Genomic DNA, 121896 nt, shown 5'->3' with positions numbered 1-121896 from the left:
ACACTAATAATGAATGCTATCCTAAGACTTTATAAACAAATGACTTTATGAATTGACTGAATTTAAACGGAACTGACGTGTGTGAAAAGAAAGGTACAATGAGGGAGGTCAAAACAGCAACCAAACAACTCTTCCTGTCCTTCCTGTGAGCTGGTCGGCTAAATTGACTCCATCTCTGGAAGGGAAGAGAAAAACAACACATACAAGCTTAACATAATATGACACCATTAAAGGTGAGATTTATGTTAACTAAATACTGCTTGTATAGTGTAGTTAGAGGCATAAATATCGGAACAGTGCGGTAAAGTTGGTAATACTCGCTGTTTACTCATGGAATTTCTATTTCAGATCAAAAGATGAATATGACAGGCAAATATTTTGACAGAAAACTGTTGTTTTGGGATATTTTCTAACCTAGAAACAACAGCTATACATTTGCCTCATATTAATACTTTGATCTGAAATACCAATTAGCCTACATGAGTATACTGTAAAAATGACCTACTTTACTTCACTGTCGCAACACTTATGACACTACCTGTGATGTAGAGAGAATTTTTTTTTACCATTGATCTCGGCTTGGACAAGCAGCTGATACATTTTAACCTTGACTGCTGCTTGTCTTTGCTGAGGCAGCCTCTTCAGTGTTGGCATCAGGCTCATGGCAGAGGGTCTCTTCATCCTCCTTCCTGTGAGCATCAGGTTGGGCTGCATCCCTCTCGACGGCTTGGAGGAGCCTCTGCTGAAATGAGTTGAGTGGATCTGGGGGCTGGTACCTCCGATGACGCCTGGTGTGACGTTGTTCCTCTTCGTTTCTCTCTCTGTTTCTCTCCACGGCCACATCCTGTTCAACGAGGTCCTCAGTGGTCACTTCCGTGAGGTTCATAATAATCTCAGGTGGTCCTAGATCCAGAGGTGCTTCCTCCATTTCATCATCTTCCATGGCTGCACCGGTGGTGGTCATACTCGTGGATGATGTAGACGTTGTAGAGGGTCTCACTCCACCGGTGGAGGTGATGGTCGCACTTGTAGGTGATGTTGAGGGTCTTGATGCACCGGTGGGGACAACACTTGTGGATGACGTAGTAGAGTGTCTGGCTGTAAAATTGCCACTCGTTGCCCTAGGCACAATAAATGGATCCAGAAAAGAAAGAATGTAGCAGAAGCGCCAAGGCTGCTGGCCTGAAGCTGCTGACCCAGACCTCTTCTTCTCTTTCTCTGCCCTTCTCTCTCTCTGATACCTGTCCCTGAGTCCTCTCCATTTCCTCCTACAGTCTTCTTCTACATAGACATGAATATGATAAGCCAAACCATTACCTAGCATAACTAGAGTTATTAGATAGCTATCATGAACATGTCACCTACTGTACACACAGACACACACGGTTATCTGACCAAATTATCAGGGGTACAGTAGTATCTACCATTTCTATTACTATTTATCGGACATTTACACTCTTTCAAACATGATTATTTGGTAAAGTTATCAGGGGTAGTAACTAGCATAATTTATATGACTATTTCACACACACACACACACACACCTCATTGGCTAGGTTAGCTAGCCATTAAATATCTGAAGGAAAGCTATCCATTTCCTAAAGTTACAATTTTAAGAATGACATCTTTCCACAACGTTTGAATGGTAAAAGCATTCCCTCGCCAAATTATACATTAAATAATTAATTTAAAAGGCCATATGCTTTATTTTTAATTTAACTAGGCCCTTTGAATGAATCATGATTTCTCTGGGATGAAAACTGGCTGAAACTATTGAATGAACATCACTACAGGAAAAAACAGTCATATCAATGTGTTAAGGTGCAAGTATGAACAATTATTTAGAATATTCAGAAACGAAGCAGGAACATTGGTCTTTCTCTAATCACACTACAAAGCTGTAGTGTGATTGGCATTACATTTACATTTACATTGGCAACTGTGATTTAAGCATATCCTCCTTTATGCTAGTCAATATCCTGTTATTTCAAATAGCTGCTCATACTGGTAGGATACCGGAATGGGTGGGGAGAGCATATCTAAGATTACATGCTTCTTTTCAACGTTAGCCTGGAACCAGACTGATTTTTTTGCAGCAGAATGACTATAGTTTCAGAGTAAAGTGGAGCATCAATCCTAACCCAGTGCATTGAATCAATGACTAGCTGTTATAACTTAATAATGCTGGTGTATGTGGTCCGAACTTATCAGGTGATAACAGCAAGACATTCAACAAGAAACTCCCCTTGTGAATGAATGGATTTGTATCAAGATCCAAGTAGTCACAAATGTTGACATTTGGCAAATAACACTCAAATGACAATCTATCTATTGACACTACAATATTTAAAATGGCCCATTTCCTCATTTACTTTTTGTGGTACAATTTCAGTGATGTTGCATGCTACACAATAATACAATCAATGGAACATGATGTCTTTGAGTGTAAAAGTTAAATAAAAATGAAGGCACGATGTGTGAGTTTGCAAGTGCAGTTTTTTTTACAGGCGTATATATTTATCCCCTCTTGTGAAACAAGTGAATATTTATTTTATGCGAGACAAGTGACTTGTTCCTTTGAGCTTCCCAGAACGTGGCGGACTGCACTAGCATCGAATAGTCCCCGCGATATGCAACTTTTCAGGGAAGTCAGGAACCAATACACGCAGTCAGTCAGGAAAGCTAAGGCTAGCTTTTTCAAACAGACATTTGTATCCTGTAGCTCGAACTCCAAAACGTTTTGGGACACCGTAAAGTCCATGGAGAATAAGAGCACCTCCTCCCAGCTGCCCACTGCACTGAAGCTAGGTAACACTGTCACCACCGATAAATCCACGATAATCGAACATTTCAATAAGCATTTCTCTACGGCCGGCCATGCTTTCCTCCTGGCTACCCCAGCCCCGGCCAACAGCTCCGTACCCCCCGCAGCTACTTGCCCAAGCCTCCCCAACTTCTCCTTCACCTAAATCCAGATAACAGATGTTCTGAAAGAGCTGCAAAACCTGGACCCCTACTAATCAGCTGGGCTAGACAATCTGGACCCTCTCTTTCTGAAATTATCTGCCGCCATTGTTGCAACCCCTAATACCAGTCTGTTCAACCTCTCTTTCGTGTCATCTGAGATCCCTAAAGATTGGAAAGCTGCCGCGGTCATCCCCCTCTTCAAAGGGGGTGACACTCTAGACCCAAACTATTATAGACCAATATCTATCCTGCCCTGCCTTTCTAGTCTTCGAAAGCCAAGTTAATAAACAGATCACAGACCATTTCGAATCCCACCGTACCTTCTCTCCTGTGCAATCCGGTTTTCGAGCTGGTCACAGGTGCACCTCAGCTACGCTCAAGGTACTAAACAATATCATAACCGGCATCAATAATAGACAGTACTGTGCAGCCATCTTCATCGACCTGGCCAAGGCTTTCGACTCTGTCAATCACCGTATTCTTATCGGCAGACTCAACAGCCTTGGTTTCACAAATGACTGCCTCGCCTGGTTCACCAACTACTTCTCAGAGTTCATTGTGTCAAATCGGTGGGCCTGTTGTCCGGACCTCTGGCAGTCTCTATGGGGGTACAGGTCACGATAACAACACCCACCCGTAGCACGGGCTCCAATTCTCGGGTCGACTCTTTTCTCTGTATATATCAACGATGTCGCTCTTGCTGCTGGTGATTCTCTGATCCACCTCTACGCAGACGACACCATTCTGTATACATCTGGCCCTTCTTTGGACACTGTGTTAACCTCCAAACGAGCTTCAATGCCATACAACACTCCTTCCGTGGCCTCCAACTGCTCTTAAACGCTAGTAAAACCAAACGCATGCTTTTCAACCGTTCGCTGCCCCCACCCGCCCGCCCGACTAGCATCACTACTCTGGACGGTTCGGACTTAGAATATGTGGACAACTTCAAATACCTAGGTGTCTGGCTAGACTGTAAATTCTCCTTCCAGACCCATATTAATCCAAAATTAAATCTAGAATCGGCTTCCTATTTCGCAACAAAGCCTCCTTCACTCACGGCGCCAAACATACCCTCGTAAAACTGACTATCCTACCGATCCTCGACTTCGGCGATGTCATTTACAAAATAGCTTCCAACACTCTACTCAGCAAACTGGATGCAGTTTATCACAGTGCCATCCGTTTTGTCACCAAAGCCCCTTATACACCACCCACCACTGCGACCTGTATGCTCTAGTCGGCAGACCCACTTGCTCCAGGTCATCTATAAGTCTTTGCTAGGTAAAGCTCTGCCTAATCTCAGCTCACAGGTCACGATAACAACACCCACCCGTAGCACGGGCTCCAGCAGGTATATCTCACTGGTCATCCCCAAAGCCAACACCTCCTTTGGCCGCCTTTCCTTCCAGATCTCTGCTGCCAATGACTGGAACGGATTGCAAAAAAATATATCATATTCGCTGAAGCTGGAGACATATTTCCCTCACTAACTTTAAACATCAGCTATCTGAGCAGCTAACCGATCACTGCAGCTGTACATACCCCATCTGTAAATAGCCTACCCAATCTACCTACGTCATCCCCATATTGTTTTTAATGTACTTTTCTGCTCTTTTGCACACCAGTATTTCTACCTGCACATCGCCATCTGCTCATCTATCACTCCAGCGTTAATTTGCTAAATTGTAATTACTTCACTACCATGGCCTATTTAAATAAAGGTGAAATAAAAATATAAATGTACAGAAATATACAGCGAGTGTTTCCTGCAAACATGAAATAACACCACAAGCCTCCAACCAATGACATCAATGTATACATTTATTTTAATTTTATTTTTTTGCATAAAGTAGATTCTTTGCATCATCCTTCATATTTGATTCCTTGGCTTGGACACTCAAGACGTAGAGAAAGTTCAGAGAGGTAAGAACATATCAGTGGGCTTCACCTTGTCAAATACGTCAATTCAATAGCAGAAACCTTTCTATATTAGTGCAAGTTTGTGTAGCTCTTGGCTTTTTACACTATCCAGTTCGGTTGGTCATGTTTGGTCTGTGGTCGGTACATACAGTCACACTTCCTAATTGCACTTGAGGTTAGTTCATGTAGAAAAAAGAAACTAGAAGCAGGACATGAATGTCTGCTCTTGTCGTTTGTCATTTCATAGGTCTCTGCAGCTACAGGAAGGCCACTGGGTCAAACAGAGCAGTCCTGCAGATCGCTCTCGAGGTACCTCTGAAGACGCATGCATCGTGGACACGAGGACGACTGGGCCTTGCAAGTTGCGTGAAACATTGCCTTACACTCTTTACACCTGAGTGGGAGACAGAGAGAGTGAGTGTGTGGAGAGAAAGAGCGGGGTGAACTGATCACCGAGTGAACACATCCCAATGTATTGAAGTGACAAGGGCCCTACCTGGCAGTGGTGTCGAACTGGAAGGGGAAGATGATGTCACCGGCATGACAGATCTGGCAGATGTAGCCCCTCTGGGTGCAAAGGTCACATTGTTGAACGTGGTTGGAGGCAAACCGGATCAACATATTCAAGTAGGCAACATATGTTCCCTCCGCTATCTAAAACACAACATGGAAAAATATACCATTTAAGCTTATTAACTACATCTACTTGGTTTCTGGTGATGTGGTCTTGCAGGTTAAGAATGTGTATTATTTCATTTAAAAAGTGAAATGACTAACAGGTAAGTAATGACTGTATATAGTAGATACCTGTTGTAAGTCCATGACACTGTAGAGATGGCTTGATTCTAACAGGTATGTCCTTAGGCCCAGTCTTGAGAAAAATAACACAATAGTTATACAAAGTCAATGAAAGCTTATGTGGAAATAATCAATGCATTGCCTTTTGGCCCAAGTCTAGATCACATAAAATAATGACCAGGGATGACTGGATTTCTCAGAATGCAGGATCAATATGATCCAGCTCACTTTGATAAACTTGCATTTGACCCAGTTCTGCAATACAAGAACAGCCAAACAAAAGTCGCTCACACACACCTGGTCTGAATATCCTTGCATGGCCCACTGCGGCAGGTGAGCAGGTAGTGTCCTACAAGCTGCAGCCTCTGTCTGAGACTGTGTGCCTGGGCCATGGCCTCAACATGCTCCCACAGGTTAGGGTTCAAAAGGTGAAGGTTGAGCAGGGGCTCATGTTCAACCTGAGCCAGCAGTTCGAGGGCCTGTCTGGAGACCTACATGTACACAACCAGGGCAAAGGACACACGAGAGCAGTTTAACAACAAAAACAAACAATATTGATCAAAGGAGAACAGGATTAGTTCAATGTCAAAGCAAAAAGATGAATGACAAAAATAGTTATTTTTCCATAGATGTGTGCAAATAAGAACAGGGTTCATACACACTTTGACAAGGAATTTCATGACCCAAAAATTGGCGGTGTCTCTATGTACGTGTAAAGAAATTAAGCGTAATGTGGTATAAACACTGGAAGCCACTGCTCTGATCCCATGTACCATCTCCCGTCGTTGTGCAAGGCACTTAACCCCCCGACAAGTGGAAAACCTGTTAGGCAACTGTGTAAAACACATGGTCAACCCTCAGGTTGGAGAGCTACTGGGTGTGCAGGCTTTTGATCAAACCCTGATCAAACACAGAGACAGTTTATCAAGGTCTGGTTGAGCAGCTCATTTCTCAAATGTGATTTGTTAGTGGGGGATAGGAATAAAAGCCCACACTCCCCCATTAGCTCTCCTGGAGGATAGTTGACCACCCTTTGATGTAAAAGATTGCAACATTTACAACCAAATACATTTTATGCCTTTAAATAATTTGTTCATTCAATATATATTAATGATCATATGGCTATGGTAGGCTACAAATCTTTTTATTCAGCAGAAGCAAGCCCACAAATTTTCTTCAGTCATATTTATCTTAGCTACCTTAGACGTGTTTACTTTGCAGTTTGACTAGCATCTATTGAGTTGCAATGTCCCATACATTGGATGGCCAAATCAACTTGAAAAGCAGTGCATTCGGAAAGTATTCAGACCCCTTGACTTTCCACATTTTGTTACGTTACAGCCGTATTCTAAAATGGAATAAATAAAAAAAATCCTCAATCTACACACAATACCCCATAATGACAGGGTGAAAACAGAAATACCTTATTTACATGAGTATTCAGACCCTTTGCTATTGATATCAATCTAAGATGGCGTAGCAGTCAGACGTCCTTGTCTTGTCCCATGTATATATCCTTTTGTTGCATTCTTTTAAATATTTTTCCTAAACCTCAACTTCAAAATATTCTCCTGCAACCCGCCTCACCCAATGTGGTGTGGATCTGTTTTTTTTCTAAAGTATTTCTATTTACCTCTAAACTGGAATACCTCAACTGAAGCTAACTAGCTACCAGCTATCAGTCAGCTAACCACTGCTAGCGGTCATCAGCTAACCTTTAGCTCGGAAAGCTCTCGCCAGTTCGTACAACGCATTTTAAACCAGAGCATACCGGACCGATTTTTCTCTCCAACTAGCCTGGAGCTAGCCCATGCTAGACCCATCTCCCGGCTAGGGCTCCAGGGCTTCTCGACGTCAATGCACGAGGAGGAAAAAAACAGACTTTCCCCCATCGCAATGTCCCTCTAAGGCCCTTATGCTAGCCCCGCCCTGCTAACTGCTAGCCCGCTAACTGTCTGAATCGCCGTGTCCCCAGCCAGCTCAACCACTCACTGGACCCATACGATCACTTGGCTACGCATGCCTCTCCCTAATATCAATAAACATTGTCCATTACTGTCCTGGTTAGTGATTACTGTCTTATTTCACTGTAGAGCCTCTAGCCCTGCTCAATATGCCTTAACCAACCATGTTGTTCCACCTCCTACATATGCGATGACATCACCTGGTTTAAACGTCTCTAGAGACCTGCAGTGCCTAGCTCCACTCCTACTCCCCAGGTGCCCTCATTTGTTGACTTCTGTAACCGTAAAAGCATTGGTTTCATGCATGTTAACATTAGAAGCCTACTCCCTAAATTTGCTTTAGCACATTCTGCCAACCCGGATGTCTTAGCCGTGTCAATTCTGGCTTAGGAAAACCACCAAAAACCCTGAAATTTCCATCCCTAACTATAACATTTTCCGCCAAGATAGAACTGCCAAAGGGGGCGGTGTTGCAATCTACTGCAGAGATAGCCTGCAGGGTTCTGTCTTACTATCCAGGTCTGTACCCAAACAATTCAAGCTTCTACTTCTAAAAAAAAATCACCTTTTCAGAAACAAGTCTCTCACCGTTGCCGCTTGCTATAGACCACCCTCTGCCCCCAGCTGTGCCCTGGACACCATATGTGAATTGATTGCCCCCCCCATCGATCTTCTGAGCTCGTGCTGCTAGGTGACCTAAACTAAACTAAGGTAAGTGATTAAAATTAATCACTTACCTTTGATGATCTTCATCTGATGGCACTCCCAGGTCTCCATTATAGACAATAAATGTTCGTTTTGTTCGATAAAGTTAATCTTTATGTCCAAATACCTCCTTTTTGTTCGCGCGTTTAGTCCAGTAATCCAAATGCACAAAGCGCGAGCACAAAGTCCAGACGAAAAGTCAAAAAAGTTCCATTACAGTTCATAGAAACATGTCAAACGATGTATATAATCAATCTTTAGGATGTTTTTATCATAAATCTTCAATAATATTCCAACCGGACAATTCCGTTGTCATTAGAAAGGAAAGGGAACGGAGCTCGCGCTCACGGCCGTGCGCAATAAACTAAAGGCTTTCAGCTGAGCCACCTGCTTTGAGTGGTCTTATTCTCTCCCCTTTCACAATAGAAGCCTGAAACAACTTTCTAAAGACTGTTGACATCTAGTGGAAGCCTTAGGAAGTGCAATCTATTTCTCAACAAAGCATCCTTCACTCATGCTGCCAAACATACCCTCGTAAAACTGACCATCCTACCGATCCTCGACGATGTCATTTACAAAATAGCCTCCAACACTCTACTCAACAAATTGGATGCAGTCTATCACAGTGCCATCCGTTTTGTCACCAAAGCCCCATATACTACCCACCACTGCGACCTGTATGCTCTCGTTGGCTGGCCCTCGCTTCATACTCGTCGCCAAACCCACTGGCTCCAGGTCATCTACAAGTCTCTGCTAGGTAAAGCCCCGCCTTATCTCAGCTCACTGGTCACCATAGCAGCACCCACACGTAGCACGTGCTCCATCAGGTATATGTCACTGGTCAACCCCAAAGCCCATTCTTCCTTTGGCCGCCTCTCCTTCCAGTTCTCTGCTGCCAATGACTGGAAATAACTGCAAAAATCTCTGAAGCTGGAGACTCTTACCTCCCTCACTAGCTTTAAGCACCAACTGTCAGAGCAGCTCACTGCACCTGTACATAGCTCATCTGTAAATAGCCCATCCAATCTACCTCATCCCCATACTGTATGTATTTATCTTGCTCCTTTGCACCCCAGTATCTCAACTTGCACATTAATCCTCTGCACATCCTACCATTCCAGTGTTTAATTGCTTTATTGTAATTACTTTGTCACCATGGCCTATTTATTGCCTTACCTCTTATCCTACCTCATTTGCACATGCTGTATAGATTTTCCTACTGTATTATTGATTGTATGTTTGTTTATTCCATGTGTAACTCTGTGTTGTTGTATGTGTCGAACTGCTTTGCTTTATCTTGGCCAGGTCACAGTTGCAAATGAGAACTTGTTCTCAACTAGCCTACCTGGTTAAATAAAGGTGAAACATTTAAATAAAAAAATATGAGACTCGAAATTGAGCTCAGGTGCATCCTGTTTCCATTGATCATCCTTGAGATGTTTCTACTACTTGATTGGAGTCCACCTGTGGTAAATTCAATTGATTGGACATGATTTGTAAAGGCACACACTTGTCTCAAAAGGTCCCACAGTTGACAGTGCATGTCAGAGCGAAAACCAAGCCATGAGGTCAAAGGAATTGTCCTTAGAGCTCTGAGACAGGATTGTGTCGAGGCACAGATCTGGGGAAGGGTACCAAAAAATGTCTGCAGCATTGAAGGTCCCCAAGAACACAGTGGCCTCGATCATTCTTAAATGGAACAAGTTTGGAACCACCAAGACACTTCCTAGAGCTGGCTGCCCGGCCAAAGTGTGTAATCAGGGGAAAGGGGCCTTGGTCAGGTAGGTGACCAAGAACCCGATGGTCACTTTGACAGAGCTCCTCTGTGGAGATGGAAGAACCTTCCAGAAGGACAACCATCTCTGCAGCACTCCACCAATCAGGCCTTTATGGTAGAGTGGTCAGACGGAAGCCACTACTCAATAAAACGCACATGACAGCCCACTTGAAGTTTGCCAAAAGGCACCTAAAGACTCCTAGATCATGAGAAACAAGATTCTCTGGTCTGATGAAACCAAGATTGAACTCTTTGGCCTGAATGCAAAGCGAAAAAAATCTATTTTAGAATAAGGGTGTAATGTAACAAAATGTGGAAAAAGTCAAGGGGTCTGAATACTTTCCGAATGTACTGTATCTACAAAACAGGTTTTAAACCTCATAATCCAAAAGAAAGGCAACATTCATATTTTTCCTAAAATTAATGTTCACTATTCACATATTATTTTGATTATTTTCACGATTCAACAAAATTGTTGTTGATGCAACGAACGAAACAATCGTTTCAATGAATGGTAAAACATTTTTTTTATCAACTTTGTATGGCCTTATTCGTGAGTTCAGTGGAAAGTTTTTTGGGGACATGATGACATGACGAAAACATTATTACAAGCTAATAATAGCTTACCACTTAACTACAGGGTATAAGATACTTTTGTGTATGTGGACACACCTTCAAATTAGTGGATTCGGCTATTTCAGTCACACTCATTGCTGACAGGTGTATAAAATCGAGCACACATCCATGCAATCTCCATTGACAAACATTGGCAGTAGAATGGCCTTACTTTAGATCTCAGTGACTTTCAATTTGGCACCGTCATAGGATGCCACCTTTCCAACAAGTCAGTTTGTCAAATGTATGCCCTACTAGAGCTGCCCCAGTCAACTGTAAGGGCTGTTATTATAAAATGGAAATGTCTAGGAGCAACAACGGCTCAGCCGCAAAGTGGTAGGCAACACAAGCTCACAGAACAGGACTGCGAGTGCTGAAGCGAGTAAAAATAGTTTGTCCTCAGTTCAAAACTGCCTCTGGTTGCAACGCCAGCACAATAACAGTTAGTCTGGAGCTTCATGAAATGGGTTTCCATGACCAAGCAGCCACACAAAAGCCTAAGATCACAATGCGCATTGCCAAGCATCGGCTGAAGTGTTGTAAAGCTCGCCGTCATTGGACTCTGGAGCAGTGGAAACGCGTTCTCTGGAGTGATGAATCACGCTTCACCATCTGACAGTCCGACAGACAAATCTGGGTTTAGCGGATGCCAGAACGCTACCTGCCCCAATGCAGTGCCAACTGTAAAGTTTGGTAGAGAAGGAATAATGGTCTGGGGCTGTTTTTCATGGTTCGGGCTTGGTCCCTTAGTTCCATTGTAGGGAAATCTTAATGCTACAGCATACAATGACATTCTAGACGATTCTGTGCTTCCAACTTTGTGGCAACAGTTTGGGGAAGGCGCCTTCCTGTTTCAGCATGAAACGTGCACAAAGCGGGATCTGTACAGAAATGGTTTGTCGAGATCAGTGTGGAAGAATTTGACTAGCCTGCACAGAGCCCTGACCTCAACCCCATTGAACACCTTTGGGATGAACTGGAACGGTGACTGGATTTTTATGACTATACAAACCCTAAAGAATAAGCTTTACCAAGGATGTGCTTTACCAAGGATGTGCTTTGACACAAATGTTAGCTCTGTGTGTGGTCCATAGACCCCGTGAGAGACTCACCTCGCGAGGCGTGAGGTCCCAGTTATGCACCATGCGGGAGGGTATGGCGATGGTGTCACCCTGGTGACAAGCGTCGCAATAGTACTTCCCTGAGAACTCGCACAGTCTGGCTTTTCCCCGGGAGACACCCACCGGCTTTGGACAACCTGCAGAGAAGGCGGTAATACATACTCGGTCTCTCCCAGTAACGGCATGGTAAGGGAAACTTAATGTTTACAAAAGAGTTGGCTGTTATTAGGTTAAGCTTTAGAGCTACCTGCACACTTGAAGCCCTGAAGGTCCAGCCCCTTCTCTGTGGGCACTGTATATAGATGGGCCAGCAGCACCCCATCCCCCTTCAGTCTATGCTGCACCAGTCTGTGGACGTTGCCCCATGCCCCAGTGGCTAACCCGGGGCTATTAGGCTCCCCGTTCTCTCCATTCTCCAGGTAGGAGTCCAGGACTCCCCTGATGATGCCCCTCCAGGCACGCGCCTCCTCAGGGCTCTTGGCCCTCAGCTTGAGCGTATCTCTGGCTGTTACGACCCTAAAGAAAGCCGGTCCCCCCAGAGAAACGTCTGGGACCACGTCCCGTATCCCCTCGATGGGGTGAGAGCAGCACAGTACCTTTCGCCCATCCTGTACCCGGAAACTGTTGAGAGTCTCCAAGGAGAGGGAGAAGACGAGAGGAGTCCAGTTGCGAGCCTCTGCGTCCTGGGATAGGTACAGCACCGCCTCCTTAATGGCGTCTGACTCAGGGACTGTGGGACGCGTCCAGTCTAGCTCAAGTGGCGGCTGCTGCTCCTGCTCAACCGCAGTACCCCCTCGCTCGGGACTGGTGGGTACGGAGGGGGACGAAGGGGAAGATTTTCGGGGCTCTTCCAGGATGACAAAGCTGTCAGTGGACTGCAGCACCTCTGAATGGTCGTCAAGGCGGTGCAACGGGCGGAACTTGCTGACGGCCTCTGCGATGCGGTCCACCCAGTCCTCTGCCTCGTCATGGTTGGTTGCCCGCAGGTGGAGCCTCTTCCCTGGGAAGGCCAGGTCGAAGCGGCCCTCGGCCGAGGCGACGCGGGCGTCTTCGCAACGCAGCAGGGAGCAGTTGTCACAGCAGGTGCGCTCCTCTGCGTTCAGGTAGAGGCGGAACTCGAAGGGCGAGAGCTCGCAGTAGTAGTCCCGCCACATGCCCACAGCGCCCCGCCGCTCCAGATGGCCCAGCTTCAGCAGCCCACGGAAAGGGTTGGACAGGCCTGAAAGAGAAGAAGAGTGAAAGAAAAAAGGGAGGGAATGAAAGAGCGAGTGAAGTCAAGGGCGCCATTGAAAAACTGCAAAACAGATCTAAAGTGAGCGGGCCTTATTTCTGTCCAGATAAAACTTTGCTAATGACACTCAAGTATAACAGGTTTTATTGTAACATGAATATAATTTTTGCACTGCGGATTCAACACATAAGTGTAATAACCCTTAGCCCTATACTATATGGATAGGGCTAAATTGAAATGTTTTTTACAGAAGAAATATTGACAGCATATGCATAACCACGGTAGCAAAAAAAGGGACCAGTTTGAAGTATACGGGAATTTGAAAGCTTGTTCTATTGCCAACATGACTGGCTGATTCTAAAATACGATTTTACAGTGTTAGGCTTTCACAATGCAATTCAAAGAAGCAGATCGTAATTTGTGAGCATAGAATGCATCTGCATTCAGATGTGTAAGTCTGCAGCAAATTTTCTTCACAATACAGAAAATGTTCTTCACAATACAACAAAGATACGCTCATTCTATATACCTTTGCACAGTATATTACATGAGTTTTATGATATGGAAATGTTAAGCGCACATTTGAACTCACAGGTGTTTGGCTGGCTTGTATGACATCAGTGGTATTTATTATCTTTCAAAATACATTGAGTCCTCAGTTTACAGCATTTCCCTCAGACAACAAAACTAGAGGTCGACCGATTAATCGGAATGGCCGATTTCAAGTTTTCATAACAAATCGGAAATCGGTATTTTTGGACATCGATTTGGCCGATTTTTTTTCTCTCTACACCTTTATTTAATTAGGCAAGTCAGTTAAGAACACATTCTTATTGTCAATGACGGCCTAGGAACGGTGGGTTAACTGCCTTGTTCAGGGGCAGAATGACAGATTTTTACCTTGTCAGCTCGAGGATTCAATCGTGCAACCTTACGGTTAACTAGTCCAACGCCCTAACCACCTGCCTCTCATTGCACTCCACGAGGAGCCTGCCTGTTACGCGAATGCAGTAAGAAGCCAAGGTAAGTTGCTAGCTAGCATTAAACTTATCTTATAAAAAACAATCAATCAATCATAATCACTTGTTAACTACACATGGTTGATGATATTACTAGTTTATCTAGCGTGTCCTGCGTTGCGCATTCGAAAAAGAACTGTCGTTGCTCCAACGTGTACCTAACCATAAACATCAATGCCTTTCTTAAAATCAATACACAGAAGTATATATTTTTAAACCTGCATATTTAGCTAAAAGAAATCCAGGTTAGCAGGCAATATTAAACAGGTGAAATTGTGTCACTTCTCTTGCGTTTATTGCACATAGAGTCAGGGTATATGCAACGGTTTGGGCCGCCTGGCTCGTTGCGAACTAATTTGCCAGAATTTTACGTATTTATAACATAACATTGAAGGTTGTGCAATGTAACAGGAATATTTAGACTTATGGATGCCACCCGTTAGATAAAATACGGAACGGTTCCGTATTTCACTGAAAGAATAAATGTTTTGTTTTCGAGATGATAGTTTCCAGATTCGAACATATTAATGACCTAAGGCTCGTATTTCTGTGTGTTATTATGTTATAATTAAGTCTATGATTTGATAGAGCAGTCTGACTGAGCGATGGTAGGCACCAGCAAGCATTCATTCAAACAGCAATTTTGTGCGTTTCGCCAGCAGCTCTTCGCAATGCTTCAAGCATTGCGCTGTTTATGACTTCAAGCCTATCAACTCCCGAGATTAGGCTGATGTAACCGATGTGAAATGGCTAGCTAGTTAGCGGGGTGCGCGCTAATAGCGTTTCAAACGTCACTCGCTCTGAGACTTGGAGTAGTTGTTCCCCTTGCTCTGCATGGGTAACGCTGCTTCGAGGGTGGCGGTTGTCGGTGTTCCTGGTTCGAGCCCAGGTAGGAGCGAGGAGAGGGACGGAAGCTATACTGTTACACTGGCAATACTAAAGTGCCTATAAAAACATCCAATAGTCAAAGGTATATGAAATACAAATCGTATAGAGAGAAATAGTCCTATAATTCCTATAATAACTACAACCTAAAACTTCTTACCTGGGAATATTGAAGACTCTTGTTAAAAGGAACCACCAGCTTTCATATGTTCTCATGTTCTGAGCAAGGAACTTAAACATTAGCTTCTTACATGGCACATATTGCACTTTTACTTTCTTCTCCAACACTTTGTTTTTGCATTATTTAAACCAAATTGAACATGTTTCATTATTTATTTGAGGCTAAATTGATTTTGATGTATTATATTAAGTTAAAATAAGTGTTCATTCAGTATTGTTGTAATTGTCATTATTACAAATAAATAAATAAATACAAGTGGATTTTTAATTTTTTATTATAATTTTTTTATTATAATTTTTTTAAATCGGCCGATTTAATCAGTATCGGCTTTTTTTGGTCCTCCAATAATCGGTATCGGCGTTGAAAAATCATAATCGGTCGACCTCTAAACAAAACATCTGCCGAAGTTGCCCAATTAGCAGGAGGGACGGGGCAACTTCTTGTCACGCACGGTGCTCAAATTCAGAACGGCTGTCAGTCAAAAGCCATGCAGATCTGAAGCGGAGAACCTGAGCGCTGACATTGTGTATAGCATGTTACTGTACAGCCACTGCGTTCCAATTTAGGCAAGTATCAAATCTGATTTGTCACATATACAACAGGTGTAGAGGTAGAACTTACCGTGAAATGCTTACTTACAAGCCCTTAACCAACGATGCTGTTGAGAAAATATTTACTAAATAAACAATAAAAAAATAAAAGAGTAACAATAAGAGACAGTGGCAGAAACACTATGTACAAGATAAGTACATAATCAGAGTCCAAATCTGCCATTTTCAACCCGTATATGGGCACGAGTGTAAAGGGCTACACATACTCCATCATAAGGAGGAAGTACCAGCAAGATAACCTATTTATAATTATCTGAAGTTGTAAGCAAAAATGAGGAAGCACATACCAAGAAGGTAAGACAGAATTCATGTACATTACTGATAGAGGCATTAAAAAGTTCATACTGTCAGGGCCTTGATATTTGTTTCACAATAATAGAAGTTCTGGGCCTTGATATTTGTTTCACAATAATAGAAGTGCTGGACTTTCCAATGACTCCTCATCATCGAAACAAAATGATTTGTTTCATCTTGCTTCTCTGAAACTACAAGTGTGACAAAAACCAGAATGATGGATGAAAACTAGGAACAATACTTTTGGCATGTCACCTCATGACCAAGGCCACTTATGGTGGTGGTTGAGCACTGGTTACAACAGACTGCATCACAAGGTGTTGTGTTCACGAAGTGATAGAAGTGGTGGTGCTCCTGGTTTTGGGAGCTTACCTATCTGCCTGCGGTGAACCACGCTGGGGGGAGACTGGGGCGTCTCGGGCTCTGGAGGGGGAGAGGTCAATCCATTCACAAGAGCTGGGCCAATGCCTAGTAAAGACTCATCGGGGGCAACCAGTTCCTCAAGGTGTGGCTTATAGATGTCATCCTCAGAGATCCAGGAGTGGGAATGCTGAGAAAGGGAAGACGGGTTTTACTTAGTGATGATTGGTGGCTAATTGAGCAAATCTTGAAATAGAATGATTGTTTCAGCATGTAACCATATAAATCCACAGATGCTTTATAATTTCGCAAAAACTTTGCACAATATGACTGCAAAGGTCAAGGAGCACTCAAAGAACTTAAGGTCAGGTCAACCACATGACGAGTGAGTCAGACTGAGTCTGATGAAGGGAATGAGAGGGAGACCGAGAGAGAAAAAACAAGAGATTCAACTTACTGTGATTGAGTCTGTAGACACCCTCCTGCTTTGCACACTGGTAGTACGGCATAGGTTTGTGTGGGCTGAAGGCGCAGAGGTGCTCTTAGCAGAATCTTCTGTCTTTTTCTCCTGTGGCGTCTCTGTGACAGGTAGGTGAGGAGTTGTCGCTGTACTCTCCACACAGTCACTGTGACTGGAGGGCACTTCAGTGTGCAAGTACACTTCGGAAGGGACATGGGTCTTAGTGGACGGCTCCTCCTGGTCTGACCCCACTGAAGCAGGGTTAGAGGAGCCAGTGAGGGGTGTGAATGGCCCCTGGGTCTCGCCGTCAGAACCGCTGAAGGCCGTATTCTCTGAGAGGTGGTCTGCACCCGGAGTGGAAACGTACGAATCCTCGTGCATGGAATCCTGACTGGAGTTGGTACTCTCCCTGAAGTCTGCCAGAACACTGCAGTTACAGAAAGTAGGAAATGTCAGAGGTCAACAGAAATCACCAAATGAAACGAGGGACAACATGTTATCTAACTATTTCACTAATTTCTGTACACATCGTTAGTTGAAGCATGTTGCTTACATCACCTTTTTTGGATAAAAGCATCTGCTAAATGTCTTTTAATGGTTTGGAGATTAACCATGGCTGTGATTCAAAGGGCCTCAATTCTTCAGACAGGCACACTGACCCACACTCACGACTTACTCTTTAAGAGGCCTCTTGGCATTGACATCGTTCTCCAGTCTGGCAGAGATCTCTAGGTCACATGGCCAGGGCTCCTTGTCTGGGCTCTTGGGGTCATGACCCTGCAGCAGACTGTCTGAGCTTAGGCTGGAGGAGAGCTGAGATGACCCTGTGGTGTCCAGGCTCAAATTAGAAGAATTTAGAGGGGTCCTACCCCCTGAAACACCCCCAATCACCCTCCCCAGCACCCCTGTCCCCCCATGCTGCACTTCGACCGTATCCGACCCGCCGGACGACAGTGACACCGTATCCCAAGAATCCTTGTGTTTGGTGAGACTGGGAAGGTCGACAGCGTCGGCCTGGGTGGTGGGGCAGAGGCCGGCCAGAGCCAGTGGGGTGGTGGTCCACTCGTTGAGCACGGCTGACTTGTACGAAAGGTTGAAGACCAGGGAGGCCAGGCCCTGGAGATAACTGAGCAGCACCTCACGCTCCTCAGGGTCCAGGAGCAGGGCGGAGGGCTGGTAGTGGGCCTGCAGGTTGGAGTCCTCACGGAATAGGGAGGCCAAGTAGCACTCCATCAGGCCGTGGTTGAGGGCCAGCCGCAGCCAGGCCCGGCAGCGACCCACGTCCGTACCCACAAAGCTCAGCTTCTCCAGCTCCGTGATCACGTCACTGAGGGGGCCAGGAGACATTAGAGAATCGTTTTATGTACAGTATACAGTAAACATTCTACACCATCTGATCTTAAACCTTTACTAATTGTCATTCTGCTTAACCACTAAAAACAGGGTATATGCAGGGTCCATGAAGTTTCATTTAAAGACTAAGACCTTTTTAACACACACCTGCTAATATTCCTCTCCAGAAAGAAGTCCATGTAGGCAATAATTATTATTAGGGCTGGCTCATATTATCAAGGTGTACTATTTTAGCAATGTAAATTCTCCTGGAGCCTAACGGATGTGGTAGCATAGCGGTTGACTATAGATGGCTGAACAACACTTTTCAAATCAGATGTGCCAGCGCTACACCACTTGATATTGTTTAGCCTAATAACATATATCGACACAAAGCGTTACAAAAAAATGGAGGTGCTGTTTTTTTGGGGACCGATTTGCCTAATGATTTGTCAACTTGCGCACAATCCCCCTGTCCTTGACATCCGGGCTGCTGCTGGCTCTTTTGCGTGTCTTGACCAGTCAGTCACGGAAATCGCAGGTCGTGCACAACACAAAAAAGCTCAAGGTGCGCTCTCCACTTTCCTCCGGTATTTATTTAGCAAGCGTGATAACACATCACTCCAGACACGCAAAAACGTATATAAAACGTAGCAGCCTATACACCTAAACATTAGTGATCTGACATTCTGTATTGCATGGAAACAAGAATATATTTCAGTCTGATCAACTGTAGGCAGCAGCAGCAGCTGCAGTCTAGCCTACTATGCGCCCTGTCCCTCTGGCAGGACTAAACAAAGCCGTGAGACACAGACGGTAACGTTGTGTAAGCTATTTATAATAATAATAATACATGTAATTTGTAAAGCGCTTCTCACACCTAAAGGCGCTGAAGAAAATATGGACTAATAAAAACAATCCTAACACAGAACATTGAAAGTAGACATTCAAAGCCATATACTGTTGTCGTCAGACGCGGTGGACAGGAGAACAGAATGCACATTGGTCCTTGAAAGCTTTTCTTATTAACAGCTCAGTCTTTAGCGGAGCCTTGAACGAGGCCAGAGACTCTGCAGCCCTGACACAATAGGATCACATTTGGTTTATATACAAATTTGGGCTAACTTGGCGACCTAGACTTTTTCAATCCAAAATGATTAACTGGAATCCATCAATAAACACAATAGCTGACATGGACTGTGAGTTCATGTTTAATTAGGCCTATAGTTGCATAGGGCAGGACTACACAATGCAAACCTGCATAAAGCAAGCTCCCCCCTATGAGTTTTATTGTCCAATCATGTTGCATTCTCTGTGCATAGGAAACAACCCTAGTCCTTCTTTAAAATATAATGAATATGAACAAGTACAAGGTTCCTGCAGTTTGACAGGGTTCTCATCCTCCCCAAGGCCAGGAGATTAAAAAAAAAAACAACATGTGACCGGATTAGAAAAAAACTCAGGTCTCATCATAGCCCATATTCAACCTTTTTAAAAACAGATCATGTCATACCGTATAAGGCACAGCGTTTTACCTTATTAGGTTACCAGATCAGGAAAAACTACAGGCGCCAGATTTTCATTTTCTTGCCACAACACTCCGGGACCTGTGGTGCCACCTCTGGCATGGGGTGGCCCATCAAATTCAATTTTATTGGTCGCATTCACAGATTTAGCATATGTTATTACGGGTGATTAGGCTACCCCAATGGACTAATCATTATCTAGATCAAACTCATGTAAGCGTCCAGAAAAGTTGACTTCGATAGCAATATCAGCTAGAATAATACTCAATACAATAACACTGAACAAACGCCTTGAAGTCAAATATCTAGCACTGTTACTGTATAAAATCCCTAACATCTGGAGAGCTAGGGTGTGCAGGATTTTGATCCAGCACTGCTCAAACACACCCGTGTCAGCATAACAAGGTCCTGTTGAGAAGTGGATTTTTACAATCTGGTGTGTTGGAGTGGGGCTGGGGGAAAAAAGGTCTACACACCCAGTAGCTCTCCTGGAGGTATTATGCTATAACAAGTTGAATAAATGAGTCCCTCATTCAGTGAATCAGGTATCAAATGGCTTCGAAGCTAGGTAGCTAAGCAGAGGTGCTCTAGACGGGCTTTTTCCAGTGGCCAAGTAACACGTGAAGAACTATTTCATCTAACATGTTCAGGAAATGCATGATGGATATTTTGATGTGCAACACATCAAAATAGGACTCGGAATAATCAAATATATTTTGAAAGATGAATGTGTCTGCATGTCTTTTGTGCATATTGGCTTAGGCTATATAATTTACCACCTGAGGAAGTGGGAACTCAACACACAGACTGCTAACTCTAAATATGATATTGTTGCTAGATCGCCATACAATTGATCCAACAGTACATTTAATGTCCTACAAAAATGTCCCATTAGACCTATAATGTTACTGTATAAGCTACTTGATTTATTCACCACAAATGGCACACTGTGCTCCATTGGCGCATCGTCTCAATCACATACTTCAATAGTGGTACTCTGTTAGTGTTATTTCATCTATATTGACAGTCGAGAAATAATTGTTATGCTCACATCAGGCTGAGACTCTCCTCTTTTTTAAGAACAGTAACAGTAGTTTTAAAAAATGGCGTCTTCCCGCAATTACATTTTCAGATGCTGCTCATGCACTTTGCTGTGTTACAAAGTGGGATTAAAACAAATTGAATTGTCCATTTTTGTCAACGATCTACACAATTTTTGACAGAGTATTCTAACATTTGCAAAAAAAATAAAACACTAATATATTTCGATAAGTATTTAAAACACCCGGAGTAATTACATGATATTGCTACCAAAGGTGCTCTTACAGCAGTGAGTCTTTCTGGGTAAGACTAAGAGCTTCGCACCCTTGGATTGTACAATATTTGTACATTATTATTTAAAACTCTGTCAAGCTGGTTGTTGATAATTGCTAGACAGTCATTTTCAAGTCTTGCCATTGATTTTCAAGTTGATTTAAATCACAAGGCCACTCAAGAACATTCACGTTCTTCTTGGTAAGCAACCAGTGTACAAAACATTAGGAACATCTGCTCGTTCCATGACAGACTGACCAGATGAAAGCTATGATCCCTTATTGATGTCACCTGTTAAATCCACTTCAAAATCAGTGTAGCTGAAGGGGGGGTTAAAGGAGGATTTTTAAGCCTTGAGACAGATTATGTGTGTGCCATTCAGAGGGTGAATGGGCGAGATAATGGATTTAAGCGCCTTTGAACAGGGTATGGTAGGAGCTGCCAGGCACATCGGTTTGAATGTGTCAAGAACTGCAACACTACTGGGTTTTTCATGCTCAATAGTTTCCCGTATGTATCAATAATGGTCCAACACCCAAAAGACATCCAACCAACTTGACAACTATGGGAAGCATTGAAGTCAACATTAGCTAGCATCCCTATGGCATGCTTTCAACACCTTGTAGAGTCCCTGCCCCAACTAATTGAGGCTGTTCTGAGGGCAAAAGGGGGTACAACTCAGTGTATATTTACTCAAAGGGCTATTCAATGTCTGCTTTTTCATTTTTACCCATCTACCAATAGGTGCCCTTTGCGAGGCACTGGAAAACGTCCCCGGTCTTTGTGGTTGAATCTGTGTTTGAAATTCACTGTTTGACTAAGTGGCCTTAGAGATAATTGTATGTGTGGGGTACAGAGCTGAGGAAGTCATTCAAAAAAATCATGTTAAACACTATTATTGCAAACAGAGAGTCCATGCAACTTAAGCACATTTTTACTCCTAGTCTTGCCGTAACAAAGGATTTGAATACTTATTGTCTCAAGACATTTCAGCTTTTCATTTTTAATTAATTTGTAAAACTTTCAAAAAACATAATTCCACTTTAACATTATGGGGTATTATGTGTAGGCCAGTGACCAAAAAAGTCTAAATGTAATCCATTTTAAATTCAGGCTGTAAGACAACACAATGTGGAAAAAGTCAAGGGGTGTGAATACTTTCGGAAGGCACAGCATTTTCATTGCAGAAAGCAGGTTAATGCACATTAACCAAATAATGGTTTTAGAACAAAAACATTTGCAGGAACGTTGTGTAGCCTAATCAGCGATGTAAGCAAAATTGCTCCGGTAGGAGGGCAATGTCGGGGTCGGAAATGTAGTGTTTTCTTTCAAATTGTATAGGCTACCGCGCTCTCTCTGGCAACAGCCCGTCCAATCACGGAACCTATGTGTATAAGGCATTTTTTTTAGGGTGTTATATTAAAAGCCAAGTATAGCAGGTTGTGAACTCTGCAAACTACGCTTCCACCCTGAGAAGGAGAACAGGAAATGACTAATATATGCATTAACAGAAATGAATGTAACCAAATGACAGAGATAAAAGGTACATTTACTAGGCTTAATGGTGACATACGTAATGGGGAATGTATACAAATAAACAAAGGGCAAACAATTCACAAAATGAAACAACTAATGTGCAAGAATTAGCGGGAGACAACTGAGCGCATTCTAGAGAGCCGAGTGTACGCATTCTGGAGAGACACGCCGGACAACCTTCCCCTTCCTGTGTCAACAATTTCAAATTATACTCAAGAAGCATTATATTAAAACATATTTCAGATGCTGTTCACTGACAGCCACAACTCAATAAATAAGCTAGGCTTATTGCCACACACTGCCGAAATTTTAGGCTTCCCAAATAGGCATAGGCCTAAGCGCTTGTGATTTAAACAACCCACAGCTGTTTTTTGTTTTTTTAAGCTAATGATCCACTGTGGCAAACTCATGCTCTCTGGTGAAGTCTTATGAATAATTTTTGTTTAGACAGTAGTTTTGGCAAAACATCAATTTACTTTAGGGGAAGCCAGCATCCGACCAGTGCACTATGCACCCACCAACTTTTCTTTCCAATTCGCAAGTGGTCTATACCAGAGAGCTGTATATAACGACGAGAGGACTCATGTCTCCGCCCTAACAATGGAAGTCATTGTCCCAAAGCGTAAAGGGAGGCAACAAAGTTCAAGTCTGCATATTAAGCCCATAGTAACTAGAGGTCGACCGATTAATTAGGGCCGATTTCAAATTTTCATAACAATCGGTAATCAGCATTATTGGACGGCGATTATGGCCGATTACATTGCACTCCACGAGGAGACTACGCGAGTGCAGCAAGGAGCCAAGGTAATTAATTATTATCAATAATTATTTGATGTTACATTTCTGTATTTTTTTGCCGTGGTTTTAACAATTAAGCAGCGGCACAATATAACGGAAACACTGTAGTCATGTCCATCACGTTTTAAAAACTGTTTAAGAACGCACTGACACCCTGTGTAAATGTGATTTTTTATACGCATTTATTGCAACAGAGGATATAAACATGCCATTATCTCAACTTCAACTTGTCATGCTTACAGCAACAGTCACATACAGACTGATCGCACCTACAGAAAGACATTCATACTCAAATGCCATCTCACTAAAGTGATTGAGGGTAGAGACACTGCACTAGAGGGGTCTGTAGGGTTATCTGTAGGGGGAAGTGTACTTGTTAGTGTACAGCTCCAGGCTTCCACCCACCTGTGAGTGACCGTCTTGAGAAGGCTCCAGAACACAGGCTGGGGGAGGGGTCCCCGGGACCCCCCTTTCCTGCCATGTCCTCCGGCCTTGGAGCGGACATATTTGCTCTTGATGCCGTGGATAAAGACGGCCTCCAGAGAAGAGCACAGCAGGTTGGCGTCGCCATCCTCGCTGGTTACCACGGCATCGGTCATCACGTAGCGCTTCTGCAGAGCCTTGAGTGACCACGCCAACTTCTCTTTGATCCACTAAAAAAAATGGTGAGATGGGTTAAATCAAAATGTACAGTGGTGGCTGACTAAATACTTTTTTGCCCCATGGTGTGTGTATGTGTGTATGTATATATATAAAAAAATGGTGAGGCCTGTAATTTTCATCATAGGTACACTTCAACTATGACAGACAAAATGAGAAGAAAAAAATCCAGAAAATCACATTGTAGGATTTTTTATGAATTTATTTGCAAATTATGGTGGAAAATAAGTATTTGGTCACCTACAAACAAGCAAGATTTCTGGCTCTCACAGACCTGTAACTTCTTCTTTAAGAGGCTCCTCTGTCCTCCACTCGTTACCTGTATTAATGGCACCTGTTTGAACTTGTTATCAGTATAAAAAACACCTGTCCACAACCTCAAACAGTCACACTCCAAACTCCACTATGGCCAAGACCAAAGAGCTGTCAAAGGACACCAGAAACTAAATTGTAGACCTGCACCAGGCTGGGAAGACTGAATCTGCAATAGGTAAGCAGCTTGGTTTGAAGAAATCAACTGTGGGAGCAATTATTAGGAAATGGAAGACATACAAGACCACTGATAATCTCCCTCAATCTGGGGCTCCACGCAAGATCTCACCCCGTGGGGTCAAAATTATCACAAGAACGGTGAGCAAAAATCCCAGAACCACACGGGGGGACCTGGTGAATGACCTGCAGAGAGCTAGGACCAAAGTAACAAAGCCTACCATCAGTAACACACTACGCCGCCAGGGACTCAAATCCTGCAGTGCCAGACGTGTCCCCCTGCTTAAGCAAGTACATGTCCAGGCCCGTCTGAAGTTTGCTAGAGAGCATTTGGATGATCCAGAAGAAGATTGGGAGAATGTCATATGGTCAGATGAAACCAAAATATAACTTTTTGGTAAAAACTCAACTCGTCGTGTTTGGAGGACAAAGAATGCTGAGTTGCATCCAAAGAACACCATACCTACTGTGAAGCATGGGGGTGGAAACATCATGCTTTGGGGCTGTTGTTCTGCAAAGGGACCAGGACGACTGATCCGTGTAAAGGAAAGAATGAATGGGGCCATGTATCGTGAGATTGAGTGAAAACCTCCTTCCATCAGCAAGGGCATTGAAGATGAAACGTGGCTGGGTCTTTCAGCATGACAATGATCCCAAACACACCGCCCGGGCAACGAAGGAGTGGCTTCGTAAGAAGCATTTCAAGGTCCTGGAGTGGCCTAGCCAGTCTCCAGATCTCAACCCCATAGAAAATCTTTGGAGGGAGTTGAAAGTCCGTGTTGCCCAGCAACAGCCCCAAAACATCACTGCTCTAGAGGAGATCTGCATGGAGGAATGGGCCAAAATACCAGCGACAGTGTGTGAGAACCTTGTGAAGACTTACAGAAAATATTTGACCTCTGTCATTGCCAACAAAGGGTATATAACAAAGTATTGAGATTAACTTTTGTTATTGACCAAATACTTATTTTCCACCATAATTTGCAAATAAATTCATTAAAAATCCTACAATGTGATTTTCTGGATTTCTTTTCTCATTTTGTCTGTCATAGTTGAAGTGTACCTATGATGAAAATTACAGGCCTCTCTCATCATTTTAAGTGGGAGAACTTGCACAATTGGTGGCTGACTAAATACTTTTTTGCCCCATGGTGTGTGTATGTGTGTATGTATATATATATATATATATATATATATATATATATATATAATTACTCTGTTACTTCCTTTCAGCTTCCCTTTCACTAAGGCAACTACAATCATTCTCATTTTAAATGACAACCTGAAATGTAGGCCTATTAATATGGAAATCAATGTAGTCATAGGTACATTACATAACTTGGTGAAAACCTCTGCATAAAGAATCAAAAAGGTGAAAGGCAGTGGGACATTACATTGCTTCCATTATGGCAATCAATCAGATCCAACATTTTGTCACGACGACAAGGAACGGCCGTCGGCCTTGGGTCAAAAAGTTGTGCAATGAAGGTGGTAGGGAGCAATATAGTTTTGCAGCATCATATATGATGCAAAATGCTTCATAACGGCTGGATTTCTAAAGTTATACATCTTGAACACTTGATGAGTGACATGCAAACATTTTGGGACTATACCAATGGACTAATAAAACAAATATCAAAATAGTTTTTGGGTGGAGATTTCCTTTAACATACAGGTGCAACCATTTTACTCACATATGTGCCTCATTATTTTGTTGTGCGACCTGCGCCTAGGAATTTTTTACAAATAATTCACCCAGGTGATAATTGTTGCAATGATAACTTTACCACAGCCTCTGAGTGCCATGGAAAATACACTGAGCTCAGATTATTAATCACGATTGTAATATTAAAGAAAACTGCTTGTTACCTCGAATATTTTCATTGTGCTCCTAAATGTCCGTATGGTGCTCCTAAAGGTCTGCCTACACTAACTTTTTCCACTGGTGCTATCAACTTTTTCAGTTGGTGGCACAAGCACATGGTTTGGTCTGCTGTCATCAAGGCAATGGGTAAAGGGTGGCTACTTTGAATCTCAAATGTAAAATATTTTGATTTGTTTAACACTTTTTTTGGTTACTACATGATTCCATGTGTGTTATTGCATAGTTTGTCTTCACTATCATTCTACAATGTAGTAAATAGTAAAAAAAAACGAGAAAAACGAATTATCTTTGAAAGACAGGGTCCTGAAAAGGGGATGTTTCTTTTTTGCTGAGTTTATATGCTATCTAACCAATGTTTATTGACTTGATAATTCACATCATTCTTAGCTAAGTGGTATAGTCGTTGCGTGTTCTCAATGGACATTGTTAATTCTGGCTATCTACTCTGATTTCAGAGTACTCTCGTCTGAGTGTGCCAGAGCGCAGAATAACTGTTGAATTTACGAACGCTCAATGGTTGAATATGGCCGATGTCAATAAACATTGGCAAAAAAAAAGCGTAATTAAATTGTTGCCAGCAGGACAGTTACCAACGCTCTGGATAACATGAAAACAGCTCTGCTAGGGCGAGTAAAATGGTCAGAGTGAGGTGTGCTCTCATTTGAGTCTGGAACTAGTAAGCTAGCCAACCTTAGCTTAGGTGCTTGACTGCCGTTGTGAGGTCAGAACGCTCGGACAACCCTAAACCTCAGCCAGAGCGTCCAGTGTGTGCGCTCGGAACACTCCGAGAGCGAGCGATTTACGAACGCCCAGAGTGCACTCTAGATTGAATTTACGAACACACCCGAAATCGTAAAAGGTCTAGCTAGTCATTTGTTATGCTAACAAGCTAGCAAGAGGTTGCATAGCAACAGCATCAACTTCCAGTAGATAGGCAAAGCGCTAGTAAGCTCAACTGAAAGGATACCCTTCGTTTACAGTATACTAAAATTATCTAAAAGTATATAGTAATTTAGTATGGGTATTTGAACACAGCTCAGGAGTAGCTAAATGTGTTTGTTAATTAAACGGTCACTTACTGTGAAACTGGCAGTTATTTGCTTGACAATCACCAGCTAACAAAATGTCATGACCGCCACAGCCCTAAGTGGGCTAACATTCCACAGGCCACAATCAACAGCCTGATCAACTCTATACGAAGATGTGTCAGGCTGCATGAGGCAAACGAGTGTGTGTATTGAATTTATTTCAATTGACTGTTTTCCTTATATGAACTGTAACTCAGTAAAATCTTTGAAATTGTTGCATGTTGCGATTATTTTTGTTTAGTATAATTTGGACCATGCACAGGCTATATACTCATTTTGGAGTAGAACTGAGCTTCTCAGTCCTTCACCACAATCATGCCTGTTAGACATTTTGCAAGAGGAAACACTGCAAGTCTGTACAGTAGAGTATAGTACACATTACAGTAGCGCACAGTACAATGTACTGTAATGTACTCTACCGTGCTGTCCAAACGTGTGAAATTTAGGCTATTTCAGATCTGGTCCGAACTAACAAAATGTGTTCGTTTGGGGACGGAGCTCATTACAATAATAGCCAGTGTGTATAATAATACCCAACTTTGCAGAAGGATATTTTGCCCTTTGTGTGCCTATTCAGGGTTACATGACCATGAAGAGAATGATATAGCCATAATTACGCATTTCTGTATAGCACAGATCAAGGACCTGTGATGTAATTATGTTACCATAATGCCGTTACCGAATGTAAATCCACTTCACCTACTGTAGTTCAATAACCAAAATATATGTATTTTTTTCAAGCTCAAGGTGCCATGTAATAGCTGACACCCCATTCTTTCTGCAGATATCTTTGAATCTTGATTCAGTGCAGATATTTGACAGAGTTTTTGGAAAATGTGGTTGATTTTTTAAATTAGTGAGATTTTACTATAATTCTGTTACCAAACGCATCTCCAGTTCATCCAGTAAATGTGTATTTGTAAAATGTTCTGTGTAAATTCTTCAAAGATGTCCATGTGCATAGCGTTGTATGGTTTGTTAAACTTTGAAAATCAACAGGTTTGGTTTGGCATACATTTCAAAGTGAAAAAATCTGAATCAATGTGTAATGCATCCATGTGTCACTCAAACACTAACAAAGTAGGCCCTATGTGAGAGATATCTGATCATCTTTTCAGTGTTAAGTGGAAGTGGTTTATTGAATTAAACAGGCTATTTACAGCAAAAGAGGTTGAGCCTACCTGCTTGACATCTTCCGCCTCTGGCCCCATATCTGGGGTCTGTGTGGCTAGCATCGTGCCTCCAGGGATGTGTTACTCTCACATGACATGCTGTGACATACAAATAAGATATCCGCTGTGGTTATACTGGCAAAAACAAGCTGAACCAAGAATAACTCACTGAAAAATACATTGTCAGTCAGTTCTGCAATTCCCAGCCCCCTTTCTTCTCAATGTAGGTGACACTTGACATATAGTGCTTTCAGAAAGTATTCAGACCCCTTGACTTTTTCCACATTTTGTTATGTTACAGCCTTTTATTCTAAAATTGATTAAATAATCGACCCCTACCTCAATCTACACACAACACCGCACAATTGAAGCAAAAATAGGTTGACGTTTTTGCAAAATAAAATAAAAACGCAATATCACATTTACATAAGTATTCAGACCCTTGACTCAGTACTTTGTTATTAGATCGGGTTCAAGTAAAGGCTCTGGCTGGGCCACTTAACGACAATGAGACTTGTCCCAAATCCACTCCTGGGGTTTCTTGGCTGTGTGCTTAGGGTCGTTGTCCTGTTGGAAGGTGAACCTTTGAACCAGTCTGAGGCCCTGAGCGCTCTGGAGCGGGTTTTCATCAAGGATCTCTCTGTACTTTACTCCGTTCAGCTTTCCCTCAATCCTGACTAGTCTCAGTCCCTGCCGCTGAAAAACATCCCCACAGCATGATGCTGCCACCACCATGCTTCACCGTAGGGATGGTATTGACCAGGTGATGAGCAGTGCCTGGTTTCCTCCAGATGTGACGCTTAGCATTCAGGCCAAAGAGTTACATCTTGGTTTCATCAGACCAGAGAATATTGTTTCTCATGATCAGTCTTTTAGGTGCCTTTTGGCAAACTCCAAGCGGGCTGTCATGTGCATTTTACTGAGGAGTGGCTTCCGTCTGGCCACTCTACCATAAAGGCCTGATTGGTGGAGTGCTGCAGAGATGGTTGTCCTTCTGGAAGGTTCTCCCATCTCCACAGAGGAACTCTGGAGCTCTGTCAGTGACCATCGAGTTCACTTCTCCCCTGAATGCTCAGTTTGGCTGGGTGACCAACTCTACGAAGAGTCTCGGTGGTTCCAAACTTCCTCCATTTAAGAATGATGGAGGCTAATGTGTTCTAAGGGACCTTCAATGCGGCATAATATTTTTTTGGTACCCTTCCTCAGATCTGTTCCTTGACACATTCCTGTCTCGGAGCTCTATGAACAATTCCTTCGACCCCAAGGCTTGGTTTTTGCTCTGACAAGCACCATCAACTGTGGGAACTTTTTAGACAAGTGTGTGCCTTTCTAAGTCATGTCCAATCAATTTAAATTTACCACAGGTGGACTCCAATCAAGATGTAGAAACATCTTAAGGATGTTCAATGGAAACAGGATGCACCTGAGCTCAATTTCATAGCAAAGGGTCTGAATACTTATGTAAATGTTTTTTATTTTATACATTTAACAAAACTCTAAACCTGTTTTTGCTTTCTCATTATGGGGTACTGTAGATTGAGGGAAAACATTATTTTTTTTTTGAATAAGGCTGTAATGTAACCAAATGTGGTAAAAGTGAATGGGTCTGAACACTTTCTGAACGCACTGTATTTAAAGTAAGCAAACACAGACTAAAAGGGCTGTGACATTCATTGACATTAATAGAATCTTACATCTGCATTTTCGGTTTGAACTGAAGTAGCCTATCAGTGAGTGGACACTTCAGAGTTTAGGCCTAGATATTAATCATACGGTCTGCTGAGGTTTTTGTTGAAGGTAAGATATGTAGCCACAGAGCAAAAATGACACCGGTTCACTTCCTGAAAGAACTGGAAAAACGGAACGTCCAGTAGTACTCGTACTCATGAGAACATTACCGTGTGTGTGTGTCAAAAGCTGTGGCTTGATCATTGGATTCCTTGCTGTGTCCATCTAGCTACGTTAACTACAGTAGTGCACAAAAACAACATTACTTTATTACTCCTAAAACTCAATGCCCAATGTTTACGTCTCCAAATCAGCTTGAGAACCCCCAGTATTGTCGTCTTAAAGAGATGTCAATAAAAAGCCAAATATACAATATACATACAAAACGATGTATATTTGCCAAGAAATATAGATAAAAACATAAGGAACATCGCGTATCTAAGTTAGCTAACTTACATACCGTGTAATTGAGTTGTGCAACAGGCGTCGTTAGCTAGCTATGTTTAAACAGAAAAGAAGCGAAACAAGATTTTTTCCCCACCGCTTTGTTGTTCTTGTTTGACTCCTACATGGACAGCAACATTGTCTCATGATGTCATTTCTTTCACACGTAGATTCCTTAGCCTAATACAGAAAGAATAGTCGACTCGGACGTGTCTTCGATCTTCAACTAACGTTAACTCAGATTCAGGTTAAACTCAATGAGAGAACAAATGCATCACGGGATATTATTTTTTTTCTTCTGTGGGTTTTATGGAGGACTACAACCCCCAAAGGTGCATTGCCGCCACCAAATGGACGGGTTTAAACCAAAACAAGATAGAAAGAAAATTCATACGTAATAGCGAAACTAACTTAATCCACCCAAATAAAAATAGTACATTAACAAACCAGAACAACAACTTATTCATTCTTTCAAATCTTCATATCTTCTTTCTCAGGCTCTAGGACTTGAGAGAGTGGTACTCCTTGTTACAATATTCCATGTAACTCCTTCAAGGAGGAATCTTTCAGCCCCAGGAACCGCTCCGCCGCATCCACAATGATTTCTATCTTCATGGATCTTCTCTCCACCTTGGTAGTGCCATTAATCCCCATAGCTATAAAGACCACAAAATGCACCTTCTTAACCTTTAAAATATCAGGATCCTGCTGGTGAAAGGCAACCCCTGCAGCCTGCAGTGAAGGCCTGTCCGCCACCATGGGCTTTTCAGGTGCATGATTCAAACCCTCAACCCTTTTAACAGTTGCTGCATATGAAATGCTCTGGACAGCCCTGACTTTGGACTCCTCATTCTCTTTCATCCTTGTGGGGCATTTGAAAGACGTAGCTTCATGGTTCCCACCAGAATTGCAACATGTCACATTTTCATCACTTTTATAACACATGATATGATCTTTTCCATAACTTGGACATCTCGACTTCTCCCTTCTGCAAACACTTGAAACACGACCAAATGCTTTACAATGATCACACTGCATTGGTCTTTGGATAAATACTCGGACTCTGTAGTTAATATACCATAACTGCACATGAGTAGGGAGAGACTCCATATAAAAAATAAATAAAAAATATATAAAAAATAAAAAATAAAGAACAGATAGACTCTTCACTTTTTCTTCATTCACCACATGATTCATCTATTCAACATCAACTTCCCACGAGACGCCAGATATAACCCCCTTGAGGGGTGCCCTGTTCCCAAGAGACACACACGACACTTCAAACTTACCAAATCGGGTGAGACACAACACACATGTCTTCTGATCCGCAGAAGCACAAAAAAATCTAGACAGGCCCCCCTCTCGTGATCCTCACAGCCTTCACTCTACCCAGCACTCTCTCCACCAGTTTGGATATCTCAAATGGATTCCTCAAGATTGGTAATTCGATCAGCTGCTCCTCATTAACTCATTAATTAATTCTCAACTAACATCAAGGCGGTGACCCGTTCCTGTAGGTTCATGCTCTACAACATTCGCAGAGTACGACCCTGCCTCACGCAGGAAGCGGCGCAGGTCCTAATCCAGGCACTTGTCATCTCCCGTCTGGATTACTGCAACTCGCTGTTGGCTGGGCTCCCTGCCTGTGCCATTAAACCCCTACAACTCATCCAGAACGCCGCAGCCCGTCTGGTGTTCAACTTTCCCAAGTTCTCTCACGTCACCCCGCTCCTCCGCTCTCTCCACTGGCTTCCAGTTGAAGCTCGCATCCGCTACAAGACCATGGTGCTTGCCTACGGAGCTGTGAGGGGAACGGCACCTCCGTACCTTCAGGCTCTGATCAGGCCCTACACCCAAACAAGGGCACTGCGTTCATCCACCTCTGGCCTGCTCGCCTCCCTACCTCTGAGGAAGTACAGTTCCCGCTCAGCCCAGTCAAAACTGTTCGCTGCTCTGGCACCCCAATGGTGGAACAAACTCCCTCACGACGCCAGGTCAGCGGAGTCAATCACCACCTTCCGGAGACACCTGAAACCCCACCTCTTTAAGGAATACCTAGGATAGGATAAAGTAATCCTTCTAACCCCCCCCCCCCCCTTAAAAGAGTTAGATGCACTATTGTAAAGTGGTTGTTCCACTGGATATCATAAGGTGAATGCACCAATTTGTAAGTCGCTCTGGATAAGAGCGTCTGCTAAATGACTTAAATGTAAATGTAATTAACAAACCTCACTCTTACAAGATACTAAGTGACATTCTCATCACTGTGTACAACTTTGCTCCATTTTCTATTATTTTGGACAATATTCCAATTCTCCTTGATTCTACCACCATTAGATTCAGAATCCACTTCATCATCCGCTTCCGCCATCTTTCAACACCTCAACGGGAATAATTTCATTCCATCATGGGATATGTCTGGATCTACTGTACTTGTAGATCTTGCAGCAAAGATAGATGTGCTTGCAAGCAACTAGATGTGACTGACCACCAACTGGACCAATGGTGCCCTATAAAATGCTTCTCATTCCTGTTCAGTGAGGTTTTGTTGGATAAATAGTCTGATTGCAGAAGTCTTCCAGAACCACACATATGCTCAGGTATTTTCACTTGGCAATATAGGACAACTTTCTGCTCTAGCATACCCTTACCCCCAGTGGTGTAAACTACTTTGAAGTACTAGTAGTAGTTTTTTGGGGGTATCTGAACATTCCACTACATTCCTAAAGAAAATATAGATTTTCCCTGACACCAAAAAGTATTTGTTACATTTTGAATGCACAGGCAGGGGAGACATATGGTCCAATTCACACACCTATCAATATAATGCGTTGTCATCCCTACTGCCTCTGATCTGGCGGTCTCACTAAATACAAATACTGTCTTTGTAAATTATGTAAAAGTGTTGGAGTGTGAAAAATAGAAAATCATGCCATCTGGTTTGCTTAATATAAGGAAATTGATGTATAGCATTTACTTGTACTTTTTACATTTACTCAAATATGACAATTTAGTACTTTATCCACCACTACCTTTAAAACCAGATACTTTTAGACTTTTACTCAAGTAGTATTTTACTAGCCATGGTACCAGTCTCTTTAGCAAAAATTTCACTCCCTGTACTCCATATAATTTGGCAATGACAAGGAGTGGAATGATAGCTAAAGAGACTGGTATCTTCTAAAGTATCTTTCCTTTTACTTAAGTATGACAACTGAGTACTTTTTCCACCATTGCTTACCCCTTCATATTCTTTAAAGGCTATGTCTGTCTGGCCAATAGGCCTAGGCTAGGGCCCTTTGCTATGTATGTCATTTAATAAAGGCTTTTAACTTCTCCAAATGTTAGTTTCTTCACATTCTTTGGAGGTTTGCCCAATGCGTTGGCATTGTTCATGCTATCTGCAGCATCCAGGCTTACTGCTTTATTTGTTTTAGGTAGTGCTGTCCTACTCATTGTCCTGTGTGTTTTTCTTCTAAAGAAAGGATGTGTGTGCACTGTTCAGCAATAGAAAAATAAGAATGCACTCTAGGAAATGTGGCACAGCACTAGGATTTTTCTCTCTCTTGCTTTACCAAGGTTACTGCTGAATATACAGTTGAAGTCAGAAGTTTACATACACCTTAGCCAAATACATTTAAACTCAGTTTTTCACAATTCTTGACATTTAATCGTAGTAAAATTCCCTGTCTTAGGTCAGTTAGGATCACCACTTAATTTTAAGAATGTGAAATGTCAGAATAATAGTAGAGATTTCAGGTTTTATTTCTTTCATCACATTCCCAGTGGGTCAGAAGTTTACATACACTCACTTAGTATTTGGTAGCATTGCCTTTAAATTGTTTAACTTGGGTCAAACTTTTTGGATAGCCTTCCACAAGCTTCCCACAATAAGTTGGGTAAAATTTGGCACATTCCTCCTGACAGAGCTTGCACACGCTTTTTCAGTGCTGCCCACAACTTTTCTATAGGATTGAGGTCAGGGCTTTGTGATGGCCACTCCAATACCTTCACTCTAGCCATTTTGCCACAACTTTGGAAGTATGCTTGGGGTCATTGTCCATTTGGAAGACCCATTAGCGACCAAGCTTTAACTTCCTGACTGATGTCTTGAGATGTTGCTTCAATATATCCACATAATTTCCCTCCCTCATGATGTCATCTATTTTGTGAAGTGCACCAGACCCTCCTGCAGCAAGCACCGCCACAACATGATGCTGCCACCCCCGTGCTTCACGGTTGGGATGGTGTTTTTCGGCTTGCAAGCCTCCCCCTTTTTCCTCCAAACATAATGATGGTCAATATGGCCAAAGGACATTTCTCCAAAAAGTAAAATCTTTGTCCCCTTGTGCAGTTGCAAACCGTAGTCGGGTTGTGGCTTCTTCCTTGCTGAGCGGCTATTCAGGTTATGTCGATATAGGACTCGTTTTACTGTGGATATACATACTTTTGTACCCATTTCCTCCAGCATCTTCACAAGGTCCTTTGCTGTTGTTCTGGGATTGATTTGCACTTTTTGCACCAAAGTACGCTCATCTCTAGGACACAGAACGCGTCTCCTTCCTGAGCGGTATGACGGCTGCGTGGTCCCATGGTGTTTATACTTGCATACTATTGTTTGTACAGATGAACATGGTACCTTCAGGCATTTGGAAATTGCTCCCTAGGATGAACCAGACTTTTGGAGGTCTACACTTTTTTTTTCTGAGGTCTTGGCTGATTTCTTTTGATTTTCCCACGATGTCAAGCAGAGGCACTGAATTTGAAGGTAGGCCTTGAAATACATCCACAGGTACACCTCCAATTGACTCAAATGATGTCAATTAGCCTATCAGAAGCTTCTAAAGCCATGCCATCATTTTCTGGAATTTCCCAAGCTGTTTAAAGGCACAGTCAATTTATTGTATGTTCTGACCCACCGGAATTGTGATACCGTGAATTATAAGTGAAATAATCTGTCTGTAAACAATTGTTGGAAAAATTACTTGTGTCATGCACAAAGTAGATGTCCTAACTGACTTGCCAAAACTATAGTTTGTTAACAAGACATGTGTGGAGTGGTTGAAAAACGAGTTTTAATGACTCCAACCTAAGTGTATGTAAACTTCCGACTTCAACTGTAAATTATTGAGCCTAGTGCCATGGTATTTACTGTCTGACTGAATGACACAAACAGTGTCTTAAGATGACAAAGGACGTTTCTGTTTTGCAGTGATACTAACTACTTTGTTACCACAAACAATGTTCCAGAAACCAATTTCAAATAGATGCAAAGCTAGGCCTTGATGGTGTAGCAGCTAATGTATGTATTTACCCTTTGATGAGCAGTGACCTTGAGAAGAACAAATAGGCTTATTACCATATAGACTATATTGTTACAACCAATCGGTGGGATAACATTTGCTTTGGTTTTGGTATCAGACAACACATAGTTCTCCCATTGTACAGATAGCTTTTACAACTCGTATCAATGTATGTAAGCTAGTAGAACTGTAAAAGAGTCATACGAATTCGAAAGAAAGACACAGAATTGTACTGTATTTTTCAAAGGTTTTGGGCTTCGATCAATGATTTTTGGTTTTATAAACATCATTGGGTTGGACCAGGTACCTTGTCATGCCACCTAGTGGAGACAGTCCCACATTACACAAAAACACAAGAGGTGTTCCAAACGGAAGATGTGGCGCGAGACATAGCTAGCTAATAGTGTGTACATACAAACCTTTTAAGTAAAAAACGAATCTAAACTAGTTCCATCCACAGCAGTTATTATACGTAGTTCCTCAAGGCAAAAATGCCCCGTAGAAGACAGGTAAGACAAATATATGTCGTTAGATGGCTAGCTGGATAAGCTAACCAAGTGAAATACCGGTAACGTTAACTTAGCTAGCTAGAACAGTTAGCTATGTTAGTATAACGTTGCTGAAATGCGCATTTATATTGTGTCGATTTGAAAGTATTTTACGTTGTTAGCTAACGTTAACTTGTATATAAACAAAATGCATAACCGTTAGTTAGCTAGCCAAGATGGCCTCTTTTTACGCTTATAAGCTAGATAGCTGATGCTAATATTGTGTTGTACTAGCTAGGCTGTGTTTACGTTCATATTTTATCGTGGCGCGGGTAGCTACTAACTACTTAACTGTATATCTCAATTATTAGAATTTGATACATTAACGTTAAATAATCTAACGTTGGTACATTTTTTATTAGCTACTGATGAAGTAGCAATAATTCTACTAGCTCATTTAGATAATGCCAGAAGATACTGACCCTACCGTTACGCTTGTTTACACTGAGCTGCACTGAGGTCGGAACACAATCTTGCTTACATTAAAAGCCAATGTGTACTTGATCCGAAAGTGTGGGGGAGGTTCTGTATGGAGGGCGTGACTCAATTGCGCAGCCTCCGTAGGCATGCAGAGGCCAAATTGAGCTCCAAACCGCATTGCTGTGCCCCTCCCAAATGTTGTAACAATGTTGAGGGCTCCATATATAGCTCCTCATTGACATGATTGGTTTACAGTAGGTGGGTCCTGTATAAACACAAACTCACTTCCTTGACAACTTCCGTCACAACAGCTCTGCGAAGCACAAGAAGTATGAATGCCCTGACTTCTGCAGAGGCCGTATCACTTTAAAAGCTGCACGGCCAATGCAGACCTCGGCTTGACCAGGCAGCGCCTTTTAGACCCCATGGAGTCAGAGCGAGATATGGGTCGGAAAATGTACCTCAATGCAAGGTTGGCATATCCCACATTTAACTTTTCCACACTACTTCACCGAGAAGATTGAAATACTTATAGTTTCTGCAGAAAACTTCCCCTTTCGTCCTCATGCTAGCTACCAGTAGTAGGGTGGTAGTCGCCCTTGATTATGACTCTCAGTTCTATTACATTACACATAAAAGTGTCTTCTGTAGGGGGGAGTTTTGTTAAGAGCTACAACGCTCGGTCTGAACTTTGACACGCATGGCTGGTTTTGGAACAATAAGGACCTTATCTTCCATATGGCCGAGAAATAGTTTTCAAAAAACTAAATATTTAATTGATACACACCTTTTTATAGGGTTAGGATTTCCACACAGCCATATTTACATGTTACAGTGCTTGTTTATGGAAAACAGAAGAAAGACGCAGTGGACTACCTGTGCTAATTAGCTGTTTGCACTTTTGGAACACCTGTGTGTAAACGGAAGACAGACGCCACAAATGTTGCCACTGAAAAATACTGTTGGCTGCAACTGTTAAAACTAGTTAAAAAAGTGTACAGTAAGTGTTTATTTTGCATTTGTGAAATTATTTTGATGTGATATGAACGTAAAGGGATTTATGTTTCTGGGACCGTACTGCAATTGAGAATCGATTCACGTTTAGATGGAGTATTTGCCTGTTTCGACTTCCAGAGCCAATGTGCCCTTTATACAGAACATGTAAGGTCCTTGGACTAAGGAGTAACGTTAGGCTCCTTTAGTCCAATATTGGGCTAAGGTGAATCAACAAACAATGGACGTAATACAATAATTCTACAAAAAAATGCAGTAAACAAATCTGTTTTCACTAAATGTCAATAATGTGGTCGTCAAAATACATGATAAATCATTTGAAAGCAACGTGGCAGTTGTTAACCATGTCTTAAAATCCCAATACTGTACGTTATGATATTAACATGATATGAGCCTAAATGTAAAGCAAGTGAGAACGTTCAAATCTGTTGGACAGCCTTTTTTGTGAAACCCTCGAAATTGGTGTGTTCATATTTGTTCTTTGCGATGGGTATTCCTCAACCTATCAGAGTAAAATCGATGTGATATTGTATTGCCAAGAAGTATGGGAAGGTCCTGAGGGTGTTTTGCGGTCATCGGACATCTTTTGACTGAAAATATCATTACAATGTAACCCAACTCAGGTCTCGGTACCAGAAGTAAGCAATGTTATAGACTGGTAGCCTTCTGTGTTACAGTTCAGACTTAGTGAGAAGTGGGTGTCTGTGTTAGGCTGTGTGTGTCTGTTTGGTGGGGGTGCTGCTGTGTGAGTGTGTGGGCTTGCTGAGAAGTGTGTGTCTGTGTAAGCCTGTGTGTGTGTTGGTGGGCGGTGCTGTGTGTGAGTGGGTGGGGATGGTGTGTGGGTGTCTAATTTGCATAAAATGTTTCAAATGGTTACAAACTCAGTTTTGCATAAAAAATGAAGATTTGTAAATAATATGACAAGCCTACCTTAAATGATTGGTCTTAAATGACTAATTATGTATTCTGTACTGCCTAATTTGCATAATATAGCATTTTAATTTAATCATTTGTTAATAATATGACCACCCTATTTTGAGATATTGAACAAAATGTGTAGAACTTAAGAATCCTATCCTGATGAAATAAGGTATTATGTGTTCCTAATAAGCTTCTATATAACATGGAATACAAAATATAACACCAGATCCTCAGTTTCATTTTGTCCCCTAACATCCAACCAGTAGCCACAGAAACCATTACAGAATGGCACGTTGCGTTGAACAACAAAGGAGCTGATTGGCTGACACTGCCATTCCAAAATGGCTGTGGTGGCTACTGCTAGCTAGCATGAGGACAGCAAGGGTAGTTTTCCAGGAAAACTAGCAGTATTTCAATCTTGTCAGTGTGGATAAAGGTACAATTTGTAGTACAGTGGCATATCCCATTCCTGCATCGAGGTACGCTCTCCGGCTCCATGTCTTAATGTATCCACGGTTGCGTTCCGACCTCAGTGCAGCGCAGTGTAAACAAGCTTAACGGTAGGGTGAGTATCTTCTAGCAAGCTAACTTATAGCTAATGTTAGAGCCACCATGGAAAGTAAATGGCTAACTATCTTCTGTTCTAGCATTAACCTTACTAATCCTGCTTTATTTCATTTTCTCACAGAGAGTGCATGTGGGGAGCGGCTCTGATGGGACTGAAGACTCAGACTCTTCTGCTGAGCGGGAACAGACGAACAGCTCGGAGAGTGATGGAAACATACCCAAGAGAACACGCCTCACAAGAGCATCTCTGCGCCTCAGCCAAAGCTCACAAGGTAAAGCCATGGGATGGATGTTTTAGCTGTGAATCAAAACCTACATCGCAACTGAGATAGTTCGGCTAGCTAACAGTGAGACAGTCACCTGTCTAGGAGACCCTGTGGGGGCTAAGAATTGCTAAAAGATTCCATTATTGTATCCTACATTGTAGGGTGTCCACCCACCAGGGTTTCTGTTAGGAAAAAGTCTGGCCGGACATGTGACCGGCAAAATAAAAAGTTACCGGACAATGAAGACATGTACCAGACCCATATGCATTGGGTGGGTAACCTGATTAGGGGGTCCACCCACTGTGCTCAGAATGACAGAAATCATATTTAGAATATGGTAATTCATCAACTGGGGAGAAAACTAGCTCTGACTGGGGGGGAAATAGTTTTGAACGGTCATCCAACTCGGGAACTCTGGCCTCTTTCTAGAGCTCAGATTTTCCGACCTGAAGATCGCTGGCGTCATGATTTGACCCCGTATTTTGACCCCGAGTACTGCAGCAGCAGCTCTTGCACTGTCTGACAGATTTTCCTCTCAAAGGCTCTGTATCTGTATTCTGTACGAGTCTAATAAATAAGATGGGCTACATATTGAATATACTGTATACACGTGCCAATTTAATTCCACTAAATTATGCAAATTCACCTAGACCGATAAGCATGACCAGTCAAATTACATCGACTGGTATTTCCATCAATGACTAGGCAAAAAACTATTATTTCGCAATGGGACTTTTTCTTCTTCTTCTCCTGGTTATTACCGGCTAACAGAAATTCTGCCACCCACTCCGCACAGAGTGAAAGAAAATGCGCTTTGGTGATGAAATTTGACTTCCTTATTTTATAAAATACATTTTAACAAGACAAATATGATTCTTCATGTTCTGAATTGTTCTGTGTGGTCTTTCTCTAACATATCATTAACATTATATACAAAACTTCAGATTTCGTAACCTTAACGCATCCGATAATAAGCACCGAGCTCTGTTGACAGAGCGCCTCCGCATTCTCCTATTGACTTTTGTGGATTTTACATGTTGTGGTGGTGTCTGCATAGTTGTATCCGCGGGTCGCAAAATAAATATGATATTAGCTAGATTAAATGTAAAAGGATTTGAAAATAAAAAGCTTGCGGTACGCTCAGTGCCCCGTTGACAATTCACAAAAATACGCTTGTTTTTGTGAATGGAATTTCGCATTAATATTAAAAGCGTATACTACAATATGAAAATACTGCATGTCATGTCTCAAAATCAATATCTAACTTACCTCTATATTGTTTTATGTTCTTCGGATTTGAGAAGAAAGATGACGAGTTCAACAGTGAGCCTGTCAGTTAGCGTTACATCTAGACCGCTCACCACGTGTTGATTTTGTCCACCCACACCAGACGCGATCAGGACACGCAGGTTGAAATATCAAAATGAACTCTGAACCAAATATATTAATTTGGGGACAGGTCGAAAAGCATTAAATATTTATGGCAATTTAGCTAGCTAGCTTGTTGTTGACTAATTTGTCCTGGGATATAAACATTGGGTTGTTATTTTACCTGAAATGCACAAGGTCCTCTACTCCGACAATTAATCCACAGATAAAAGGGTAAACCGAGTTTGTTTCTAGTAATCTCTCCTCCTTCTTTGGACTTTATATGGCGGTTGGCAACCAACTTTAAGGTGCATTACCTCCACCGACTGGAGTGTGGACCTCAGTTCATCTTTCAGTTACGCACGTGGGTATATGCTCCTAAAAACCAATGAGGAGATGGGAGAGGCAGGACCAAGTTCTATTTTTAGCGCATGGCTACGCAGATGCCGTTGACACGTGAGAGCAGTGTGGGTGCAATGACTGAATAACACCATGGTCCGCGTGCGCGAATAGATTCCCCCCTACACGAAACGTGATCACGACATGCAGGTTTAAATGTCAAAACAAACTCTGAATCAATTATATTAATTTGGGGACTGGTTGAAAAGCATTAAACATGTATGGCAATTTAGCTAGCTAGCTTGCAGTTGCTAGCCAACGTGTCCTATTTAGTTAGCTAGCTTGCTGTTGCTAGCTAATTTGTCCTGGCATATAAACATTGGGTTGTTATTTTACCTGAAATGCACAAGGTCCTCTACTCCGACAATTAGTCCACACATGAAACGGTCAACCGAATCATTTCTAGTCATCTCTAGTCCTCCTTCCAGGCTTTTTCTTCTTTGGACTTTATATGGTGATTGGCATCTAACTTTCATCATAAGGTGTATTACCACAAACGACGACCTCCGTTCATCTTTCAATCACCCACGTGGGTATAACCAATGAGATGGCATGTGGGTATATGCTTCTAAAAGCCAATGAGGAGATGGGAGAGGCAGGGCTTGCAGTGCGTTCTGCGCCACAAATACAACCAACTTCTATTTTAGCGCTTGGCAACGCAGGCGCTCATTGGTGCGCGTGAGCAGTGTGGGTGCAATGATTGAATAACATGTATGTGTGAATTTATTTTGCAACGCATCTGACGTGAGCGGTCTGTTCAGCATGACAATTCTCACAAAGAATCCAGCCTAACTGACGCAATGCTATTTTCAAGATTTTTTACCACTTTTTTTCCCTCTGGCCTCCATTGAATTATTCGCCCTAATTTTGGCAATCCTACAAGGGTAAAAACTCCAGTAACTTTTGAACAGATTATGATAGACATGGAGCATTGGTTTTCTTAGAGGAGTATCTACACATTTAACATATTATTTTACCTATTGGTCCCATCATTTTATTTTTTTATTGGACACCCTATACATTGCCTTGTAGCTAAACATTGTGCCGTTTCTCCCACCTGCCCATGTAGACACACCAGATGTGAAGCAAGACGAGTCTCCACCGCTGACGCCTACAGGCAACGCCCCGTCGTCTGAGTCTGAGCTGGACATCTCCAGCCCCAATGCCTCCCACGATGAGAGCCTGGCCAAAGACCCTGCCCTCAGAGACTCCGACAAGGACCTCTCCCACCGGCCCAAGCGCCGTCGCTGCCACGAGACCTACAATTTTAACATGAAGTGTCCCACGCCGGGATGCAACTCATTGGGTAAGATAAGTCACCATTTGGTTAGTGGCACCACTGCTAGTTTAGTGAATGCTCAACAAGACTTGTCCTGATTCTTGTTATGATTCTAGTTAATTAAATGTATTCTCTGAAACTCATTGCTTTTCTTTCTCTCTTGTTTCTCGCAGGACATCTAACAGGGAAACATGAACGGCATTTTGCGGTATCAGGATGCCCACTTTACCACAACCTCTCTGCTGATGAATGCAAGGTATATGTCAGAACAATATTTTCCATTGGTTATGTGTTTTGAGGTGCATTAACTTCATTGTCTCCTACGATGAGAGCCACAGAGAATCAAATCCCCAATAAATGTATTCTTCCTTTTTATTGACAGGTGAAAGCAACCACTCGTGAGAAACACGAAGAAGAGGCAAAGGTGCAGGAGGAAAGCAACAGACACGCCACACGCCACCAGGTAAAATTAATACAATTAATATTGAATACTTTTTAAGGTGATTCATGTTCACTTCATGTTGGAAGTGAAAAAAATCCCAATTAATTTCTGTTGTGTCCACCAGACGCCCACTTCAAGACAGACGAGATACAAAGAGCAGGTGACGGAGATGAGGAAAGGGAGGAACTCTGGCTTGTCTAAGGAGCAGAAGGAGAAATACATGGTGAGACATATTCAAATGACTAAAGGGACAATTATGTTTGCTATGGAGATCTTACATTTTGGTGTCTTAGAATTTGAAACGCATTTCAAAAGTCGTTTTTGTGATGTTGTCATATAGACTTGGTTTATTGACACAATCAACACTCGTTTTATTTCTCCATCTCATCCACAGGAGCATCGACAGAGCCACAGCAACACCAGAGAACCTCTTCTGGAGAACATCACAAGTGAATATGACCTGGAGCTCTTCAGAAAAGCCCAGGCACGTGCATCTGAAGATCTGGTAAGAGAAAAACCTCGGTGCACCTACCTCCTTCATTAATAATTAACCAATAGTGATATAGATTGTATTGTAGATAAGGTCATCTTGGTTGTTTAGAAGAATTTCATATTTCACCTCTCTTGTTTCGCACTTGTTGAAAACGCCACAGGAGAGGCTGCGGATCCAGGGACAGATCACGGAGGGCAGCAACATGATCAAGACCATCCTGTTCGGCCGCTACGAGCTGGACACCTGGTACCACTCGCCCTACCCTGAGGAGTACGCCCGCCTAGGACGCCTCTACGTCTGCGAGTTCTGCCTCAAGTACATGAAGAGCCAGACCATTCTGAGACGACACATGGTAAGATAATGAAGAGCCAGGCTTATCACCTCTTAGGCTTGTGTTACACAAAGCAACTTTCACGCAATTTTAGTTGTCACTTGTAACCTGCAACTGCATCTTCTCAAGCCACTTTGCTGGTGCACAAAACAACTCAAATGTGATTGAAATAGCATGCAACAGCCAATCAAATTTAAGCTGCTTTTGTCATATGTTTGGGAATTTTCAACTTACCCAATGTCATCTGCTGCGGTACATTGTGATTTCACAAATTATTTGTTTATCCAACCGTTTGGTTATTGTATACGGATCGAGTTAGATAAGCTGGCTGAAACAATTTAGCTAGCTAGCCAAAATGAAATTGCCAGCAAATTGCTGCGTTACATTGTGATTTCACAAATTATTTGTTTATCCAACTGTTTGGTTATTGTATAAGGATCGAGTTAGATAAGCTGGCTGTACAATTTAGCTAGCTAGCCAAAATAAAATTGCCAGCACCGTTTCATCAAGCTAGCTAGCTAGCTACGAGCTAACCAAGCTAGCAACGAGCTACGCCAACTAATGCAGTTCATGTTGGACAATTTCAGTTGAAACTGGTCAGAGAGAGGTCTGGGTTAACCTAAGAAATTATGTTTAATGACTGCCAAACCATGTACATAAATCTTTACTATTATTTGTTTTGATTGGCTGTTTCTTGCAACTAGTTGCACAAAGTTGAATTGTTTGCAACTAGTTGCACAAAGTTGAATTGTTTGCAACTGGATGCAACCAAGTCGCGGATGAATTGCTTATCAGTGGCAGGGGGTGTTGCACGAATCAATCCTAATGCAACAAAGTTGCAAGCAACTAAAGCTGCGTCCAAGTTGCTACGTGTAACTACACCCTTAAGGCATGAACAGACCTCCAAGACTGTCGGCTGTGGTACACCTCTGCCCAGGATGTCAGTCAATGCTTTTTTTGTGTACACATTAGTGATGCATGGGTTGATTCATAACTCGCAGTCTCCGCGGTTATATCCGTGTGCCGGGCGGGTTTAGGGTCATGAAATATTGTGTGTATTAAAGGTGGGTGGGTAGGTTAAATTAAGCGAGAACAATGCATAAAAATTCCCAAATGTATAATTCTTGTGCAATTCATATCTATAGGCTTTAGGTTTTTCTTTCATCATTTTTATCTGGAGTTGGTGCATATGCCCTGAAGCTTAGGCTTAACTGTATGCGTGCCAAACAAACGCCATTTGCCAAATGCTTTTGGGAACTTGGGCAGAAAAAGTTAACATCGACCCAAGATGTTATGTGTGATGATTGCGAGGCGTTATACAGATTTGACAGTCGCACGACGGGGATGTCAAATATGGCAGGCCAAGGCGACTGTACTGTTCAGATGTGTTAAATGGAATAGTAACTGAAATCTGGACACTGACTGTAGGTCTATAACCGCTCACATAGCCTAATATAACATTAACTCCTGCAGAATTAAGCCGTTCTTGCAGTAAAATGTTACACTAAATGTACATTTTTACTCGGGAACAGGAGTAGAGAAATATCATGTTTTTTATTTCAGAATCTTGAGAGAATGAATGTGCTGTTAGGGAACGTATCGAAGGTTCTATCTTTATCAGCATCATAAAAGCTGCTAGTATTTCAACCACATTAATTATACATCCAACCCGAACTAAAATCTTATCAGAAATATGTTGGAGTGTTTTCACTGCTTTTAATTCCCTTAAAACTGGTCAAACTAATGCAGACCTGCCAACCTGCATGCATTTTGCATACTATGCACGTAATTTGACGTCAAAGTATGCTGGTACAAAAAAACGACCCTAAAAATATTCTTCTAGTCGGAACATTGTGTCTGAAGTTGGTGCTGAGCCAATCGGAGGACTTGGGCAAGGAGAAAAAATGTCTAGCTCTTCAGTCAGTCACTCTCCATATTCATACTATTTTCAGGGCCACTGGAAAATATGTGGCGAGGCAGTATTTGCCGCAGCACTAGTTTAATCAAATATATTGATGGAAAGCGTTAAAAATAGGGGCAAAGTGTATTTTATTTTTTTAACCAATTTGCCTCATGGTTTGTGAACTCGCTCACAATGTCTGTCCTTCACATCAGAGTGCTGCTGCAGGCTTTTTGAGTATGTTTAAATGCACACTAATAATGAAATACTCTGCTTATCTTAATCGGCGTACGGTCAAAATCAAAGTAAGCATACGCCAATTAAAACACCTGGTTTTCTGAGCAGTCTTTGAAATGATTAGGACATGTAAACACTTTAATCGATGCCCAGCGGTGTATTTGATCTGCGCATGTGTTAGCACCAGCTGAGCGAGGCTCCCTCTTTAGCGAGTGAAGTGTGTTCGGAACAACTGAATGTATGCGTCTTAGAAGTAGTTTTCACATACAAAGTTGGTATGTCCAAACTCTGTGGTAGAATGTTTATTTTCAGCACTTTCAGAGTGCCATCAGGTAGCCTGATTTCAGATGTTGCCACGTTCTTGCAAACTATGTAAGCTTTTTAATCAAACTATTATTTTAATCTGACTATCCACAATAATCATATTGTTGTGTGCATGTAACTGCACTCTGCGTGTCTTGACCAATCAGATTCACAGAAATCGCAGGTCGCGCGGGTCGTGTACAAAGCGCGCTCTCCACTTTCCTCCGGTATTTATTTAGCAAGCTTGATAACACATCATTCCCGACAGACACAAGCATAAACTCTTTCATAAATGTAGCAGCCTATACACCTAAACATTAGCGATCTGACATGCTGTATTGCATGGAAACAAGACTATTTTTCAGACAGATCAACTGTAGGCTACTAACAACAGATGCTGTATAGTCTACCCCAGGGTTTCCCAAACTCGGTCCTGGGCACCATCCTCCACAAGGCCAGGATTTGTTTTTTAACCAAATGACCTGATTAGTAAAAACTCTGGTTCCATCATAGCCCATATTCAACCTTTTTACATCACATCATACCATATAAGTTCCAGGGTTTTACCTGTGTAGGTTATTAGATCAGGAAAATCTACAGGCCCCAGAATATTTTTTTCGCCACATCACTCTGGGACCTGTGGTGCCACCTCTGACTATTTTCCTCCCTCGAGCTGGATGTCAGCTCTCCACCATTGATATCACTGATGTGTGAGGAAAAAGGGTAGTGAAAATGGAGAACAAACTGTTTGCGAAATACATTTTCCAAAATGTAAGGCTCCCGAGTGGAGCAGCTCCCGAGTGGCTACAGACCCTAGTTCGATCCCGGGCTGTATCACAACCCTGCGCACAATTGGCCCAGCGTCGTTCCGGTTTAGGGGAGGCTTTGGCCGTGGTAGGCTGTCATTGTAAAATAAGAATTTGTTCTTAACTGAATTGCCTAGCACAACCACTATTTCAGAGTTAGCTCCTAAACCAAGGTGTCATTACGAAGAAGGTAGTTAGCTACAGCGTTTAGTCAACGAAGCGAAAGCACTCTTGCCCGCACATGCTTTGATCTCCGCCACCATAGTAGGCACGAGCGCATTGACGAGCAAGAAAACGTGCGGTGTTGTGGTAGTTCAGTGTGCTTCTCTGCCTGGATGGAAAGGCCGAGAGAGCTGTTCAGCTAATACGACCTTCACAGAACGTTATGTTAGACTGTGAAAGATTAGTAGGCCGATGTTAATGAACCAGTTGTTGATCTGTCCTCTTGATATAGCTGTATGGTCAACAGTAGATTGCTAATGATGGGATAATAGTCAGTTTACCGTTGACAAGGCATGTTGAATGAATGGTAGCCTAGTAGTCAGACCTAACTTGATGGATTAGGTCAGGGATGGAAATCTGGAACAAGCTCATATAGGCCTAGCTCAGTTGTTTCATAATATTCCAAATAGCCTACAGTAAGCTAGACTATTACATTGCATCCAGTAATTGAATTATTAAACCCCCCCCCCCCACCCAGAAAATAAATAATTAAGTCAGTTTACATTTTCACTAGACTACAGGTGTGTCATTGAGACCAACTCAATTTCATTTAGGATCATACACAAAACTTCTGTGCTGGCTAAATTATGATAGAATTTAAGACTCTAGGTTTCAGGAAATGGCAGTTACAGGCTTTTCAAAAATGCAAAATGCTTCAATTTCTTGAGGGGAAAGTAAACGGACCCCTCCTGCCCTCCCCCCTAACCAACCTTAGGCCTACATCAGCACCACTTTATCAGAAAATCCCAGGGAGAGCCCTGATTTTACATCTAAACATATTTCTAGTTTGCTACTGAAGAGCAGCTAATTACCAAGTACCCATAACAGTCTATAGTCTACCATTCATAGTGAGGCAGTCTTCTGCCAACATCATTATTAGGCTAAAAAAAGGTGCATTGCCTATGATTTGACCAGTGGGGGTGTCGCAAGTGCGCCGTTGTGGGGTCCAGTGGTGCCGCCGCCACACTGAAGTGGTACAAGGTCGGCATGTCTGCTGATGTCATTTGAACATTTTGCACGGATAATCTTTCCCCCCCCTTTTTGTTTTTTTGTTATTGCATTCTCTTCCTGGTCTCGAAACCTCTTTGCTGCGTGAGAGAAGCAGACGTAAAAGAGAACTTTACCGATGTCAACTAGATTTGATCATTTGTTTTATTGATGTAGGGTAACAAGTAATGACAAGAGAAGTTGCATGTATCTAATTATAGACAAGTTGATCAAATAGCTTACCAAAATGTTGGAAATTATAATCAGAAACATAGGACTATCTAAATGAATAATCATAATAATACCGCACACCCTGTCAATAAATTGTTCTGGCATCTCTGACTGTACAGCACATTTTCTATATTTGCGGGTTAGGGTCAGGTGCTGCGGGCCTGAGCTTTTCACTTTATCACATATAGTCTCACATATAGAAAACTCAACAACATGGTAGTTACTCCACAATACTAACATAATTGACAGAGTGAAAATAAGGAAGCCTGTACAGAATACAAATATGCCAAAACTTTCTGTTCGGTTTGCTACAAGGCACTAAAGTAATACTTCAAAAATGTGGCAAGCAATTAACTTTTTGTTCTGAAAACAAAGTGTTATGTTTGAGGCAAATCCAATACAACACATTAGAGTGCCACTCTCCATATTTTCAAACAATGTTGGTGGCTGCATCATGTTATGGCAATGCTTGTAATTGTTAAGGACTGGGGAGTTATCCACGATAAAAATGAATAGAATAGAGCTAAACACAAGCAAAAAAAAACGGCGAAATCTACACTGGAGTTGCTTACCAAGTGGCAGAGTTACAATTTTGACTTACATCTGCTTCAAAATCTATGGCAAGACCAGAAAATGGTTGTCTAGCAATTATCAACAAACAATTTGACAGAGCTTGAAGAATTTTTTAAAGAATAATGGGCAAATGTTTCACAATCCAAGTGTGGAATGCTCTTAGAGACTCTGTAATCGCTGCCAAAGGTGATTCTATTGACTATTTATCTAATCAAGATATATTCATGTTTTATTTATTATACATTCTTTACAAATATAATAATTTGACTTCCACTTTGATATTGCAGAGTATTTTGGGGAGATTGTTGACAAAAAATGACAAATCAATTTTAATCCCACTTTGTAACACCACAAAATCTGGAAAAAGTAAATTGGTGTGAATACTTTCTGAAGGCACTGTAGCGCTGTACATTGGGGTTCAGCCTGGTTAAAATACTCCAGGCCAGAAGGTGGCAGTAGCATTGCTTTCGCGTTGTTTACATTGGCATGTCAAATATGATAATTTCCCCCCATCATTTTACTACATATACTGAACAAAAATATGAACGTAACGTGCAACAATTTAACAATTTTACTGAGTTACAGTTCATTTAAGGATATCAGTCAATTTAAATAAATCAATTAGGCCCTAATCTATTTATTTCACATTACTGGGCAGGGGGGCAGCTATCGGTGGGCCTGGGATAGCATAGGCCCACCCACTAGGGAGCCAGGCCCAGCCAATCGGAATGAGTTTTTCCCTACAAAAGGGCTTTATTACGGACAGGAATACTCCTCAGTTTCATCAGCTGTCCGGGTGGCTGGTCTCAGATGATCCTGCAGGTGAAGAATCCAGATGTGGAGGTCCTGGGCTGGCGTGGTTAGACGTGGTCTGCGGTGGCGAGGCCGGTTGGACGTACTCCCAAATTCTCTAAAACGACGTTGGAGGTGGCTTATGGTAGAGAAATGAACATTTAATTATCTGGCAACAGCTCGACCCCTCAAAACTTGAGACATCTTTGGCATTGTGTTATGTGACAACTGCCTTTTATTGGCCTATTATTGTTCCCAGCACAAGGTGCACCTGTGTAATGATCATGCTGTTTAATCAGGGATGTAAACAAATTTGAGCACAACATTTTAGAGGAATAAGCTTTGTGCGTATTAAAAATATTTTGTTTCAGCTCATGAAACATTTGACCAACACTTTATTTACATGTTGCGTTTATATTTTTGTTCAGTATACATCACTCCTGTACATCATTGATTTAAATGATTATAAGGCTGTAAATATCAGACTGGGTCAGTGGATAATTGGATTTGAATTAGCAAATCAATGGTGTTGTCTCCCTGTGTGTTTGCTAGGCCAAGTGTGTGTGGAAGCATCCACCCGGAGATGAGGTCTACAGGAAGGGAGCCATCTCTGTCTTTGAAGTGGACGGCAAGAAGAACAAGGTGAGGGTTCTATACATTTTCTCTAACCCTGGACTCATACTTTACTTTGTCTGTTTTTTCCTCAAAATAGGTGTATTGGTCTAAAGAGCAAAGAAATAATCATGGTTTAAAAAAAAAAGTTATGTCTCACACTTCTTCAGCCTATGGTCCCTAACCCCAGGGGTGCCTGGCTGTCCTATACAACAAGCTGCATTATCTCTGGCAAGGCCTTTGGGGAATTTAAATGGTGTGGTTTCCTTTTCCAGATCTACTGCCAGAACTTGTGTCTACTCGCCAAGCTCTTCCTGGATCACAAGACGCTGTACTACGACGTGGAACCCTTTCTGTTCTACGTTATGACCGAGGCAGACAACACAGGCTGCCATCTTGTGGGATACTTCTCTAAGGTAAATAAAACATTTAAAAAGACCAAGGCACCCATCCACTGTACTCCTTCCACATTGATAGTGGTTGCCTGTATACATTCAGGGCCATATCCCTGTAATGCTTAGAGAAGATCACATGTCAAGTGTTATTGAAGTGTTGTGGTTGCAGGTTCAGCTGCCTCATCTAAAGCCTATTATTTTGGGGTGTTGCTATAGGCCACCAAGTGCTCACAGTCAGTATCTAAACAATGTGTGTGAAATGCTTGATAGTGTATGTGATGTAAAGAGAGAGGTCTACTTTCCTGGTTTTCATCAAGCTGTCTGCTCAAGAGGAAGCTTCTCACTGTAACCAGTGCCTGTAATCTGGTTCAGGTTATTAATCAACCTATCAGTAGAACGTTGTTCTAAAGCTGTATCTTTACCCATTGGGTGCAGTGATCACAGTATAGTGACTATATCCAGGAAAGCCACATTTCCTAAAGTTGAGCCTAAAATAGTGAATAAGAGGTTATGCAAAAGATGTTGCTGTGACTCATGTGGATGATGTAAAAAATATTTTAAAAACGCCAAATTATTGATGAACATGCACCTGTTTAGAGACTTACTTTTAGAACTGTTAAGGGTCCATGGATTGATGAGGAATTGAAAAACTGTATGGTTGAAAGAGATGGGACAAAAGGAGTGGCTAATAAGTCTGGCTGCACATCTGACTGGCTGATTTATTGCAAATTGAAAAATTATGTGACTTAACTCAACATAATAAGAAGGAACTATATTATGAAGCCAAGATCAATGCTATAAAGAATCATAGAAAAAAACTTTGCAGTGCTTTAAATGTAATTTTGGGCAGAAAGACATTCAACTCCATCGAATCAGATGGCATATTCATATTCATATTCAATTATTTTAATGATGACTTCATTGGCAAAGTGGGCAAACTTCGCCAGGAAATGCCAACAACGAACAGTGAGCCATCGTATTCATGCATAAAAGACAAATAATGAAAGAAAAGCATTGTAAGTTTTAATTTTGTAAAGTTGGTGTGGGAGAGGTGGGAAAATGATTGTTATCGATCAATAATGACAAACCTCCTGGCATTGACAACTTAGATGGAAAGCTACTGAGGATGGTGGCTGACTATAGCCACTCCTATCTGTCATGTCTTTAATATGAGCCTAGAGGAAAGTGTTTGTCCTCAGGCCTGGAGGGAAGCAAAAGGCATTGCGCTACCCAAGAGTGATAAAGCGGCCTTTACTGGTTCTAATAGTAGATCTATTAGCTTGCTACCAGCTCTTAGCAAACTGTTGGGAAAAAATTTGTTTGACCACATACAATGCTATTTCTCTGTAAATAAATTAACAACAGACTTTCAGCATGCTTATAGAGAAGGGCACTCAACATGTACTGCACTGACACAAATTACTGATGATTGGTTGAAAGAAATTGATTGTGGGTGCTGTACTGTTAGATTTCAGTGCAGCCTTTGGAATTATTGACCATAACATGTGTTGAGAACTTATGTTTTATGGCTATTCAACGTCAGCTCTAAGTCCACGGTACGGCAAACTATCTAATAGAACTCAGAGGGTTTTCTTTAATGGAAACTTCACAAATGTCAAACATGTAAAGTGTGGTGTACTGCAGGGCAGCTCTCTAGGCCCTCTACTATTTTCTAGTTTTACCAATGACCTGCCACTGGCATTAAACAAAGCATGTGTGTCCATGTGTGCTGATGATTCAACCATATATGCATCAGCAACCACAGCTAATGATGTTACTGAAACCCTTAGCAAAGATTTGCAGTCAGTTTTGGAATGGGTGACCAATAACATCTCTAAAACTAAGAGCATTGTATTTGGTACAAATCATCCAGTAATTAATGGTGTGGCTGTTGAACAAGTTGAGGAGACAAAATTACTTGGTGTCTCCTTGGATTGTAAACTGTCATAGTGAAAACATATAGATTCAATGGTGGTAAAGATGGGGAGAGGTCTGTCTGTAATAAAGAGATGCTCTGCTTTTTTGACACCACATTCCACAAAGCAAGTCCTGCAGGCTCTAGTTTTATCTTATCTTGATTATTGTCCAGTCATATGGTCAACTGCTGCAAAGAAAGACCTAGTTAAGCTGCAGCTGGCCCAGAACAGCGCGGCACATCTTGCTCTTCATTGTAATCAGAGGGCTAATATAAATATTATGCATGCCAGTCTCTCTTGGCTAAGAGTTGAGGAGAGACTGACTGCATCACTTCTTGTTTATAAAAAAAAAAAAAAAAAAAAAAAAAAACATTGTGTTGGAACTTCCAAATTGTTTGCATAGGCAACTTACACACAGCACTGACACACACTTACACCACCAGGCATGCCACCAGGGGTCTTCACACTCCCCAGGTTCAGAACAAGTTCATGGAAAAGTACAATATTATACAGAGCCATGAGTGCATGGAACTCCCTTCTGTCACATATAGCGCAATTGAACAGCAAACCTGGTTTCAAAAAAACAAATACACCTCACAGCACAATGCCTCTCCCCCATGTGACTTACTTGTTGTGTGTATGTACTGACATGTATGTGTAACTGAATAGATGCACACTACATGTTCATGTTTTTAAATGTATGTCAATTGTAAAAGTATTTTGTCTGTAATGTTTTTTACGTTATGTGTCGGACCCCAGTAAGACTAGTTTTTGCCATTAGCGTTAGCTAATGGGGATCCTAATAAATCTTTCTCCCATGACGTTTTCATACGGTTGATGCTAGAGCCTCATTGTTTTTTATTACCAAGTCTCTGTCATTACTTTAGTTTTAAAGATGAGACTCATACACATATTCTCTGTTCTTACAGGAAAAGAACTCTTTCCTCAACTACAACGTCTCTTGCATCCTGACCATGCCCCAGTACATGAGACAGGGCTATGGGAAGATGCTGATTGACTTCAGTAAGTCGCTATAGGCATATATTTTTTTACCTCTGTTCTCTCTTATTAACTACAGCCAGGTGGAATTTTCAGATGATTTTATTAAGCCCCCAGGAATGAAAACACAGAGTATTGGTGATTTAAATACACAGTCAACACTGACAGGGCTGACACAAAATTCAGCTGCTTTAATATGCCCTGAAAGCAAGTACTTTGTGTTTACATGACGTGGTTATTAGGGCTGTTCAATACGGCCTAAAAGTCAGATATATCTATTTTGTCAAACTTAAGGGTGATTTTATAAATTTTTTCACCTTTATTTAACCAGGTAGGCTAGTTGAGAACAAGTTCTCATTTGCAACTGCGACCTGGCCAAGATAAAGCAAAGCAGTGTGACACAGACAACAACACAGAGTTACACATGGAGTAAACAATAAACAAGCCAATAACACAATAAACAAGTCAATGACACAGTAGAAAAAAGAAAGTCTATATACAATGTGTGCAAAAGGCATGAGGAGGTAGGCAATAAATAGGCCATAGGAGCGAATAATTACAATTTAGCAGATTAACACTGGAGTGATAAATGAGCAGATGATGATGTGCAAGTAGAGATACTGGTGTGCAAAAGAGCAGAAAGGTAAATAAAATAAAAACAGTATGGGGATGAGGTAGGTAGATTGGGTGGGCTATTTACAGATGGACTATGTACAGCTGCGGCGATCGGTTAGCTGCTCAGATTCATGATATAGCTAACAAAAAATATATAATAATCTCAAAATAAGCTTCTTGTACAATTAAAGGTAACAATACACTGCATTTCAATCAGTCAGCAATAATCTAATAAATTCAGGCCTTGTAAAATTATACCTAGGCTAAATATAAGCTTTCCACAACCATCAGACCCACTAATAATATCGTTATTTTATCAAAATATTTCAATTAGCTTTTTTTGCAATAATTACTGATCTGCTTTCAAGTATGTTTATGAAAATGATATTTTTGTTACAAATGTACACCACTACCGTTCAAAAGTTTGGGGTCACTTAGAAATGTCCTTGTTTTTGAAAGAAAAGCACATTTTTTGTCCATTAAAATAACATCAAATTGATCAGAAATACAGTGTAGACATGGTTAATGTTGTAAATGACTATTGTAGCTGGAAACGGCAGATTTTTTATGGAATATCTACGTAGGCGTACAGAGGCCCATTATCAGCAACCATCACTCCTGTGTTTCAATGGCACTTTGTGTTAGCTAATCCAAGTTTATCATTTAAAAGGCTAATTGATCATTAGAAAACCCTTTTGCAATTATGTTAGCACAGCTAAAAACTGTTGTTTTGATCAAAGAAGCAATAAAACTGGCCTTTAGACTAGTTGAGTATCTGGAGCATCAGCATTTGTGGGTTCGATTACAGGCTCAAAATGGCCAATAACAAAGCACTTTCTTCTAAAACTCATCAGTCTTTTCTTGTTCTGAGAAATGAAGGCTATTCCATGCGAGAAATGACTAATAAACTGAAGATCTCGTGCAATGCTGTGCACTACTCCCTTCACAGAGCAGCACAAACTGTCTCTAACCAGAATAGAAAGAGGAGTGGGAGGCCCCGGTGCACAACTGCGCAAGAGGACAAGTACATTAGAGTGTCTAGTTTAAGAAACAGATGCCTCACAAGTCCTCAACTGGCAGCTTCATTAATAGTACCTGCAAAACACCAGTCTCAATGTCAACAGTGAAGAGGCGACTCCGGGATGCTGGCCTTCTCGGCAGAGTTGCAAAGAAAAAGCCATATCTCAGACTGGCCAATAAAAATAAAAGATTTAAGATGGGCAAAAGAACTCAGACACTGGACAGAGGAAGGTTGTAAAAAAGTGTTATAGACAAACAAATCTAAATTTGAGGTGCTCGGATCACAAAGAAGAACATTCGTGAGACGCAGAAAAAATGAAAAGATGCTGGAGGAGTGCTTGATGCCATCTGTCAAGCATGGTGTAGGCAATGTGATGGTCTGGTGGTGCTTTGGTGGTGGTAAAGTGGGATATTTGTACAGGGTAAAAGGGATCTTGAAGAAGCAAGGCTATCACTCCATTTTGCAACGCCATGCCATACCCTGTGGATGGTGCTTAATTGGAGCCAATTTCCTCCTATAACAGGACAATGACCCAAAGCACAGCTCCAAACTATGCAATAACTATTTAGGAAAGAAGCAGTCAGCTGGTATTCTGTCTACAATGGAGTGGCCAACACAGTCACCGGATCTCAACCCTATTGAGCTGTTGTGGGAGCAGCTTGACCGTATGGTACGTAAGAAGTGCTCATCAAGCCAATCCAATTTGTGGGAGGTGCTTCAGGAAGCACTGGGTGAAATCTCTTCAGATTACCTCAACAAATTGACAACTAGAATGCCAAAGGTCTGCAAGGCTGGAATTGCTGCATATGGAGGATTCTTTGACGAAAGCAAAGTTTGAAGAAGGACGCAATTATTATTTCAATTAAAAATCATTATTCATAACCATGTCAACATCTTGACTATATTTCCTATTGATTTTGCAACTCATTTCATGTATATTTTCATGGAAAACAAGGACATTTCTAAGGGACCCCAGACTTTTTGAACGGTAGTGTACATCCCCCAAGTTCCCCTCTAATAATGACCAACTTCTTGTAGCAGGCATTTTAGAAAATATTTAAGACGAATTTTTAACTGTTTATCTTGTTAGTTATCTAATAGATCCAAGTTGGCTAGATTTTAAATATAAATGTTAGAGGGCATTACAGGTCTCATACACAATCTCTCAAGCACGCGCCCACATGCTAGTGAATAGCCAGCTGATCGTTATATTTAAAGGCTAGCCAACTTGGATCTATTAGCTAGCTAACATGGTAGAACAGTGGAACTGCTCTAAACACACCCTGTCCGCCTCCAACAGTTTGAACAGCATGCGAGCCTGTCCACTTTGAAAGTGGCCTACCTGGATAAGAAGAATGAGTTGCCAATTCCTTATTTAAATGTGTATTTTTATGCTCATTTATAAAACACAGACTAAACAGTTGGCACAAGTCTGTGGCAAAAATGCTTCTATCGGACTGTACATGGTACAGCAAAGCGAGACAGAAATTGAGCATACATTTTCCAGAAACAGAATTTTCTTTCACACTCCCGCTTTAGCAGGGTCTGCTCTCCGTAAATTTGGGGAGTTGAGACAAAAATAGTTATAGTTAGATAGGTTAAGTTCTCCTCTATTACAGTAAATGTGTGTCTCAATGTGTTTCGGGATCCATATGATCGATTTATGTTGGACCAAACGTCAAATGCAAATAGTGAGTTGAAACTGCTTGTTGTCAGAGAGGAAGAATGGATGTTTCTACTTTTGTTGTTGTGAGCGGCAGGGGCTTGGTGTATGATTGGCAAGGTGCACAGAAGGAGCAAAAGAGACAAGACTAAAAAGACAACAAGCGGACATAAACGCTCATACATTTTTTTCAAACATTCTTGCAATACAGGCACGATATAGGCTGAAACATCAATTAGATTTCGTCAAATTCATTTGGTGTATCGCCCAGCTCTAGTGGCTATTGCAGTAGAGTAAAACTACAGTTCAGTTTGAGGTTTTGCTTTTCTCCACTGGGTCTCATTGCTATTTTCGTGCAGTCCATCTCGTCGTTTATTTGAACTGCTACTGCCTACCCTATCCCCTTTCTATAGGTTACCTGCTGTCCAAGGTGGAGGAGAAGGTGGGCTCCCCGGAGCGGCCCCTCTCGGACCTGGGCCTCATCAGCTACCGCAGCTACTGGAAGGAGGTGCTGCTACGCTACATGTACAACTTCCAGGGCAAGGAAATCTCCATCAAAGGTGATAGAGAGGACTTTGCATGGAACTGAATTTGTTCACACCAAAAAATGTGTGTGCTTAATGCCACACTTTACTGTGTTAAGAGGATTTGGAAAGAATGTACACTTAGTTTCGGGTCAAAATGAGGCTGTCAAATGAGGTGGCTTGTTCAGGTTACACACACACACACACTCGCACACATACATCATCGCCAAAGTGTTCCTTTTCAATTGCTACTATGGTTATGCATATCCTTATATTTATTCTGTTACAAACATTATAGTTTGGGCCTGTCCAAATAGGGAAATTCTCCTCTCATAACTCATTTGTCTCTAGGCGCATCCAACTGCTCAGCATACACTAAGCACTTTAAACCTGGGACGACTACCCTTGATTTTGCACAGTTTTTAGCAAGTATTTGCTCCAACTTGTGTGTATGTAGCCTTATCTGTTTTATGTGGTTGTTGTCATCTGTGTCATGTCGTCTGTAAATGTTGATGATTTTAATGTTGTTAATTATGTGGCTTCAGGTTAGCCTACATTTCATTTGAACACGTGAGCAGATTTTCTACCAAGCATTTGAATATGAAATGGTACACTCTTGGCAGGATTCTCTTTTTTGAATGAGTGTGTGAAGAGCTGCGTGTTATGTTTGCGTGTTCAGAGATCAGCCAGGAGACAGCCGTGAACCCGGTGGACATTGTCAGCACCCTGCAGTCCCTGCAGATGCTCAAGTACTGGAAGGGAAAGCACCTGGTCTTGAAGAGACAGGTACTGTATGTGTCCCCTTCATGAAGAAGATGTGTGTGTGTGTGTGTGTCATGACAATATCAACATCGGTTAACCCTTTGTACTCTGATCCCACATATGGGATCAAAATGGGTGACTGATAAGTGTTTAAATTGGAACGCAGTGGCTGTACAGTAACATACTATAAATGACGTATTGGGTCTCCGCTTTACAACGACGTATAGCTTTCAACTGACAAATGTTCTAAATGGAACCACCACCCCTAACAAATGTGCTCACTTCAGTTCCTCCAAAGGCACAGCCAGTAGATTAAAACATTTACAAAAATGAACTATTTGAAGGCTCTACCCCTGAGTAATGAAAGTGTATTGAAATGACTGTGCACACTTTGAAAAGGTGTGGCCATTTGGAGACACCAGTTAGACCTGTCACTCAAACCCTTGTCTTTTTTAAATTTTTAATTTTACCTTTATTTAACCAGGTAGGCTAGTTGAGAACAAGTTCTCATTTACAACTGCGACCTGGCGTATTGTATTTTTTGTCTTGTCATGTTGTATCTACCCCAAGTTTTGGCATGAATATTCTTGTTATATTATTGAACTATTTCCAGATTTCGTTATCGACAAATGGTTGCAAAAAGTACAGTAAAGGTAAAATGCACATAAAATCAACAGTTTGAATGTGGTTCTGTCTCAGGTGAACTGGCCTCACCTTTGTTCCCTTTCAATTGCTACCGTGGTTATACATATCCTTCTCATATTTTTTCTGTTTGGCATTTCAATTTGTGCAACATGACAATATCAAATTTGATTCAGTTTGTCAGTTAAAACCCTACGTTTCTCCTCTTAAATAAGTTGTCCTTAGGTGCATCAAACTAGACACAAGGAGAAGTCCTGTGGACATTTGAGCTATCCTTGGTTTTGCACTGTATTTATCATGTACAGTGCCTTCGGAAAGTATTCAGATCCCTTGACTTTTTCCACATTTTGTTACGTTACAGCCTTATTCTAAAATTGATTTAATAAAACAATTTTCTTAGCAATCTACAGAAAATACCCCAACAGGTTTTTAGAAATGTTTGCTAATTTGTTAAAAACTAAAAGAACAGACATCAAATCAAATCATATGTATTTATATAGCCCTTCGTACATCAGCTGATATCTCAAAGTGCTGTACAGAAACCCAGCCTAAAACCCCAAACAGCAAGCAATGCAGGTGTAGAAGCACGGTGGCTAGGAAAAATTTAGGAAAAACTCCCTAGAAAGGCCAAAACCTAGGAAGAAACCTAGAGAGGAACCAGGCTATGAGGGGTGGCCAGTCCTCTTCTGGCTGTGCCAGGTGGAGATTATAACAGAACATGGTCAAGATGTTCAAATGTTCATAAATGACCAGCATGGTCAAATAATAATAATCACAGTAGTTGTCGAGGGTGCAGCAAGTCAGCACCTCAGGAGTAAATGTCAGTTGGATTTTCATAGCCGATCATTAAGAGTATCTCTACCGCTCCTGCGGTCTCTAGAGAGTTGAAAACAGCAGGTCTGGGACAGGTAGCACGTCCGGTGAACAGGTCAGGGTTCCATAGTCGCAGGCAGAACAGTTGAAACTGGAGCAGCAGCACGGCCAGGTGGACTGGGGACAGCAAGGAGTCATCAAGCCAGGTAGTCCTGAGGCATGGTCCTAGGGCTCAGGTCCTCGTGATTTGGGAAGTTGTTTAGTCTTCTTTATTGTTGCGGAGAAAGGGTTGTCTCTTCTGTTCCCATGCGCCCAACTTTTATTGATATAAAATCATTGACGTGATTTGGGAAGTTGTTTAGTCTTCTTTATTGTTGCGGAGAAAGGGTGGTCTCTTCTGTTCCCATGCGCCCAACTTTTATTGACATAACCTATTTACTTAAGTATTATTTGCATACGTATTCAGACCCTTTGCTATAAGACTCAAAATTGAGCTCAGGTGCTTCCTGTTTCCATTGATCATCCCAGAAATGTTTCTTCAACTTGATTGGAGTCCACCTGTGGTAAATTCAATTGATTGGACATGATTTGGAAAGGCACATACCTGTCTATATAAGGTCCCACAGTTGACAGTGCATGTCAGAGCAAAAACCAAGCCATGAGGTTGAAGGAATTTTCTGTAGAGCTCCGAGACTGGATTGTGTCGAGGCACAGATCTGGGGAAGGGTACCAAAAAATGTCTGCAGAATTGAAGGTCCCCAAGAACACAGTGGCCTCGATCATTCTTAAATGGAACAAGTTTTGAACCACCAAGAATCTTCCTAGAGCAGGCTGCCCGGCCAAACTGAGCAATCGGGGTAGAAGGGCCTTGATCAGGGAGGTGACCAAGAACCCAATGGTCACTCTGTGGAGATGGGAGAACCTTACAGAAGGACAACCATCTCTGCAGCACTGCACCAATCAGGCCTTTATGGTAGAGTGGCCAGACAGAAGCCACTCTTCAGTAAAAAGCACATGACAGCCCGCTTGGAGTTTGCCAAAAGGCACCTACAGGACTCGTAAACCATGAGAAACAAGATTCTCTGGTCTGATGAAAACAAGATTGAACTCTTTGGCCTGATTGCCAAGCGTCACATCTGGAGGAAACCTGGCACCATCCCTACGGTGAAGCATGGTGCTGACAGCATCATGCTGTGGGGATGTTTTTCTAGTCAGGATCAAGGGACAATGAACAAAGCAAAGTACAGAGAGATCCTTGATGAAAACCTGCTCCAGAGCGCTCAGGACCTCAGGCTCATGCGAAGGTTCACCTTCCAACAGGACAACGACCCTAAGCACACAGCCAAGACAACGCGGGAGTGGCTGAATGTCCTTGAGTGGCCCAGCCAGAGCCTGGACATTAACCCAATCTAACATCTCTGAAGAGACCTGAAAATAGCTGTGCAGGAACGCTCCCCATCCAACCTGACAGAGTTTGAGAGGATCTGCAGAGAAGAATGGGAGAAACTCTCAAAATACATGTGTGCCAAGCGTGTAGTGTCATACCCAAGAAGACTCGAGGCTGTAATCGCTGCCAAAGGTGCTTCAACAAAGTAAGTAAAGGATCTGAATACTTACATTATGTAAATGTGATATTTCATTGTTTAATTTTTTAAATAAATTAGCAAAACATTTATGAAAACAGTTTTTGCTTTGTTATTATGGGGTATTGTGTGTCGATTGATGAGGGAAGAAAACAATTTGTCAATTTTAGAAGAAGGCTGTAACCTAACAAAATGTGGAAAAAGTCAAGGGGTCTGAATACTTTCCGAAGGCACTGTATTTGCTGTAGCTTGTGCGTATATAACCCTATCTATCTGTTTTATGTGTTTTATGTTTTATGTGGTTGTCATCTATGTCATGTGGTCTGCGAATGTGGATGACTTAAATGTTGTCTTTGACGCAGTGCTCTTGAATCTGATGCAAATTCCTGTAAAAGGCCAATAAATTCTATGAACTGAACTCCCCCTTACAGGATCTGATCGACGAGTGGAAATCCAAGGAGACCAAAAGAGGCAGCAACAACAAAACCATTGACCCCAGTTCGTTAAAATGGACCCCGCCCAAAGGGACATAGGCTAAAGGCTCACAAGTGAGCCACCTAATAAACTCTTCTTTCTTCTACCACTCCTGCCAGGATAGGAGTCCTATCAACTATCAATACCACAGTGTTCTTTCTTCTATCCCTCCATCCACCCTGTATAGCTGCCCTTTACTAGGTTTTTCTTGTCTGGAGGAACTCTCGTCCCCTGTTTTACATTTCGACTCGTATTTATATTGTAGAAATTTGTCGCCATGTCACCATTCAATCAATTCTTGGCTTAAATATTGTTAAACAATGAAAGTCTGAGAATTTTAGTTGATGACTTTTGTTTTAAACGATCCACCTAAATCAAGATAAGCTACGAATGTTTTTACACCTCGTCGAAGCCTTGTACCGAAAGCTCAGACTAGTGGATCACATAATGAATGTTTTGCTTCTTTGTCCTCCAAAAAAAAAAATACATACTTCTGACCTGCTGCAGCATTCCTGGCCTTTTCTTTTATTTCATTCAACACAGTGGCAGTTGTTTGCAGAGACAAGTGCTTTTTTTGGGGGATAGAATATACAGTAATCATCGGCATGAACTTGGATACCTTAAAGACATAGCATTTTTTCTTAAAAGTATGAGATACTGTTGTTTCTTTTTTTTATGCGTTGATATCAACATTGTATAGATCATGTAAACATTCAAATCTGAATCTTTTTTATTATCTGTAGGAATACAGGTGTTGGTCCCATGCCTCTTGTGAATCTGCCAAATGAAGAAATACAAATAGTACAGAATTCCAGTTAAAATGTTTGGTTTGCATTTAGTCATCATAAATACAGGTTTTACATGTATATTTAACAGTTTAAAATGTTTTACTGTGCAAACTACATTACAAAGTGCTCTCAGGTTTTAACCATAACATCGATGTATAAGTAATACCTGGTTGTGTGTGTGGTCCTTCGGCGATATCGATCGCAGTGCTGGTAGCATCTGGAATGATTCTTGTGAACGATTCTGCAGCAACAAAAAAGCATTTGTTCACAGCGCACGACTGGAATTGCCGGTACCTGTTTTATTGTTTAAACCTTTGGTGTTACTTCTCTGTGCTGTGTTTTTGTCATTCTTTTTTTGTATTTTTAATAAAATTACCTTGAGATTTTATATGGAGTTTAATTATTCTTACCCCCACTTGATGCTCTTCTTCCCATAAGTCCAACAAACATCTCCCCTTTATTTCCTGTTGAAGACAAAATCAGGAAAGATTCATTTAAAAAGGAGATGCATTGTTACATTTAAAACGGGTTTTAAATGCATGTAATGCAGAAAAATTGCTCATACTGTTGGGTTTGCTGATAGGATTTAGACACTGAATAATCTAAAATATAGTGTGTGAACGGTGGACCAGAGAGTTCTGTTTAGGCTACCACTATATTCCAAAAAAAGTGTTTGTCATTACTCCAGTGTTCTATACTTACGTCTTCTATTCACTCGAATAGGCTGCTGCTGAACATCTGTAGTAAAAGGTAACTGTTAAGCACTCAAATGTATTTGAGTTTAAAAAGACAAGCCGATTTGCTTATTAATTAGATATAATACATACTGAACATAAATACAGTACACACCATACAATTTGTATTCTAGTCTACCTTAATCCTGTAATAAGATCCCTTTTACAGATTTGCACAGGAAGAATGTTAGTGTTACCTGAGCGTTTGCCCATGAGCCCGTAGAACTGATGGGCTTTAGATCTCTTAATCAGACTAGGCACTTGGCTGGCCAACCTCTTCTCCAGTGGCTCATCCTGGTGAAAAGATTAAAGACAAGATTATTATTATTTTGTTGTTGTTGATTAATTTGCATGATTTCTCCACAATTGTGACAATTATTGCTATGTAACAACGTTTTTGGTTCAAATCATTACTAGAGCAACTATATGAATCTCACTTACCTGCCAGTCTTTGGATACCCAGTGTTCCTTGTCAACACTAAAAGACAATCCCTGACATGTATACACCAGGGAATACAGGGTAACTATTACCAGCTGGAATTTCCAAATATCCATTGAGTGTAATGATACCAGACAAAGCTATATTCAAATAAGCCTATTTTGTACTTCAGAAATATATATTTTAATTAAATAATAATCGTTTGCTGTTGAGTGAGCTCAGAAAATATCTATTTGTTCAGCTGGATAGAGGGCTGTGTCTATTCCTTCTCTGACTGATCCTCCGCTGACTGAATATAATGTGCATTTTATACTACAGTACCCCATACAGCCTCATGTCCCCTCCCCTCAATGCCATCAAATCCTCAAGCTCATACGATTATTACGCAGTATCTAAGAAATATGGCACATTTTTTACGTCATGAAAAGAGTTGCATGAAATAGATTTTTGCAAACCTATATGTACATAATTGAGTGTAAAAAAAATGGTGAGGTAAATTCAACAAGCTGTACTCCAGTTTGATCGCTTGGGCTGATGATATGCATAATGCTCAATATCTAATTTACAGAAAATGTAATTGTACTACTTATCCATGGTTTGCTTTAAAGGTTTTACCTGGTGCTCAACTCGTTTTCCTTGGGTTTGATTGTATTGGGAACTGAGTTTAAATGTGTAATTGATTTGCCTCATATTTCCTTTAATGCACTGTCTTTAAAGCGCTCTTATCTGATCTGTATGTATGCGATTCACAGTTAAATATTTGCATTTTTAAATTGGATTCTGTTATTTCCATGTTTGTCAAAACCGGATCTCAATATTTGCCAGAAAATAGTCAGCAGCCTCATTTGTGACCTTTTGATCTTTCTCTTTGATGCGAGGGGGCATGAAAGCAGGCGCCTGATGTATTTGAACAATGACTTGTAAATACTGCCTTCTATTCCGCAGTCAGGGGTCACCTGTTCACCAATTGACTTAGTGAATCATGCCTGTCTGTCCAGGAGGACAGCCCAATATAGACCTCATAAGGTCAAATAACAAACATAAAAAACAAACTAAGTGGATTGCTACATGGCTTGTTCATTTTTGTGTCTGTCTTGAGAAAGCAGTGTGGCACCGTGGTATACTATCCTGAGTGATAGGGGTGGATACAGCTCTGTGAAATTACCTCATGTTGGCCGAAGTCAGATGAACAAAGCACCAGAAAATCTGACACTCATATGGGTTCTTCAATAATAAGCCACATTTTAGTGACCTAGAGTACTTCAGGCTTTTCTTGAGAGATATGGCTAGGGCAAGCAGATGGTATTTCCTAACAGCACTGAGGGTAGTGTGATACCCAGCTGAGAGAGATGCTCTCGAACCACAATGTCATGCTGTGCTGCAACAGCTGATTTTGTTTTTTTATATATATATATACACTACATGACCAGAGGTATGTGGACACCTGCTCGTCGAACATCTCATTCTAAAATCATGGGCATTAATATAAAGTTGGTCCCACCTTTGCTGCTATAACTGCCTCCACCCTTCTAGGAAGGCTTTCCACTATATCTTGTTACATTGCTGCGAGGCCTGGCTTACAGTCGGCGTTGCAATTCATCCCAAAGGTGTTCAGTGGAGTTGAGGTCAGGGCTCTGTGCAGACCAGTCAAGTTCTTCCATACTGATTTCGGCAAACCATTTCTGTATGGACCTCGCTTTGTGCACTCGGGCATTTGTCATGCTGAAACAGGAAAGGGACTTCTCTAAACTGTTGCCACAAAATTGAAAGCACAAAATCGTCTAGAATGTCATTGTATGCTGTAGAGTTAAGATTTCCCTTCACTGGAACTAAGGGGCCTAGCCCGAACCAAGAAAAACTGCCCCAGACCATTATTTCTCCTACACCAAACTTGCATGCATTGGGGCAGCATTGGGGCAGGTAGTGCTCTCCTGGCATCCGCCAAACCCAGATTCGTCTGTCGGATTGCCAGATGGTGAAGCGTGATTCATCACTCCGGAGAACGCGTTTCCACAGCTCCAGAGACCAATGGCGGCAAGCTTTACACCACTCTAGCCAATGCTTGGCATTGCACATAGTGCGGCTTCTTGACCATGGAAATCCATTTCATTAAACTTCCAATGAACAGTTATTGTGCTGATGTTGCTTCCAGAGACAGTTTGGAACTCGGTAATGAGTGTTGCAATCAAGGACAGACTATTTTTCCAGAAATTTAACGAACTGACCTGTTGGAAAGGTAGCATCCTGTGACAGTGGCACGTTAAAAGTCCTTGAGCTCTTCAGTAAGGCCATTCTACTGCCAATGTTTATATGGAGAACCCATTGCTGTTTACTCAATTTTATACACCTGTCAGCAATGGTTGTGGCTGAAATAGCCGAATCCACAAATTTGAAGCGGTGTCCACATACTTTGTATATATATTGGACAGTTGTAGTCAGAAGTTTACATACACTTAGGTTGGAGTCATTAAAACTCGTTTTTCAACCACTCCACAAATTTCTTGTTAACAAACTATAGTTTTGGCAAGTCGGTTAGGACATCTACTTTGTGCATGACACAAGTAATTTTTCCAACAATTGTTTACAGACAGATTATTTCACTTATAATTCACTGTATCATAATTCCAGTGGGTCAGAAGTTTACATACACTAAGTTGACTGTGCCTTTAAACAGCTTGGAAAAATCCAGAAAATGATGTCATGGCTTTAGAAGCTTCTGATAGGCTAATTGACATCATTTGAATCAATTGGAGGTGTACCTGTGGATGTATTTCAAGGCCTACCTTCAAACTCAGTACCTCTTTGCTTGACATCATGGGAAAATCTAAAGAAATCAGCCAAGACCTCAGAAAAAATTGTAGACCTCCACAAGTCTGGTTCGTCCTTGGGAGTAATTTCCAAACGCCTGAAGGTACCACGTTCATCTGTACAAACAATAGTATGCAAGTATAAACACCATGGGACCACGCAGCCGTCATACCGCTCAGGAAGGAGACGTCTTCTGTCTCCTAGAGATGAACGTACCTTGGTGTGAAAAGTGCAAGAACAACAGCAAAGGACCTTGTGAAGATGCTGGAGGAAACAGGTACAAAAGTATCTATGTCCACAGTAAAACGAGTCCTATATCGACATAACCTGAAAAGCCCCTCAGCTAGGAAGAAGCCAGTGCTCCAAAACCGCCATAAAAATGCCAGACTACGGTTTGCAACTGCACATGTGGACAAGATCGTACTTTTTGTAGAAATGTCCTCTGGTCTGATGAAACTGTTTGGCCATAATGACCATTGTTATGTTTGGAGGAAAAAGGGGGAGGCTTGCAAGTCGAAGAACACCATCCCAACCGTGAAGCACGGGGGTGGCAGCATCAGGTTGTGGGGGTGCTTTGCTGCAGGAGGGACTGCTGCACTTCACAAAATAGAGACCATCATGAGGTAGGAAAATGATGTGGATATATTGAAGCAACATCTCAAGACATCAGTCAGGAAGTTAAAGCTTGGTTGCTAATGGGTCTTCCAAATGGACAATGACCCCAAGCATACTTACAAAGTTGTGTCAAAATGGCTTAAGGACAACAAAGTGAAGGTATTAGAGTGGTCATCACAAATCCCTAACCTCAATCCTATAGAAAATGTGTGGGCAGAACTGAAAAAGCGTGTGCAAGCAAGGAGGCCTACAAACCTGACTCAGTTACACCAGCTCTCTCAGGAGGAAGGGGCCAAAATTCACCCAACTTATTGTGGGAAGCTTGTGGAAGGCTACCCGAAACGTTTGACCCAAGTTAAACAATTTAAAGGCAATGCTACCAAATACTAATTGAGTGTATGTAAACGTCTGACCCACTGAGAATGTGATAAATGAAATAAAAGCTGAAATAAATAATTCTCTCTACTATTATTCTGACATTTCACATTCTTAAAATAAAGTGGTGATCCTAACTGACCTAAGACAGGGAATTTTTACTGGGATTAAATGTCAGGAATTGTGAAAAACAGTAACAGTATATGTATGTGTTTATTTTTTATATATAAGTGACTAAATGTTTTGCAAAGGCCATCCATTTATCTCTAGAGGGTAATTACGGTGTAATGTAGCCTTTTATATGATATTTGGTTAGTCCATATAAAATGCTTGCTTTTTTACTTCAATCATATAACCTTTTATTATGAGCAGTATATTTCTTCCAGCATAATCTGGACATAAAAAGTATTCGAGGAGCAATTACTTGTCAATTGGGTGTTCTAAGGACATCCTCTTGAAATCTGGGTGACACACACATCAAATGCTTTGAACTCTGCACAGGTGCTCCACAAAGCAAGAAAAACATACGGCAATTTGAGCTGAAAGGCAATTACACCAGAACAGCCCTTGTGTCGTGTGCCCACAGACTAAAAGACGGCTAACGTTGAGTGGTGAATCAAAAGGAATCAGAGGTCCTTCATTTGCATGTGAAATGGCTTCCTACAATGGGCTCCTATAATGACTACGCCAATATTTTTCCATGTTACACAGCATAAACCAGTGGCAGTTGAACAACCCAAGCCTTCCACTGGGCTTGATTTGGACTTGACATGGATCACTGCATCACTTCTGTCCATGCTTTTGAAGAAATTGTATCATTACAATTTCTGAAAGTCAATAAAATATCAACATGGTAATTGGCCATTTGCTGCGTTGTCTCAATGTCATAGTATTTGCATGTCATCTCATCAAGCAGTAGGGGTGACATTTTCCAACAGGTGCACCACTGTGCAGTACTCTATGAGCGTGGCCACAGCATGTCCAAAGTCCAGTCATGTCCCTACAAGAACCATGTTCAAAATGTCCTGAATACAGAACTGTCCAACAGAAATTCAATGGGAGGCTTCCATTCTCACTCTATTCATAGCTGCAGAACATGTCAATGAATACGGATGGATTCAGGGCTATTGAGGATTGCTCCATAGAGAAATTACCTGATTTCAAGTATAATGTATTTCCTTTGAACCTCTTGAACCCAGTTACATAGCTGCAATAATGTTATTTTTGCCTTAGATTACTTTCTTGGTAGTCTGCAACTTGCCCAAGACTAGAAAAAAGCTTTATATTCTTGAAATGTGGGAGCATTCTACAGTACCTGCTTTGATATGCAGGTAGCCTAGTGGTTAGAGCGTTGGGCCAGTAACTGAATGGTTGTGAAATCGAATCCCCGAGCTGACAAAGTAAAAATCTGTCGTTCTGCCTCTGAACAAGGCAGTTAACCCACTGTTCCTAGGCCGTCATTGAAAATAAGAATTTGTTCTTAACTGACTTGCCTAGTTAAATAAAGGTACACAAAAAATGAAGTATCTGCACTTACCAAGTACAAGAGGAACAGTCTGTGCTCTCATGGAATTAGTTATCTTTCCAATAAGATTGGTTTTGTACCTGATTGGCTGCGTCATTCACGAGACATGCAACATTTATTTGTATCCGGTAATGGCCTCCGGAGTCCTCTGGAGGTAGGCTAAATATCAAATTTGAGCCCTCTTTGCAATAATGTGACTTGTGCGTTCCTGACTTCAATTTAACTCTTTGTTTCATTTGAATGATATGGGGGTTGTACACTCAATGATTACTTTGAGGATTTAATTTGAACCAATCAATGGAATAGTCCCAGAAGGGCAAACCCTGCCCACCCTGCACGCTGGCGGACCAAGGTCTGATCGACTAAACCTGTACTTACATCTAGATGCCACTAGAAGGCGGACTATACATTCACTAAAGCAGAGGCCTCAACCAACCTGTGATATACGACACCCAATGTCTAAATTGTCATCTGTAATCTGGTATTGACAGATGCTGTGTGTTATCAGATGGCCACAGATAGTAACATATTGCGAGTTTAGTCAGGAGGCCTCCTGTCATCACCTTCCATTTGTCTGATACAGTTGCTTTCCCCTAAGGCACACTGCATGTATTCCTCTTTGATCATCTACACATAATCTGGGAATAATTTTAACAGGGACAAATTAGTCCATTCATGGAACTAAGTGGGGACGGCTCAGTGGAATACGAGGTGACCAGAGGAGATTTGAACGGTCTCTTTGAGGAATGTGTCTGTATAGTATTTGAACACGGTGTGATATACAGTAGCTAGGCTATGTAATGCCTGACCGTCATAACTGCTTTTGTGTAGTTCAAGAGTAGGCTTCAACTTTTTTTTCTGTTTAATGTTAGGTTGTTAACAGGCACAAATCTAAACATTATTCAACGGGGAAACACTCTGGTGTGTTTCGTTTTAAAATGCCACACTGGCTGTTGCGCAGCCTTCCGTTCAGTAGGCCTGATATTATTCAAGAGGTCTTGGATGAGGTTCCTGTCCTAGTAGCGCTAAATTAGTAGTGAGCTGTAGACAGAAGCTCTGAGGCATTTCCAGTCTGACTCAAAACTAAGAGGATCCTATACCAATACATATTTGTATACCAGACTGCATTGGGACTGTATATTGGCCCTAAGCAAAGATCTATGATTAGTTTATTCCCCCTAAATCCTAACCTTAACAGTTCGAGCTGAGAATGCCAAACTGATCTTGGATCACAAAAGCACCCGTTGAATCTGCGCTATAGACGTACACTCCGTATACAAAACATTAAGAACACATGCTCTTTCCATAGACTGACCAAGTGAATCCAGGTGAAAGCTGTGATCCTTTATTGATGCCACTTGTTCAACTCAACATTTGTTATTCATGTTTGGTACACTCTGTATATTGCCCCATAACACCTTTATTGCACAACATTTTGACCCGAGGCCTATCTTAGTCATCATGACAAACGTTTGATCTGATTGATACAACAAAGGAAAGAATATAACGTCTCACTGCCTTTCACCTTTTGATTCTTTATGCAGAGAGGTTTTCACTATTAGGTTTGGTATACTCAATGTATATGTATGTGAATGGTGTATATAGACAGTATGGACAGTATATGAATAGAAAAGGTGTGTACAGTAGTAGTTATATAAGATGAGCCTTGACTAGAATACAGTATATACATATAAAGTCTGTGAAACAGTATAGAAACATTATTATAGTGTGCAGAAGTCTCTACGGTGCAGGGTAGAGTACCTGGTGGTAGCCGGTTAGTAACAGTTTCTAAGGTGTAGGGTAGAGTAGCTGGTGGTAGCCGGTTAGTAACAGTCTCTAAGGTGCAGGGTAGAGTACCTGGTGGTAGCCGGTTAGTAACAGTCTCTACGGTGCAGGGTAGAGTACCTGGTGGTAGCCGGTTAGTAACAGTCTCTAAGGTGCAGGGTAGAGTACCTGGTGGTAGCCGGTTAGTAACAGTCTCTACGGTGCAGGGTAGAGTACCTGGTGGTAGCCGGTTAGTAACAGTCTCTACGGTGCAGGGTAGAGTACCTGGTGGTAGCCGGTTAGTAACAGTCTCTAAGGTGCAGGGTAGAGTACCTGGTGGTAGCCGGTTAGTAACAGTCTCTACGGTGCAGGGTAGAGTACCTGGTGGTAGCCGGTTAGTAACAGTCTCTAAGGTGCAGGGTAGAGTACCTGGTGGTAGCCGGTTAGTAACAGTCTCTAAGGTGCAGGGTAGAGTACCTGGTGGTAGCCGGTTAGTAATAGTCTCTACGGTGCAGGGTAGAGTACCTGGTGGTAGCCGGTTAGTAACAGTCTCTAAGGTGCAGGGTAGAGTACCTGGTGGTAGCCGGTTAGTAACAGTCTCTAAGGTGTAGGGTAGAGTACCTGGTGGTAGCCGGTTAGTAACAGTCTCTAAGGTGCAGGGTAGAGTACCTGGTGGTAGCCGGTTAGTAACAGTCTCTAAGGTGCAGGGTAGAGTACCTGGTGGTAGCCGGTTAGTAACAGTCTCTAAGGTGCAGGGTAGAGTACCTGGTGGTAGCCGGTTAGTAACAGTCTCTAAGGTGTAGTAGGGTAGAGTACCTGGTGGTAGCCGGTTAGTAACAGTCTCTAAGGTGCAGGGTAGAGTACCTGGTGGTAGCCGGTTAGTAACAGTCTCTAAGGTGCAGGGTAGAGTACCTGGTGGTAGCCGGTTAGTAACAGTCTCTAAGGTGCAGGGTAGAGTACCTGGTGGTAGCCGGTTAGTAACAGTCTCTAAGGTGTAGGGTAGAGTACCTGGTGGTAGCCGGTTAGTAACAGTCTCTAAGGTGCAGGGTAGAGTACCTGGTGGTAGCCGGTTAGTAACAGTCTCTAAGGTGCAGGGTAGAGTACCTGATGGTAGCCGGTTAGTAACAGTCTCTAAGGTGCAGGGTAGAGTACCTGGTGGTAGCCGGTTAGTAACAGTCTCTAAGGTGTAGTAGGGTAGAGTACCTGGTGGTAGCCGGTTAGTAACAGTCTCTAAGGTGCAGGGTAGAGTACCTGGTGGTAGCCGGTTAGTAACAGTCTCTAAGGTGCAGGGTAGAGTACCTGGTGGTAGCCGGTTAGTAACAGTTTCTAAGGTGTAGGGTAGAGTACCTGGTGGTAGCCGGTTAGTAACAGTCTCTAAGGTGCAGGGTAGAGTACCTGGTGGTAGCCGGTTAGTAACAGTCTCTACGGTGCAGGGTAGAGTACCTGGTGGTAGCCGGTTAGTAACAGTCTCTAAGGTGCAGGGTAGAGTACCTGGTGGTAGTCGGTTAGTAATAGTCTCTACGGTGCAGGGTAGAGTACCTGGTGGTAGCCGGTTAGTAATAGTCTCTACGGTGCAGGGTAGAGTACCTGGTGGTAGCCGGTTAGTAACAGTCTCTACGGTGCAGGGTAGAGTACCTGGTGGTAGCCGGTTAGTAAAAGTCTCTACGGTGCAGGGCAGAGTACCTGGTGGCAGCCGGTTAATCACTGTCTCTAAGGTGCAGGGTAGAGTACCTGGTGGTAGCCGGTTAGTAACATTCTCGAAGGTACAGCATAGAGTACCTGGTGATAGCCGGTAAGTAATAGTCTCTACGGTGCAGGGCAGAGTACCTGGTGGCAGCCGGTTAATCACTGTCTCTAAGGTGCAGGGTAGAGTACCTGGTGGTAGCCGGTTAGTAACATTCTCTAAGGTACAGCATAGAGTACCTGGTGGTAGCCGGTAAGTAATAGTCTCTATGGTGCAGGGTAGAGTACCTGGTGGTAGCCGGTTAGTAACATTCTCGAAGGTACAGCATAGAGTACCTGGTGGTAGCCGGTAAGTAATAGTCTCTATGGTGCAGGGTAGAGTACCTGGTGGTAGCCGGTTAGTAACAGTCTCTAAGGTACAGGGTAGAGTACCTGGTGGTAGCCGGTTAGTCACAGTCTCTACAGTGCAGGGTAGAGTACCTGGTGGTAGCCGGTTAGTAACAGTCTCTACGGTGCAGGGTAGAGTACCTGGTGGTAGCCGGTTAGTAACAGCTTCCGTGGAACCGGACCGTGGATTGTCGCCGGAGACTCTGGACTGTGAATCGTTTCCGGAGGAACCGGACCGTGGATCGTCGATGGAGGCTCTGGACTGCCGACCGCCGCTGGAGGCTCCGGACTGCAGACCGCCGCTGGAGGCTCCGGACTGCGGACCGCCGCTGGAGACTCCGGACTGCGGACCGCCGCTGGAGACTCCGGACTGCGGACCCCCGCTGGAGACTCCGGACTGCGGACCGCATCTGGAGACTCCGGACTGCGGACCGTCGCTGGAGGCTCCGGACTGGGGACTGTCGCTGGAGACTCCGGACTGGGGACCGTCATCACTGGAGGCTTCGTGCCATGGATGATCACTACAGGCTCCGGGCCATGGATCATCACTGGAGGCTCCGTGCCATGGATCATCACTGGAGGCTCCGGGCCATGGATCATCACTGGAGGCTCCGTGCCATGGATTATCACTGGAGGCTCTGGGCCATGGATTATCACTGGAGGCTTCGTGCCATGGATCATAACTACAGGCTCCGGGCCATGGATCATCACTGTAGGCTTCGTGCCATGGATCATCACTGGAGGCTTCGGACCATGGATCATCACTGGAGGCTTCGGACCATGGATCATCACTGGAGGTTTCGTACGTGGAGCCGGAACACGTCTCACCGGACTGAGGAGACGTACTGGCAGCCTGGTGCGTGGAGCTGCCACAGGGCTTACCAGGCTGGGGAGACACACTGGAGGCCTGGTACGTGGAGCCGGAACAGGTCTCACCGGACTGGGGAGATGCACTGGAAGCCTGGTGCGTGGAGCAGGCACCAGATACACTGGGCCGTGGAGGCGCACTGGAGGTCTCGAGCGTAGACCTGGCAAAACCCATCCTGGCTGGATGCGGGGCGCTGGCACAGGACGCACTGGGCTGTGAAGGCGCACCGAAGACACAGTGCGCAGAGCCGGCGCAGGATATCCTGGGCCGAAGAGATGCACCGGAGACCAGGAGCGCTGAGCCGGCACACTCCGTCCTGGCTGAATGCCCACTCTAGCACGGCAAATGCGGGGAGCTAGCACAGAGCGCACCGGGCTGTGAATGCGCACTGGAGACACAGTGCGCATCACAGCATAACACAGTGCCTGACCGGTCACTCGCTCCCCATGGTAAGCACGGGGAGTTGTTTCAGGTCTAAACCCTGACTCCGTCAATCTGCCCGTGTACCCCCCCCAAAAAATTGGGCAGCTGCCTCTCGGGCTTCCGTCGTTGCCGTGACTCCGGGTCTCGTCGCCGTTCCTCCCTCGCTGCTTCCACCTGTTCCCATGGGAGGCAATCCCTTCGGGCCAGGATCTCCTCCCACATCCAGGATCCTTTGCCGTCCAGGATGTCGTCCCATGTCCAGTCCTCCTGGCCACGCTGCTTGGTCCGTTTTTGGTGGGATCTTCTATAACGGCTCTCGTTGGTGGTATGAAGAGTGGACCAAGGCGCAGCGTGGTAAGTGTTCATGATTCCTTTATTTCAAAAAAACACTCAAACAAAATAACAAATGTGAAAACGAAAGCGCACAGTTCTGTCAGGCAGAAACACTAAACAGAAAACAAGATCCCAAAAACTAATGGTGGGAAAAGGGCTGCCTAAGTATGATCCCCAATCAGAGACAACGATAGACAGCTGCCTCTGATTGGGAACCATACTTGGCCAAAAACAAAGAAACGGAAAACATAGAATGCCCACCCAAATCACACCCTGACCTAACCAAATAGATCAATAAAAAGGCTCTCTAAGGTCAGGGCGTGACACCCTCTGAGTGGCACACATACACAATCCATGTCTCAAGTGTCTCAAGGCTTAAAAATCCTTCTTTAACCTGTCTCCTCCCCTTCATCGACACTGATTGAAGTAGATTTAACAAGTGACATCAATAAGGGATCATAGCTTTGCCTGGATTCACCTGGTCAGTCTATGTCATGGAAAGAGCAGGTGTTCTTAATGTTTCGTATACTGAGTGTATAGTTATTTACAGTATATTCCTGACTCTGACATTGCACTCTCTGATATTGCTCGTTCTAATATGTCTTAAATTCTTGTTCCTTTTTTTTGCTGCACATGCGATAACACATAATATAAGAAAGAAACTGTAAACTGGGCAGCACCTCTTACTGGAAAGTTGATATACCTACAGCTATCGCTTCAGTCTCCCATCCAGGGTTTTAACCAAGCTTAGATTTGACATTTGTTACTGACTATAACCAATGTGCTATCGTGTGAATGATTGTTGAGAAATGTCCACTTAAAAGATTCAGTGTTGCTATTGAAGTCATTCCAAAGAATAGGTTATGAACTTATCGTTCATACACCATGTCATCAATGATCCTCTTTAGGCCTGTGTAGCACTCATCAACAGCCATCGATTCAATTCAACCCAGGATTCAACAAGAAATAGACAGTACATATAGGGGTTCAAGCTTCGGTTGATTTAAAACACAATCTGCAAGTCAATAAGAAATGTGTTGGAGTCTCCTCTGTGAATCTCATCTCATCCGAAAATTTTATTTAAAGACTAGGATGTATTTAAAGTGAAATTAAAGTTACATTTGATTTAGTCCTATTCTTTAACTTAGATTTTTGGTTGAAATGGAAATGTGAACCCAACATATAAGTTATTCATTTGTAGACAAACTGGAATTAAAGCCTGACTCGGTGGCACAGATAGAGCTACAGTATCAATATAATTTTTTGATAATACGGTTAATAGCCTATTAACTTGTCGACAAGTTAACAAATTATATGTTGGATTCACGTCTCCATCTCAACCCAAAATAAAAGGTAAAGAAATAAAAGAATAGGATTAAGCCAGTGGCTCAGATCTACATCTACTTTAAGTGTTGATATCTGGTTGTGTTGTCAACCGAACACAGTTCAATGTTACTTTTGTCAGACAGTAAATAGCCTAATGTTAAAGCTACCTTACAAACTAATGTATCAGCATTTATTCGACCTTAAAACGAGTAACAATAAATGTCTTCTTATGTAATCAGAGAAAGCCTGCATGTTCAGGGTCGCAGGTCGGTGGAAATCATCACCATTGCTATAATAATCGGCATGGAATCTCAAACCACATTGATCACTTGCACCACGTACTTAAAGATATCTTGCAGTGTTTTTATTTGTTTCTTTTTAAATGCAGTATTGATGTTTTGTATTATTTAATCGTCACAAATGTAAGTGACAGACAATTTATGTACCAACAACACTAGTTTGAATGTGTTTAGATTGAGTTTGTTGGCCAGTCTTTCCATGAATGAATAAATGAAGGTTAAATAAAAATAAAAATAAATGAACTGCATTTATTCAGTTCTCCAGGAGGGGGCAGTCTTGGCTAAATTTTAAACCTATAAAATACCATGACCTGACATTTGAATTCATATTTCTAAAACAAGTCTGTTTGACTGGACTATAGTTGTTTGAATAGGTCTTAGTCTATGTGGCTTTCTTTCATTCATTGTCATACATTGTAAAGAATTGAACACAACATTATTCAAAAGCAGGCTACAAAACAATCACATCTTCTGTATGTGATTAAACTGAATAGGAGGGATGAGTAAGAATGAGGCATGTATTTAAATATAACTCCTTTGTTTGTTTGCGGTTGTGACCCTTTTTGGTGATCTCCAACTCCGAGACATCATAATGTCAGCATATTTCCAGCTCCACTTATTTCGGAGCTTTACAAAACAGACATTGCACACTTTATGAAACAGCCAGGTCTCAACTTCAAACAAATATGTATACTATAATGATTTAACTTTGTGAAGACAAATAACCTGTTATCTTGCTTTTCCGATCATGTAATGACTGTTGGATCATCATGACACAAATCAATCTCTAGTTTAAACCGCCACATAGATTTGATGTCTATCCTAGACCTCCGGATACAATTACTGTTCCATCAATTAAAGTTGTGCATTACCTCCGATGTTATCACCACACGTTCATCGCTTTCTTGTTATATAACAATCCGACACAGACAGACATTTTCAAGAGAAAGTAACATCCTTCACAATGGTAGGCGTTGGACTAAGTCTGCTTTCTGACTATAAATTATCATCCGTTTTCACTGTTGGAGTTGGCCTTAATGCCTCACTCGGCTCTCTTGTTCCTCAAGTTGTTTTTCTCGTTTAGTGCCCTGTGGTACTTTTGTGTGGTTTCTCTAGAGAGCCATAAATTTGGCCTTTGAGGCTCTCTGTGTCAGGGTGAAGCCCCACTGTCTGACACTGCAGGCTGGGCCAAGCTGGGGCTTTGTGTGGGCTCCCGCTCCCATGTGGCGTTGGGGATATGAACCACTCTGGGAATCTGTGGCTCTAGGTACAGAACTAGGATCAGTTTACCCATCCCAAAGCCACTAGGAAAGTGTCAAACTGGCCTGAGATCAGTGTCTGTAGGGGCAACTTACAGAAATGAATACAGAGCCGTTGGCAGAACAATCTGGAATGGCTGTTGTATTTGCCAGAGAGAGTCTCATTTCCATAAGCTCACCATACTTCAACATGTTAAATGCTTTTGTAGGCCTTACTATGCTCCCTTGACATTCTCTTGAGGAGATACGGGTGTTTTGTTATGCTTGACGGTCCTATTTGACACAACAACACAATGATCAGCTTCCAAACCAAACAATCTGAAAAGAGCGGCCGTCATGGTGAAGGTAACCCCTGGCAACCACTCTCAGACAGGAGCTGGTCTTGTGGACGCCGTATCTTATATGCTGTTTGGTAGTGATGTCAGGTGCATGCTGGAACGATACACTGGAACGATACAAACGCAACAAACACAAACACAGCAGTATCCTCAGTAACTGATTTTGAGCTCTCTGTCGGAGCCAGTGAAGTATCCACTCTTAGAAAAAAGGGTTCCAAACGGGTTCCTCGGCTTTCCCCATAGGAGAACCCTTTTTGGTTCCAGGTAGAATTATTTTGGGTTCTGCGTAGAACCCTCTGTGGAAAGGGTTCTACATGGAACTCAACATGGTTCTGCCTGGAACCAAAAGTGTTCTACCTGTAACCAAAAAGGGTTCTTCAAAGGGCTCTCCCATGGGGACAGCCAAAGAAACCTTTTAGGTTCTAGATAGCATCTTTCTTCTAAGAGTGTAGACCTATAGGCTTTGAAGTTGTCCAAATATTTGGAGACGCTTTAGGCCTACTTGTAGCTCTCGCTGTATGCCTAAAGGCCTACATAACACTATGATGTGTGTGAGAGTTTTCAAGAGGCATTGGGACAACCCACAAACAGTTGCTTGGAAATGGCTTGTATTTATTTGAGCTCACGTCAATGTGAAGTGTTTCAGGGTGTGAAACAGTTCTACTCACAAGCTTGAAAGTAGATTCAAAATAGTTCAAACAGGTCGATATAATAATAGCAGCTGTAACCTAGTTATCTCATCTCATCTCCTCTAATCTCGTCTCATCTCTTTGCTTGAGTCGTCTGTGTACATATATTTTGGCCTGATTAAGTGGTATGTCTCTTGGTTTAATAGCTTGGTAAGACCACTTGGTCTCCGGGGCCCATAATTGGACCTCTCAGAGATGTGCTTATTGCCAGATCTTGTGGCTTCGTCCTCTCACAGGCAGCCAATGGGCTCAGCGTCATTTGGTCAAAATGGGCTTACTTTGTCTCTGAGCCAATCACATTCATTCTTTCAGAAACCCTCGGGAGTTCAAAAGCCAAGTGCATAATTACGCCTTAAACCAATCTGCAAATGTAGTGGTCTTTGAGCAGCAAACAGTTGGCCCAGATTCATCCACTCACCAGGAATGGCCATCTAGGCTTTTAGAGTCACAACAAGCTCTGTGCCTTGGAGAAAATTGCTGTCGAATTGGAGCAGATATGGAACGTGAAAGAGATTAATGTCACATGCATTTTACATTAGGGGATCAGTGTGATCCATTTCCTCGACCTCAATGGGTATCATCCTTGTGTCTTTGTGGTTGTGATGGGGTCTAGAGCCACACAGACAGTGTCCCAGAGCCTCTTCATTTGACCATTGTGGGTGTGTGCATGCACGTGCGTGTGCGTGTGTGTGTGTGTGTTTTTTAAAAACCTTTCTTCATGGCCTGACTTCAGTTATCCTCTGCGTGTCTGTTTGAGAGAGAAACAGGAGACATGGAGTGTAGTTGGGGCGGTGTCGCTTAAAACAGACAGGTCTCATCTCTCTCCTCTCTGTGTTCACCTTAATAACAGCTCCTATCCACACACACTTTGATGCCCTTGGCTTTACGAACCTCGCTTTAAAACACACCATCTCTCTCTCTCTCTCTCTTTCCCTCCCATCCTCCTCTTCTCCCTGCTTTATTTGCAGGCAGCTTTAGCGCCAGACACCCTGAGGCAGCAGTAGCGCCAGAGAGTCTTCCCACCTCTGTTTTTGTGGTGGGAGATGACATGTCGAAGCTTTGAAGGGTAGGAAGAGGGAGGGAGAGAGGAGGAACACATCACTCTTTAGCAGAGGGACTGAAATGTCATGTGGCCTGCAGTCCGCCCAGATTCCCTGGCTGTCTATGTGGGCAGGGAGGAATGGCGACAGGAAGCAACCCCCCCCCCTCCCTTTTTCTCATTCCCTCACTCCTTCTCCGGTCTCTCCCCTGCTCTCTGTGTTTCCTCTCTCTCTCTCCATTTCAGTTTTGGGCAACATTATAGCTGTGTGTGAATCTGATTTTAGACGAACGGTTGTAAAGTAGTTTTCTTTCAGTTTTGTCATAGGCGTGACGACTTGTCACTCATATCTCAATGGTGTGTGAAAGTGTAGGTGTGAATGGGCAGAACAGACAAAACATGTTGAATGCAGATCCTTAGGTATTACACACACCTGAAGAGGATTGAAGAAATCAATATTAAAAAGTGTAGCAAGTTTGTATTTGTTGTCACACACACTGAGTGTACAACACATTCATTGAGATGTGACATAGACTGACCAGGTGAATCCAGGTGAACGCTATGATCACTTATTGATGTTACTTGTTAGATCCACTTCAATCAGTGTAGGTGAAGGGGAGGAGATCGGTTAAAGAATCATTTTTAAGCCTTGAATCAATTGAGACGTTGATTGTGTATGTGTGCCATTCAGAGGGTGAATGGGCAAGACAAAATATTTAAGTTCCTTTGAACAGGGTATGGTAGTAGGTGCCAGGCGCACCGGATTGTGTCAGGAACTGCAATGCTTTTTCATGCTCAACAGTTTCCCGTGTGTATCAAGAATGGTCCACCACCCAATGGACATCCAGACACAACTGTTGGAAGCATTGGAGTCAAAATGGGCCAGCATCCGGTGGAACGCTTTCCACACCTTGTAGAGTCCATGACCTGACAAATTGAGTCTGTTCTGAGGTCAAAAAGGGGTGGAGGGTTGGGGGGCGTGTTCCTAATGTTTTGTACACTCAGTGTATGGAGGTGGGCACACCAACACCACCTGATTGTACTGTAAGAGGCCATTGTTGATGAGTTATCTAAAATAAATGTCTGCGTGAAAAAAAAATGAATTGCCTTTTGCGAACTCAAACTTGTAAAAATGTATATAAAACAATTTACAGTACAGTGGCTTGCGAAAGTATTCAGCCCCCTTGGCATTTTTCCTATTTTTTCCTATTACACCCTGGGATTAAAATAGATTTTTGAGGGGTTTGTATCATGTGATTTACACAACATGCCTACCACTTTGAAGATGCAAAATATTTTCTATTGTGAAACAAACAAGAAATAAGACAAGAAACTGAACTTGAGTGTGCATAACTTTTCACCCCCCAAAGTCAATACTTTGTAGAGCCACCTTTTGCTGCAATTACAGCTGCAAGTCTCTTGGGGTATGTCTCTATAAGCTTGGCACATCTAGCCACTGGGATTTTTTCCCATTCTTCAAGGCAAAACTGCTCCAGCTCCTTCAAGTTGGATGGGTTCCGCTGGTGTACAACAATCTTTAAGTCATACCACAGATTCTGAATTGGATTGAGGTCTGGGCTTTGACTAGGCCATACCAAGACATTTAAATGTTTCCCCTTAACCACTCAAGTGTTGCTTTAGCAGTATGCTTAAGAGTCATTGTCCTGCTGAAAGGTGAACCTCCGTCCTAGTCTCAAATCTCTGAAAGACTGAAACAGGTTTCCCTCAAGAATTTCCCTGTGTTTAGCGCCATCCATCATTCCTTCAATTCTGACCAGTTTCCCAGTCCCTGCCGATGAAAAACATCCCCACAGCATGATCCGGCCACCACCATGCTTCACTGTGGGGATGCTGTTCTCAGGGTGATGAGAGGTGTTGGGTTTGCACCAGTCATAGCGTTTTCCTTGATGGCTAAAAAGCTCAATTTTAAACTCATCTGTTTGGGGAGTCTCCCACATGCCTTTTGGCGAACACCAGACATGTTTGCTTATTTTTTTCTGGCCACTCTTCCATAAAGCCCAGCTCTGTGGAGTGTACGGCTCCAATCCCCGCTGTGGAGCTTTGCAGCTCCTTCAGGGTTATCTTTGGTCTCTTTGTTGCCTCTCTGATTAATGCCCTCCTTGCCTGTTTTGTGAGTTTTGGTGGGCGGCCCTCTCTTGGAAGGTTTGTTGTGGTGCCATATTCTTTCAATTTTCAAAGTTTCTGATATTTTTTTTATAACCCAACCCTGATCTTTACTTCTCCACTACTTTGTTCCTGACCTGTTTGGAGAGCTCCTTGGTCATCATAGTGCTGCTTGCTTCGTTGTGCCCCTTGCTTAGTGGTGTTGCAGACTCTGGGGCCTTTCAGAACAGGTGTATATATACTGAGATCATGTGACAGATCATGTGACACTTAGATTGCACACAGGTGGACTTTATTTAACTAATTATGTGACTTCTAAAGGTAATTGCTTGCACCAGATCTTATTAAGGGGGTGAATACATATGCACGCACCACTTATCCGTTTTTTATTTTTTATACTTTTTTTCATTTCACTTCACCGATTTGGACTATTTGTGTATGTCCATTACATGAAATCCAAATAAAAATCAATTTAAATTACAGGTTGTAATGCAACAAAATAGGAAAAACACCAAGAGGGGTGAATACTTTTGCAAGGCACTGTATTTTCCATGTATAATAATGCACACAAACAAGAAAAAGGATGTTGATCGCATAGCACATCTCTTTGGCTAAGCTTTCAGGTCTCCTCACCCATCTTTATAGTTCATCACTGTTTATCTTTCTATGTGTTCAGAGTTAGAGTAGATCTTTGTGTTGGGCATAAAACACCAGGGATTACAGAGGAGACAGACAGACAAGGACCATCCGGAGACGATCATCAAGCACAATTGCTGCTTTGCTCCGATGACTTTCGGTATGGGGGCTTGAACACAGAATACACACCTTAAAGGTAGCGCCAGAGATATCTAGCAGTCATGGAAATAAAAGGATGAAAGGGAAATGAAAGTCTGCTGAGTGTTTGATGTACTTGTTTTAAGTTACTTCTTCAACCACACCTGGATGTTTTAATGTGGGTAATGACGTGTTCAAATGGCTGTTACTCTACAAGCCGATTTTGAAAGTGAGACCCAGAGCATCCCTATCCACGCTTATTAGGTTATTGTCCGTTGACCGAGACTAAACAGAGACTGTTACAGGACCCAGACTTTGCTGTGTCGAGTGTGTGTTCATGTGTGTGTTTCAAGTTTCAAGTTTTATTATTTGTATGTACAGGATAGCCATGCTATACACTGTCCAATGAAATGCTTACTTGCAGGTTCCTTCTCGACAATGAAACCTCAATAGGAAATAATATAAGATAAGAACACGAACATAAAGTAAATGGCTCAGTAGAATAGAATAAACATTTGAGCATAAGTATAACACAGGAAGGTACAATTTATAGTCCAATATTTACCCTGTTTTGGGGAAGATGGGATTCAGAGGCAAGTGTTTAAATTGTGCAGTATTAGCAATAGTAAATAAGAGTTTGGTAGCAGCAGTTGTGATGTGTGTGTGGCATGAATGTGTGTATAATGACTGAGTGACTGAGTGCTAAGGTGCGGAGAGTCAGTGCAGGTGTGTGTGTGTGTGTCTGTCTGTCTTTTTACTAACCCATCTCCAGGCACTTGCCTTTAAACATCCAACGAAGTCGACTCCCACTCCGCAATCAATGAGTGGCCTCAAGAGAAACCTAGCAACCGATCTCTCTAAGAGCACTTCATGCCGGCTATCGAACAAAGTGCCTGTCCAGACTCTACATCTATCTCACTCAGCTGATCTCACCACTACAAGTGGTCTTTGCTACATCACTGATATCATTACAGCCCGGGTTGATATTTCAGCCATTACCACAGACAGAACGGGGGAGAGATTACAGGGTAAAGCAGTCATTACACAAACCATTAGTGCGACAAGGTATTATTATGCAGTAGACGTCAGGTGAGATGTCAGACCTACTAGGCTGTCTGTGTCACTCCAGGCTTTGCATGATCAGCACTCTCACCACAGAGGGATAGCCTTGTGTTCTTTGGCTGAGTTCTCATGGGAATTGACAATGGCGTTTGATATTAGACTGTGAGACTTTCTCATTACAAGATGTGTTTCTTCTGTTAATGTAGCACGTAATGCCAACAATCCTGAGCTGATAGTTACTTCCAGAGAAACCCTGTGTGGAAGGTGTAGGCCTACAGCATTTTGAAACTCTTACAGGAATAGCATGAACTCGTTTCGCAACATGTTACAGAGTTGCGTCGTCTCACATTTCAGCCGTGTTGAGATCCTTTTTCGTTTCACTTTTAGATTTCAAACTCCTAACAACTCTTCCCTAAAGTGTGTTAAAAGCATCAGGAAAATGCCCACTGCAACAAATGTGAATGAGCACATAAATTACACCGCCCCTTTTTTCCCTCCTGTTTTTTCTTGTTGTGTCTACATTTTCCATGGCTGGCCTCCCAACTGCTGAGAGTGCTGTTCCTTGAAACCGCAGTGTATTTTGAAACAAGGTCGAGAGAAAGCCAGTGGCTCCAAAAGCAGGCACAAGCCTCCCAGTGTTCCAGTGTTCGGGCTGGGGCTTGGCACTTGCCCTGACCAGAGGGGTCCAGCCAGAAGCGGCGCTTGCTGTGTTTGTGTGTGTGTGTGTGTGTGTGTGTGTGTGTGTGTGTGTGTGTGTGTGTGTGTGTGTGTGTGTGTGTGTGTGTGTGTGTGTGTCAGTGTGTTTTTTTGTGTGTGTGTGTGTGTGTGTGTGTGTGTGTGTGTGCGTGCGTGTGTGCGTGCGTGCGTGCGTGCGTGGACGTGTTGAACTATTCTTGTGGGGATCAGAAGTCTCTACAAGAATAGTAAACAAACAAAAAATTGACCAACTGGGGACATTTTGTTGGTCCCCACAAGGTCAAATGCTATTTCAGGGGGTTTAGGGTTAAGGTTAGGATTAGTTGTAGAATTAGGTTTAGGAGCTAGGGTTAGTTTTAGGGTTAGGGTTAGGAGCTAGGGTTAGGTTTAGGGTTAGGGTTAAGGTTAGGGTTAGGGAAAGAGTACGGGTTAGGGTTAGGTTTAGGGTTAGGGAAAATAGGATTTTGAATGGGACTGAATTGTGTGTCCAAGACTGTGCGTGTGTGTGTGTGTGGGAGAGAGAGAGAGAGAGAGAGAGAGAGAGAGAGAGAGAGAGAGAGAGAGAGAATTACAGTGTTTGAATTAGTAGTGTGTGTGTATATGTGTTTGTGCTTGTTTACATTTCCCCTAACTATGGAACCTAACTGATGAATGAATAAACACCAGCAACACCCTACTCCAAGTAAAGGTCTCATGCTTGGTTTCTGTTTGAGGGTTTCTAAGTTTTTGTTAAAAATACCCCCCCCCCCCCTACCCCTCCTCCTCCATCCCCCATGGTGGTGTCTGCTTGTTACTGAGCTGGAGGTTGGACCAGATGTACAGCACAGGAATTGGACCGATCTACACAGGAGGAGACAGAGGGAGCATTGCTAAATTGGTTCCATACCTTGGCTGACAGTGGTGACGTCATTGAGCTCCGAGAAGAATGGCCTACGCTGTTGATAAGTAGTGAGCTGGTGACACTGACACTGCCACCCCCAGAATTCCATAGCTGCTCGTTGGCTATCATTATAGCTACAACACAACGTTGTTGAAACTAGAGAGTAACTTGTCTTGAACTATATAGTGAACTGTAAGTGATGCAGGGCCTACATCAGGTCATTAGAGGGGGACCACAAATAAAACCCTGAGTCGTACCATTTGCACACATGGATATGACATTAATCCGGAAGGCTCCATAAGTATGTCATTCAGCGTTTCAATGGAAACCTATTCATCTGTCTTCGTCCTCCGTCGGAACATCCTCCCAGGGTCTGGAAGTCTAGAACGCAACACACAAAACCGCCGCGAAACATAAATAAATGGCTGTATTTCTTCTTCTTGTGCTTTTGTCAGGTCAGGACACTCCGCTGTGGCGTTGCCAAGTTGAGAATCTACATTTGGGTTTGGCTGTTCCCGCCCTCCCTTCTGCTCGGTCGCCCCAGAAACCACGGGAAAAGGAAGCCGAAGACCTCTGAAGGCTCAGAAAATATTGTCCTGGGTAAAAATGGCCACTTGAATGGCAACATTCATCCCCCATCCACTACAAACAAAAGGACTTTGACCGAGAGAGAGAAAGAGATGTGCAGTTGTCTTTTTTTGTTTCTGCTTTTGTGGCTACAGTTACACTTTCATTATCACTTTTATTTAACAGCTAATGTGAGCACAGTTTATGATTGATATGTTTACAGCAACTATACACTTTTTCCAAATGTTGTTTACTTGTGTTTTGTATTCTACTATTGTCTGCTGGTGGCATTTGTGGACTTCTAGGGAAGGAGAAACGTCATGCATAATGAGGTCAGGTCTGTCGCACTGTACCTGTAGTAGCTTAGCCATGAAATGTACTTGAAATGTGATATACTGTAACTGTAGTCAATGTCTCTCCATTGCCATCTTTTTCCATCCCACTACTATGGAACTTTATCCCCCAACAAACACACATAAAAACTACATTTCCACCCCACACACACAGACACACACTTCCTGGAACTCAAACACAAACACTCATACACATACAAACAGCCCCCCACAAACAAACTGTCCCGCCCCCCACCAACACATAATTTTGGGTGTCTTTAATGGAGGCTAAGGCGTGGTCTATATACAGTAGGTGGTGTGTGTGTGTGTGTGTCTGTATTTGTGTGTGTGTGTACACATCCGTTTATATGTGTGCGTGTGTGTGTGCTGCTGCATGTGTTTATGTGTGTGTACATGTGTGTGTGCTCCCTCAGTGAGGAGGGCCATCTGGTCACCCCGCCATGCCGTTCGTGGTCCCTGTGAAGTGCTGTCAGCGTAGCCGCTGTGGGCGACCGTGGCGACTGGAGGCTTGCTGAGCAGCACATCCAGGCTGGGCTCCCACCTCAGAAAAGGACATTTGGGTTTGCTCAAATGAAGGGGTTGCTCGTGAGCTATATACAGAACCCTGTACCAGTCCAGCACCACCCACGATATTCCACATGAGAACCAGTGTGTGTGTGTGTGTGTGTGTGTGTGTGTGTGTGTGTGTGTGTGTGTGTGTGTGTGTGTGTGTGTGTGTGTGTGTGTGTGTGTGTGTGTGTGTGTGTGTGTGTGTGTGTGTGTGTAGTGTGTGTGTGTAGTGTGTGTGTGTGTGTGTGTGTGTGTGTGTGTGTGTGTGTGTGTGTAGTGGGAAGAGGGGTGGGTGGGTGGGGTGGGTGGGTGGGTGGAGTGTGTGCATGCACGTATGTGCACATAATGTAGTGTTTGGTTCTGAAATACAATACAATTAAAGTAAAAAATACTCAATAAAATGGTCTATCATCACATCACTCCATTCATTAGCATTATCACTTGGCTACAGACCTGCAATGTGGTACAAGAGTCATTAGCGATTCTGAGCTCATTTACACCTTACACAAGCACTGACACATCTATTCACATGCCTTGCATAAAGCCAGGGCACACTCCAACTCATTCTTACGCCGCCACAGACAATATGTACTGTAACGACAGTAAAACCGCAAACTCAGATTCCACAAATCACACAAATGAAAGCATAGATCATTGTCAAACCTTTTGACGCAACATCTAAATAGCGCATACCTAAGCTGAGACATTGTCAGTCCCTTCTCGCCTTGCTTGTATAAACAGTCATTAGGGCTTCGCTGTCTGATTGAAACACTTGGTTGCAGATCAGATCGCAGATCATTGAAATATGATGAGTGGGGCAGAACAGCTTGATCCCGGAGATGAATGAGAAACCTGCTTGTAGGAAACTTTGGTTCAAGTGAGATCATAGGCATTTTTCTTTCGATGCCCATCAATTAAGTTTAGTGGTTAGCTACTGCCGCCGCTCTTTAGACTGAGTAATCCGCTGAAACAGGGACCTTGTGGATTTCCTTAGTTGCCTCAGAGTGAAGCAGTGCTGCTGTAGCCTACATTGACATCCTTAGCTACCAGGGGACTGACTGCACACACGGTACACTGATAAACATTGCAGAAACGGATCATAGCGATGAGACTGGGTTCTCTCATGATTAGTCAATCAATTGCTCAGCGTATAATATTTTGCTGAATATACATCTAGCTACTGCAAGTAAAATATAATTTCACTAATGTGCAGTACTCTAGCTGAAAGAGTGTAAGTACCTCCTCCACTGCGTGTTTTAGATGTATCCAAGACGAAAGCAACCAAATAAACTCCCGAACGCCTACACGTTAAACAGCCAAACCACCCAAGTGGGGACAAACTCCAAAGAAGTCTCTCTAGGTCATGAATATTAGGTTAAGGTTATTTTAGGCAACCCTGCCTTGCTCCAGGAGGAAATTACAGTGGAGTGGGCTATTCCACCAGTACAATGTTCCTGTTTCTCTTTTCAAAGGAAGCGGTATTCCTCGAGGAAGACCTGTTAAATTTACGAGCCCTCCGGGCAGAAAGTTGACCCTTGGTCAACAGGACGGGGCTCCTGCCGCCCCTCTTAAAGGGCCGAGGAGACATGGCCACGGAGCTTTTCTGTCTATCGTCGGATGGAGACGTAAACGTTTCAGGACAGGACACTTTATCGCCTCACTTAATCTCAGAAGTTATAGGGATGTGATCAATCAAAACAGATATGCAAAAGTTTTCAGGCTAGGGCGAAAACAGCCATCTTGCCCTTGAGATGTACCATCATTTTTTAAAGGGCTCCCCGGATAAAAGTAAAACAAATGCAATGTGTCAGCATTACATGTGTCACAGTTGTAACAGTTTACTGTGAGAATATGTTTTTTGGACTCTCCAAACAATATATTTGAAGCAAAAATAAACTAAACCGGCAATCAAATACACTGCATGGGCCGAACGAACGTTGCGTTTGTCTGACCCCGGAAACTCCTGGATACAGATTTGAATTGAATAGGGGGCGCTATAAATTCTCAATATCGTCTCCAGACGACCAACTGCACCAGAACTAAAGCAGCTAGTTCCTCTTGCCTAGACAGGAGAAAGGCCTTGGAAGAATGACGACGATCACTACTTCCTCCTGTAGTGTTTACACAACCAGACGTCTACTGCTCTGCCATAATTATGCCAGTGGTGGAGAATCAAAGGTAAACTGGGCATTACTTTTGATACACACAGACAGGCGCCCGTACCTCTTCACAGACACAGACACGCACAAACACATACTTTCCTGTCCCATCCATGCTTGTGAGTTCATAAAGTCCCTCAGAAACCCATTTCACTTTATACTGCGCCTTTGATCTTGTCCCAAAAAGCACTGCTTGCTATAATTGCGTGCTAAATGTCACATGATAAAATACAACCAGGGAATTAATTACACCTGAAAGTAGCAGACGCGTGGTGTGCTGACATACAATGTTAGTGATGTATATGCTTATATCACTCCCCACATAATCATCATCAATTAATTTGAACAATAATACAAATCATGCTTCATGTCCCCTGTAGGCAAGTCAATATGCTGTATATCAACGATTCCTGTTGAATGTCATGAACAGTGGGCCATGCTCTTTCCGTCTTTCCGCTTCCCGTCCCAGGGCCCCTGCCTGCAGTATAGTGAGAGGAGGAAGGGTGGACTTGGGACTGGAGCGGTGCTCTCTCTGCTGTGCTGTGCTGGTTAATTATGGGTCCTGGGTCGGGAACTGTAGCTCTGCTCTGCTGGCCTGGCTGGGTGGGTGTTGGAGCCAGTGGGTCTGGCACAGGGAGGTCTGGCCACAGACCCCAGCGGTGACGGCATGAAGTCTGGGACGAGTCAGAACACCAGCTCAGAGGGTTTGGAGCATTCCTTGCATTCCCCTCCCTCCCTCCTTCCTCCTCCCTCTTCCCTACCACGGCTGCCTGCCTCCTCTCTAGGTTAGATCCTCCACTGTAGAAGGAAAAAAGAGAGAGAGCAGGGGCTTCCGTGCATGCGTGTGTAAGAGAGAGAGAGGGTGTGTGTGTGTGTGCGTATGTGTGTGCGTATGTGTGTCCATGTATTTATGTGTGTCCACATGCATGTGTTTGGGTAGTGGACATGCTGTAAGTCTCAGGTGCAGGACAGTATCTGTCCAGCCCAATCAAACAATACTAGATCCCTGGTTGATGCGCAAGCAGTCTGCCTGCCAAGGCATCTCTCAGGGCGTGTGTTTGTTAATGTGTAGGACAGCTGAGTGGTTGCAGAAAGGAAAAGAAGCACTAAATATTTCCTAGGACAAGCATCCCATGTCTTCTAATGACTATTCCTATGGAGATATACACGTGTCATTGGATTCAGCCTATAGTAATGGTAATGGTAAATTCAACCAAGGAAAGTTAGGCGTGTGAAGACAATGTGGGATATGTTGACATGAGGTGTCTTGATATGTTGTGTGTGTTTCGGAGACGACATGCTGCAAGTACAGAGAGGTGTGTGGGCAACCAGAGGCGTGGTTACGGTCGAGATAGTAAAAACACAGATCAAAGCAGGTAGTACGTCAAATGGCTCCAGTGTGTACGCAGTCCGGAGTCGTCTTTGCAAGCCTCCTAACTCTATCCCCATGACAAAACAATAAGGCATTTACCACCGTTGCGATGGAGACTAAAACATGGAACACACGTTTGCATGTTAGCTTGAAAGAATTTGCTGTTGTTGGAAGGCTTGTAGCTTGTAGCATGTTAGCATTGAAGAGTTGAATAACCTTTGCTGATGTTGGAAGGCTAGTAGCTTGTAGCATGTTAGCATGTTAGCATGAATAACCTTTGCTATTGTTGGAAGGCTTGTAGCTTGTAGCATGTTAGTGTGACCTTTTAGTTGTCCACCACTGTGGGGAAGTAATGAAAGGGTTAAATGACCTGCTATCCCTTTAAAAGGCAACTGCAGTCAGAAACGTTAAGAAACTACTATGGAGCCTACATCAGGTGGTTGTTTTGGTGTCCATTGTTTGAAAGTGTCCTCATGGTCAGCTTTTCAAATAAGTAAGGATATTGAAATAGTTTGTTTGAATATATGAACGCTTTACATTACATTTACCCTTATTATTATGGTTTAACTAAACAGTAATACATGTAGTAACAACATAGTAATACCATAGTAGTTACATAGGTATTGCTACTTAATGCCATGCTAATAGGGTTTAGCAGTATTTGTTACTACACAATTGGAACAAGGACTGTAATTACACATCCACTTGCTGAAGGTTATTCCACCTGTGTAATTACTAATCATATTACACATTTTCTTGTTCCGTTATATAACTACTGTTCGCAATTGCACGTTTGAACGTCACCTGTGATTTACCATGTTAATAACTCGGACCAAAATATGACCTTGTTACATGTTGCTACACAGTGCCGCGACCATCAAGTCCACAGGTAATGCCAGGGTCCAATAGGTTTATTTATGTGTTATAACCCGGCTCTAAGGTTATACAGAATCAAAAGTTAACTTATTGAAATAAGAAGTGGTTAATGACAGGGTGTGTCTTGTTACAATTGTTGTCAACAGGTCCTAGCTTATTTAAATCATGAAATAAAGATGGTATCAACACTGGTATTACCTGTGTATTTGATGGTAGTGGAATGGTAATTCACCGGTGAATTTCCAACGTTTAATCACAAAACAGTAGATGCATAGTAGTGGAACAAGAAACGGTGAAATAACATTAGCATTTAAACTTGGGGAATAACCTTCAGCAAGGGATGTGTAATTACACAGTCCTTGTTCCAATTGTGTAATAACTGATACCTGCTTAACCCTATTACCACGTCATTACATAGCAACACCTATGTAACTACTATGTTGTTACTATGGCGTTACTACAGTTATTACTGTGTAGTTACACAGTAATAAGGAGTAACTTAATGTTCAGTGTTACTTTTAAATATATTAACCATGTTCAATGTTATTACCTCACATGAGCGAGTTGAACAATCTTTGCTGTTGCTGGAAGGCTTGTAGCTTGTAGAATATGAGCATGTTAGCATAAAAGTGTTGAGCAAACTTTGCTGTTTATGGAAGGTTAGTCGCTTGTACCACGTTGGCATGTTGGCTTGAAAGAGTTCAACAACCTTTGCTGTTGTTGCATGTCTGTTTTGCTTGCTTGTTGAAAGGAGTGTATCATGTAAGGATATTAGCATAAAATATGTCATTATATGGTCCTCTGTAGCTCAGTTGGTAAAGCATTGTGCTTGCAACATCAGGACAGTGGGTTAGATTCCCGGGACCACCCAGGCGTAAAATGTACGCACACATTACTTTAAGTCGCTTTGGATAAAATCGTCTGCTAAATGGAATATTATTATATTATGAACAGTTGAACTACCTTTGCTGTTGGGTATTCAACTTGCTTTCTTGTTGGAGGTCTTCCATCTTCATTTAGCTGTTCTTAACCTAATGTCAATACTCAAAGAGCTGAAGACCTTCAGTAATTTACTGCATATATAGACACATGCTATTGTTTGCTATTGTTATATTATATTTAAAGCTAAACTGTTTCAGGATATAGGTAGAACCTGGCATGAAATAGGCCCCGAGGTGGGGAGAGCACACAAACGTTATTTTGACAAAGCTGGGAGAAGTGGGTATATACACTGAGTGTATAAAACATTAGGAACACCAACTTAACATTGAGTTGCACCCCTTTTGCCCTCAGAACAGCCTCAATTTGTCAGGGCATGGACTCTACAAGGTGTCAAAAGCGTTCCACAGGTATGCTGGCACATGTTGACTCAAATGCTTCCCACAATACGGTCAAGTTGCTGGATGTCCTTTGGGTGGTGGACCATTCTTGATACACACAGGAAACTGTTGAGCGTGAAAAATCCAGCAGTGTTAGAGTTCATGACAGACTCCTGGCACCTACCACTATACCCGTTCAAAGGCACTTCAATCTTTTGTCTTGCCCATTCACCCTCTGAATGGCACACATACACAATCCATGTCTCAATTGTCTCAAGGCTTAAAAACCTTCTTTAACCTTCTTTAACCTGTCTCCTCCCCTTCATCTACGCTGATTGAAGTGACATCAATAATGGATCATGGCTTTCACCTGGATTCACCTGGTCAGTCTATGTCATGGAAAGAGAAGGTGTTCCTAATATTTTGTACACTCAGTGTATATTGAGCTGTGTGCTGTGGCAATTCCCCAATTACAGACCGTGACTCCCCAGACTCGGAGGTGTGCTGGATGTTTTTAAGAGAGGCGGGCCTCACACCACATATCCATACACACTACCACACCACACAGTAACCAGGTTTCCATCCAACCTTTTAATATGCGAGTAAAGTACATGTCGGAAAAAACATTTAATGACAGGCCTGATTGAAACAGAAACGTTTTCGGTAAAGTTTGAAAATGTCGACAAAACAAAACCAGCTAGACACGGTAGGAAAAATGTATTATGCGAGACATGTCGGTGGAAACACTTCTATGCACAAATGTTGATATAATAACCGCCATATCGAAGTAAGTAGGGCTCCCGAGTGGCGCAGCGGTCTAAGGACACTGCATCTCAGTGCAAGAGGTGCCACTACAGTCCCTGGTTTGATTGCAGGCTGTATCACATCTGGCCGTGATTGGGAGTCCCATAGGGCGGTGCATAATTGGCCCAGCATCGTCCGGGCTTGGCCCGGGGTAGGCCGTCACTGTAAAAAATAATTTGTTCTTAACTGACTTGCCTAGTTGAATGAAGGTTACTGGATGTTGCTGGATGTTGTGTGGTCCTCCCACTGAGATTTGTCGGGAAAGAATGCAGTTTATTAGGCTTCAGATTAAATAACTTCGGATGAACTTCACAGGGTGGTGAAAGTGCTTCTTTCCAATACATATCAAGTGGCTAATTCTGGTGACCTGATAATCGAAGTTTGGCTGCCATTTGACAAAATAATCCCGCTCTTTTGTCCATAATAATCTCATCATGTAGGCTGTACGTGGCTCTAGCCAACAGAATGCAGGTCTAGAACGCACCTGCCAATACCGAAGTGCACTATAATGCAATTTTTATGTGAAAAACAAACAGTAGAGTTGAAAATGCGATGGAAACCCATTTAAGTTGTATTTTGGGGGGAGGTTCATGGGGATTTACCCACAAAAGGTATTTTTGTGTGCACTACATCATCATGCACAGCCTTTTATCTTCATCAAGTCAATTTAATGGAAACACATTTCTGGTTGGAAAATACGCATTTCGTTTATATGCTGATTTTTGAATATTCACATGAAAATCTATTGCCAATTGGATGGAAACCTAGCTACTCATACACATCCCAGGGAAAAATAGAGTGTGTGAAAATGTATAGAACAGGGCCAACCAAACTGGGGTCACCAGTGGGCCCTGACCAAAAATGAAATAACCATTTTGTAAAGGGGTGCGTAACTGTCACGACTTCCGCCGAAGTCGGTCCCTCTCCTGGTTCGGGCGGCGTTCGGTGGTCGAAGTCACCGGCCTTCTAGCCATCGCTGATCCACCTTTCATTTTCCATTGGTTTTGTCTTGTCTTTCCTCACACCTGGTTTCAATTCCACCAATTACATGTTGTGTATTTAACCCTCTGTTGCCCCATGTCCTTGTCCGGAATTGTTTCTTGTAGTGCTTGTGTATGTTATGCTGGTGGACACCGGGTTTTGTTTGGCCCATTCATTGATTGTTCTGTTTAGGTGGTTTTTATGTTTATTAAACAACACCGTTGTAAATCAGTTTTTGCTCTCCTGCACCTGACTTCTCTGACGCCAGTACGCACCCCGTTACAGTAACTGGTGGCAGTGAAGTCAGACGCAGGAGAGCAGAACTAGGTAATAGCCGGAGCAGTTTAATTTCAAAACCAACGGCATAAAGAAATAACCAACATGGGTACAAAACCTGACGCGCACTAGTAAACATGTGCACAAGCACTTACAACAAACAATTCCACACAAAGACATGGGGGGAACAGAGGATTAAATACACAACACTTAATGAGGGAAATGAGAACTAGGTGTGTAGGAAAACAAGTCAAAACAAATGGAAAAAGAAAAGTGGATCGACGATGGCTAGAAGACTGGTGACGCCGACCGCCGAACGCCGCCCGAACAAGGAGAGGACCCGACTTCGGCGGAAGTCGTGACAGTACCCCCCCCCCCCTTGACGCGCGGCTTCAGCAGCGCGCCGACACTGGCCTCGAGGACGACCCGGAGGGCGAGGTGCAGGGCGATCCGGACTGAGACGGTGGAACTCCCGCAGCATTGAAGGGTCCAACACGTCCTCCACCAGAACCCAGCATCTCTCCTCCGGACCGTACCCCTCCCAGTCCACGAGGTACTGAAGGCCCCTCGCCCGACGCCTCGAATCCAGTATGGATCGAACAGAGTACGCCGGGGCCTCCTCAATGTCCAGAGGGTGCGGAGGAACCTCCCGCACCTCAGACTCCTGGAGCAGGCCAGCCACCACCGGCCTGAGGAGAGACACATGGAATGAGGGGTTAATATGGTAATCGGGGGGAAGCTGTAACCTGTAACTCACCTCGTTCAGTCTCCTCAGGACTTTAAATGGCCCCACAAACCGCGGACACAGCTTCCGGCAGGGCAGGCGGAGGGGCAGGTTTCGGGTCGAGAGCCAGACCCGGTCTCACTGCGGTGACGGTCTGCGCTGGTTTCTGGCGCAGCACGGCGCTGAAGGTGAACATGAGCGGTGTCCCATGTCTCCTCCGCACGCCGGAACCAGTCGTCCACCGCATGAGCCTCAGTCTGACTCTGATGCCAAGGAGCCAGAACCGGCTGATACACCAGTACGCACTGGAAGGGGGAGAGGTTAGTGGAGGAGTAGCGGAGCGAGTTCTGGGCCATCTCTGCTCAGGGCACAAACGCCGCCCACTCCCCCGGGCAGGCCTGGCAATAAGACCTCAGAAACCTACCCACATCTTGGTTAACTCTCTCCACCTGCCCGTTACTCTTTGGGTGAAAACCCAAGGTAAGGCTGATCGAGACCCCCAGATGTTCCATGAACGCCCTCCAGACCCTCGAAGTGAACAGGGGACCCCGATCAGACACTATATCCTCAGGCACCCCGTAATGCCGGAAGACATGCGTAAACAAGGCCTCCACAGTCTGTAGGGCCGTAGGGAGAGCGGGCAGAGGAAGGAGACGGCAGGACTTAGAGAAACGATCCACAACAACCAGGATCGTGGTTTTTCCCTGTGATGGGGGGAGAACGGTCAGGAAATCGATCGACAGGTGCGACCATGGCCGTTGTGGAACGGGTAAGCTTACCTCTGGGCAGGTGCATAGGAGCCTTACACTGAGCGCACACCGGGCAAGCGGAAACATAAACCCTCACGTCCTTGGCCAAAGTGGGCCAGTACTTCCCACTCAGACAGCGCACCGTCCGACCAATGTCTGGATGACCAGAGGAAGGTGACATGTGGGCCCAATCGATCAGCCGATCACGGACAGCAGACGGAACGTACAGACGCTCAGCGGGACACTGAAGGGGAGCGGGCTCTGCACATAACGCCTGCTCAATGTCCGCGTCCAGCTCCCACACTACTGGTGCCACCAGGCAGGAGGCCGGGAGTATGGGGGTGGAATCCATGGGCCGCTCCTTTGTGTCATACAGCCAGGACAGTGCGTCTGCCTTCACGTTCTGGGAACCTGGTCTGTAAGAAAGTGTAAAAACAAAACGGGTAAAAAACATGGCCCACCTTGCCTGGCGAGGGTTCAGTCTCCTCGCTGCCTGGATGTACTCCAGATGTACTCCATTCACTCCACATCAAGCCAATGTTTCATGAGCTGAAATAAAAGATCCCAGAAATGTTCCACATGCACAAAAACCTTATTTCTCTCAAATGTGAGTGAATGTTCATTTAATTTCTCTACCATAAGCCGTCTCCAATGTCGTTTTAGAGAATTTGGTAGTACGTCCAACCGGCCTGACAACCGCATCCACGCCAGTCCAGGACATCAACATCTGGCTTCTTCACTTGCGTAATCATTTGAGACCAGCCACCCGGACAGCTAAAGAAACTGTGTATTTGCACAACCAAAGAATTTCTGCACAAACTGTCAGAAACCGTCTCAGGGAAGCTCATCTGTGTGCTCATCGCCCTCACCAGGGTCTTAACCTGGCTGCAGTTCGGCGTCGTAACCGACTACTGCGGGCAAATGCTCACCTTCAACTCTACCGGGCAGATGGCAGACAGCGTGTATGGCGTCTTGTGGGCGAGTGGTTTGCTGATGTCAACATAGTGAACAGAGTGCCCCATGGTGGCTGTGGGGTTATGGTATGGGCAGGCATAAGCTATGGACAACAAACGCAATTGCATTTTATTGATTGCAATTTCAATGCACAGAGATACCGTGACGAGATCCTGAGGCCCATTGTTGTGCCATTCGTCTGCCAACATCACCTCATGTTTCAACATGATAATGCACAGCCCCATGTCACAAGGATCTGTACACAATTCCTGGAAGCTGAAAATGTCCCAGTTCTTCCATGGCCCGCATGCTCACCAGATATGTCACCCATTGAGCATGTTTGGGATGCTCTGGATCAATGTGTATGACAGCGTTTTCCAGTTCCCGCCATTATCCACCAACTACGCACATCCATTGAAAAAAAGTGGGACAACATTCCACATGTCACAATCAACAGCCTGATCAACTCTATGCAAAGGAGATGTTGCGCTGCATGAGGCAAATTGTGGTCACTCCAGAGACTGAGTGGTTTTCTGATCCACTCCCCTACATTTAAAAGAAAATATTCAGACCCTTTGACTTTTTCCACTTTTTATTACGTTACAACCATATTCTAAAATGGATTAAGTAAAACGTTGTTCTCAGCAATCTACACACAATGAGCAGCAGGTGTATCTCACTGATCATCCCTAAAGCCAAAACCTCATTTGGACGCCTTTCCTTCCAGTTCTCTGCTGCCTGCGACTGGAACGAATTGCAAAAATCTCTGAAGTTGGAGACTTTTATCTCCCTCAACAACTTTAAGAATCTGCTATCCGAGCAGCTAACCGATCGCTGCAGCTGTACATAGTCCATCTGTAAACTACCCACCCAATTTACCTACCTCACCCCCCATACTGCTTTTATTTATTTACTTTTCTGCTCTTTTGCACACCAGTATCTCTTCTTGCACATGATCATCTGATGATTTATCACTCCAGTGTTAATCTGCTAAATTGTAATTATTCGATTTATTGCCTACCTCATGCCTTTTGCACACATTGTATATAGATTCTCTTTTTTTTTCTACCATGTTATTGACTTGTTTATTGTTTACTCCATGTGTAACTATGTGTTGTCTGTTCACACTGCTATGCTTTATCTTGGCCAGGTCGCAGTTGCAAATGAGAACTTGTTCTCAACTAGCCTACCTGGTTAAATAAAGGTGAAAAATGACAAAGTGAAAACAGGTTTTTAGACCAAAAAACAGAAATACATTATTTACATAAGTATTCACACCCTTTGCTATGAGACTCCAAACTTTTGACTGGTACTGTATATACAGTTGAAGTCTGAAGTTTACATACACCTTAGCAAAATACATTTAAACCTTATAATACTTTTAAATCTTAAAGGAACAACGTCAGTTTCACTCCTTTTAGTGGAATAGTTATTGTTATCCCAGACCAAGTAGTTACAAACAGTTGAAGTCGGAAGTTTACATACACCTTAGCCAAATACATTTAAACTCAGTTTTTCACAATTCCTGACATTTAATCCGAGTAAATATTCCCTGTCTTCGGTCAAGTAGGATCACCACTTTATTTCAAGAATGTGAAATGTCAGAATAATAGTAGAGAGAATTATTTATTTCAGCTTTTCTTTCTTTCATCACATTCCCAGTGGGTCAGAAGTTTACATACACTCAATTAGTATTTGGTAGCATTGCATTTAAATTGTTTAACTTGGGTCAAACGTTTCAGTTAGCCTTCCACAAGCTTCCCACAATAAGTTGGGTGAATTTTGGCCCCTTCCTCCTGACAGAGCTGGTGTAACAGAGTCAGGTTTGTAGGCCTCCTTGCTCGCACACGCTTTCTCAGTTCTGCCCACACATTTTCTATAGGATTGAGGTCAGGGCTTTGTGATGGCCACTCCAATACCTTGACTTTGTTGTTCTTAAGCCATTTTGCCACAACTTTGGAAGTCTGCTTGGGGTCATTGTCCGTTAGGAAGACCCATTTGCGACCAAGCTTTAACTGATGTCTTGAGATGTTGCAACATCTTGACTGATGTCTTGAGATGTTGCTTCAATATATCCACATAATATTCCTCCCTCATGATGCCATCTATTTTGTGAAGTGCACCAGTCCCTCCTGCAGGAAAGCACCCACACAACATGATGCTGCCACCCCCGTGCTTCACGGTTGGGATGGTGTTCTTCGGCTTGAAACCTCCCCCTTTTTCCTCCAAACATAACAATGGTCATTATGGCCAAACAGTTCTAGTTCTATATTAGACCAGAGGACATTTCTCCAAAAAGTACGATCTTTGTCCCCATGTGCAGTTGCAAACCGTAGTCTGGCTTTTTTATGGTGGTTTGGAGCAGTGGCTTCTTCCTTGCTGAGCGGCCTTTCAGGTTATGTCGATATAGGACTCGTTTTACTGTGGATATACATACTTTTGTACCTGTTTCCTCCAGCATCTTCACAAGGTCCTTTGCTGTTGTTCTGGAATTGATTTGCACTTTTCACACCAAAGTACGTTCATCTCTAGGAGACAGAACACGTCTCCTTCCTGAGTGGTATGACGGCTGCGTGGTCCCATGAGGTTTATACTTGCGTACTATTGTTTGTACAGATGAACGTGGTACCTTCGGGCATTTGGAAATTACTCACAAGGAAGAACCAGACTTGTGGAGGTCTACAATTGTTTTTCTGAGGTCTTGGCGGATTTCTCTGATTTTCCCATGATGTCAAGCAAAGAGGCACTGCGATTGAAGGTAGGCCTTGAAATACATCCACAGTTACACCTCCAATTGACTCAAATGATGTCAATTAGCCTATCAGAAGCTTCTAAAGCCATGACATCATTTTCTGGATTGTTCCAAGCTGTTTAAAGGCACAGTCAACTTAGTGAATGTAAACTTCTGACCCACTGGAATTGTGATACAGTGAATTATAGGTGAAATAATCTGTCTGTAAACAATTGTTGGAAAATTTACTTGTGTCATGGACAAAGTAGATGTCCTAACCGACTTGCCAAAACTATAGTTTGTTAACAGGACATTTGTGGAGTGGTTGAAAAATTAGTTAATGACTCCAACCTAAGTGTATGTAAACTTCAGACATCAACTGTATATACTGTATACAGTACCAGTCAAAAGTTTGGACACACCTACTCATTCAAGGGTTTCTCTTTATTTAAAAAAAAATTCTACATTGTAGAATAATAGTGAAGACATCAAAACTATGAAATAACACATGGAATCATGTAGAAACCAAAGAAGTGTTAAACAAATCAAAATATAGTTTAGATTTTAGATTCTTCAAAGTAGCCACCCTTTGCCTTGATGACAGCTTTGCACAATCTTGGCATTCTCTCAACACTTTTTTTCATTACTACATGATTCCATATGTGTTATTTCATAGTTTTGATGACTTCACTAATATTCTACAATGTAGAAAATAGTAAAAATAAAGAAAAACCCTGCAATGAGTAGGTGTGTCCAAACGTTTCACTAGTACTGTATACATATATACATGTATATACAGTATACATATATACTGTATAAATATTTTCTCTCTGCCCCATGTAAAATTGTGTAGAATTGCAGAGAATCTGCGTTAAAACTGCAACAATTAAAGCTGAAATAAGCACGTTATTAGCCTTATGAACATAGAAACTTGGTTGCAGTTTCTATGCTACAATGGTAAAATGTCTAATATATCTTTAATACTGGTAATCAGAATGTGTTAGGTGTCAGATGTTATGCTTACGATTGAATTCATGTTTGAAGTGAAATTGTATGATTCCTTAAAAAAAAAAAAAATGGTTTCAAGACCCTAAAAAGCCACTGTTTACCTTTTATTTTTCTTAATAAATAATTACTATTTGTTGTAGGGGTGCCCAAAAGTTTGAGCGCCCCTAGTATTAGTATTATGCTCGGTTGTACTAGAAATAGATGATGGCAGAAATATTGCAGTTGTGTCCTACCTATAGGCCTTTGAACAGTTCCAAAACACTATATATACACATTTTCAGAAATGTTGGTGAATTTGCTTTTATTGTTTAAAAAAAGATTTTGTGTTTTTTTTGTGTGTTTTTTTTTATCATGGCATGGGATCGTTCAATGACAGACATATTTGTTTGAAATCTATCAGTTTCATATTAGAGAGACAAATAATGATGTTTTTGTTTTGCAAAACACTATATATCCACCTCACACTCATAGAAATATGTAGTACTGCTAGGTTTTACACATTGAAATGTAACATGTAACAAATAAGTAAATATTTTATATTGAACTGTACAAATGACACATTTGTGACGTCAATATCATATATATTTTTTAATCAATACCATTATTTGAGATATGTAAGGAAAACATGTTTGACGTGTTATTTTACATTTTAGTCATTTAGCAGATGCTCTAATCCAGAGCAACTTACAGTTAGTGCATTCATCTTAAGATAGCTCGGTGAGAATCACATATCACAATCAAATATACCGTATACGAACATTCCATTCCAGCTAAACAATGGATATATAGCATTTTTGCAAAAAAACACCTTCTAAAATCTATTAATTAAAAATAAGAGAACAGTAATATTTTACATACACGAAGGTACCCACAAGCAATCATTTCTAGTGAAAAATCGCAAATGTGTATTTTTTATTTTATTTAGCATTTTGGAAATCTTAATTTAAATGTGTCTCACTTGGTTGTGTTGTGTATGCTATGAAGAATATTCCTTGTGTAGACATTATTACGTTGGCATTCAAGTTTGTCTTTGTGGATCTACTGTATTGACGTCGGGATATAAACAAGGAGTTTCTACCAAGCTCTTCTTACACAACCTCTGTGAGCCACGTAGAATAGAACAGTGGGAGTTTGTGTTTGTTTCTTGGATGTTCTGTTGAATATGGCGCTGGTCACAGAGGCGAGTTGAGGGGGGAACCGGGGTTTGTGGTTATGTGGGGGTGCCTGGAAGTCAGTCAGGGCGGTGGCTGAACCACCTTCCCTCCACAACCCAACATCCACCCCACCTCCACCCCCAACACACACACACACACACACACACACCACCCTCCTCGTTCCCCCAACTACACCCCGCTACACAAAAAAAAACGCACACATACACACAAGCGTTCACACACACACACACACACACACACACACACACACACACACACAACACAAGAACACGCATCATGCGCACACATACACAAACACAAACACACACACACACACACACACACACACACACACACACACACACACACACACACACACACACACACACACACACACACACACACACACACACACACACACACACACACACACACACACACACACACACTGCTCCATCTCAACTTCTCCTCTCCAGCCAGGACAGTATAATAAAGTAGGGCTTCCGGGAGAGTGCCGTGCCAAGCAACAGGATATACTTGACGGCCTTGTTTACGAGGACTGCGTGTGATGCAATGCCACGTTCAACAGAAAGACTGATGCCACAAGACCAGAATTCATTAAAACACCTCGCTGACAATGTCCAAAAATACACACATCCAATTGGCTAAGGCACACCGCTGAACTAGTAAGCATACTGTGGCATTATGCGACGCCAGTGAAGTTCACTCGAATTTAGACGTACAAGACTATATATAAGACTAGATATATCTTTTTTTATCAATGTATAGACTTGGAAACATAGTACGTCTTTCGAGGTGTGAACTTGCTGTGAGGTTGTTGTTGTAACTGGTCGTCTGACAGATAGCTGGGAATTGAAAGCAAACAAGAAAGGTTGTGTTGATGGGACTCCACATACTTCCCCTGAGGATGAAGAGTCTGGCACAGCCTCTGTGGTGAAAGCCAGTGTTGGCACCGGTACTACTACAGTACTGGTGTTATACGACGTCTTTTGTAATTGCATCCCTTTTATTCTTACTGTTTCAACCACGACTGGACTTGTTTCCAGGTATCTGCTCTCACACTGTCGCCATAGCCGCATAACAAATAGTAGCGTTGAACTCACCATTCAAGTGGGAAAGCTGTATTCTTCTCCGCCCACTGTTAAGGTATCAGGGTTTCCGACTGGAAACAATGGCGCATATACTGTGGGCCTATGAGAATGGTCTCTCTTACTGTGGGTTGTCTTTGTGGTCAGCACAGTCGTGTGCATTGTAATGGACACAATGTGGCTTTGAAAAGACGAATAGCGTAAATGTACAGCAGTCATTTGTTCAGATGTCAGTGTCAATGTCGCAACCATATACACAACTTACAACTCAGAAAAGCTATGTTGGTGGTCAACCTTTACGTTACTTGCTTAATACATATTAATGTCAGTTCCAGAATAATTGTTTATTTCCTAGACAGGTACTGTGAAGCAATATTTCCTTTTGAGGCAGACTTGTCACCTGTGACACACATCAACATCACTACAGACAATATTTTCTTAGCCTCTTTTCCTGCTCTCTCTGCACACTTTTGCAGATCAAATGACTGCTGCTGCAGTCACCTGCCAGTGGAACGCTCCTAATCTCTCCTCTATCAGCGGCTCCTCTCCCACAGCAGGCATGGCTGGCCCCGTGAAGCCCCCGGGGCAGCAGAGCACCACAAAGGGCCTGACTGACTGGTGGCATGACTTCTACTGCTGGAGGTGTGTGTGAATGCGTGGGTGTGTGTTTGTTAGTGTGCCTGTGTGCGCATTCATGTGTGTGCATGCGCGTTCGTTAGGTTCCAAGCAAGTGGTACCACCGACCACCTGACCCGACAAGTCTCGCTTTGCTCTGGGTCGATCGGCGTGTCTGTCTGATGTCTGCGGTTGAGACAGGGCGTTTTGCAGTGTCTCACCGCGTTCACAAGAAGCCGGCTTGACTGTGGCTGAGAAAGAAAGAAAAGGGATTTGGCATGTGTCAACAGGCATACCTGTTACCTGGGAGATCTACCCTCCAGGCACCTAGTGATTTTCTCATGATTGTCAAGGCCAGACGCAGACGACAGGTCTTGCAAAAGTATACTCCTCAGCAGGACTGGGGTGGCTTAGTATGGCGTCAGCCAGCACCACCACCACATTCCTAGGGGATGCTTTTAGTGTACAGGATAGGTTGGGGGAGGGATGTGTAAGTCACAATGACTGTTTTTGTTGGGCCACTGCGGGATGGTGGTGGCATGGCGGTAAATAGGGATGGTACACATACAGGTGTATGTCTGTGTTTACATGTGTATTTACTTGTGTGTGTGTGTGTGTGTGTGTGTGTGTGTGTGTGTGTGTGTGTGTGTGTGTGTGTGTGTGTGTGTGTGTGTGTGTGTGTGTGTGTGTGTGTGTGTGTGTGTGTGTGTGTGTGTGTGTGTGTGTGTGTGTGTGTGATGATTGTGTGTGTTCTCATCCTACCCATGAGAACCGAAGCAGACGTCAGGGGAATAGAATAGAATAGTCAGAGGGCTTAGAACTGGCCCCGAAAACAAACACTTTACTGCGTCTGTTGCCTCGGCTGCTGTGTACCGAAAAACAAGAGCTTTGGTGGAGATACACTGGATGCAATTTCACATCGTTTTTGGCTCCTTTTCTTCATATCGGGTTTATATGCCCTTATTAAGTGTCTTTGTTCTACTCCCTTAGAAGACTATACTTTAACTTATGTTTGTTTTAGGTTTTACTCATGTTGACTTTTCCCCATATAATTCAAAATCCACTTTCTGTCCCATGACACTGTTTTGTTTAAATCTTCTTTTCACTAAGCTATCTTCTTTCAAGTGTGGCTCCCAAGTGACAAGGTGGCCTAAATTCCCAGGTTGGGTACTTTAAGGTATTGTTTATCACGGTCTCCGTGACAGCGCCGAAACAAAAGGAGGGGTTGTGTGTGAAAGTATGGGGGGTCGTAACGCTGAACCTTGGCGTGGCGTGACAAACAATATAATAGCCATGATTACTGTCGGTTGTCTTGAAACAAAACATGAAAGGTTGCTCAAGACAGATGAAGATGGAGCCAGAGAGGTGACGCCTACCTACCTACCACATTTTTACCAGGCTGGGTTTCTGCATAAGCACTTTGTGACATCTGCTGATGTTAAAGGGGCTTTATAAATACATTGGATTGATTGATTGATTGATTGAACAGCCACTGTGTGTCTGACCCTGTCTGCTGCTATTTGTCACTACTGTTATTGGACTCACAGGCTTTACAACAGAGAATACCTATACTCCCTACTATCAAAAGGTGCCAAACAGATAGTCCACAGACGGAAATAGAACTGTGTGCGTGTGTGTGAGTGAGTGTGTGCATGTGTGGTGAGGGAACATAGTCAATTAGCATAAGGTTACAGGCCGCATAGTCATTGGCCTCATAATAGCAGTCATTATCATGTAATTACCTGTTTTTCACTTGTCAGTCATTTACATTAGCCGCCCCAATCTCCCCTTTCACATTGGTGCAAGTTTGTAATAAACTAATAGATGCATGGTCTAAGGCAGTTCACCTAATTGATGTGCGATGATATGATCATTAAGATAAGCTGATGGTAGCTCCTACACCCTGGGGTGACTACTACTGCTAAAATAGCAGTGTTGAAATAATAGCAGGTTCTTCCAGGACTCACTGCAGATAGCAGAGGAATCTCTAATTGCCCTCAATTATCAACGACGGGAGACCTGCTACAGTTCATTACATTACATTCCACCAGGTTGTACTCAAAGAGAAAGAAAGACAATAAGAGAAAGAAAGACAATAGTTGAACAGTTTTGAACAAATTATTTTTTTCAAAAATGAAGGAGAGGCGAGAGGGAGAGCGAGAGTGTTAGCTATTCCTCCCCCCCCCCCCCCCCCCAAAAAACACTTTCACTTTCAGTTACTTAGCTAGCCAATGAAGCTAGCTTGTTTAGCCTACTCAAACACCCAGCTCAAACAGAGTCGGATGCTATGTTAGCTAGCTGGCTATGGCTATCCAAAACTGGAACTCTTCCATGTCAAGGTAAGCTTTTGGTTTTATAAATGTATTGCCACTGGGGTGTAACTGATAAACTGCCTTGCTGCTGACTACACTGTACTGCATTGTTGTAGCGGGTTTACTAATGCGTTAGTTCGAGTAGCTATGTTGACTTTAATATGGTGGCAACGATGTAGGCAGTGTGTAGCGGTTAGTGGTTGTGATATGATTTTTTTCTCCTTCTCACAGACAGCTGATGTGTTGTATACTGAAGTCCACAAGCAAAGGGGAAATGTGAGACGAGGAGAGTGCGTATATGCTAGAAGGAATTATACAACGATCAAAGGGATCATGCTGTTTGTATGTGGCTGCTATGAAAGTGAACTGTGTTTGCGTGTGTTCAGGGGTGTATTCATTCCCCCGATTCTGTTGAAAAACGTTTTTTAAACGGAAGCAAACAGATTGAAACGGGGATAAACATACCTGAATTTGTCCAATAGAAACTGTTGGACTAATGATTACACCCTACATCAGCTAGATACAGGCAAGAGTGTGCAAGGCAGTAAAGAATGTGTCAATGTCTGTCACCTTGACTACTAAAGTTTCTCTCGACCTGTTGTAAACATTAATTCATAGGCTAGGTTGCAGCAACATCATGATGGGTAAAGGGGAAAATGTTGTATCATGCAGTAGCCTACACCTATCAGTGTTACATTGAGCTGGGTGAATGGAATATGAATGACAGTCATTCGCGACCGCCACTGCCACCTTTCATTGACAATTTTATATTAAAAGCAAAGGCAAAAGTTTTTAATAGGGCAGATCGGTTAGAATATGTGCTTACACAAATACGGCTGATGCGTGATCAAGCCTCTAAAGGCGTTTCTATGGTCTGAGCGGGTGTGGTGTTTCTAGTGTGACATAGAAGAGGCCTCACTTGCCACACTGCCAATAACTGAAGGGATGGGAACATACTGTACTCTGAGCCTGTCCTTAGATGAACTCTGATTCTTTGAGTTTTTATACAGGGTTCATGTATTTGTAGACAAACTTGAGTGTTGAATTGGCAAGCCGTTACTTAACATGTTCTCAACTTAACTGGTTCAACCGCAAGCTACCTGGTTAAATTAATTTTGTGACATGGCAATATTGCACACACTCAGGTAGTCACGCATGCGCCCACACACACAGAAGCACACACCTAGGACATTCCCCTCCGGCGTAGAAGCAGGGAGGGTCAGCACTCAGAGGGCTAATGTTAGTGCTAAGCCTCAGCCTCTCGTGTCAAGAGGCCGTGTCATGTGCCGGGATTAGTCATGCTCCGAGGTGCCACTGGGACGTCCATTATTCATCAGCAGCTCCCCTGTCCTGTCGTGTCGCATCATGTCCCCTGTACTCCGCCAGGAACAACGATTTATGCCCCAGCAACTAGCAGATAGCCTAGCTGCGGGACTCTAGGAGACACACACACACGGCTTAACCAAGGAACTGGAGACAAAGTGCACATGGAAGCACATTGGCTAACTGACTCCACTTACTTACTGACACACGCACTTTGCGTGTCTCCTGCCGTGCTATCTATCACCTATGATCACTTCGCATCTATTTACTGGTACTTTGAGATCTGTTGAGTTTGAATTGATATGCCACTAACTCGATCGGCTATAAGATAGACCCATGTCTCTACCATGTAGAGAGAGACACTTAGTTGTGTTGAAGTGACAAAGCAGCATTAGGCCAGAGGTCTTAGAGGGACTAATCGAGAGAGAGAGAGAGAGGTGAAGGGGTTTTTAGTGTTGCTGTGAATTATTGAAGATGATCAGGTTTCCTGTGCTCTCCTCTCCTGCACGCATGAGGGAAGAGAAGGCTCCGCGTTCCTTTTGCACGATGGAAAGAAAGACAACACCAGTAATCCCTGTACACAATTTGTTGGAGGAGCCGCATAATGGAGAGGCCTGTTTGTGTGTACTTGTGTGTGTGCACGCATGTTTTCCAGCATGATTGTGTGTATTTCCAGCCGAGGGGAAAGCGCTAGGCAGCCTTGCCCACCCAGCTCTCCTGTCTAAATGTTCCTCTCCCAGTATCTCAGGTCTACTCTATGTGTGAGTAGACAGGTCTACTCTCTCTCTCTCTCTCTCTCTCTCTAGAGCTCCTGTTTCCCTCAGCACTAATTACCTCAATACTGTACAACCCAGCCTTCTCAGGAGAGCCTCTTGTCTCTATTGGATAATAATAGAAAATTATGCACTAAAGGACTTTTGGGGTGAGACACACGCTTTGTTAATGTGTCTCAAATGACTCCTGAGGTGTAATAATACCAAGTCAAGTTCATTGTCAAAATGGCTCATTCTGGAGGTAAGTGTCACGTTCCTGACCTGTTTTCTGTTAGTTTTGTATGTGTTAGTTGGTCAGGACGTGAGTTTGGGTGGGCAGTCTATGTTTTCTGTTTCTATGTTGGTTTAAAGGGTGACCTGATATGGCTCTCAATTAGAGGCAGGTGGTTTTCATTTCCTCTGATTGAGAGTCATATTAAGGTAGGTGTTTTCACACTGTTTGTTTGTGGGTGGTTGTCTCCTGTGTCTGTGTAAGTTACGCCACACGGGACTGTTTTCGGTTTTGTTTGTTCGTTCGTTTTATGTAGTCAGTTTTCCTGTTATTGCGTTCTTCACGTTATATGTAAGTTCGTGTCCAGGTCTGTTGACTGCGTTTGTTATTTTGTAAATTCTCAAGTGTTTCAAGTTCGTCGTGTTTTCTGTTTTGTTTAATAAATATTATGTCGAACTACAACGCTGCAGTTTGGTCAAATCACTACTCCTCCTTTTCGGATGAAGAGGAGGTGTCACGATCGTCAAAGGGACTGAGAGAGGACCAAGGCGCAGCGCGTGGAAAGTACATCTTCTTTTTATTTAAAGAAGGAAAAACCAAAAACAAACCAGACGACCGTGAAGCTATACAAACATAAGTGCTGACACAAAACACTTCGACATAGACAATTCCCCACAAACAGCTAAAGCCTATGGTTGCCTTAAATATGGCTCCCAATCAGAGACAACAATAACCAGCTGTCTCTAATTGAGACCCAATTCAGGCAACCATAGACTTTCCTAGATACCTACACTCAACCATAGACACAGCTAGACTTCTATACTAAACATAAACCCAACTACTCTACTAAACCCCCTAAACCTTACAACTACCCTAGACACTACAAAAAACACATACATTCCCCATGTCACACCCTGACCTAACTAAAATAATTAAGAAAACAAAGAATACTAAGGCCAGGGCGTGACAGGAGGAGGAACGCCGTTACAGTAAGTGAATGGTGTCTACAGTTGCAGTCAAATATATTGGCACCCTTGCACAATTCACTATGTCTTCTAAAATATATTGCAGTTGAGAAAACGTTTGTTTGATTTAGAACTGCACAGGACCCCCACATTTTTTTGAAACTGAAATTGAGATTTTTCATTAAAAAAAATAAAAAAAATGGCCAGGACAAAATTTAAATTAATTTGGTTGGAGGCAAGTGATTCCTGTTTACTGTGTACTTTATCTCACATGTGGTAAGTTGCAGGTCCCTACAGTGTAAAAAAAAAAAGGCCATTCAACAAGTTTGAAAAAGAGAAAACAGAACATTGTGCTCTATTGCATTGTAAAGTGCAAGGGTGCCAATATATTTGACCGCAGCTGTATGTGGAGAGGAGAGGTCGAGGATGTCAATGTTCCTGTGTATTTAGGGTATAAGATCAGTCTGTGTGGTATTTTATAGTGGTGTTATATCAGCATTTCAATATTGTACATTGTGTTAGTTGCTTCACTTGAATTTAGTTGAGAGATGGAATTGCAGTATATTAGGGACGGATCAACATTTTCCGGGGGAAAAGGAAAGGTGGATACCTAGTCAGTTGTACAAAGGGGGGGGGGGGGGGGCTGTCCAACTCAAGATGTCAAAAAACAAAAATGCACCCCCCCTCCCCATAGTTAAAAATTCCGTAGAAGTTAAAAGCTTATTTCCACTGCGGTCTTTTTGAAGAGGGAAGAAGGAAGGGGAATGCAACAAGGTTAAGTGACAATAGTAGTGGCAACAGACAATGACAGACACAATTGTTGTTTGATTCATAGCATGAGATAATTAGGACAATTCCCTTTCCTAATAAACAATTATTGACAGGTACATCTCCCTTGTCTCACATACCCTTAATATATAACAAAAAATCAATACCTAATATACACAAGACAATCACAATACGATAAACAACAGGCACCAAAAGGCAGACCATATGCAATCCCGGGAATTTTCCTTCTCAGCCACATACGTTAATCTTACGACTCACTTTCGAGACATGCTACCATTTAGCTATTTTTCACTGAGAACTTGAAACTACATTATAAGTTTCAAATTCCTAGGAAGACTATTCTAAAGAATGGCAGCTGAGTATAAAAATGTTTCTTTCCCTATACCACTTTTAAATCTTAAAGGAACAACGTCGGTTTCACTCCTTTTAGTGGAATAGTTATGGTTATCCCGGACCAAGTTAAAGTAGTTACAAACAGTTGAAGTCGGAAGTTTACATACACCTTAGCCAAATACATTTAAACTCAGTTTTTCACAATTCCTGACATTTAATCCAAGTAAAAATTCCCTGTCTTAGGTCAGGTAGGATCACCACTTTATTTCAAGAATGTGAAATGTCGGAATAATAGCAGCGAGAATTACTTATTTTAGCTTTTATTTCTTTCATCACATTCCCAGTGGGTCAGAAGTTTACACACACTCAATTCGTATCAGGTAGCCCTCCACAAGCTTCCCACAATAAGTTGAGTGATTGTTGGCCCATTCCTCCTTACAGAGCTGGTGTAACTGAGTCAGGTTTGTAGGCCTCCTTGCTCGCACACGCTTTTTCAATTCTGCCCACACATTTTCTATGTGATTGAGGCCAGGGCTTTGAATTGGCCACTCCAATACCTTGACTTTGTTGTCCTTAAGCCATTTTGCCACAACTTTGGAAGTATGCTTGGGGTCATTGTCCATTTGGAAGACCGATTTGCGACCAAGCTTTAACTTCCTGACTGATGTCTTGAGATGTTGCTTCAATATATCCACATCATTTTCCTACCTCATGATGCCATCTATTTTGTGAAAGGCACCAATTCCTCCTGCAGCAAAGCACCTCCACAACATGATGCTGCCACCCCAGGGCTTCACGGTTGGGATGATGTTCTTCGTCCCCTTTTTTCCTCCAAATGTAACGATGGTCATTATGGCCAAACAGTTCTATTTTTGTTTCATCAGACCAGAGGACATTTCTCCAAAAAGTACGATCTTTGTCCCCATGTGCAGTTGCAAACCGTAGTCTGGCTTTTTTATGGCGGTTTTGGAGCAGTGGCTTCTTCCTTGCTGAGCGGCCATTCAGGTTATGTCAATATAGGACTCGTTTTACTGTGGCTATAGATACTTTTGTACCTGTTTCCTCCAGCATCTTCACAAGGTCCTTTGCTGTTGTTCTGGGATAGATTTGCACTTTTCTCACCAAAGTATGTTCATCTCTAGGAAACAGAACGCGTCTCCTCCTGAGCGGTATGACGGCTGCGTGGTCCCATGGTGTTTATACTTGCATACTATTGTTTGTACAGATGAACGTGGTATCTTCAGGCATTTGGAAATTGCTCCCAAGGATGAACCAGACTTGTGGAGGTCTGTAATTATTTTTTCTGAGGTCTTGGCTGATTTCTTTTGATTTTCCCATGATGTCAAGCAAAGAGGCACTGAGTTTGAAGGTAGGCCTTGAAATACATCCACAGGTACACCTCCAATGGACTCAAATGATGTCAATTAGCATATCAGAAGCTTCTAAAGCCATGACATAATTTTCTGGAATTTTCCAAGCTGTTTAAAGGCACAGTCAACTTAGTGTATGTAAACTTCTGACCCACTGGAATTGTGATACAGTGAATTATAAGTTAAATAATCTGTCTGTAAACAATTGTTGGAAAAATTCCTTGTGTCATGCACAAAGTAGATGTCCTAATCGACTTGCCAAAACTATAGTTTGTCAACAAGAAATTTGTTGAGTGGTTGAAAAACGAGTTTTAATGACTCCAACCTTAGTGTATGTAAACTTCCGACTTCAACTGTAGGTACCTGGGGACCCTACTGTGGACAATCTTATGTACAAGAGAACGTTTAAATCTGAGAGACTCTCTTCTCCACTTTGTGCCATCTATGGCTTTCAAAGTGGGAATGGTTAAGATGCGTAAGTGCTGAAAGTTTAATAATAATCGTGATTAATTTGCTCTGAGTAGTCTGCAATTTATTTTTTATTATCTTGGGGGCACTATTGTACCAGGAAGAGCATGCATAGTCAAAGTGGCACTGAACAAGAGCCCCTGCCAATGACCCCATTGCATTCTTATCCAGATATTTGGAGGTTTTTGCCAGAACCCACATTTTATTGTTCACTTTGGAGATAACCATCTGACAGGGGAGAGCATGGCACAAAAGGTTATCTAGCAGACATCCAAGATAATTAACATAGTGTTTTGCTGTGGCTACTATGTCACCTACAGTACTACCACCTTAAAATCAAGGGATCTCCTCAGTTTCACTTTGGACCTGAACAAGATGGACTCTGTTTTTCCAAGGTGAAGAGACAGCGTATTGTCATATAGCCATTTACTGACATTCAGAAGTTCAGCACTGAGGGGTTTCTCAACCACATTTTTGTCTTTGTGGGAAACCAACAGTGCAGAATCATCTGCATAGAGGAAAAGGTCAGATGTACAGGCAGATTTCAGATCATTTATATTCAATAGAAAAAAAGTGGACGCAGCACACTCCCTTGAGGTGCCCCACAGCTCAAGATTTTGGGTTTAGACAGGGTCCCATCCACATCCACCATCAGTTTACTTCCTTGCAGATACGAGCTAACCCATTTTACGGCTAAGTGGTTAAAGCCCATGGCTCTTAGTTTGATTAACAGAATCTCATGATCCACTGTATCAAACACCTTTTGGAGATCTAACATAACCATACCACACAATATCCCTCCATCTACTTCCTTTCTTATGTGGTCAGTTAGATATAGTAGGCAAGTGTCGGTGGAATCTGATTTTCGAAATCCAGATTGGAGATCATATAATAGGTTATGTAAGGAAATACAACTATCAATCTGCTCAAACATAATATTTTCCACGACCTTTGATAAAACACACAGGATTGAGACAGGCCGATAGTTTCCATGATCTAACTTATTCCCTTTTTTATATAAAGGAATGACCCATGCAAGTTTTAGTCCACTGGGAAAACACCCTAGTCCAACAGATTTACTTACCATGTGGATTACACATGGGGTGATAATTACCGCAGCATCCCTTAGAAATGTGGCACGAATGTTGTCAAGACCAGTTGCCTTGGAATGGTCAAGTTCTTTATGCTTCTTCAGCACAGTTGACTCAGACACCTCTTCAAATGAAAAGGCATCTTACTTGAATCCCCTGCTGTGAGTAAAACTGTTGGACATGACTCTCCCCATGGCAACCCGATTGACAAGGTCATTTGCTAACGAATGTATTAGCTATAGTTGTAAAATAGTTATTCAGACTGTCTGTAACCATGGTATTGTCTGATGTAACCTTTCCTCCAATGTCCAAGGTAAGATTTCGAGCTTTGGTCTTTAATCTGTTACTGTTACCTAGCCGCTTCAGACACTTCCATAATTTACTCAGATTGTTCCTATGTTCAACTATTTTGTCTTTAAAATAATCTTTCTTGGCCTTTTGTATCATCCTGTTGACCTCATTTCGTAATTTCTTAAAGTCTATAAATATATAATCTGCTCTGGATTTCCTGAACTCCAGAAAGCGTTCATTTCTACGCTTAATTGCCTTTAAAATGTTATAGTTTATCCATGGTTCTGTACTTTGCTTAATTCTAAAAAAAAAAACTGGAGCCTGCTTATCTACAGCATCTAAAAACAATGATTTAAAATTGCCCCAGGCATTTTCCACCTCATTGCATTTCAATACAGCAGACCAGTCCAATTTGCTCAAACAATTAACAAAAATATCTGCACTATAATTCTTCATAGACCAATTTTTTTATTGAGATATGACAGTTAAAAACTGTTTTCTGAACCTTCCTACTACAGAAATCATGGTATGAGCCCATAGTGTACAACCCCATTGTTTTATATCCTTGATCTATCCGACACCAACACAAGGTCAGGGATTGTTTGGGTAGAAGGACAGACCCTGGTGGGCGCATTAATCAACTGGTATAAGGCAAACAGATTACAAAAATTCTTAAGAGCTTTAAAAGTAGCATGGCCCTTTTTGAGCATATCTGTGTTAAAATCACCAGTAACAATAACCTCTGATTGACCAAAATCTGCACAGTTGGAGCAAGTCTCCTCCAACAATTCATAAAACGTGTACTGGTCTGGTGGTCTGTAACAGGTTACAACTATAATGGGTTTGCATTTTGGTAATAAAATGTCCAACCACACAGCTTCAATCTCGTCATGGCTTAAATGTGATCCATAGTTGAACCCAACATCTGATCTTACATAAGTACAAACTCCGTCGCCTTTTCGATTGCGGTCTCTTCTAATTACTGCATCATTTACAACTTCAATCTCAGAGTTTTTTTTATCCAACCATCTAACCATGTTTAGGTAAAGCAAAGCACACCCACCTTACAGCTTCTGGAGAGTAGGCAAATTTCCTCAATCTTGGGAAGAAGACTTCTAACGTTGAGATGAAGGATGTACAGTCCTCTCGTAGAAAACACATTTTCTAAAGTCAAGTTCTCCTCATCTTGAGATGAGTGTTGACTTCATGCAGTCCAATCCGAGCAGTGAAGCTCCATCCAGGGTTCGCGCTGGCGTCAGACCAGGGGTTTGCCTTTCTGATCCCCTGCCCCTGCCTCTATCCCCGGGCCGCTCCACGTCCATTCGGCACAACTGAGTGTCTCGACTGGGGCCTCCTTCGGCATCCTCTCCTGGTTTCCCCACCTCGCTCGGACTGTAGATTGAAGCAGGAGGATTAAGTTGGTTGTCATGATCAAGGTCTATTTATTATGTATACTCGAAAGAGAGGGTCGTTGCTCTGTCCCTTCTGACCCTCTCTATTATAGCATGCCGCTGCTCCTATGGATTTATCGCTAGAAAACGGGCCGGGGCTCTGATGAACATCTCCAGGCAGTAACAGGCACAGAGTAATTATGAGGTTTCCACCATCTATTTGGCATCTACCCCCGACCTTAATCGCCCTTTTTAAGGGACTATGCCAGCTAGAATATACAAACATGTTAAATAGGGTGTATTTCCCGTGGCCAAAATGCTTAGTGCCGATCTGGTCTTTGAGCCTGATCTTCTGATTAAAACCGCATACTTTGTCAAAAGAACATCGACTTGATGTACGAAAAGGGCCAGTATATAAAAACGTAAATTAAAAACGCTGCCAACATGCCAAACTTTCCAGCTGCCATCTTGTTATTCAAGTAAAAAAAAGGCACATCTCAACATCAACTGTTCAGAGGAGACTGCATGAATCAGGCCTTAATGGTCAAATTGCTACAATGAAACGAACACTAAATGACACCAAAAAGAAGAAGAGACTTGATTGGGCCAAGAAACACGAGCAATGGACATAAGACCGGTGGAAATCTGTCCAAATTTTTGGTTCCAAACGCCGTGTCTTTGTGAGACGTGGAGTAGGTGAATGGATGATCTCTGCATGTGTGGTTCCCACCGTGAAGCATGAAGAAGGAGGTGTGATGGTGTGGGGGTGCTTTGCTGGTGACACTGTCTGGGATTATTTAGAATTCAAGGCACACTTAACCAGTATGGCTACCACAGCATTCTGCAGCGATACCCCATCCCATCTGGTTTGCGCTTAGTGGGACTATAATTTATTTTTCAACAGGACAATGACCCAAAACACTCCTCCAGGTTGTGTAAGGGCTATTTGACCAAGGAGAGTGATGGAGTGCTGCATCAGATGACCTGGCCTCCACAATCACCCAACCTCAACCCAATTGCAATGGTTTGTGCTCAGCATGTGTGGGAACTCCTTCAAGACTGTTGGAAAAGCATTCCAGGTGAAGCTGGCTGAGAGACTGCCAAGAGTGTGCAAAGCTGTCATCAAGGCAAAGGGTGTCTACTTCAAGAATCTCAAATATAAAATATATTTTGGTTTGTTTAACACTTTTTTGGTTACTACATGATTCCATATGTGTTATTTCATAGTTTTGATGTCTTCACTGTTATTCTACAATGTAGAAAATGGTAAAATTAAAGAAAAACCCTTGAATGAGTCGGTGTGTCCAGACTTTTGACTTGTACTGTACATATACAATTACATAGATACAGACACATTACAGAAATAGAGATGAAAAAAAATGCTCAACCTCCAGTTGAGTATGAGGGGGGAGTTTAAGTACAATTCTTACAAGCTTATTTGGTTGGTAGCTTATTCTTTAGATGTTTAGGGCTGATGGTGAACCATGATGTGCAGGCATAATCAAAGTGACACTGGACTAGCGCACTTGCCAGAGTCTTAAGGGTGTCGATATCTAGATTTCCATCCAGTTGGCGACATATTTTCATGTGAATATTCCAGAATACTCAATAAAACAATATGCCAGTTCCTTTAGAAACTGTTTCAGCTGTCAGATATTTGAACACAAAATGTATCAGGGCATTGCATGCAAAGGCCTATAGGCACCCCTACCCCCAGTATGATATGAATTTAATATATATATATACAGCACTAGTCAAAAGTTTGGACACCTACTCATTCAAGGTTTTTCTTTATTTGTACTATTTTCTACATTGTAGAATAATAGTGAAGACATCAAAACTATGAAATAACACATATGGAATCATGTAGTAACCAAAAAAGTGTTAAACAAATCAAAGTAGCCACAATTTGCCTTGACGACGCACAAAAAAGCTTCATAATAGCCACACCATAACAAACCTTCACAAACGTTTCTAAAGTTTACTAGGGTAATATCAAAGGAAATGAAGTCATTGTTTGTAGGGAACATATGAGCAGAAGAGCGAATGTAAACCATGAAAAAACACAATAAACCTCCTCTATGCACCCCCAAAAAACACACAACCCGCTAAAAAAAAAGTTTCACAACTGTCAAGGCTGTGGGTAACTGGTGAAAGGAGTCAGGCGCAGGAGAGCTGAGATGCGTGGACAAGGTATTTAATTCAAGAAAACACCAGTATAAACACAATACTATGGTGCTGGAAAAATACCGGTACCACGAAATAAACGGGCGTAAATAACAAAACCCGTCAACAATATACCAGGCGTCAGATACAGCCTTACAATAAAACAAACACGCACACAAACATGGGGGAAACCAGAGGGTTAAATAATGAACATGTAATGGGGGAATTGAAACCAGGTGTGTAAAAAACAAAGACAAAACAAATGGAAAATGAAAAGTGGATCGTGATGGCTAGAAGGCCGGTGACGTCGACCGCCGAATGCCGCTCGAACAAGAAGAGGGACCGACTCCGGCGGAAGTCGTGACAACAACCCTCCCCTATTTTCGAACACCCCTCCCCCCAGTACATTTCGACCTGTAACTTACTGCCCTTGAAATTGTTTTATGACAATTAATGGTTTTCCCAACCGTTTCCCCGCACAATATATTGTGATTGTGATGTCTCTTGCAGCAACTTTATTTTCATTGTGACTCTTGTCTAAAACTGAAAGATGTATAGTGTGAGATTGATTGTTTGAAAGCTGATATCATAGGCTACTAAGGTTTGGCATGATAGTCCCCTACAAATATAATGGCACCAACTCAATGTCTGTACCACTCACATAGTGTGTGTCCGACATGGTACAGTTTATTCAAAGACCTCATACTTGGCATGGATCGCTAGCACTTTTGAAATGAAACAGCTAGTTTGTTCAGTGTCTGAATGATTTAGCGGCAAATTAATTGATTAATGAATTCATAGACCTCAGTGGAGGCTCCTCAGAGGAAGAAGGGGAGGACTATCCTCCTCAGTGAATTTCATAAAAATTAAAATGGTTAAACATTAAAAAGTGGTCCTTTTTAGATAAAACTATGCTAAATATATTTACATGTCACCAAATAATTGATTAAAACGGTTTTGCAAGTAGCCTGAACAGCAATCTGTAGGTTAGTACCATTGTAACGGCTTTCCTTCTCCTCTTCATCCGAAGAGGAGGAGCAATGATTCGACCAAACTGCAGCGTTGTAGTTCGACATATTATTTATTAAACAAAACAGAAAACACGACGAACACGAAACACTTGAGAATTTACAAAATAACAAACGCAGTCAACAGACCTGGACACGAACTTACCTATAATGTGAAGAACGCAATAACAGGAAAACTGACTACATAAAACGAACGAACAAACAAAACCGAAAACAGTCCCGTGTGGCGTAACATACACTTACACAGACACAGGAGACAACCACCCACAAACAAACAATGTGACACCACCTACCTTAATATGATTCTCAATCAGAGGAGATGAAAACCACCTGCCTCTAATTGAGAACCATATTAGGTACCCATTAACCAACATAGAAACAGAAAACATAGACTGCCCACCCAAACTCACGTCCTGACCAACTAACACATACAAAAACTAACAGAAATAGGTCAGGAACGTGACATAACCCCCCCCTTGAGGTGCGAACTCCGGGCGCACCAGCTCAAAGTTTAGGGGAGGGTCAGGGTGGGCATCTGACCACGGTGGTGGCTCAGGCTCTGGGCGAGGTCCCCACCCCACCATAGTCAATCCCAGCTTACTTCTCCCCCTCAGAATGACCACCCTCCTATTCCACCCACCTAATATAAGAGGCAACACAAAATTAAGGGACAGCTCCGGGACAAGGTAGCTCAGGACAGAGAGGTAGGTCAGAATAGAGAGGTAGCTCAAGATAGAGAGGTAGCTCAGGATAGAGAGGTAGCTCAGGATAGAGGGGCAACTCCGGACTGAAGGGCAGCTCCGGACAGAGAGACAGCTCTGGACTGAATGGCAGTTCTGGATACATGGCAGCTCTGGACGCTCATGACTAGCTGACGGCTCTGGACGCTCATGGCTGGCTGACGGCTCTGGACGCTCATGGCTGGCTGACGGCTCTGGACGCTCATGGCTGGCTGACGGCTCTGGACGCTCATGGCTGGCTGACGGCTCTGGACGCTCATGGCTCGCTGACGGCTCTGGCAGATCCTGTCTGGTTGGCGGCTCTGGCAGATCCTGTCTGGTTGGCGGCTCTGGTAGATCCTGTCTGGTTGGCGGCTCTGGCAGATCCTGTCTGGTTGGCGGCTCTGGCAGATCCTGACTGACGAATGGCTCTAGCGGCTCCTGACTGACTAACGGCTCTGACGGCTCGGGACAGACGGGCGGCTCTAATGGCTCGGGACAGACGGATGGCTCAGACGGCGCTGGGGAGACTGATGGCTCAGACGGCGCTGGGGAGACGGATGGCTCAGACGGCGCTGGGGAGACGGATGGCTCAGACGGCGCTGAGGAGACGGATGGCTCAGATGGCGCTGCGGAGACGGATGGCTCTGGCTGATCCTGTCTGGCGGAAGGCTTTGGCTGCTCCTGTCTGGCGGAAGGCTCTAGCGGCTCCTGTCTGGCGGAAGGCTCTAGCGGCTCCTGTCTGGCGGAAGGCTCTGCAGGCTCATGGCAGACGGGCGGCTTTGAAGGCTCAATACAGACGGGCAGTTCATGCGGCGCTTGGCAGACGGACAGTTCAGGCGCCGTTGGGCAGACGGCAGACTCTGGCCGGCTGAGACGCACTGTAGGCCTGGTGCGTGGTGCCGGAACTGGAGGCACCGGACTGGAGACACGCACTTCAAGCCTAGTGCGGGGAGCAGGGACAGGGCACACTGACCTCTCGAAGCGCACTATAGGCCTGGTGCGTGGTACCGGCACTGGTGGCACCGGGCTGAGTGCACGCACATCAGGACGAGTACGGGGAGAAGGAACAGTGCGTACAGGGCTCTGGAGACGCACAGGAGGCTTAGTGCGTGGTGCCGGAACTGGAGGCACTGGGCTGGAGACACGCACCATAGGAAGAGTGCGTGGAGGAGGAACAGGGCTCTGAAAACGCACTGGAAGCCTGGTGCGTGGTGTAGGCACTGGTGGTACTGGGCTGGGGCGGGGAGGTAGCGCCGGAAATACCGGACCGTGCAAGCGTACTGGCTCCCTTGAGCATTGAGCCTGCCCAACCTTACCTGGTTGAATGCTCCCCGTCGCCCGACCAGTGCGGGGAGGTGGAATAACCCGCACCGGGCTATGTAGGCGAACCGGGGACACCATGCGTAAGGCTGGTGCCATGTAAGCCGGCCCGAGGAGACGCACTGGAGACCAGACGCGTTGATCCGGCATCATGGCACCTGGCTCAATGCCCAATCTAGAATAAAAACCTCTCTATGGCCAGGGCGTGACAGTAGTACTGTCAAAATTATATTCCAGTGCAAGAAATCAAAATAATACACATCCATTCATATAAAATGCTATATATGCTATTTTAACCTTGAAGCATTTTTAGGGGTATCCGATTTTATGTTTCGGTCTGTGTTTCCCTTCCCTTTATTACCTTGCGGGGTAGAGTAGAAGGGCCTAAGCATTCTCCCTCCAGGGTGCAATGGAAAATCCCCATGCTGTCCTTCAGAGTGTGTTTCCCTTCCAGTGAGCTCATCTTGTTAGCCTAACCACAACACAGCCAGGCAGGAGAAAGCCACACTCCCTCAGGCATCAGGCATCAACTCTCCCAGCCATATTTGGTTCGGTGTTTTAACACTAGGAGGGAGTGTTGAGCCAGTTAGGACCTACAGCATGTATGGGATGTACTGTATGATAGATCAGAGTAAAGCAAAGTACAAGGAAAGGAGAAGAATACGGCGATGTGGATGATCTACATATGGAATATAGTATCTAGCCCAAACATAATTGGGCCAACTTAACAGTGCATGCCATCACATCTTCGAACAAAGAAACATAAACAATAACTCCGTTTTTTTTCTCTCCGGTTAATCTCAAGGCACTACATACTGGTAGGGGTAGACGCTACGTTTTTACAAAAGAGGAAGCCACTGGGGTCAAAATGTGTTATTTACCCAACAACCACCTGCATTTAAGTGTGTCGTTCTGCCAATTGAGCACATTGAGCACAATTGAGCACAGGACAATAGTAAGTGCCTATTAAGTGCCTATTAAGTGCCAAATAAAGTAACAGGGTCGACCGTAACAGGGTTGACCGTAACAGGGTTGACTATTTCAATTTAAATCAGCCATAAATCCACTTGTGACAGGGGATATGGAAGCTTGTTGTGTGCAGCAGGGAGTGGCAATTGAATGGGAGCTTCACAAAATCATTTTTTTTAAATTGTTAAATCATTTCTAGCCTGTCTATCTATGGGTGACAGGGTTTGACGACCCGCTCACTGCAAAAATAGTAGAACCAGCTCACCTGCTTTTACTCTACGATTTAAATATTAGATGTTCAATGTTTCTTTATATTTTTTTTAAGGAATAGTTTCACCATATTAAAACGAGAGTTCAGTTGACGTAACAGGGTTGACCTTAAAATGAGAGGAAGACGTAAATGAATCACGAATCACCTCAACGAATGAATAATATTCAGAAACGAGTTTGTCAAAGCAACAACATAAATAGGGCTTTACAATGAGAAATACAGAGACATTCTGAGATGAACCGGGTACAAATCTTCCCAGCAGTGATACAGA

The 121896-nt window shown here is 42.8% G+C and overlaps 3 protein-coding genes across 6 annotated transcripts; 1 reads left to right on the top strand and 2 right to left on the bottom strand.

Moving 5' to 3' along the window:
* Positions 1 to 4773: 4773 nt before the first annotated feature.
* LOC139541960 (pleckstrin homology domain-containing family M member 1-like) lies at positions 4774 to 31157 on the bottom strand. 2 transcript variants are annotated; one of them, XM_071346896.1, is made up of 12 exons: positions 30900 to 31157; positions 28721 to 28810; positions 23823 to 24070; positions 17588 to 18238; positions 16909 to 17338; positions 16464 to 16641; positions 12118 to 13089; positions 11862 to 12007; positions 5986 to 6179; positions 5698 to 5761; positions 5387 to 5544; positions 4774 to 5284 (listed from the first exon to the last, which is right to left on the bottom strand). In XM_071346896.1, the coding sequence occupies exons 2-12, from the start codon at positions 28772 to 28774 to the stop codon at positions 5167 to 5169; spliced, it is 3213 nt and encodes a 1070-aa protein (XP_071202997.1). In that variant the 5' UTR covers positions 28775 to 28810; positions 30900 to 31157; the 3' UTR covers positions 4774 to 5166. The 2 variants fall into 2 exon arrangements, with proteins under 2 accessions (XP_071202997.1, XP_071202996.1); XM_071346895.1 differs by having other exon boundaries at positions 30981 to 31157.
* A 5366-nt stretch (positions 31158 to 36523) lies between these two features.
* LOC139541958 (histone acetyltransferase KAT7-like) lies at positions 36524 to 63480 on the top strand. Of its 2 annotated transcripts, none has more exons than XM_071346892.1 (14): positions 36524 to 36695; positions 39778 to 39928; positions 42759 to 42995; positions 43142 to 43224; positions 43351 to 43431; positions 43535 to 43633; positions 43805 to 43915; positions 44064 to 44255; positions 50838 to 50927; positions 51173 to 51313; positions 54138 to 54231; positions 57920 to 58066; positions 58710 to 58816; positions 62262 to 63480. In XM_071346892.1, exons 1-14 carry the CDS (start codon positions 36678 to 36680, stop codon positions 62361 to 62363), a joined length of 1653 nt encoding a protein of 550 aa, XP_071202993.1. In that variant the 5' UTR covers positions 36524 to 36677; the 3' UTR covers positions 62364 to 63480. The 2 variants fall into 2 exon arrangements, with proteins under 2 accessions (XP_071202993.1, XP_071202991.1); XM_071346890.1 differs by having other exon boundaries at positions 44052 to 44255.
* On the bottom strand, positions 62804 to 64568 carry LOC139541959 (protachykinin-1-like). 2 transcript variants are annotated; one of them, XM_071346894.1, is made up of 6 exons: positions 64268 to 64568; positions 64024 to 64120; positions 63795 to 63830; positions 63503 to 63556; positions 63259 to 63333; positions 62804 to 63081 (listed from the first exon to the last, which is right to left on the bottom strand). In XM_071346894.1, the coding sequence occupies exons 1-6, from the start codon at positions 64379 to 64381 to the stop codon at positions 63038 to 63040; spliced, it is 420 nt and encodes a 139-aa protein (XP_071202995.1). In that variant the 5' UTR covers positions 64382 to 64568; the 3' UTR covers positions 62804 to 63037. The 2 variants fall into 2 exon arrangements, with proteins under 2 accessions (XP_071202995.1, XP_071202994.1); XM_071346893.1 differs by having other exon boundaries at positions 62804 to 63333; positions 64268 to 64564.
* Between the last annotated feature and the right edge of the window lie 57328 nt (positions 64569 to 121896).

Source organism: Salvelinus alpinus, chromosome 17 (genome assembly GCF_045679555.1).
Source record: "Salvelinus alpinus chromosome 17, SLU_Salpinus.1, whole genome shotgun sequence".
Taxonomy (NCBI): Eukaryota; Metazoa; Chordata; class Actinopteri; order Salmoniformes; family Salmonidae; genus Salvelinus; species Salvelinus alpinus.
The sequence above is the reverse complement of the archived record's forward strand: the minus strand, read 5'-3'. Positions and strand labels throughout refer to the sequence as shown.

What these genes read in the sequence shown, in the direction of transcription:
- LOC139541959 (XM_071346893.1), bottom strand. Translation starts at nt 64,381, where the DNA reads ATGGATATTTGGAAATTCCAGCTGGTAATAGTTACCCTGTATTCCCTG. An exon ending in TATTCGAGTGAATAGAAGAC is followed by an intron (nt 63,557 to 63,794) that starts GTAAGTATAGAA and finishes TGTCTTCAACAG; the next exon opens with GAAATAAAGGGGAGATGTTT. An exon ending in AAGAAGAGCATCAAGTGGGG is followed by an intron (nt 63,334 to 63,502) that starts GTAAGAATAATT and finishes TTGTTGCTGCAG; the next exon opens with AATCGTTCACAAGAATCATT.
- LOC139541958 (XM_071346890.1), top strand. An exon ending in CCTCAGCCAAAGCTCACAAG is followed by an intron (nt 39,929 to 42,758) that starts GTAAAGCCATGG and finishes CTGCCCATGTAG; the next exon opens with ACACACCAGATGTGAAGCAA. An exon ending in CACGTGCATCTGAAGATCTG is followed by an intron (nt 43,916 to 44,051) that starts GTAAGAGAAAAA and finishes TCGCACTTGTTG; the next exon opens with AAAACGCCACAGGAGAGGCT.
- LOC139541960 (XM_071346896.1), bottom strand. Translation starts at nt 28,774, where the DNA reads ATGCTAGCCACACAGACCCCAGATATGGGGCCAGAGGCGGAAGATGTC. An exon ending in CTCAAGACGGTCACTCACAG is followed by an intron (nt 18,239 to 23,822) that starts GTGGGTGGAAGC and finishes TGGCCCCCTCAG; the next exon opens with TGACGTGATCACGGAGCTGG. An exon ending in TGCAAGGATATTCAGACCAG is followed by an intron (nt 5,762 to 5,985) that starts GTGTGTGTGAGC and finishes ATTTTTCTCAAG; the next exon opens with ACTGGGCCTAAGGACATACC.